The 144,179-nt window shown below is 32.5% G+C and overlaps 6 protein-coding genes and 1 long non-coding RNA gene across 11 annotated transcripts in view; 2 read left to right on the top strand and 5 right to left on the bottom strand.

Annotated features, from left to right (window-relative positions):
* The window catches only part of LOC143042728 (uncharacterized), a 2,761-nt gene extending 51 nt beyond the window's left edge, over nucleotides 1-2,710 (bottom strand). The window contains exons 1-3 of the long non-coding RNA XR_012968106.1: nucleotides 2,611-2,710; nucleotides 1,869-1,994; nucleotides 1-145 (exon numbers count right to left, since the gene is read on the bottom strand). The exon at nucleotides 1-145 is cut by the window's left edge and continues 51 nt beyond it. This is a non-coding gene — a long non-coding RNA (uncharacterized LOC143042728). The remainder of the gene's footprint in view (nucleotides 146-1,868; nucleotides 1,995-2,610) is intronic.
* An 8,455-nt stretch (nucleotides 2,711-11,165) lies between these two features.
* On the bottom strand, nucleotides 11,166-15,177 carry LOC143042723 (uncharacterized). The gene is made up of 4 exons (XM_076215164.1): nucleotides 14,674-15,177; nucleotides 14,159-14,298; nucleotides 13,486-13,664; nucleotides 11,166-12,726 (listed from the first exon to the last, which is right to left on the bottom strand). The coding sequence occupies exons 1-4, from the start codon at nucleotides 15,175-15,177 to the stop codon at nucleotides 11,915-11,917; spliced, it is 1,635 nt and encodes a 544-aa protein (XP_076071279.1). The 3' UTR covers nucleotides 11,166-11,914.
* Nucleotides 15,178-15,235: 58 nt separating this feature from the next.
* On the bottom strand, nucleotides 15,236-17,790 carry LOC143042725 (uncharacterized). Its single transcript, XM_076215167.1, has 4 exons — nucleotides 17,435-17,790; nucleotides 16,697-16,877; nucleotides 16,110-16,195; nucleotides 15,236-15,465 (listed from the first exon to the last, which is right to left on the bottom strand). The coding sequence occupies exons 2-4, from the start codon at nucleotides 16,873-16,875 to the stop codon at nucleotides 15,236-15,238; spliced, it is 495 nt and encodes a 164-aa protein (XP_076071282.1). The 5' UTR covers nucleotides 16,876-16,877; nucleotides 17,435-17,790.
* A 10,325-nt stretch (nucleotides 17,791-28,115) lies between these two features.
* LOC143042722 (ufm1-specific protease 2-like) lies at nucleotides 28,116-54,203 on the bottom strand. Its single transcript, XM_076215163.1, has 14 exons — nucleotides 54,112-54,203; nucleotides 50,632-50,782; nucleotides 47,880-47,932; nucleotides 46,864-47,074; nucleotides 41,998-42,215; nucleotides 40,996-41,089; nucleotides 38,528-38,679; nucleotides 36,467-36,569; nucleotides 35,719-35,865; nucleotides 34,014-34,192; nucleotides 31,894-31,992; nucleotides 31,005-31,107; nucleotides 29,406-29,530; nucleotides 28,116-28,214 (listed from the first exon to the last, which is right to left on the bottom strand). The coding sequence occupies exons 1-14, from the start codon at nucleotides 54,148-54,150 to the stop codon at nucleotides 28,128-28,130; spliced, it is 1,761 nt and encodes a 586-aa protein (XP_076071278.1). The 5' UTR covers nucleotides 54,151-54,203; the 3' UTR covers nucleotides 28,116-28,127.
* Nucleotides 54,204-54,429: 226 nt separating this feature from the next.
* On the top strand, nucleotides 54,430-58,458 carry LOC143042724 (solute carrier family 25 member 43-like). Of its 2 annotated transcripts, none has more exons than XM_076215166.1 (4): nucleotides 54,430-54,573; nucleotides 55,830-56,002; nucleotides 56,799-56,933; nucleotides 58,159-58,458. In XM_076215166.1, the coding sequence occupies exons 1-4, from the start codon at nucleotides 54,519-54,521 to the stop codon at nucleotides 58,327-58,329; spliced, it is 534 nt and encodes a 177-aa protein (XP_076071281.1). In that variant the 5' UTR covers nucleotides 54,430-54,518; the 3' UTR covers nucleotides 58,330-58,458. The 2 variants fall into 2 exon arrangements, with proteins under 2 accessions (XP_076071281.1, XP_076071280.1); XM_076215165.1 differs by having other exon boundaries at nucleotides 54,430-54,970.
* Nucleotides 58,459-61,733: 3,275 nt separating this feature from the next.
* On the bottom strand, nucleotides 61,734-95,151 carry LOC143042720 (tyrosine-protein kinase Tec-like). 4 transcript variants are annotated; one of them, XM_076215156.1, is made up of 19 exons: nucleotides 95,029-95,151; nucleotides 92,113-92,442; nucleotides 88,396-88,494; nucleotides 86,757-86,850; nucleotides 85,778-85,912; nucleotides 83,210-83,367; nucleotides 82,812-82,876; nucleotides 82,115-82,174; nucleotides 80,778-80,909; nucleotides 78,848-78,877; nucleotides 76,146-76,267; nucleotides 74,758-74,835; nucleotides 71,146-71,210; nucleotides 70,351-70,454; nucleotides 69,128-69,216; nucleotides 68,331-68,529; nucleotides 67,057-67,175; nucleotides 66,041-66,201; nucleotides 61,734-64,867 (listed from the first exon to the last, which is right to left on the bottom strand). In XM_076215156.1, exons 2-19 carry the CDS (start codon nucleotides 92,245-92,247, stop codon nucleotides 64,775-64,777), a joined length of 1,938 nt encoding a protein of 645 aa, XP_076071271.1. In that variant the 5' UTR covers nucleotides 92,248-92,442; nucleotides 95,029-95,151; the 3' UTR covers nucleotides 61,734-64,774. The 4 variants fall into 4 exon arrangements, with proteins under 4 accessions (XP_076071271.1, XP_076071273.1, XP_076071272.1 ...); XM_076215158.1 differs by having other exon boundaries at nucleotides 95,038-95,143; XM_076215157.1 differs by lacking the exon at nucleotides 95,029-95,151 and adding an exon at nucleotides 94,816-94,944.
* Nucleotides 95,152-111,013: 15,862 nt separating this feature from the next.
* LOC143042716 (mediator of RNA polymerase II transcription subunit 7-like) lies at nucleotides 111,014-125,233 on the top strand. Its single transcript, XM_076215153.1, has 3 exons — nucleotides 111,014-111,093; nucleotides 122,204-122,330; nucleotides 124,664-125,233. Exons 2-3 carry the CDS (start codon nucleotides 122,214-122,216, stop codon nucleotides 125,204-125,206), a joined length of 660 nt encoding a protein of 219 aa, XP_076071268.1. The 5' UTR covers nucleotides 111,014-111,093; nucleotides 122,204-122,213; the 3' UTR covers nucleotides 125,207-125,233.
* The last annotated feature ends 18,946 nt before the right edge of the window (nucleotides 125,234-144,179 follow it).

Here is a 144,179-nt window from a genome sequence, read left to right as displayed (position 1 = left end):
TGATTAATTAACATACTCACCCTGGCTGTCTCCCACAATTCAATACCACCACGACTATAGAAATAACAATCAGCCTTATTTGCCTGGTTTGCTAAAAGAACGAACCCCTTTGGACAAGTTTCCGGAACACATGGCGCTTTTAACACTAAAAATAAATTTGGTTAAATTTGATCCGTAATCGCAATTAAAACATAAACAGATGAAGCGATGGCGTAATTATAATAACGTAATGAATAAATCACTTTGATCAAATGTTGCAGAACGTCATTTAAACATAAACGATACCAAATGTCTGCACCAGATGCGCATTTCGACAATCAATGTCTCGTTAGTGATGCTCGAGGCCAAAATATTTGTAAAACGAAAGCTAATAAAAGACATGAAGAGCTATAAACCAAAAACGGATACAAACATATAGCCAAAGCTGGACAAAGAATCAAAGCTTTGCATGTGGAAAATATATTCCTTCATTTTGAAATTTTGAATGAAACAAACATAATATAGAGATATTGAAATACAGATTATACAGGTATTTCTTTGGAATGATTGGCAATAAAACCACTCTCCACAACAGACAATCTTGTTGTGCAATTAATGCATAGACATGTTTTTGTTCACATCTGTTTATGAAACATAAGCCCCATTAATGAGATTTAAATAAATAAAATGAATATAAGAACAAAAGAAAAACAGAAAGGAAAGAAAGACGGAAGGGCAATACTTACGTTGCAAGTAAATATCAGATTCATGTGTAAAAGTTTAAGTTTTTAAAAGGTACACTTAATGCAGTGGAATACTCTTTTGTCGTTAAAATAATTTGTAAAGGAACAGAATACCTTAGTTGTGATGTTCTTTTTAATTTTGCATATTGCAATCGAAGCACATAGCGAATTCCAGCGAAGAAATACAGTTGTTTCCCTTTGACCTTTATGATGATTTAAAAAATGGTGATAACGATATTTTTAAACTTGATTTCACAAAAGGAAACAAATGGAATTTATTATTTTGATTTTGGATGGGTTATTTCTTCTTGTATTTGTACAAAATTAAAAAGAAACAATAATTAAAACCGTTCTTAATGTTGGTGTACAAAAAATCATTTATTGCAAAGTTAGAAACAATGTGTTACGCTTTTTTCTATAAAGATATTAAATATAACAATCAAAATTAAAACCTCATTACAATAAGGGTACACATTATATAAGTAAATAATCAAATTATACAGAAGAATGCAAGTTCTATGTGATAAACTAAAAGAGTTTTAAAGGAGATGTGTCTTCTAATTCAAAAAAATCACAAAAATACTGAACTCCGAGGAAAAGTCTACAGAAAAAGCCAAATGGCTAAATCAAAAGCCCAAACACATCAAATGAAATGATTACAACTGTCGTACACCTGTCTTGGTATAGGCAATGACGTTTATACATTTGCTCTTTACACAATACATTCCAATATATTTATAATATTCTACTGACATACTAGTGGAGTGAGTGCCTACTTTCAATTTGTTTATCTAAGCAGTGAGTAGATGAGACATCCAGTATCAAAATCTGAAACATTACGAAATCTTCAAGGACAAAATGGCAGCTGAAACAACTTTAATTAATTGCTTTGTTTCGACTAGAATATTGCAAATGTGATATTTTAAGTACAAACATGTCATACTTAGATGTTTTGTCTTTGTTGGTTGTACAAAACGCCATCATCGTCGTTGTTGAGCGCAAAATATTTCAAAAAAGGAATGAAAACTGTTCCATGTTTCTTTTTTTTGTCCAAATATAACTATCTATGTCTATGAAATTCATTTGCATTCATTCGATTTGATCAACAGTGACAAACACTACTGCCTGCTTTATTTGTCTACTTACATTTGCAACATGGTTTGTCATTGCAGCATTTTCCGTTGTACGTCCATTCAGACCCGAATGTCTCATTACATGGAACACCTTTCTTTCCACAGGTACCATTGGAGGCGAGGCATATCCCAGAAAGAACTGAATAGTACAGTACTCCGATACAATATAGCATGATTTACTTTGATATATATACATTAACATTACACAATCAGAATATAGATATAAAGTCATAGTTTATTTCTCAAATTGATTTGCTTAACCATGTTGAATATAGGACTCAATGAAGAATTTTGTTAATTTTAAGAAAAGGTCTATATATATATTGTTGTTGCGGTATGATTTCTCATGAATAAAGTTTTCGCAATTTGTTCGAGATGCTCGTAACTCTGCTTAGAAGATTTAAAACATGTTCTTCTTAAAAACAGTTTTTTTTGTTATTGTTCTTAGGTTAACCTAGGGAAGTAGTGTTGAACAGTTTTGTACAGCTCTGTAGCTCGACGAAAGTACTGATATTATCGTTGTAAACTGAAGGTGTGTATCCCCAAATAACTATAAAAACAAATTGTAGATAATTTTGTTAGCATGATTGAATATCTGTGACATAAAAAGTTTTTAACTCTGTCTGTCTCATTTTGGCTCCCGAATGCAGAACGTTTGATCAGAGTGAAAGGATCGTACTTTTTATATTATGAGAGAGTCAGGCAGCCTGATCTTTAATCTTCACTACAGCGTTTTAAAGATACAGGATACTTACTGCCGCCATTTGACACATCAATTGTGCAAAAGATGAAAACAATCAAACAACAATTCTTCATCATAATTCTGAAATGAAAACTCGTCTATATGAATTTATATTCCAAGTTATTTAGAAATAAACTCATTATCGATACAGGATTGAAATTTATATTTGCGCCAGACGCGCGTTTCGTCTACAAATATGGCATAATTTAGAAAGAACCGTAAACCTGAAGTTAGCGAAATGAGCATGTATGTATTAAATGTTATATTTTGATTGCCGATTTGAAGTTCCAAAAACTTATAACAGTTTTTAAACCAAAGTCCTAACTTACCAATATAAGGGTTTGGATGATGTATGAAAGCACATTGACGTGTAAGCATTGCAGTGGAATTTAGTTTTGCTTTAAAAATATATTGATAACGAGCATTAACTACCAATACAACTGTAGTTCACTTTTTATGAGTTAAAATTGGAAGTGGGTAATCGGACTTTTAAACAAACAATTTTTTTTTTAATTATTTTTGTTAGGGATTCGTATTGATTTGTTTGGTTTCAAATTTAGTTCTTTGTGATTTTCAATTTTAAGTGTCATTGTTGTTTATAAGGATTACAGTCTTATTTAGCAAAAACGTGAAATTCAACATTCTATGTTCAGTCTAGTTCAGGGGTACAAATTTGGTATGACGTATTGTAAGATAAAACTTAATTACTAGTTCCTAATAGCATTATACCAAGAAAAGTATGTGTTGTGGAATATCAACATACAATATTTCAAAGAAGTTATTCTATAACGGAAATGTAACAGAACCCGATTAGTGCTTGACAATGGACTAACTAATTCAGAATATACATTTGTTACTAGGCTGTAAAAATAATGTCGTATGGCTAACGTAGCTGATTTAAAATTTCAGTACACTTAAATATGACTTGTGACTTTACAATGATTTTTCATCGCTAGCAAGGTTTGTATTTTAGTCTGTTCGGTGTTCGAATGTCTGTGTGTCTTGTCAAACTCTAAAATTATTTCTGCCTATTAATTAAGGATGTACACTTCTGAGGCGCTAAATTTTTCCTCTGTTAAACTTTTTAAATGGTCATTATATTTTGGAAGATAGGTGTTTTCTGAAGTGAATTCATGAAAAAAAATCATAGGCTAATGCGCTTTTCAAGAAACTACGGCCATCTGAAAAAGGACAATTTACAAAGTATGAGAAAAATGCTAATTTCCAACAAAAACAGCAATATATGGATTTTTTCAAAATCTATATAATAAAAACTCATTTTGGATGTTTCATCTTTTTAATACCTTGTATCATAGACAAGAAATCATAAAACACATAATATAAAAGCATACAAAAAAAATATTATAACCTTTTTCACCCCCCTAAATCTTGGATTTTCCACCAAAACAGACCTAAATTCCAACATTTACCCAAAAAATGGCACACTTCCTCTGTTAAACTTTTTTCCACAGTTAATTTGCAGTTAAGTATGTATAAACTAAACATTTTAAGCCAAGAAACATTAGGGGTTAGTGTGCATTAAAAAAAGTTTTATGTCATTTACTATCCCCACCCCACCCTAAAAATCTCATTTCCAATAAAACAGCAAAATATGGATTTTTCCAAAACTGTCTAATAAATACTTATTTTTGGGTGTTTCATCTTTTTAATAATCTGTCTCAAATACAAAAAATCATAAAACACACAGTCTATAAACATACAAAAATATTTTTTTTTATAATTTTTCACCCCAAAAATCAGAAATTTTTCACCAAACAGGCCTAAATTCCAACATTTACATTAAAAATGGCACACTTCCTCTGTTAAACTTTTTCCCACAGTTAATATGAAGTTAAGCATAGATAAACTTAACATTTTAAGCCAAAAAACATTAGGGGTTAGTGCACATTAAAAAAGTTCTCAGTTGTTTACTATCCCCACCCCGCCCCAAAAATCACATTTCTAACAAACAAGAGGCTCTCAAGAGCCTGAATCGCTCACCTTAATTCTTTTGGTTAAATCTCTCATCAATGATTATTTTGGCTTTTCAATTTATTTAAATGTTTTTTGGATCGTCCTATTTTCTTCAAAAGCCAAAAAAAATAATCATTTTCTCCTATGTTCTATTTTAGCCATAGGAGTTATGTTTCTTGACATACAAGGAAATAAAATATAAAATTTAAACTAGATACTCTGAAACTCATTTAGCATAAGTTTGGTTTAAGTTTATTTTCTCGTGGGTTTGAACCCACCCCCAGTGAAAAATGGTAATTTTCCGTCTATTTTCCGATTTCAAAACGACCTTGAGAGGTGAACACTGACAAGACTGTGTTTTTTTGTCATTCAGGTATTACCCTATAGTTACAGTAGTCCATTCATGCTAGCTGGGAGTATATTTGACTTCAGTGTCTTGCTTGGGAATTATTATTGTCAAGTCAGGTCTGCCTAAATGTCCGTTTTTATGGATTTTTGACAAAACGGTGACCTAGATTTTACAGACTAGATTCCTATTGGCCATATTATACCTCGTTGTGTTCCTATACCACCTATGCATGCATATATGATAATAGTTTTTACCAACAGTCACTTCCAGTTACGTAGTGGCCATCAAAAGATGCCCACCCCCACCTGATTTTGGCTACTTTTCATGTTTTTCCGATTTTGAACTCTTAAACGGCTTTCAAAGTGCCAATTTTTCATGAACAGACATCTGAGAAGAGTTGATGGACCATGAACTCCTTGGTTGTAGTCCCTGCTATCATGACAGTTCAGTTGGGGCAGTTCCAAAAAAGTATGGAGGGTCATACGGGCCATCAAGTAATGGTTGTCGCCATCACGCCTACAGGCGGGATTGGGGGTTAAAGGGTTAAAGGGCAATAACTCCTTAAGTGGTCAATTGACAATTTTGGTCAATTTGACTTAATTGAAGATCTTACTTTGCTGAACATTATTGCTGTTTACAGTTTATTTCTATCTATAATTATATTCAAGATAATAAACAAAAACAGCAAAATGTCCTTAAAATTATCAATTCAGGGGCAGCAACCCAACAACAGGTTGTCTGATTCATCTGAAAATTTCAGGGCAGATAGATCTTGACCTGATAAACAATATTACCCCAAATCAGATTTGCTCTAAATGCTTTGGTTTTTGAGTTATAAGCCAACAACTGCATTTGACCCCTATGTTCTATTTTTAGCAATGGCGACCATGTTTGTTGATAGATCATAACTTCGGATACAATTTACAAACTAGATACCCTAAGGAACATTCAGTTAAAGTTTGGAAGTATTTGGCCCAGTAGTTTCAGAGGAGAAGATTTTTGTAAAAGATTACTAAGATTTACAAACAAGAGGCTCTCAAGAGCCTGAATCGCTCACCTTAATTCTTTTTGGTTAAATCTCTCATCAATGATTATTTTGGCTTTTCAATTTATTTAAATGTTTTTTGGATCGTCCTATTTTCTTCAATAGCCAAAAAAAATAATCATTTTCTCCTAAGTTCTATTTTAGCCATAGGAGCTATGTTTCTTGACCTTCAAGGAAATAAAATATAAAATTTATACTAGATACTCTGAAACTCATTTAGCCTAAGTTTGGCTGAAATTGATACAGCAGTTTCGAAGGAGAAGATTTTTTAAAGTAAGTCAACATGATGAACAAATTGTGAAAAAAGTCTTTAAAGGGCAATAACTCCTTAAGGGGTCAATTGACAATTTTGGTCAAATTGACTTAATTGAAGATCTTACTTTGCTGAACATTATTGCTGTTTACAGTTTATTTCTATCTATAATTATATTCAAGATAATAAACAAAAACAGCAAAATTTCCTTAAAATTATCAATTCAGGGGCAGGAACCCAACAACAGGTTGTCTGATTCATCTGAAAATTTCAGGGCAGATAGATCTTGACCTGATAAACAATATTACCCAGGTCATATTTGCTCTAAATGCTTTGGTTTTTGAGTTATAAGCCAAAAACTGAATTTGATCCCTATGTTCTATTTTTAGCAATGGCGACCATGTTTGTTGATAGATCATTATTTCGGATACAATTTACAAACTAGATACCCTAAGGAACATTCAGTTAAAGTTTGGAAGTATTTGGCCCAGTAGTTTCAGAGGAGAAGATTTTTGTAAAAGATTACTAAGATTTACGAAAAATGGTTAAAAATTGACTATAAAGGGCAATAACTCCTAAAGGGGTCAACTGACCATTTCCGTCATGATGACTTATTTGTAAATCTTACTTTGCTGAACATTATTCCTGTTTACAGTTTATCTCTATCTATAATAATATTCAAGATAATAACCAAAAACAGCAAAATTTCTTTAAAATTACCAATTCAGGGGCAGTAACCCAACAACAGGTTGTCTGATTCATCTGAAAATTTCAGGGCAGATAGATCTTGACCTGATAAACAATATTATATCATGTCAAATTTGCTCTAAATGCTTTGGTTTTTGAGTTATAAGCCAAAAACTGCATTTGACCCCTATGTTCTATTTTTAGCAATGGAGACCATGTTTGTTGATAGATCACAACTTCGGATACAATTTACAAACTAGATACCCTAAGGAACATTCAGTTAAAGTTTGGAAGTATTTGGCCCAGTAGTTTCAGAGGAGAAGATTTTTGTAAAAGATTACTAAGATTTACGAAAAATGGTTAAAAATTGACTATAAAGGGCAATAACTCCTAAAGGGGTCAACTGACCATTTCCGTCATGTTGACTTATTTGTAAATCTTACTTTGCTGAACATTATTGCTGTTTACAGTTTATCTCTATCTATAATAATATTCAAGATAATAACCAAAAACAGCAAAATTTCCTTAAAATTACCAATTCAGGGGCAGCAACCCAACAACGGGTTGTCTGATTCATCTGAAAATTTCAGGGCAGATAGATCTTGACCTGATAAACAATATTACCCCATGTCAGATTTGCTCTAAATGCTTTGGTTTTTGAGTTATAAGCCAAAAACTGCATTTGACCCCTATGTTCTATTTTTAGCAATGGCGACCATGTTTGTTGATAGATCAAAACTTCGGATACAATTTATAAATTAGATACCCTAAGGAACATTCAGTTAAAGTTTGAAAGTATTTGGCCCAGTAATTTCAGAGGAGAAGATTCTTGAAATAGTTTACGACGACAGACGACGACAGACGACAGACGACGACGGACGCCAAGTGATGGCATAAGCTCACTTGTCCCTTCGGGACAGGTGAGCTAAAAATGGTTAAAAATTGACTATAAAGGGCAATAACTCCTAAAGGGGTCAACTGACCATTTCCGTCATGTTGACTTATTTGTAAATCTTACTTTGCTGAACATTATTCCTGTTTACAGTTTATCTCTATCTATAATAATATTCAAGATAATAACCAAAAACAGCAAAATTTCTTTAAAATTACCAATTCAGGGGCAGTAACCCAACAACAGGTTGTCTGATTCATCTGAAAATTTCAGGGCAGATAGATCTTGACTTGATAAACAATATAAACTATGTCAGATTTGCTCTAAATGCTTTGGTTTTTGAGTTATAAGCCAAAAACTGCATTTGACCCCTATGTTCTATTTTTAGCAAAGGCGACCATGTTTGTTGATAGATCACAACTTCGGATACAATTTACAAACTAGATACCCTAAGGAACATTCAATTAAAGTTTGGAAGTATTTGGCCCAGTAGTTTCAGAGAAGATTTTTGTAAAAGATTACTAAGATTTACGAAAAATGGTTAAAAATTGACTATAAAGGACAATAACTCCTAAAGGGGTCAACTGACCATTTCCGTCATGTTGACTTATTTGTAAATCTTACTTTGCTGAACATTATTCCTGTTTACAGTTTATCTCTATCTATAATAATATTCAAGATAATAACCAAAAACAGCAAAATTTCCTTAAAATTACCAATTCAGGGGCAGCAACCCAACAACAGGTTGTCTGATTCATCTGAAAATTTCAGGGCAGATAGATCTTGACCTGATAAACAATCTTACCCCATGTCAGATTTGCTCTAAATGCTTTGGTTTTTGAGTTATAAGCCAACAACTGCATTTGACCCCTATGTTCTATTTTTAGCAATGGCGACCATGTTTGTTGATAGATCATAACTTCGGATACAATTTACAAACTAGATACCCTAAGGAACATTCAATTAAAGTTTGGAAGTATTTGGCCCAGTAGTTTCAGAGGAGAAGATTTTTGTAAAAGATTACTAATATTTACGAACAAGAGGCTCTCAAGAGCCTGAATCGCTCACCTTAATTCTTTTGGTTAAATCTCTCATCAATGATTATTTTGGCTTTTCAATTTATTTAAATGTTTTTTGGATCGTCCTATTTTCTTCAAAAGCCAAAAAAAATTATCATTTTCTCCTATGTTCTATTTTAGCCATAGGAGCTATGTTTCTTGACATACAAGGAAATAAAATATAAAATTTATACTAGATACTCTGAAACTCATTTAGCCTAAGTTTGGCTGAAATTGATACAGCAGTTTCAAAGGAGAAGATTTTTTAAAGTAAGTCAACATAATGAACAAATTGTGAAAAAAGTCTTTAAAGGGCAATAACTCCTTAAGTGGTCAATTGACAATTTTGGTCAATTTGACTTAATTGAAGATCTTACTTTGCTGAACATTATTGCTGTTTACAGTTTATTTCTATCTATAATTATATTCAAGATAATAAACCAAAAACAGCAAAATTTCCTTAAAATTATCAATTCAGGGGCAGCAACCCAACAACAGGTTGTCTGATTCATCTGAAAATTTCAGGGCAGATAGATCTTGACCTGATAAACAATATTACCCACGTCAGATTTGCTCTTAATGCTTTGGTTTTTGAGTTATAAGCCAAAAACTGCATTTGACCCCTATGTTCTATTTTTAGCAATGGCGACCATGTTTGTTGATAGATCATAACTTCGGATACAATTTACAAACTAGATACCATAAGGAACATTCAGTTAAAGTTTGGAAGTATTTGGCCCAGTAGTTTCAGAGGAGAAGATTTTTGTAAAAGATTACTAAGATTTACGAAAAATGGTTAAAAATTGACTATAAAGGGCAATAACTCCTAAAGGGGTCAACTGACCATTTCCGTCATGTTGACTTATTTGTAAATCTTACTTTGCTGAACATTATTGCTGTTTACAGTTTATCTCTATCTATAATAATATTCAAGATAATAACCAAAAACAGCAAAATTTCTTTAAAATTACCAATTCAGGGGCAGTAACCCAACAACAGGTTGTCTGATTCATCTGAAAATTTCAGGGCAGATAGATCTTGACCTGATAAACAATATTATCCCATGTCAGATTTGCTCTAAATGCTTTGGTTTTTGAGTTATAAGCCAAAAACTGCATTTGACCCCTATGTTCTATTTTTAGCAATGGCGACCATGTTTGTTGATAGATCACAACTTCAGATACAATTTACAAACTAGATACCCTAAGGAACATTCAGTTAAAGTTTGGAAGTATTTGGCCCAGTAGTTTCAGAGGAGAAGATTTTTGTAAAAGATTAATAAGATTTACGAAAAATGGTTAAAAATTGACTATAAAGGGCAATAACTCCTAAAGGGGTCAACTGACCATTTCCGTCATGTTGATTTATTTAAAAATCTTACTTTGCTGAACATTATTGCTGTTTACAGTTTATCTCTATCTATAATAATATTCAAGATAATAACCAAAAACAGCAAAATTTCTTTAAAATTACCAATTCAGGGGCAGCAACCCAACATTCAGTTAAAGTTTGGAAGTATTTGGCCCAGTAGTTTCAGAGGAGAAGATTCTTGAAATAGTTTACGACGACAGACGACGGACGACGACGGACGCCAAGTGATGGCATAAGCTCACTTGTCCCTTCGGGACAGGTGAGCTAAAAAGCAATATGTGGATTTAAAAAAAAAATATATATTAATAACCCAATTTGGGTGTTTTATCTTTTTGAAAACTTGTTTCATGATCAAAAATCATATAACACACAGTATAATAACATACAAAAAATCTTTAATACCATTTTACACCCCCCAACAAATCTGGGTTTATTCACCTAAATCAACCTAGATTCCAACATTTACACAAAAAATGGAACCCTTCCTCTGTTCAACCTTTTTTTCACAATAAACATGCAGTTGAAAGCATAATTACAATTAACATTTCTAACAATTAGATATGGGTTAGTGTGCATTTTGAAAAATCATGTTATTTACTATCCCTACCCTGCCCCAAAAATCTCATGAAAACTTTTCTTCCTCTCATGCGGTACATATACAGCATGTCGACTAATTATGTGTTATTAGATTAGTCTATAATAATAAGATAAGATAGATATTTTTACTCTGAAACTCCCCATTAAAGATATTTGTCCATCTGTTACATTTATTTAGACCTGTGTCAAGCCCAAAAAATAGCCAAAGTTTTAAATTCAAGGGAAATAATCCCAAATAGACAGAAATATTTTTTCAAAATATTAATACCTTGTTCATGTTTACAGAAAGCCTAAACAACAATAAAATGCAATAAAGTTGACCGTTAAAGAAAGATATAAAACAACAATTTTAACATTTTATTTAAAATATTTTTTTTTTTATATCTAAAATCAAAAGATTTTTCAAGAAAACAAACCAAAACATTGACCTTTGACCTACAAGGTTATACAAGAATTATGGAACATCCTCTGTTGATTTCTATACATGTCAAGTATAAACACTGAACAGACCGCATAAAGGTTTTCAGTTATAGAGCATTCAAGATCTTCACCATATGACAGGTTTCTGAACTGTAAATAAATGTAGGTAGTTTTTGACCTTTGACCTATAAAGTTGAATTAAATTATGGAACACTCTCTGATGTTGGTTATTATTGCACTTACAGACAGATGAACAGATTTTTTTTTATACAAATATAATGAACATATCAATACATTATTCTTATTTAAAATCTAAACATTATAAGCACAGTAACATTTCATTTTATGATGTACAGATATTTTTATAAGGCCAAATATAAATATATGTGTGGTTCCAATTTGCTCATGAAAACAGATTCACTATTTTCTATATGCTTTGTTGTAAAATTAACTCACATATTATGCTTTTATTGAATTTATTTTACATTGGGTTAAGACAAGTTTAGTGGAAGGGATACTTCTTATGGAAATTCAGAATTTTCAAAAAAGGTTCTAGGGTCACAATAGATAAAAGTATTTTACAAAGATTGACAAACACAAAATATTTATAATATCAGTCGGTTACAGTGAATGAATAAGTTGATTGTAAATACATATGTAGTTATAGTAAATTAACTTTCAATTAAGTGTTCTGAAATATACTTGGAAACAGCATGGATTATTTTAGAAGATCTTGTTACTCTTGGTCCTTTGCCACATTCCTCAGAAAAAAGTTGTTGTAATCCATTCTCCTGACCTCTTGAAAATGCTATAAGAAGTGAAGCCTTATTAAGGTTCGAAGCTGCAATTTTCCGTGCCATTCCAATGCTTAACACCTTATTGTCAACAAATTCCAGAAGTGTAGGTAGATTTAACTTGCATGAAGCTGATTGGTCAAAGGAATAGAATGCTGCTGGAACAGTAAAAGTTGCAGAAGAAAATTTGGCATCAGTATAGTCAATTTTGGAGGATTCCATAAGTTTTTGAAGGAAAGTCACATCCTGTAGTGCATCGTGTGCAGCATAGTCACAATTCAGTAGAGTTTTGAGTAAATTTATTTGTGAGAAAGATTTGAGTTCTGGGTTATTAATTTTGAAGAGAAGTCTGGTGTCCAAAAATCCTTGAACATGTGTATTTAGAATGTTGGATTTTCCAATACATTTTAAAGTATTGATCAGAACATGACAATCAAATGTTTTAATGTTATGACCTCCAAGGTATATATTATCACCTTCTCCTTTGATGAACTTGAAAAAATCTTCCATGGCCTTGGAAATAGAAAGAGAGTCAACAGGTTTCCCTTGATGAAACACTCTGCCATTCCTTACTGTAATGCCAGTTATATCACTAGCTTGATTTGTTATTGGAATCTTTGGAGTTACGTAACAGCTCCTATGATTGTCCCCACTGACAGCAGCTATTTGAGTGATGTGTGAGTCACGTGCTGTAAAAAAAGAATATAAAGAACTTTAAAGCAAATAGAATTGTGATTGTTCCTATATTAAATGTTGTATTTGATATGAAAAATTTTAATAGAATAGTAGTGCATATTTCAGTGATGCCCCATTCCCCCCATCATTTCTTAGTTTTGCATTGAATTTAGAAAGATCATATCATAGGCCACATATGTACTATGTTTCAGGTAGATTTACTGATTTACTAATTCAGCAAAAAATGTTATGACCAAAAACTTTATTGAATACTTTAACCTGACACATGTACAGGATCTATAAACATACAGATTGAGGGACGCACAGACTGAAGAACATAATGCCTCTGTACTATTGTTAGTTCGAGATAAAAATGTGACTGTTGCAGTGTGTTCAAGCAGTTTTAAAAGTACACTTTTATTTTAATTCTTTGTGCTGTTCTTGTTAATCATGCACCAAAGATAATGGAGTTTGCTCTTTAATGATTATTGCAATTGTTAATTAGTTAAAATTTTTGCATGAAAGCACATTTCTCACTACATATATAATATATATCTGACTATGTTAATATTAACAAATTTTCGGCAATGTTTTTTTATCAGTTTCATTTCTTGTATCATTCAATAATCACTGATTTTTTAAACTTGTTCATTTTGATTGCATGTACAAATGTTGCATATTAAAGATGAAATAATGATGTTAATTAAAGACTTGCAAACTATACCAATACCAACACTGATCTCTTAATATTTCAATATGAATTATATGTTTACCTAAACTTGTAGTTTCAAAGTCAAAGCAAACAAGTTTTGCTGTCTCCTGAATATGGCAGTGTTCTATAGGTGGAGATGGTGCAGAGGGAATCTCTGTAATGTCCTGGTGGTCCTGCAGATCAATTGCACTACTGTAACTTAGGCCCTCGCACAATTCTTTTACAGTATTTTTCTTTGTTCTTAAAAAGCAATAATTTTTGAATTTCAGGTTTAAAATAAAAAAAATATATATAATGGACAACATATTGTTATTGGTCTGTTTCTGAATCTTTCTTCCAATGAATATTGTTTGTTTATTTACAAGGAGATGCTTTACCAACATTAATTTGTATTTTGCACAAACTTGGACCAGCATAAGGAGATGTGCATACATTGCTTGATGTTAACAAAAATTATATGTAAGCATAGTTTGATGCCGCCAAGAATGAGTTGAAAGAACTAATGCAAAAAATTATAAACAGATATATCATGTTAAAAAGGTATAATGGCTCCTTTAAAGTGCCAAGACAGCCAGATAAATACTGACACTAGCTGGCACACAATTTATTCTTCTACTATGAGCTATGACTTTATGAGGTAACTTATCTATTGTTGGCTCAGAAAAAAATACATAGTTAAAAAATGGAATGTGTTGTGTTTATTTGGGGTTTGCAGAAGTGCATTATCAACATACCGTCTGTTTCTCAGCTGGATCCGTCGGATTTTTTCTTTCCGTGTGACACTAATTGCCTTCCTTTTTCTTGCTTGGATATCTCTTAAAATTGCAAACGGCTTTGTATGGACACCTGGAGATAAACCTATTTTTTTGTTGACCTGAAAGAATAATATAGTAATAAGTATTTTCACTTAAATTTAAACAGACTAACATACTAAATTTAACCATATAATTTAAGTTCTAACAATTTATTTGAAAAACAGTAAGCACACATAGGTGATATATATTTGCTTTTTTAAAAGAAGACTTTTGTCTGCTCATTGTTTATTTTATAAGCTACATTTTACTCTGTCTGAGGTTCAAATTTGTTGTTTTCGTTTTTTTTTAGTTCTTTTAACTTGTTCCTTGTTTGTCATATGATTCCTAATTTTTCCTATGGTTTGTCTTTCTAAATGTCCTGTCCCTGCTTCTTGACAAGTGCTTAAAAGTAGTAAACAAAGAAGTTTTAAACAAAAATAAATCAAATAGTATACCTTGAGTAAATAGGATTGCCCTTCATTTTTCTGTGCAACAGATGCCGCTACTCTTATATTTAGACTGGAGGAACCACTGTAAAAATGTGCCTTTGGTGCTTTGGATGCCACACTTTTGTTGAAACCTTCGTTCCCCTGTGTGCTTCCTAGATTGGACAGCTTGCTACTTTGTGTTTTGTATCCTTTCATAAGGTCCATCAATGCCGTTTGGAGAGGAATGTCTTTTAACGGCTTTCCAAACGGCAGAGATGCATATTTCTTTGATGGATCTTCAACGTGTGAACACCATGTTTTATCACAAAAAGTGTGGTCACCAAATGGATGTCTACCCACAGCTTCCAGACCATTCTCAACACCATCAGGGTCATTCTGGTTTTGGCACATCATATAATTTAAACAATTTAAAAAGTATTTGATTATTTTCTGATTTAATTTTTTATGTTTCTGTCCGAGACTGTACAGTGAGTTGGCAATATTTTTTTTGACGTGATTTCGATCAGACATTTTCTTTATATTGGGGTTTACTTTTTTTCTCAGTCTTGCAATGGTTGTGGTGTCGTCATCAGCAATAATAGTGCCAACAGTAATACCACTGTTTTTTTATATTCTGGACCATTTCGACTACCATATCCTGCTCCATAGCTTTAGAGCTACCATCCCAATTAAGTGGAAAGTCATGCATTTTTGCTTTAGTTCCCTTTCTGTTAGCTTCATCACAGGTTTTGCAAAATTTGCTGCGAACACTGTAACCTATAATCTTGCCAGTTTCTGCACCAATCATGGAACAGTGTCCTGCAAAATAAAAAGTTTGATTTCTATTTTGTAGCAATGTAACAAGTTAAGAATTGTGCTTACAAGATCTATTGCCATATTGTGATATTTAAACTAAGTAAGTTCAATAATCTCCCTTGAAAAATTCTAACCAGAAATATCCTCCTTCAAGCACATTCTAAGATCGTGTTCTACAACTGTGTATCGGCTGTTGTTTGCTCTATGGTCGGGTGGTTGTCGCTTTGACATATTCACCATTTCCTTTCTCAATTTTATTAAATGTTTCATCAATATTGAGCCATCCATTAAGGAGGAGTTGTGCTTACAGGACATATTGAAGGACAAACAGACAGACAGACAAAGAGATAGGGTGATTCCTATATACCACCCCAAAAAGAACCATTACCCCCCTTTTTTTTATTTGGGTATAATGATATAGTAAGAGTAAGAATTTGGCTGCCTATTATTGTTACAATATAATGTTTGATGTTTCTGCGATGCAGTTTTTATTCTAAGAAGATGTGGTATGAGTGGCAATGTGACAACTCTCCGTCCAAGTTTATTTTGTTTATTTTGAGAACAGAAATAAATATTTTTGTTTGCTTTTTACAAAAAATCAATCCATGAGGATTAAAGTTGAAGATTTGTTTTATTGATGATTATACCTGATAGACTGTCATATGACCTGCCACTTCCCCTTTTCTGCCAGGCTCCATCCACACTCACAATCAATTCATCCCTATCAGATTTACTGAAAAAACAAAACAAAGATAATAAAAACTAGAGCTGTAATAGAAACATCCAATTTTATAATTTTCGCGCTAAATAATGATTCGTCTCAACTTAAAGAATTCAAACAAAATGCAAAATCAGTTTTGGCCTACATGTACTACCCTTATGTTTGATGATCTCCCTTTTACTTTTTGGAATTGACAGGGTTTATCTTGGTTCATTAACATTGTACAGTAGAAACCTTTTTTTAAATGACATGCATGTCTTACCTTTCTTTTAGAGAGGGTAGATTATTGTCAAGGGCGATAATAGTGTTCGAAATCACACACAGAATATTACGTTACTGAAACACGGCATAATTGTATTCTTATACTTTTAAGTCTTATACTTATGACGTTACATGTACCTTCAATCTTCAATACAAATTTAAATTGTTTACATGTCATTGTTTATATACATGCAGTATAATCACAACCATTATACGATAAATAGATTTCAGCTAGATCATATATGCACCTACTTCTTTGTAATATCTAGTTCTTCAGATAGACATACAGCCACGGTGCTCTCTGCAACAGTCTCTATAGCACCCCCTAATTCCTTCTGCCTTGCACTGAGTAATGTATTACTCACAGGTGGTATATTGAGAGCTGTGAGGAATGTGTTGACTTGTCTCCCTCCAATTCCAGTATGCACCATAGCTAAAATTAAAAAGAGAAAATTTAACATTGAAAGGCTTAATTTGTAATAGCAGCATATAAAATAAACAATTCTGAATATTGACAAATTACTTAGCATGTTCAATTTCACAAATTTTAATCAATATTATGTATTACTATAACAGGAGAAGTTGCATTTTGTGACAAAAATATAGTGTAAAATTGAATGTAAGTTTTTTATACATGTACTGCAATAATAACTCAATTGAATTATTCATTACAATTAAAATCTTGCATAAATTTTTGAATTTACAGACAGTTACGGTTCCAGAAATTTTCTATATAATAAACCACTTGACCCCATTTAAATCAGCATCTCCTGATCTCACAGTTAAGTAAGCATATAAATATTCAATATAAACATTATGTACATATCCCAAGTCATGATCACCCTGTAATTAAAGTGGTTGTCATCAGATACTGCATGCATATTTGTGTGCCTCTAGACATTTTTACAAGGGGGAATAATAATTTGCTCTAGTTATCATTTGCAAAATTGTATTTAGACTTTAGACAAAGTGGTTGTTCACTAAAAATACCTGTAGCTAATTTGGTGTTGGCATCCCATATCTTGTTATGTCTTTTCCCAGTTGCAACATTGTTTATGTGAAGACATCTGGTATTATAACATGGTATCTAAAATGTTAAGAAAAAATATTCTTAAAAATTCATAACAATTTAATGTAATGCAATATGTACTTACTACATGCAGTGTGTTTTATACATTCAACAGTAAAAACAATTTTTGCCGATGCAGATTGTGTATACTATTGGGTTTAAAATGATTGTGATTACTTTTTACTTGTAAGCTTTACAGAATAAAGCAATTGACAAAGAGTCATTTTATTTTTATTACCTGACCTCAGCCCCCATAAGCTATGTTTGTTCATTTTCAACTAAGCACCATCTTTAATAGTTTTAATGTATCTTTAACCCAAATGATTTGTTTTACATTGTATGTTTGTTACATTTTTTTTCTTTTTTGTACATCAATACATAAGTATACAAAAATTAAGTGACTGCAAAAAAAGATTAATAATAGTTTTCAAAATTATTACCACCAGCTTGTGTCATTTTGGTCTTTTGTGGATAGTTGTCTCATTGGCAATCATACCACATCTTCTGTTTTATATATATTCTAGGATATAACTAGAAAAAAAAGGAAGGATGAAAACCTATCAAAAAAAGAAGGATATGAACATGATGAACAAATGAAAAAAAACCAAAATCATGAGAATTGTTTTGTAAAAAATAACAAGGCAAGTCAGAGACTAGTCATACTTCTCCTAAAAAAATCAAATTCTTGTTAAAAAAAGAGGGGGTTGCTATGCTGGAAAATTCTAAAGATAAGTGGTTCAACTTCAAATGAACATTAATAAAAAGGCACTGGCTACGGTTACATGGAAATGTAACAATAATAAAAATATTATTGTTACATTGGAGACTAAATGCCGGAATGCATGGTTGGGTAAGGACCTGTTTAATAACGAATGTAACAATAATTATTGAGGCTACGGTTACATTGCGTTATTGTTACATGAAAAAAAAGCAATGTACGATGGGACTAGTAATATGTACTAAATAATAAAAGTTGAGGACATTTATTCAAAAATTTATAACATACAATTTATTTACTGTAATTTTTTATTTACAATGACAATTTTCTACAAATCCAGTAATCTGTTTTAAAGTCCGACACATTTTTGATGAACGAAATTACGTCCTCCACGGATACGTGTACATACAGAATTTCTTAGTATTTAAGTTACAGTTAGCAAACTTTGCTTTTGATTATCAATTTGCATCAAGTTATAAAGCTGTATGAAATGTATGTCTTGATATTGTTTCAGTTTCGTTTAAAACGCATCCCAAGTTTTATTTTTTTCACCATAAACAAAATTGGTCCAAAGTATAATGACACTTAATAAGAGTAGGTGTGCAGTTAAATACTGTAAAAAATTTAAACCATTGAACTATTTTTTTTGCCTTTGACAGTCACACTCCTAATCTTGAGTGGTATCTTTAAGAACATCAAAACCATTAATACGTTGTAAAACTATCAAGTTGTACACCATTTGTTGAATAATAATAATTTATTATTTATCAGTATTAAATTACAAGTATTCTTTAGTACATATGAAAGAATGAAGCAATACAACTATAGAAGATTTAAGTTTAATCAATCTAGCGTACATTGCTGTTTTTCATGTAACAATAACGTAATGTAACCGTAGCCTCAGTAATTATTGTTACATTTGTAATTAATCGGTTCCTCACCCAACTTTGCATTCCGGCAATTAGTCTCCAATTTAACAATAATATTTTTATTATTGTTACATTTCCATGTAACCGTAGCCAGTGCCTAATAAAAATGGGCACCATAACCACTTGAAAAACAAATTTTTCATGATCACTAAAAGGTTGGTTGTTTAAAGTCTATGCATTTGAAGAGAAAGAGCATGTGCAAAAGAAGGTGGTCAGTTCCCCTTATCATAAAGGAACATCTTCTTCATACAACGAGAAAGAATATAAATGTCTGTGAATTTTTACCTTGATAATCATTCGCGGATGCATAAGAATGGTCCTTGAAAACGGAAAGATACTTCCCATCTGTTGTACATCTTTCCCTTCTCCGATCTACTAGACCCTGTAGAACCTTCCGTAACCGCTCCGTCTGCTTTTTACTCTTAAAACCTTTCACTTTGCGTACCATAATCAATGTCAACAATATCTACCGGCAGACGATTGTTTACATTGCCGACTGACATCCGGGTCTTTGAGTAAGTCGTTCTAATTTTATACAACCATTTCTATTCAACTTTTATTAATTAATTTTTAACTAAATGAAAATATGGAAACAATTAATGTACATTTAAACGATAATTTTTATTTTCTGCGAAATATGATTTTTTCAGCCATTTTGCGACATCAAAGTCAATCGCGAGTTATCTCCCGTTGACCACTGTTACCTGTTACCTAATCTGTAAGTTCCGCCTCTGTCAGGCGCACCACCATACGGTGTAACTTGGGAGTTGCTATATACAGGGGCTCAATCACACCTTAACTACATGATTTATTATGGGTTTCATCATGAATTTTATGTTAACCAGGTATATACAAATAGTAACCATAAATGGAAAGTTAATATATACTTTAATGGGAAGTTAATATATATTTTAATGGGAATTTAAATTTACTTTTAATCATGGGAAATTTAATATATAAACTTTCCAAATTACGTTAAAATCGTCAGAAGAGTACATCCTTAAGTTTGTTGTTTGTTTGATTTGAATAATAACAGTATACTGTATGATTATTATATAGAGAGTATAAAAAGGGTGTTATTCGACAAAAGACATCAGTCTATCATGATCAGACGATGGAAACAACAAATAGACTAATGTCAGGTAAAAAGATTACATAAAATTTAACGAATAAGCAACTTTTGGTAAATTGTTTAAGTAAAGTAAGATTTTTATTTTTTAATTAAATTTACTTGCATATTTGACTGAGCTTAACTTTATCTAATGGAATACTCTGTTACAGTAAAGCCTTTTAAACCGAACTTCTTCTGAGCGTAAGAATTCGTTTGGTTTTGGCCGATGTTCTGTTTTATCAGATTCAGAAACACACACCGTTGGTGTTTAAAACATGGTTGTTTTTTTCAGGTTTTCGATTTATACAGGGTTCGGTTTAGCCATTATTCACTGTTTTACCCTTTGTATTGTATTGAACATATTCAGATAACAAGAATACTGTTTGTATAAAAAAAAATGGAAAACTTACCACAATGTGTAATAGAAGACCTACTGATAGAAAGATAAAATTTTGAATAAAGTGGCTACTTAAATAACAAGTTAAAATAAAGGGATTGGTGAATTTTCTGCGTGGTTTATATCATCGATTAGTGACATATGTTGATTGTCTGTCTTAATATTTACTGAATCAGCAAATATTCTTAAACGTGTTACTTGCTTGAACTGTTACTAAAATATTTTTCATGTCTTGATCGATATTGTTATTAAATCAGCAAAGTTAAACATAGATTAAAAAAGAAGGATTGCCATGAGACAACCCTGACCAAGAGAGAAAATGACACAAAATAGTATTAGCTATATGTGCAGTGTGGCCTCGAACAATCCGCAAAGGCCAAACTACATAGTCAGCTATAAAAGATCCCGAAATGACAAATGTTAAACCATCCAAACGAGAAAAATTAACTGCTAGATTTATGTACAAAATAATGAACGAAATAAATGTGTAATACATCAACAAACGACAACCATAATTTGGCGTACTAAATTATAATCCTGGTACAGTTGATAACTATTTACAGAGTCCAGAATTTGGACAGGCACATACAAAATGAAGCGGGAGTAAACATGATATCATGATTCTAACCCTTTATCTAGCCTATGACCCTTTCAACCACAAAACTAAGTGTTATAGACGGGCTCATACAGAATGTGACAGGCTTAAACTAGTTTAAATGTACCAATCTCCCCCTATGACATTAGTGCAACAGTACACCATTAGAAAAACCATCAAATGAATACAAATAGAAATGCACCTAACAACACGAAACGTAGACGTGGACAGGAACTTTAACATCCGAACCGCATAAAATACACTAAGAACAGATTTGAGAGTACTCTCAGTAACTAACAACTAGCGCAATGCCAAAAACTAACAAAACAAGATTGCACACGCTACAATATCTTGTCTCCTTTACTAGCAATTGATATAGTATTGCTAGTCCTTTTAATATAAAGCTTTACTACAACTATAATATAAACTAAACATGATCCAGACAAAATGAGGCCATGGTCCACTTTTTGTGCTCACATGAATTATCATTGATATGGTTATATTTATAAATTATCTGTTTACAAAATTTCGAATTTTTGAAATACTAAGACTTTTCTACCTCAGGCATAGATTACCTACACTGGATTTGACAAAACGTTTAGGAATTTTGGTCCTCAATGCTCTTCAACTTCGTACTTAACTTGTCCTTTTTAACTTTGTTTTTAGTTGAGCGTCACTGATGAGTTTTTTGTAGACGAAACGCGCGTCTGGCGTATATACAAAATGTAGTCCTGGTATCTAGGTTGAGTTTATTTACTAACAACCAAACAAGAAAAAAACATGTACACCTTACACACATTAATTGCACTTAATAGGGTTGACATATTGCATATAGTTTCTACGAAACATATTTAACAAAGAAAACTAAACATTGACAAATGAACCTTGCAAATGAGGTCAGAGTCAGATGAGACATGACGGACAGATATGTTCAGCTTAAATTCCACCCATATAAAAAATAGCTGACCTTTTGCTTATTCTATAGTTTAAACAAACACACAAAAACTTAACACTGAGAAATGAACTGTGAAAATGAGATAAAAGTCAAATAAAACATGTTCGACTAACATGGAAATCATAAAATATGTCCATACACCAAACATAGCAGACTTTATAATGCATACAGTATAAGAAAAAGATTAAAACTCAAAACTTAACTTCGACAATTGAACCTTGAACATAAGGTTATGGTCAGATAACTCCTGCCCGGTAGACATGTACACCTTACCATCATACCATACATTAAACAAGAGTGCACACACTGAAATGTCTCGCCTTCTTTACTAATCATTGATATTATGTTGATAGTCCTAAGTATAAAGCTTTAACAACTGCCACATAAACTTAACATAAACCAAGATAGCTAAACAAAGACAAATGAACCATGAAAATGAGGTCAAGGTCAGATGAACCATGCCAGGCAGACATGTACAGCTAACAATGCTTCCATACAATAAATATAGTTGACCTATTACTTAAAGTTTAAGAAAAACAGACCAAAACACAAAAACTTAACACTGTGCAATGATCCGTGAAATTGAGGTCATGGTCAAATAAAACCTGCGGGACTTACATATAGATCATAAAATATTCCCATTCACCAAATATAGTTGACCTTTGGCATATTATATTAGATAAAAAGACCAAAACTCAAAAACTTAACTTTGACCACTGAACCATGAAAATGAGGTCAAGGTCAGATGACATCTGCCCGCTAGACATGTACACCTTACAATCATTCCATACAACAAATATAGTAGACTCATTGCACAAAGTATGGGAAAAATAGACCAAAACACAAAAACTTAACTATAACCACTGAACCATGAAAATGAGGTCAAGGTCAGATGACACCTGCCAGTTGGACATGTACACCTACCAGTCCTTCCATACACCGAATATACTAGCCCTATTGCTTATAGTATCTGAGATATGGACTTGACCACCAAAACTTAACCTTGTTCACTGATCCATGAAATGAGGTCGAGGTCAAGTGAAAACTGTCTGACGGGCATGAGGACCTTGTAAGGTACGCACATACCAAAGATAGTTATCCTTTTACTTATAATAAGAGAGGATTCAACATTACAAAAATTCTGAACTTTTTTTTCAAGTGGTCACTGAACCATGAAAATGAGGTCAAGGACATTGGACATGTGACTGACAGAAACTTCGTAACATGAGGCATCTATATACAAAGTATGAAGCATCCAGGTCTTCCACCTTCTAAAATATAAAGCTTTTAAGGAGTAAGCTAACGCCGCCGCCGCCGCCGCCGCCGCCGCCGGATCACTATCCCTATGTCGAGCTTTCTGCAACAAAAGTTGCAGGCTCGACAATAAACTAAACCTTTTGTTTATAATATCTGTGATATGGAGTTGACCATTAAAACGTCTAACAGTGTTCACTGATCAACGAAATCAGGGCGATGTCAAGTGAACACTGTCTGGCGGGCACGAAGACCTTGTAAGGAATGCACATGCCAAATATAGTTGTCCTATAACTCATAATATAAAATATGTTTATATTACAAAAACGTATCAACTTTTCGTTTAAGTAGTCTCTGAACTCTGAACATCAGATAAAGGACAATGTCAACTTCGTAAACTTAAGCATATATATGCATTGTATGAAAAACACAGGTCTTCCACTTCTATACTATAAAGCTTCAAAGTTAGCCAAATCCGCCCGCCAGATCACTATCTCTATGTTGAGTGCTCTGCGACAAAAATCACAGGCTTGACTAAAATCATGCATCTTAGACTAAATTGTCAACCCGTACACATTTGACATGCTATATAAATTAAGTTTTTTTCTTATCCTACATTGAACTTTTAATGTCGTCCCTTACCAAAAGATTATTTAATTAAATAATAAAACTTTTCGTTTGATAAGATTGTGTGGTAGAGTTGTAGAAACAGCTGAAAACTTGCAATACAATCAAATGGACCATCAACAGCACTTACTATCTTCTTACACACTGTATAAGAGAATCTTTCATCAGAATCTATTTAATGATTTTAGAAATTACATTGCTCTTATGTTGGCAACAATTTGTCGTGAACAAAACAAATAGACATAATAGGTGAACATAGGGAAAAAGCAGTCAACATTATGTTATAACTTTTATCACTATTAATAGTTATAAAATAATTTATGTTTCAAAGAATAACAAAGAGACATATGTACAAAACACATCAGCAGAAATGAAAGACAGGAATACAGATGTTTACCATTGAACAATATCATAATGACGGGGTGTATAGGTACAGAGTCACGTCATGTGTATATCAAAGAAACTATTAATATGAGAAAAACAGTGAAACAGAATAACGTACTCCATCATTGATATGACAGTTGGTTCACAAAAGTTGTAATCATTTGTTTAATACATTTAACCATTTCTATAAAAATATCTGATACATGTGTAGAGTATGGTTTTCATTTATTTATTTGTATGTTATGTTATTATCGTATTGATAAGGTACTCTGATATTATATTCAGTTATAATAGCAAATTAAAGATACTTTGGTGATACTTGCTAATTATGCAAAAATGAATAGTGACAGTCCTTGTTTTCCATTGTTAATATAATTGATTTTTCAAGTTATGAATTTCTTGATGATGTACGAGTAACATCTTTCTTACTTAGTCATCAATATGTTAAATATGATCGAATAAGCTGAATTTTACATGTAACTTTCAAAGTACACTAGAAATATAGATAATATGAATTTATATATTTTATTAGTTATTATTATATTAATTGTCCTTATCTGCGTAGTATCGTCTATTCTAGACGATCCGGTACATCTGGTTTGGTATTACGACAATGATGTATATATAGAATGTGTATTCAGCTTTGTATTACCATCACTGGTGATCTGATGTCTAAAATCTGTCGTAGAGTAGTCACTGGTTCAGACGTCCTCATAATATAATTATTTATGTAACTGCATCCATCATGAGCTGATTGGCCATTATGACAAAAGTGTGTCAAACATCATATTGGATATCCTTCTTCAGTCATAATAAACTTCCATCAATACCGAACTGAACAAAGAAATAACACGACGAGTGTCGTATACGGTGCAGGAAATGCTTACCCTTCTGGAGCACCTGATTTTACTCCCGGATTTTAGTGCAGTTCGTGTTGTTTCTTATTTCTTATTTATAACTGTTGATGAAAATGTCCTTTGGTTTTTCTGAGTCTTTGTTTACTCCTTGGTTTTGATTGTAATTGTCTATATTAATTTGTAAGATTCTTAGCGATTGATAGTTCAGCTGATGTGAATGAATTCCATCTTCATGCTTAATATATCATTTTCTTTGTTAACACGCTAGACAAAAAATGATGAAAGCTTTATTAATTGTATAGAGCTTAGATAGTCGAGTGGTCTAGCGCGTTGTGCATAGAGAAGGGCGATTTGGTGCCATGATATCTCAGTGGTTTGAGTTCAAGTCAAGGCCAGAGAAGAACAATAATTTTTTTCCGCAAATTTGCAGATCTACTATTGTTGGGTTGATATTGAGACGAATAAAATATATTATAAGGATTAAAAAAAAAATGTAAAAATTACAATATTATATTTTCTCCATTAAAAAAGTAAAATGTTATTAAACTATATCACAATTTAAATGGGCTTTCAAAGTCCACAACAATAGACGTTAACGACATAAACATTTTTATACCTTTCAAAGGTGAAACAGAGAAGATATTTCACGCTATGGTAAATTTTGTGAAATAGAATTTAGTAATTCAGAATATAAGGTATCCATATTTTACAAATCTTAATTGTATTTGTGTTTAACTTTGCGCAAGTTTACGAATTATTCATATATATAATACAACTTTAAATTGAAAACAACGTTCAAACCTATGATTGCGTTGGATAAAAACCGCAAAACGGATACGTGTGCATCTAAAAAAAATCGTTGTAGAGGGATCTTATTACAGCATACACAACATTTTTCATGTATAAGGCATATTAAATAATCTGCATATAATATGCCATTTATTTGCAAAGTTTTGATTACTTTCATCAGGAAAAGGAATACTATACCTGACAAAGCAATCATCAAGTTTGCCTGACATTCGTCTTTTTGAGAATCAGAAAATAAAAAAATCAAATTGGAAGACATAGACTTCCCAGGCTGTTTTCCATTCATGTTTAATGCAATAACTTGTTCTGGCATTGATGGGACATTTCAATAACATAATTTCAATATATCTTATCATTAATATAAATATGTTTCGTTTGAGGTATATAAACAGTATATATAGAGTATGATTTACAGAAACTGTGGAATTTCATTTTTTTATTAGTTTTATATTTCATCATGATATTGATATAATACTTTGATAGATTCAAATATGAAAGCAAACTAAGGTACATATGTGATATTAGCTAATTATACAACACTGTTTGTCTTTGTTAATGTAATTGATTTTGCAAATTATGAATTTCTTGTTGTTGTTCGTGTAACATCTTTCTTACTTCGTCATCAATATATTAATTATGATTTCATCAGCAAAATTTCACATGTATTTTTCAAAAAACACTGAAAATATAAATAATATGCATATATATATCATTATAATATTTTCCCTTATTTTCTAGACGTTTCAGTACATCTTCAATTTTCAGGTTGGTTCTTTTTATAGAGGTATATATACATGTACATGGCATATTAAAGTATCTGCTTCTTATATGTCACTTATTTACAAAGCTTAAAGTAACGTTCCAGAATAAGGAATAGTATTTTTGATTTAGCAATCATCACCTCAGCCACATTTGATGTATTTCAAAATCGGCGAGGAAGTGTATTTATTATAGATTGATAAAGTTCTGATTTACACCAATGACCTCAAAGATTTAAAATATTCTGACAGAATGTCAACGTTTACTTTTCCTTAAATCATCTCTCCAGGGCTCAAGAAAGTATATCTAGCATATTTCCCTCTCCAATACACAAGAAAGCTTTATACGAGTTTCAGCAGTTTAATCCACAACCAAATTAAATAGAAGACCATTTTATTAAATAAGAATAGTTCTGTTTGATAAAGACTCCGTGGAAGTGTAGTGTAGTGTACAAGGTCAAAAAATCAAAACTGTCAACTAAATTGAACAGACAATCAATAGCACATTATATATCCAAAATATCCAAAGAGTTTTGTCACTGCAAAAAAATAGTAAATTTCTTTATTTTCATATGCCTCATTACAAAAATTAATAACAAGTTCCATGATGTGAGCAGGCTATGCTGTGCGATGCATTTTCAAATCCATTGCTTAACAACTTCTTGTTTACCTCATACTTATACATTGGGTCTCTTTTGTGGGAAATAGCACACAGTTCAACTTGGTTTTTTTTCTATTTACAGTTACACATCCTTGGTGTGAACATGTTTAGTTCGGACACATAAAATTAAAGTGTTATAGCATTGGTCATACAGCTGATGGTGAACTATTAGTCCTGACAGTATCATCAGCTCAGTAGTCTGACAGTTCTTTGGTATTATTAAATTTTTCGTTATAAATTAAGGATTTTTTTAAGAAACTAAGGTTCCCACTCCTCAGGCAAAGTTGACCTTAGATTTGGCTATTCCCTTTTAGACATATAGCTCACCCATTTGCTTTTGAACATTCTTGATGAAGGTAAATCCAGAAAAGCCATTTAGACCCAAAAAAATTATAAAGTGTTATTTCATGTTTTACAGAACTTGGTCATTATTGCTGCTGGTGGACTTAAAGTGCCAGAGGATACTTCGGAAATCACATGATTTATAACATAACCTTCTTAAAACGTAAAATAAGCCAGATAAGCTTTCAAAAAATAAAAACTTCAAACATCATTTAAAATTTATATGCAAATCGGTCTTTGTGGCATACACAAATTATAATGTGCTGTCTGGTCCCAAAAATCTGTTCCTTTCCAACCACACCAGCCCTAAAATATAAACAAAAAATGATAAATATATTGGAACTTGTTTAAATGAACTTTCAAACTGTCAAATGACTGTGATCAATTGATTGGTTAAAGCAAATATGTAAGGTACACATAAACATGTACAGTGCATTGGTCACTTATATAGCAAAAACTATATATTTCATATAAAACTACATTTTAAAAAAAATATTTTTAAGACATCTATGGTTGGATTTTAATAAACCATGTGTTGAAAGACGCAGAATTGTCTGAAGTATATTAATTTATTTATTCATACATTTTTCTTTTATTTTTTTGTCTCACTATGTGATCGTGTATAATAATATTTTACAATTTTATTTGGTTGAAATATATAGCAAAGTTTTTGGACAATAAACCTGTGTTTAAATCATCAGAAATTGAGAATGCTTTACAACAAAATAATTTAACAACTGGGACAACATCCCTAATGCGCCTTGAAATGAGGAACTCAAAAGTCACGTGTAAAGAAAAAATCTCTGTGTAGTGATATTGGACATATTTCTATTTTTAGCAAATGACTGAACTTAATTATTTGTGGTGATTAGGAAAGTAGAGGAACATAGAATAAATGTGTAAAAACTATGGAGCTATTGAATGTGTTCAAAGTATTAAATTTTCAAAGAACTTATTGTGTTAAAAAGGGGATATTTTACCACCAGGAGCCACATCACAACAGGATGTTCGGGGTTTGCTAATTTACGGAAAAAGTAATCTCACTTCGTACCCCGAAAATTTAACCACATATGTGAAAATGTCACAGCTTCGAAACAAGCTATCATACATATCCAAGTTAACGATATGGACTGAGCTACAGGAAAAAACGTTACCATTACCGCCTATGTAAAAACAATTAAAGATTTTGACCCAACTAGAGAAATAAACCTGTTACAATGCTGCTTCTAACGATAAATTTTTGAAAGAAACAAAATTTTATATGTAATATATAGGTAAAGTTATATGTAACACATACTTTTGGCCATGAACTATATTTAATTGATTGCATTAATGCATAATGCATAAGACTAGAATAAGGTCATGGAAGGTTGTATGACACATATCATGCAATTTAACTGAACCAGTGGAGCTTGAAATCAACAGACATAGTGTCATATCCTCGTCACAATCAATCCACATAAAAAATATTGTTGACCTAACAACAATCTTTAGTACCTTATCTAGAATAACTTTCAACTCTTCTGCACCAGTAAAGTGAGGGTCCAGGATCAAGAACTTCAAATCGCCTGTCACATCGTTGAAATCTACTCCTAATATTGTGTGTGCTAATACTCCTCCTCCTGAAAAGAAGAGTATATTATTTGTTAACAAAGTAAATCTTGTGACTTATGCTTCCTCACAAACAGTATCTTCAACAAAAACAGTGGCTACAGTTGCAAAATGGTCTACAGTACAACTAGCCAGTCAAAACTTATGCCGCTGAAATTCCTTTGGTCACTCAGGTTTCCTCCAACAATCAACACTGGCGGCCACAATAAGTTGCGATAAGTGCTGAAAGTGGCATTGAAAACCAACAATCTGTCAATCAACACAGCAAAGGCTTTTTTTAATGTTAAAGCTCACTATTTTGTATTCTTGTGAGTTTTATAACTATAGAAGAAACTATTTGTCTGAATATGGTGCAAATAAATTAAGTTTGCTTGTTGGTTTCTTTCTGCAACTCACCAAATTTTTAATTTAAGTTTTTTAAAAGAAAATTATATCGTGTTAAAATTTGTTTTACTCATAGTATATATTAAGCTTAGTTATTTGACCAACAATTGAGTAAGCTTTAATTGAGTGAAATGAACTACATATTCAACTTATTTAGCTTTTAGCCTTAAACAACATCTTAACTGTGGTTCCTAAACTATTTATTAGAGGATAAACTATAATTTTGATAGACATTCCACTATCATATACTGTATACTGAAATTCAGAAATTATTGCAGGGTTTTTATTATTGTGAATAATGCAACTGGATCAGTATCACAAAAATAAGAACTAGCATTCTGAATTCTAATGCAACAACGTTTGTAACGTTCATTTTGATTGGATAACGTCACTTTCTTACATGGCATCAATTGACAATAGATGCTATGGGACGTACGCGCAAGCGCAGACGACATATGACAGATTTTAAATACATGTTTTAACGTTGTTTTCTGTTAGTTTCATTAGAATGGAGATAACAATATTGTATTTTAAGCTCCGACGGCATCAATTTGGGATTTGATGGTCGCAAATACCCGTTTACTGTCTCCGCTAACGCGTCGCCAGTAAACTTAATTTGCGACCATCAAATCCCCAATTGATGCCGTCGGAGCTTAAAATACAATACAGTTATCTCCTCAATCTAACACATAAAATAGAAAAACAATGGATATGGGGTATCAATCCATGACAAAAAAATCAGTACATGCACAGCGAAAAACACACAAAAAGCAAAGGAACAGAGCTTTTATTGCTGTTCTTCATCTGAAAGTCAGTGAGGCCTTCATATCTGAGCAAAATAAAACTCTTAGCTCACTGCAAGTTTAAGACGGCCCCTAGCATAAGTTTGAGAGGACTTTGTGTGCATGTCGAAAATGCAAAAATAAATGTACGCAATAATTTCTGAATTTACAGTATATAAAAATGAAGATAACAATTTTCTTATTTTATGGGATAAAAGTAGGTCCTTATTATAAACATTTTTGCCTTTTTGTTTTAGTTTTTCTTCCTTGTTACAATGATTTTACTCCCAAAGGAGGAATACTTGTATGAATAACTCACCAATCATTATAGGTGTTCCTTGTGTTGTAAAATGCTGAGCCAGTTCTCTCCCTTTAGAAGACAAATCAGCCCCTGCACTGACAAACATTATCTTTGAGGTGACCTAAAATACGAATAAGCAATGTAATGCATTACAAAAGATTAATGTGTAATATTAAAGAAAGTTTGTGTCAAAATAGAGCTGATTTGATAAAATAGCATCTTCCTTAAAAAGTATGTCATATTCAAATAAGTCTGTCACAGTTAAGCTTAAAATGACACTTTCGAATTTTAGATTTTTCTTCTGGCTTACAAGTGGATAAAAATCCTCCCATGCTGCAACCAGAAACAGCCCATCAAATTCTTGCATTTATTTCACAACTTTATCCACCTGTCTGGCGTATATACTAAATTTAGTCCTGGTATCTATGATGAGTTTATTTACAACTACTGGGTCGATGCCACTGCTGGTGGAGATTTATTTCCCCGAGGGTATCACAAGCCCAGTAGTCAGCACTTTTGTGCTGACATGAACTATCATTGATATGGTTATATTTATAAATTAACTTTTTACAAAAATTTGAATTTTTTAAATACTAAGGCTTTTCTACATCAGGCATAGATTACCTTAGCTGTATTTGGCAAAACTTTTAGGAATTTTGGTCCTCAATGCTCTTCAACTCCGTACTGTATTTGGCATTTTAAACTTTTTTGGATTCGAGCGTCTTAAAGAGTCTTTTTTAGACAAAACGCGCGTCTGGCGTATATACTAAATTTAGTCCTGGTATCTATGATGAGTTTATTTATCCAGGTGAGACAAAACTAAGACAATGTGGAATGATTGATAATAGACAATTATCAATTAACAGATATAAGAATGTATGGATTTTAAAACTTTTTGTTGACTTACCCCTATTAAATGGTCCAAAACATAACTGCATTCCATAGACCCAATCCACTGTCTGGACCCAACAAACTTTGCTTCTTTGTCTCCTACATCTACTAATGCCTACAATTTGTAATTGCATTGTATAATATGTATATCTTTTAAATTTAATCATCAAATTAAGCTATAATTTATACAGATTTTCATATTCCATTTAATTCAATTATGCATTGTCTAAAAAGGAATACCAGTGACAAATTACCTGCTGTATGACCATGTGACCTCTTAAGAAACATGTCTATATTTCTACACTCTGAACCAAGATGGTTGTGTTTTCTTATAATGTAAGTTACAACATTTTTGCATGAACATACTTTTACAATCATTGAACAATTGACTATTAAATGCTGTGCAATTAGCGCATGATATGCCTGTCACTTTTTGAAAGAATAAAGTTCAATAACTCCTCAATGTCATGACAGAAATTTATAAAATAACTAAAGGGAGGATATTTAAATTGATATAAACCAGTCACCAAAGTTTAATGAAAACTGCTCAAAGCAGTTATGTGTATTGTCCAAAAACTGGAAAATCCCCCTTTTTTAAAATAAAACCCCATAACTCAGAAACATAAACTCTAAAATTCATAAAAAATCAAAAAATGAGCTCAGGTCAATAGATATAAAAAATTCACCAAAGTTTCGTACAAATTGATTAATGCATTTTTGAGTTAATGTGGGACATGTTGATGACGACAGACAGATGGACGAACACATAGATGGACAGACAGATGGATGAATAGAGGGACAACGGTATACCATAATAATTAAGTCCCATAAAATGGTGTATAAATATGTGAGATTGATTATTGCAATGGATGGATAGAGGGACAACGGTATACCCTAATAATTAAGTCCCATAAAATGGCGTATAAATATGAGAGATTGATTATTGCAATGGATGGATAGAGGGACAACGGTATACCATAATAATTAAGTCCCATAAAATGGCGTATAAATATGTGAGATTGATTATTGCAATGGATGGATAGAGGGACAACGGTATACCCTAATAATTAAGTCCCATAAAATGGCGTATAAATATGAGAGATTGATTATTGCAATGGATGGATAGAGGGACAACGGTATACCATTATAATTAAGTCCCATAAAATGGCGTATAAATATGTGAGATTGATTATTGCAATGGATGGATAGAGGGACAACGGTATACCATTATAATTAAGTCCCATAAAATGGTGTATAAATATGTGAGATTGATTATTGCAATGGATGGATAGAGGGACAACGGTATACCATAATAATTAAGTCCCATAAAATGGCGTATAAATATGTGAGATTGATTATTGCAATGGATGGATAGAGGGACAACGATATACCATAATAATTAAGTCCCATAAAATGGCGTATAAATATGTGAGATTGATTATTGCAATGGATGGATAGAGGGACAACGGTATACCATTATAATTAAGTCCCATAAAATGGCGTATAAATATGTGAGATTGATTATTGCAATGGATGGATAGAGGGACAACGGTATACCCTAATAATTAAGTCCCATAAAATGGCGTATAAATATGTGAGATTGATTATTGCAATGGATGGATAGAGGGACAACGGTATACCATAATAATTAAGTCCCATAAAATGGCGTATAAATATGTGAGATTGATTATTGCAATGGATGGATAGAGGGACAACGGTATACCATTATAATTAAGTCCCATAAAATGGCGTATAAATATGTGAGATTGATTATTGCAATGGATGGATAGAGGGACAACGGTATACCCTAATAATTAAGTCCCATAAAATGGCGTATAAATATGTGAGATTGATTATTGCAATGGATGGATAGAGGGACAACGGTATACCATAATAATTAAGTCCCATAAAATGGCGTATAAATATGTGAGATTGATTGTTGCAATTACAGAAAATACTGCCTACAAATATTACTATCAAATTTTATTTTTGTGTGAAACCATGGAAACCTATCCTGTTACATATTTCCCAATAAAAAAAACATCAGAAACATTTCTGAATTAGCAGTAACTTTTGGGAAGGTTGACACACTCTCTATATACAATCTGAACATGAACACCAATGTCTTAATATTACCTGTTGTATTTCTTTATGACCTGGTATAGGTTTCTCAGTATAACCCTGAAGTCTGAACCAGGATATAAGAGTCTGTAGGGATCGGTAAGCACATCCCCACTTATTGTCATCAAATCTATCCTGCATGTAATGATGGTAGCTGTATAAACCTTGTACAATATATGGAGTACCATCTTTCACTAGGAGTAAACATAAAGAGAGTTAAAAAAAATCAAAACATTAAAAGTTTTCACAGAAAATGTTGTTCTTTCACATGTACCCTTTATTTTTGAAAAGTTGTCTCTTTAGCAATCATATCACATCTTATTATATTCATATGCGAATAAGAAAATTTTACAATAGGATACCTTGCCAAGCTCTCACTATCACATTTATATTTTCAGTGAACTGTAAAATCTAGGTTCAAACTATAATTTTAGCCTTTATCTTATCTGAAAACATCTGGAAACAATATAAATAGGCAGAATTAATTTTATATACATTATACTTAAATTTGAAATTACATTATCAAATAATCAAATTTACCTATATATAGGTTTAACTCTGCCACCTTATATTTAATATTTACAGATGTCAATTGTAAACACAATGATTGAGCAAACATTAATACAAACAAAGCAAGTAAGACAACCAAACTCTTACTCTACATGCATTAGGAAGTTGACTCTATAAAGATGGAAACAAATGAACATTCATCATATCTATCTAACCACTATTAACTAACATCTGCTTACCAGAGATCACCAGATTTTGATGGGATTTATGTTACCCAGCCTTTAGTTTTCTATGTTGTGTTTAGTGTGCTGTGTATCTTTGTTTTTTTCTGGGTTTTTTTGCCATGGCCTAACCAGTTTTTTTTTCGACTTATGAGTTTGAATGTCACTTTGGTATCTTTCAATAAACTAGATGTGCCAAAGCGACACGAATGGCCCCGTCTCAAAAAGTTGGAAAATGTGCAATTTCAATAACACATGTGGACACAAACATGATGAAAGTCTATCATATTAAGAATCAGCTCAAAATCTGGAGGTGTATAGAAAAAAAGTCTGTATAACTGTGATTTTCAACAATTTATCAATGTCCAAAGCCTGAAATTACAGCTAAAATTAGCCGAACGGAACAAACTTAAATTTGATCTGTAACTCATCATGGGTAACTCATATACCAAAAATCAGCCCAATATCCCAAAGCATTGAGAGAAAAAAATCCCTATAACTGTATTTTCAACAATTTATCAAAGTTCATAGCCTGTAATTTCGGCATAAATTAGCCCAGCAGAACAAAACTTAAACTTGATCTGAAACTCGTTATGGTAAACTTACATACCAAAAATCAGCCCAATATCTGAAGGGTGTTTAGAAAAAAAGTCTGTATAACTGTGATTTTCAACAATTTATCAAAGTCCAAAGCCTGAAATTTCAGCAAAAATTAGAAGAACAGAACGAAACTTAAACTCGATCTGTAACTCATTATGTTTAACTCACATACCAAAAATCAGCCCAATATTGTTGCGAAATGACAGAATGAACTTCGTTGCGGGGCCATAATAAAATTGAGAATGGAAATGGGGAATGTGTCAAGAGACAACAACCCGACCAAAGAGCACAAAACAGCTATAGTCCACCAATGGGTCTTCAACACATGGGTCTATATTCTTGGAAATTCATTTGGTTGTGTGTTTGCATTTTTGTCAAAGTTTTCCTACCTCCAGAAGGTGATAAACCTGCATGTGGATTTACCAAGTAGCCATATTTTTCAAGGTCTTCCAAGAACATGTGCTTATTGTTTCTTCTGAAAATTGGTCTATCATCATTTAGACAAAACTTTTTGTGCAAATCTCTTCGCTTTTCAACTGAAATTAGATTTTAAAACATTTTTGTTTCTGTAAACTCAGAAATTATATTGTGATGTTAATTATTAATTCTAATAATGTGACTGGGTGAGTATCACAATAAAAGAATTTACATTCTTATATTTGAAAAATACATTTGTTTTGTTTGTAGATTTTTCTACAATTGAAATAATTAATCTTGCATTTTTGGCAATCTTAAAATATTGCAATAATTTCTGAATTTGCAGTATTATGTTTTGATTTTTCCAGATAACATTACAATAAACACACAACTTCGATGAAATGTATATTGTGTATCTTTTCATTTTTCAATCTTTTCATTGTTAATTAATAACTGGTATTCATGAACAAATTTTCTTTGTTCTTTATGGAAAGAAAATTTGTTTTTGCTTTTGTAGTTTTCCTGATAGAATTGTTAAACATTTGTCATTTCTATTGTTTTGCCAAATAACTTATATCAATACACCAATTTTACATCCAGCAATCAAATTCTTCAAATCGATGTACTGTGAATTATTCTATTTTTGTGGATATCAATTTTCCTGAATAGAAGACAAAATGCATTCAGTAAGTTAACATAAGTAGCTACATCAATCTTTACCTAAATCATCATCAGACATTTTGGAAGGATATGTTACAGTAAGAAAAGTATTGAGGCCTAATGGCTGGAAATGGTAGGGTTGTGGTGTTTGGAAATCTCCTCTCTGAAACAAACAGATGTTATATATATAATACTATACAAACAAGAGTTCGCACACTGAAATGTCTCGCCTTCTTTACTAATCATTGATATTATGTTGATAGTCCTAAATATAAAGCTTTATTACAACTGTCACATAAACTTAAAATTAAACAAGAAAACTAAACATTGACCAATGAACCATGAAAATGCACTCAAGGTCAGATGAACCATGCCAGGCAGGCACGTACAGCTAACAAATCTTCCATACAACAAATATAGTTGACCTATTGCTTATTAAGAAAAACAGACAAACACTTAAAACTGAGCAATGAACCATGAAAATGAGGTCAAGGTCAAATAAAACCTCCACGACTGACATATAGATTAAAAAATATTTTCATACACCAAATATAGTTGACCTATTGCATATAGTATTAGGAAAAAAAGACCAAAATTCAAAATCTTAACTTTGACCACTGAACCATGAAAATGAGGTCAAGGTCAGATGACACCTGCCAGCTAGACATGTACACCTTACAATCATTCCATACACAAAATATAGTAGACTTATTGCATACAGTATAAGATAATCAGACCAAAACACAAAATCTTAAAACTATAACCACTGAACCATGAAAATGAGGTCAAGATCAGATGACACATGCCAGGTGGACATGTACACCTTTCAGTCCTTCCATACACCGAATAACCTACAGATACCTATTGCTTATAGTATCTGAGATATGGACTTGACCACCAAAACTTAACCTTTGTTAAATTAGTCCATGAGGTTGAGGTCAAGTGAAAACTGTCTGTTGGGCATGAGGACCTTGCAAGGTACACACATACCAAATATAGTTATCCTATTACTTGTAGTAAGAGAGATTTAACATTACAAAAAATGTTAACTTTTTTTTCAAGTAGTCACTGAATCATGAAAATGAGGTCAAAAACATTGATGATTGAACATGCGACTGACGGAAACTTCGTAACATGAGGCATCTATATACAAAGTATGAAGCACATAGGACTTTCACCTTCTAAACAAGTGAAACTGCGAGCTACTGCTCACTGATGATACCCCCGCCGCAAGTGGATAATATTAATAGTGTAAAAATATGCAAGTGTTCGGTAAACAGAAAGTTGTCAAGTGATGAATCTGAAAACGCATCACACAGTATAGCTGACTTATATAAATCCTGAAACCAAATTTCAGAAATCCTTGTATTGTAGTTCCTGAGAAAAATGTGACTAAATTTTCAACTTGGCTATCATGTGTAAAATCATACAAGTGTTCGGTAAACAGGAAGTTGTCGAGTGATGAATCTGAAAACGCATCACACGGTATAGCTGACTTATATAAATCCTGAAACCAAATTTCAGAAATCCTTGTATTGTACATGTAGTTGCTGAGAAAAATGTGACGAAAATTTTCAACTTGGCTATCATGTGTAAAATCATACAAGTGTTCGGTTAACAGGAAGTTGTCAAGTGATGAATCTGAAAACGCATCACACGGTATGGCTAACATATATAAATGTTGATACCAAATTACAGAAAGGGTGGATGTGTAGTTCCTGAGAAAAATGTGACGAAAATTTTCAACTTGGCTATCATGTGTAAAATCATACAAGTGTTCGGTAAACAGGAAGTTGTCAAGTGATGAATCTGAAAACGCATCACACGGTATGGCTAACATATATAAATGTTGATACCAAATTACAGAAAGGGTGGATGTGTAGTTCCTGAGAAAAATGTGACAAAAGTTTCATGGGACGGACTGACTGACGGACGGACTGATGGACGGACTGATGGACGGACTGACAGACAGAGGTTAAACAGTATGACCCCCCTTTTTTAAAGCGGGGGTATAAATATAAAGCTTATGATAAGTTAGCTAACAATGCCGCCACTGGATCACCAGTACTGGTACTAAAATTAAATTGTAAAGATTTGAATTTAAAAAACAATATCATTTACCTTGGAATGCTGCATCATACAGTTGGTCATTGCTTTTAACTGACGAAACACACTTGTTGACATAGCTACAGCTAGTTTACTAACAGTAGTATCAGTTGTCACGGTGGATATTGTGTCAATTTGTAGAGTTATGTCCACTGATTTACTGTTAACTGTAAAATAAAAACAAAAAATGTCTAATTTGTAATACCGGTAGTGCATTTCATTTGCAGTAATCCTCTTTATAGTTCCAAGATTAAGGTGCATGCATTTTGTCTTGCAGATGTTTCTAAAGTTGGAATGTATTCTTAAACATGTACTCTATTCATCGTTGATTTTAAATTTTCATAAATCAGTTGAATTTAAATACTGTAATTTCAGACATTTTGTCATTTTTTATTATTACAAAAATTGCTATGATAACTTAAATGTTATAAAATTTTAATAATATTATTTGTATGTAGCATTTTCTTATATTGCAATAATTAAAACTTTAGTTTCGATTGTCTAACAATCAAATAATAAATCCACAAAATAGTTTTAGGATTTTTACAGTATTGTATACCATTTTAGTGTAGATTCATTTGTGGGATACCAGTTTTTGGCGATTTCTTGGGTTCAAGCAGACCTGCCAACTATCCCGATTTTCGCGGTATCATCCCGATTTTCATCCCTCAACCCGAATCCTGAAATCGGGATCGTAAAACAAGTCAAAAACCGCATTTTCACAAAATATACCCGAAAAAATTATTGGTTACCGATTTCTGATCAATTTTTAAAAATCTATAATTTTACCTGGGGACATATCATGACAAGTTTATATTAACCCTGTGCTAATCAACGGTCACAACAGGTGTCATAATTTGTTGTTGCAAGTAATCGGATTACCTGATGCATGGGTCATAACAATCCTCAAAATTAATTAATATAATATTTGTAAACAGAAATTTAGTCAGACGGCCTTTGATTTTTAACCAATTTATCATACGGGTCATTTTCAAAAAATGTCGAATTTTGAAATTGAAAAATTTATTAAAAGTTACTTATTCAAACAACCCTCTACATAAGCAAATCAAAACAAACAGTACTTTAAGAACAACATATTAAAAGATGCAATCTTGATGATGTCATACAAGAATATCTTGAAACATTTTTTGATAGGTGGTACAATATTTTGTCTATCCTGTTACAATTTTCAAAAGACATTTTGGGTTATTAAGAAAAAGTTTAGATAAAATGTTAAGCTTGTTTTACGTAGCCAATTAGATGGTTTTCAAGAGAATAAACTTCTATATATATTCATTCTGTAAAATAATAGATTATTTGCCAATTTTCCAGGCTGTACTGAAAAATGCCCCTAAAAATTGGTTTTCAAAGGTTGTAAAAATTACCACCAGTAATGCAAGTATAAGATAGCAATTTATATTGTTCAGCATTTTTTCACCCTTTCAAACAAACCCAACATCAAGTAAATCCCTCATAAGTTAGTTTACTTTTCTCTTTATTTCATTGGTAACAGGAACATACGTTTCTGATATATCACTATATAAAAGTCTATCCTGTTACCTTTTTGTCTATCCTGTTACCGATGTCAATCTGAATTTATCTTTCTAACTTTAAGACATATAGGTTCATGTCTTTTGAGTCATGGTCTAAAGATAAGAAGGTCTTTGGAGGGGGAAAGGGGGGTCTTCACTTTAAATCCTTTATTTTATATTGTCATTTTTCTCTTTTCTTAAATTGTTTTGTCAATTTTAAAACAAGCACAAGAATCATGCAAATAAAAGAAATCAAGGCTTAAAAGCTTATCATCAGTATACCAAAAGAAAAAAGAAGAGATATGAGACTATTTTAAGAGTAAAAAACAGTGCACGCAGAAACGCCGCAAAAAACTGTAACCATTAAAATCCTGGTCGCGCACTAAATCCCCCATGGGGATTTTCAAAAGTTAGCAGGTCTGTTCAAGTGAACTGCGAATTCAAATGTTCATAAATAAAAAAATCTATTTAATGTATTTATCGCTATTTTGGGCATTTTTCCTTTGATCTTTTTTTGTGATAATTTTTCATATCATGCTACTGGCTTGAGATGGAAAATTATCCCTAGAAACTAAGCGGGAGGCACGTGGTGTTGCTAATGAAATCGACATGAAATTGACAACATTGTCATATATAAAAAAGAGATAAACAGATTATCATTGGTCATCTCAACTCGATTGTCTTTCTCGCTTTCGCCGTCCCGGCTCAAGTGAGGAAATCATTCTCGATGGGATGATCAACGATAATCTATAAATATGCAGACTTTGACAAAACCACAATTCAGATATCAATGAATATACAAGTGTTTCTCAATCCCCCAAAAATGGTTCAAGCAAAAATAAATGAATCCGCAGAAGTGTGACAAAGGTGTCAAAGTAAATGAAAAATAAATCCCTAACAATTCCCAAAATGTTCAACATTTATATAAATTGTAAACTCTCATTTGCATACCAATATTATGGTATATAACTGGGGCACAAGGTGGGATATCTTCATCTGGCGGTGTTCCACTTCTCTTCAGGAACGTTGTGAATTGTAAAGTTTCCTGAAAAAGAAAAACATCATACAATCATCATGTTATTATCAAAACAAACAGATGTAGGCAAATTCACGAAGATAAAAGGAAACATGGTCCTTTTTGGGGCCCTTTATAGCTTGCTGTTTGGTGTGAGCCAAGGATCGGTGTTGAAGACCTTTCTTTGGCCTATAATGGTTTACTTTTACAAATTGTAACTTGGTTGGAGAGGTGTCTCATTGGCATTCATACCACATCTTCTTATATCAATGGACTCTATAGTGATATTTAGAATTATTACATTGGTTGCAATGAATTACATTGATTTCCCAGTTAGATAAAAACCGATAATTTCACTCGTTTAATCCATGCGTCATTCGGTCACGCGTTGTCTTATTTTTGATATTCAAATACGGCGATTAGTTATACTATAAATATAACCATAAGCTTCAAATTTTCTATAAAAAGATTGTACTGAGTAAGAAATATGATAGTTGTTATACCTGTACCAAGTGAGGAATATGACAGTAATACGTTAGATGTGTTTGAGTATTGCATTTGCCACAATAGATTACCTTGGAGTTTGGTTTTATTGTTATAATTTTACTTTCTCAACCATGAAAATGAGGTCAAGGACATTGGACATGTGACTGACGGAAACTTCGTAACATGAGGCATCCTGATAATATACAAAGTATGAAGCATCCAGGTCTCCCACCTTCTAAACTATAAAGCTTTAAAGAAGTTAACTAATGCCGCCGCTGCCACCACTGCCGACAGATCACTATCCCCTTGTAGAGCTTTCTGCAACAAAAGTCGCAGGCTCGACAAAAATGGATGTCGGTTGGAAGTAAGTGAGACAAAAATCCCATGCAATATTAAAAAATTAATTAATTAATTAATCAGGAATTAAGAAATATATTAAAATAAACATGTACCAAATGTTTATCTTTCTTCTTTCTCGTCCTTTTGAATATCCCACCATCCTCCTCTATCAAGTCATACAAATCTACACATTTACTGTCTTTAGTTATACCACATGACTGGTTTCCACCAATCAAAACATTGCTCTGTTGAAGTTTATACATTATACAGCCAGACTTTATTATTTTGTATTGTCTGTCTATTTCTTTATTCAAGCTCTTTTTCCATGACTCTGAAATAAAATAAAAACATAATGTTTTATCCCAATAATATTATTTAAGCACTTTGTTTTTCTAAAGCGGAAATACTTATATCTAGAAGACCTAGATGAGAGCTGAGATGAAATTGCATAGCAACAAGCAACTAATAAATTATGTCATGCTAAATGCATTATTTTATATATATCAATGTATACTGAGATAAATGGAAACAGAATTTGTCACTGATGAAGAATCATTAAATATACCTGTAAATTAAACAAAAACAAGAGGCTCCTAAGAGCTTGATTTCTTCACCTGCAGAAATATGACATTTCATGTTGAAAAAAAAACAATCAATTATACAGCATTTTTTTTAGCATTGATCAAGTTCAATCAAGAGAAAAAGATTATATCCTTGGTTCAAAAGGCACTTGCCAATGTAATGATTGTAGACCTAAATTACTTGTTTCAATTTCATTTTTATCATTGCCATTTTTCAAGATGATCAACAAAAGAGTTCATAAAAGTTATCACTAAAGAACAATAACTCGTTTTTGGATCAGTATTGAGTTTCAGTCAAACCAGCATTTTTTTAGATCTTACTTTGCCAATCTCTTTTCTTCTTTAAAGTACCTGTTTGTTTTTTCAAGTTAAGAAGCCAAAAAAGGTTGAAAATTGTCTTTCAAGGGAAGTAACTGATATAAGGATTCATCAAATGGTTTTGATGATACTTTTTGGCAAATGTGTGAATGTATAAGTAATATTTTTTGCTATAAACAGTTTCAACCTAAATATAAAAGTTGTTGAAAAATAAATAGGAACAATCTGATAAAAAAATCAATAATCTTCCTTAAAGAGCAATTACTTCTGTAAAGAGAAAACTGTTTATTTAGATGTAATAGGATTAATGGGAAGTACATCTTGACATTCTGACATTTGACGCCTGAAGGTAAAGGGCATTCCTACCCTCCTATTTGTTTACAGTACCAGAACTCTCCCCTACCTTCACTGTCCCCTATATCTATCGTCACATCAATAAAACATGTATTCCTGGCTATGACACTTGTATTTACAACACACTCGTTTGTAATGTTTACAGTACCAGAACTCTCCCCTACCTTCACTGTCCCCTATATCTACCGTCACATCAATACAACATGTATTCCTGGCTATGACACATGTATTAACAACACACTCTTGTTTGTAATGTTTATAGTACCAGAACTCTCCCCTACCTTCACTGTCCCCTATATCTACCGTCACATCAATAAAACATGTATTCCTGGCTATGACACTTGTATTTACAACACTCTCGTCTGTAATGTTTACAGTACCAGAACTCTCCCCTACCTTCACTGTCCCCTATATCTACCGTCACATCAATAAAACATGTATTCCTGGCTATGACACATGTATTTACAACACTCTCGTCTGTAATGTTTACAGTACCAGAACTCTCCCCTACCTTCACTGTCCCCTATATCTACCGTCACATCAATACAACATGTATTCCTGGCTATGACACATGTATTTACAACACTCTCGTCTGTAATGTTTACAGTACCAGAACTCTCCTCTACCTTCACTGTCCCCTATATCTACCGTCACATCAATACAACATGTATTCCTGGCTATGACACATGTATTTACAACACTCTCGTCTGTAATGTTTACAGTACCAGAACTCTCCCCTACCTTCACTGTCCCCTATATCTATCGTCACATCAATACAACATGTATTCCTGGCTATGACACTTGTATTTACAACACTCTCGTCTGTAATGTTTACAGTACCAGAACTCTCCCCTACCTTCAATATCCCCTATATCTATCGTCACATCAATACAACATGTATTCCTGGCTATGACACTTGTATTTATAACACTCTCGTCTGTAATGTTTACAGTAACAGAACTCTCCCTTACCTTCACTGTCCCCTATATCTACCGTCACATCAATAAAACATGTATTCCTGGCTATGACACTTGTATTTACAACACACTCGTCTGTAATGTTTACAGTACCAGAACTCTCCCCTACCTTCACTGTCCCCTATATCTACCGTCACATCAATAAAACATGTATTCCTGGCTATGACACTTGTATTTACAACACTCTCGTCTGTAATGTTTACAGTACTAGAACTCTCCCCTACCTTCAATATCCCCTATATCTATTGTCACATCAATACAACATGTATTTTTGGCTATGACACTTGTATTTATAACACTCTCGTCTGTAATGTTTACAGTAACAGAACTCTCCCCTACCTTCACTGTCCCCTATATCTACCGTCACATCAATAAAACATGTATTCCTGGCTATGACACTTGTATTTACAACACACTCGTCTGTAATGTTTACAGTACCAGAACTCTCCCCTACCTTCACTGTCCCCTATATCTACCGTCACATCAATAAAACATGTATTCCTGGCTATGACACATGTATTTACAACACTCTCGTCTGTAATGTTTACAGTACCAGAACTCTCCCCTACCTTCACTGTCCCCTATATCTACCGTCACATCAATACAACATGTATTCCTGGCTATGACACATGTATTTACAACACTCTCGTCTGTAATGTTTACAGTACCAGAACTCTCCCCTACCTTCACTGTCCCCTATATCTATCGTCACATCAATAAAACATGTATTCCTGGCTATGACACTTGTATTTACAACACTCTCGTCTGTAATGTTTACAGTACCAGAACTCTCCCCTACCTTCACTGTCCCCTATATCTATCGTCACATCAATACAACATGTATTCCTGGCTATGACACTTGTATTTACAACACTCTCGTCTGTAATGTTTACAGTACCAGAACTCTCCCCTACCTTCACTGTCCCCTATATCTATCGTCACATCAATACAACATGTATTCCTGGCTATGACACTTGTATTTACAACACTCTCATCTGTAATGTTTACAGTACCAGAACTCTCCCCAACCTTCACTGTCCCCTATATCTATCATCACATCAATACAACATGTATTCCTGGCTATGACACTTGTATTTACAACACTCTCGTCTGTAATGTTTACAGTACCAGAACTCTCCCCGACCTTCACTGTCCCCTATATCTATCATCACATCAATACAACATGTATTCCTGGCTATGACACATGTATTTACAACACTCTCGTCTGTAATGTTTACAGTACCAGAACTCTCCCCTACCTTCACTGTCCCCTATATCTACCGTCACATCAATACAACATGTATTCCTGGCTATGACACTTGTATTTACAACACACTCGTCTGTAATGTTTACAGTACCAGAACTCTCCCCTACCTTCACTGTCCCCTATATCTATCGTCACATCAATACAACATGTATTCCTTGCTATGACACATGTATTTACAACACACTCGTCTGTAATGTTTACAGTAACAGAACTCTCCCCTACCTTCACTGTCCCCTATATCTATCGTCACATCAATACAACATGTATTCCTGGCTATGACACATGTATTTACAACACTCTCATCTGTAATGTTTACAGTACCAGAACTCTCCCCTACCTTCACTGTCCCCTATATCTACCGTCACATCAATACAACATGTATTCCTGGCTATGACACATGTATTTACAACACTCTCCCCTACCTTCACTGTCCCCTATATCTATCGTCACATCAATACAACATGTATTCCTGGCTATGACACATGTATTTACAACACTCTCCCCTACCTTCACTGTCCCCTATATCTATCGTCACATCAATACAACATGTATTCATGGCTATGACACATGTATTTACAATACACTCCCCTACCTTCACTGTCCCCTATATCTATCGTCACATCAATAAAACATGTATTCCTGGCTATGACACATGTATTTACAATACACTTGTCTGTAATGTTTATAGTACCAGAACTCTTCCCTACCTTCACTGTCCCCTATATCTACCGTCACATCAATACAACATGTATTCCTGGCTATGACACTTGTATTTACAACACTCTCGTCTGTAATGTTTACAGTACCAGAACTCTCCCCTACCTTCACTGTCCCCTATATCTATCGTCACATCAATACAACATGTATTCCTGGCTATGACACTTGTATTTACAACACTCTCGTCTGTAATGTTTACAGTACCAGAACTCTCCCCTACCTTCACTGTCCCCTATATCATTCGTCACATCAATACAACATGTATTCCTGGCTATGACACATGTATTTACAACACTCTCGTCTGTAATGTTTACAGTACCAGAACTCTCCCCTACCTTCACTGTCCCCTATATCTATCGTCACATCAATAAAACATGTATTCCTGGCTATGACACATGTATTTACAATACACTCCCCTACCTTCACTGTCCCCTATATCTATCGTCACATCAATACAACATGTATTCCTGGCTATGACACATGTATTTACAATACACTTGTCTGTAATGTTTATAGTACCCGAACTCTCCCCTACCTTCACTGTCCCCTATATCTACCGTCACATCAATACAACATGTATTCCTGGCTATGACACTTGTATTTACAACACTCTCGTCTGTAATGTTTACAGTACCAGAACTCTCCCCTACCTTCACTGTCCCCTATATCTATCGTCACATCAATACAACATGTATTCCTGGCTATGACACTTGTATTTACAACACTCTCGTCTGTAATGTTTACAGTACCAGAACTCTCCCCTACCTTCACTGTCCCCTATATCTATTGTCACATCAATACAACATGTATTCCTGGCTATGACACTTGTATTTACAACACACTCGTCTGTAATGTTTACAGTAACAGAACTCTTCCCCTCATCCGCTGTCCAAAAGTTGAAATTATCTTCTGATAAAACATTGGTCAGGTTATCTGGTAAGGTTAAAATAAGTAACTGTGAAAACTGTGTAGATAACTGAAATATACGAGAAACATCATAAGGAACATACATTTAGAACAGTCTAGCCTTTTCCAATTGATTTTTATAGATCGTTCTTATGTTGTACTGTTACACCACTGTCCCATGTTAAGGGCAGGGTTGGGATCTCGCAAACATGTTAACCCCGCTAAATTCACTCTATGAATGCACCTGTCCCAACTCAGGAGCTTATAATTCAGTGGTTGCTGCTTTTACATATTATTTGCTTTTTTATTTGTATATTAATTAGGCCGTTAATTTTCTCGTTTTACATTTGTGATTTCAGGACCTTTCATAGCTATGTAGAAAGGGCTTTGCTTATTGTTGAAGGCTGTACAGTAATCTATATAGTAGTTAATTTATATGTCACTTGGTCTCGTGTGGAGAGTTGTCTCATTGGCACCATACCACTTCTTATTTTTTATAGGTAATTTAACTCTATTTATGGGTTATATATATTGTTCATTATGTTTTGTAATAAGTTTTCAACTTTCAAATATTTTGGCTTTTACCATTATAATATACTCATGGTTGATACATTATTATTATTAATTGTTATAAATGTTAGAAAAATAAATTCAAATTAAGGAACACTCTCCCTCTTGCATAGTTCTAATTCCTTGTTTTGATTTGGCACTATTTTTTGTTCATTTCATGTTTAGTTTGATTTTTCAAATATGCATGTTTCATGCATCACTGTAAAAGCATCAATTTGTAAAAACATATCTAAGGCAGTAAAGTGGTTCAAGCATCATTAATGTTATTATATATACTCATCTGTGTTATATTCCATGTAACATACCTTTTTAAGTAAATCTTTACTTTTGTGATGGAAGTAACCCACTATGAACACACCTAAAAATGAAATAGAGATTGACACCAAAAGAGTGATACATGTACATGTCGAATGGACAATAAACAAAATAGTTTTTTGTGTCAAAAAATTGTAAAATTACATATATGGACCATAATTTGGTATTCGGCCTTTGGTTTCTTTTTGTATCCTTTTTTATAAGTTCTAAAACTTTAACTTTTATTCTGTGGGTTGTGTTGATGTTAGAATAGTATTAATGGAACAATTGAGTTTTTCGAGAAAAAATTAATACATTTTGATTCACCGTTTACGTGACAGGAAACAAAACAGGAAACCAATCTTTATTTTCTTTATTTTGCACAATATATTTCGAAAGACATAAATGAACACCATTACTAGTGTTACTTGCTTCATGTTAATATTCAAAATCTATTTTCAATGTTGAATTAAAGTTTTTAGAAACCGAAAGCATTTTTTTAGTTTTATTTTATTGCAAAATCTGCTTAAAATGATCTGAACAGTATACTTTTTCTTAAAATCCATCTTAAATGTAACAGTATTATAAAACTCCTAAATATGTGCTTGTTTTGAAAACAATTAGTACAATTTATTCAGGAATTTCCGTATTTTCTTCATTGATACAGGATACCATAATCGTTGTATCTTGATGTTTTAGCCAAAAAAATGTATTTATATTTGGTTTTGAAATTCCAGTTATATACAATTTATTCCAAATCATTGGTAATGTAAAATTCTTTAAATCCAGTAAAGAAAACAACTTTTAACTTGGAATTAGCATCTTTAAAATAGGCACCATGTGATATTTGTGACCTGTACACCATCTACATGGTTTCCACATTTTAACCTACTTTAGTGGGCTAAAATCAATAAAGTACTTCCTTTCAAGTCATGCATGGTAAAAGTTTACTTTTCCTTTGACAAGTTTATTGCGTTTCTGATAAGTGTTTGCAGAACATGAATAAAAAAAATTAATTAAAAATTGTGACAAAGATACCAACTTTGTACATTCCAAGTGTAACGGTACATTAACATGCATTTTTTATTAAATTATCTTTATTCACCTAAAATATCCAGTAATATTTACTGTTGAAGCTAAATCAATCCAACGAACATCGGCACCTTGATAGGAGACGTAATTTCGATTGAATTTTCCAAGGACCCTTTACATCGTTATTGGGAAACGAAGTGTGTTAAAACGTCGGTCAAATCTGAAATCGATTTTGTCAAGTCATTGGGCATTTATTTTCACACAAGATCGTATGTAACATGCACATAGGAAAAATAACAGACCCCCGGCGCAATCTCTTTGAAAATTGTATTTTCCTTTTTTTTAAACAAGACGAAACAAGCCTACAGATTATGTTTGCTTACATCCCGTTGGAAACAAATACAATGTTTAGACCTAGTATTTCGTATATCCGGCTGTAAGGGCGTGATCACATGTTAGTCACATGTTTCACGTATGACCGGAAATGATTAGAACTTAACGACAAAAACAATTTTAATAAATAAATGGACTTCTGTTTCGTGTGAAATGTAACGCATAACGATAACGTCATTTTCTAACTTAATTATTACGAAGAACAAAACAAGAATGTAAATCATCTCTGATTTACCTGTTTGAACATCTCGCGAGAGTTCGTATTTGCATATTGTTACTAAGAATTCTTTTACAACAAAGCAGATTAAACCATCTAAAATGTGCGTTACGAAATGGGAAACCAAAATAACGACAGTATTCTTACACCTGCTACAGAAATACTTATAGTTCTCGGCATTTTCTTCTCACTATTCTTATTGGTCGATGTTCTTTGTTATTTTAAAGCAAAAATTATGAATTTGCCGGTGACGATTATCTATAAATTAGTCAGCGTTATGCACTTCGGACGCGAAAAGTAACGCGAGAAACGACACACAAATACGGTCGTATAATCTTTGAAATTTGTTAATTTCAATTTTTTTTCTAGGGAAGAGTAGCATACACTTGTATGTTGATAAAAATAATGGCATCTTTAGATGTAGTTACAACTTTTCTTACAGTAATTCACATTTTATCATCTTTCTATAGTTATAGGAAACGGAGCCCAATAGCAAATTATGGTCCATATATAAAATTATATTATAACTAGATTCTGTTTATATATATATATAGTTCAGTTCAAATTCTTGATTTTTTTTTTTCATCATTTAAAATATATATATTACACACCTGTCCTAAGTCAGGAACATGTTGTTCAGTCATGTCATGATCAGTGGTTGTCATTTGTTTATGAATGTTTCTATTTTTTTATATAGATTAGACAATTTTCTGATTTGTTTTACACAAGTCATTTTGAATTCCTTTATATTTGGGAGGCAGGACCTTTTTCAGGATGTCAGGATCAGGTTTTTTTTAAGCATGGGATTTTGGGATTGATCCATTGGGGATCTAGGAATTCTTTTTTCAAAATTTCGGGATGTCAGGATTTAAATTTCTTTAAATTTGGGCCTTGGGATTTTATGTTTTTATCGGGATCAGGACCCCTCCGACCCCCCTCTTTATAGTTTGCTAATACTGTTGGGTATCTCAGCAAAGCCTCTTTGTTGAAAGCTGTACATTCAACTATGTTTTGTACCGGTAACTTTAAATATTGAAACTTAGTCTCAGTTGTCTGATTTGCACTCATACTAAATCTAATTTCATTTTAGAGAGCTCCCTTACACAAAAATAAATACTTACCTCCAGGTAGATATGTATCTATGTCTTCCAATTCTGCTAACACATTATTGGACACACAACGAACACATGCAGAAACTGTCAAAATATCATCACTTGAGTAACCTATCAATAACCCTACAGCTTTGTCATCTTTACTAATCTGTTGTAATTGCTGAAAAGATCAAAATTTAAATGGTTTCAGTATACAGCATATAGGTGGGTGTATTTTTCATACATCTAATATTTAATTTTGTCTTTGATATTTGCTTATTATAAATATTCAGGGTAGGTGCCTTCACATTCTATCTTTTTTTTTTTAATTTACAGTCAAAATAAACAAAAAAAATTGTAACCATAAAAAGTCATTTTCTTTAATTCTAGCTATAGTTTTTGGAACATTATAAACCCATGCATTTAGTTGCAAAAATTACAAATGTAGAACATCATATTGAATTTTGACAAGTAATGTATCTTCGGTGATGTTAGGAATTGAAAAGGTATTTGGAAGGCCATATAATTAACCTCAATTCTTGATAGACTCTTGAATTTTGTTGACTAGTCAAAACAGGTTGAACGGATCATATAAACTCGTAGGCAAATATAATACAAGCCCAAACGAAAAGAAATAAACAAGTCTAAATTGAAAACAATTATTGTTCAAATCGATGAGATAAAATCCATAATTTATATATATGTGTGCATGCAAAACAAATTTCTTGGTAGATACCTCTTATGAGAGGGGTCAAAATACAACCACCAAAAACATTTTCCAAAAGACCAAAAAAAGTGAAAAAGTATATACATGTATTCTAACAAAATACAATTTAAAAAATAAGTTCACGATATCCAGATTTTGGCAATTAATATCATATGTTTACGTACTTCATACATGTGTCTTATTCGTATTATGGTCAGATCATGATGTTTTCGTACTTTCATATGAATTCGTATTATGCATGCTTTTTCAATGGAAATTGTGACGTCATAATAAAATTGAGAATGGATATGGGGAATGTGTCAAAGAGAAAACAACCCGACCAAAGAGCAGACAAAAATGCATTCTTTATAGCACAAAAGCCCAAGAGACTAGGATATATATATGGAGAAAAATGAGGAGCTGAATTGTCTTGGCTACAGCGAACAAAGCAAAAATTTTACACACGAAAAAAACCTGATATACAGTACCTCAAAGTTCAAAGATCAATATTTTAAAAACAATACGAAAAATCTTTTGAAAACAGCATTTTGTAATGACAAAATGTCAATGAATGTATAAAATTTCTTAAAAACCATTTTTTGTTTAACTTGATCATATGGTTATGATCAAAGAACAAGTCGTAAATGTGAAATGACTTTAATTGCTATAAAGTCATGTGACATCAGCTACGGCCGAGATCAGTCTGATAATTTGTTTAGACATTGTTATGCATGTTATAAGTGACCAGTCCTGTTAGTATAGAAAGTCCCTGGTCTGGGTGCCAAAATGTCTTGTTACCATTTTAGACTACATCAGTACATGGATTTGATTTTGATTAGATTTTTGGTATTTTAATGCCACTTTTAAGCACCGCATTTAGGCTAGTATTTCGTAGCGGCCAGTCTTTATTGGTGGAAGGAGCCAGAGATTCTCCGGAGAAAACCATGACCTTCGATAGGGAAACTGACAATCCTAGTCAACTAAGATTGGAGTCGAGTGCACCTAAGTACATGGAATAGTTAATAATAATATACATGTAATAATAAATACATGTACTTTATTTAAAGAGTTATATAGCTAAAGGTAATCCTAATAATTATGACGCCTTGGAAGTTGGAAGGCTATTTTAAATTTTTGCTTTGATGCCTTTGAATGTTAGGCTTCAAAGAAAAAAAAAGAAAAGCCTTTCAAGAGTGGGTGTCATTGCCATTCTCTAGGGTCTAAGCGTGACACTGGATTGTCAACTTTTTGTGCCACGACACGGGAATTTACAAAAAAAATGAAAATTCCTCACGTACATTATAAGTGTAAGCGACTAAGCGGGATACGGGAATATGACAAAAGAGTAAGCAGGATCCGGTATCAGAAACCCCAAATAAGACCCCTTCAAGACTCATAGTTATTTGGACTCTTCTTCTTCTTCTTTAGGTTTTCAGTAGTCCTTCAATGATCTGAAGATTATTTACTGTTTGCATAGCATGGCCTATATATATATATTTACAAAAACAAAAATAGTTGGAAATAAATTGGAGGTGCGCAATTTAAATTTTTTAAATTGTGATTAAAACTATGTACATAGGCTAATAATGAGTTAGATGAATTTGTGAAGAACAGCTGGTGTGAGCTGTTATCTGAAGGTGTCGACTGTGGCGACAGGGACTTTTTGCATTGGCAATAAGTTCCACTGAGTTATGGTATATGGAAAAAATGAGTATTTATATATGTATCTTTTTTGGTTGAAATGTGTCTAAAAGTATAATTATGGTTTTTGCGGGTTCTACTGTCTGATGGTATGAGAATAGCAGATGGTATAGCTACGATTTGGTGTACTATTTTGTAGAACATTATTAATCTATCACAGGGTGTGAGCTAGGACCTTTGTCTGGAATGGTCTTATTTGATTCAGTTGGTAAACACTGATTGGAATTGTGTGTTTAGGATGTCTGCCTTTTGCTTTTTATCAGCTATTAACTGTCCTTCTTTTTTCAGTGGTGCGACACCGGTGTTATCTGTGCGCAGTGATTTAATAAAGGAAAATAGCTTTTTTAGGTTTAGATTGATTGTTGCACTGTTGGTCGGGTTCATTTATGGGTAGGTCTATCATTTTTTCAATATAACCCCAGTATGCAGTTGTTTGTTCTTTTTTTTCAGATGTCTCTACTTTTCAGCATACTTGATGTCTTGTTTCATTTTATAATATAGCTTGTTTTTTCTATTTATCATTTTCCTTAGATTGTTGTGAATCCAAGGTAGTCTGTTTTTGTATGTTAGGAACTTATGAGGAATGTTGTTTTCCACTGATTTTGTAAGATTTGTTTTAAATGTGGATATTTGCATAATTTGGACAGGATTTTAGTTCCGCTAATTGAAAAACATGATCTTTAGTAAACGCGGTCGATATTTAAGAACATTTTGACAAAAAACATGGTGCCAATTTTACGTGACAGCGACTTTTTTTTTTATAGATTGAAATCACCACCTACTAATATATATATATATGTTACTATTTGATTTGAAATTTAACAGTGAATAGTAGCTTTATGAGGTGTCGATTTTTCTTGAAATCGAACCGTCTTTCTCGGGTGCCGAAATGTCTATCATCGAGGATGAATATATGACCTGGTGTCAATCTATCAGTAATGAAGATGAAGTGTCTAGAAATTTCTCCATCATGTCATTTAGAAAGGGGTCACCATATTGACGATGTTACAGATATCTTAAAAGATACTGTATATATTCTCAGATATGGTTTTGATGATAAAAAATAAAAGAAATCAATTAAATATCACTTTGTTTTATCAAACCTTCGCAACAGACGAATGACAGATGATTATTCGTGGCATCTTCTCCTAACAGTAACACTTTCGCCTGAAATCTACACTTCCGGTTCTCGTATACGTATGAATCTAAAAATGAAAGTGAAAGTAAGAAAAATAACCTCAATATCAAGAACTCATAACGAAGATTTATTGTCCATTCATAATTAATTGATAATTTCAATATGAGCTATTTAATTGGTGTATGATAGGTTAATAGTAAAAAAAAAGTAGATTATATCTTAAGTACGAAATAGTGTATGCACTATATTTTTCATGTGAAACCTTTTCTCTTATAAAGTCGTCTGCTATACTTTCACTTTGTCCTAAATGACCACAGCATCTGATCATCGTTTGACATTTACCCAGTTGCTAAGTTCAACAGCTGTGTCAGCATGTATAAGTCGGACTCTAACTGCACCACTAGATGTTCTCAAAATAACAAAACAAGTAGGCACAGTTGAGTCTAAAAGCAGTCTGCAGAGTCTATGTAAACATCTGAGAAAACATGATGGGGTACGCGGATGGTGGAAAGGAAATATGATTGGCTGTATAAAAGTCTTACCTCATTCCTGGATTCATTATCTCATTTATCAACAATTAAAATGGGAATTTTCAGATGAGCTTGGTAGATTGTCAATAGGAAAAAGACTTTCCACAGGAATTGCTGCAGGAATTGTGTCTACTGTAGCTGTTTATCCATTAGATGTTGTCAAAACCAGAACTATCATTCAACCATATGATAAAACAATATCAGCATATAAAGGAGTAACAGATACATTCCAAAAAATATTGTTAAACGAAGGAAAGGGCACTTTTTACAAAGGACTGCTAACCACTCTAATTGGTAAAAAATATGAATAAGTAGGGGGAAATGAGAGCATACAAAGTGTAAAGCAAAATACAGACCTTTTAAGAATTTTCTGAAGACAAAAACTTAGTATAAAAAAATGTTGAGCGCAGCCTAATACGACCGCAGAAGTCGAAACCCTGAACAGTTGTGGCAAATTTGGACACAATATTCAAGCTTGATACTGCCTGAATATTTGGATTGTGATCAAATTTTTGACATCATATAGGTTTCTGACACAAAATGTGGTCAAATATCTTACAAATCTATTGCACAATACTGTGCAATTAAAGATTTCTTTTAAAAATTTGAAATTTGAAAAAAAATATGAATCCCTTAAAAAAATCATACTATTATACTATCCCCCCCCAAAAAAAATTGCGGTCGTATAAAAAAACCCATTCCTATGTAAAAAAAAACCAAAAAACACCATCATCATAAGAGTTTTGCCTCTTTTTTTCTGTTTTTAGTTTTTAAAAATGCTCTCAATAATTGTGAGTTTTTTTATGATAAATGCTGGAATCCACATGCCCATAGCTCAATTTAAGCAAAATTTTAATTGGATTCTGTTAGTATTTAGAGAAGAATTTAACCAGCCAAAAATAATTTTCCAAGCCTAGGTGTTCCTGTGGTTAAGCCTGTAAGAAGACCGCGTTAAATGATAATTAAGTGATACAAGATGTGATTTCAATTAAGCAATACACAAAAGGAGTTATATCATGGTGGTGTAAAGCAACCAAAAATCCATCAATCAATCATCTTTTTTTTTATTTGCTCTTTGAAACTGATTTTTCTTTTGATTTTTGTATCAAATCAAATTTTATCATTTTTACTTATTTTTTATTTTTGTTTTCAGGATCTGTACCCTATGCCATTACCACATTTTTAATGTACGAAATTCTTGATCAGTTATGGATACAACCGAGATACAATCATTCAACTGTTGAAGTTATGCTTCATGGATGTCTAGCCACTGCTGCTGCAATGACTGTTTCATTTCCATTCGATGTTGTCAGAAGGAAAATGCAGGTATGATGCCACTGTATCAGCATATATAACCATTGGTCGTTAATATTTGAGCTTATTTGTAATAGTTTCATTATACAAGTAAATGTTTCATAAAAATCAATACTTTTAATTGACTGTCAACAAAAGTGAGTATTTGAAAAATGAGATTTCTCATTAAAATGCAACACTATTGACTGTACATGCTTCTCAACAAATTGATATTTTATAGTGTGTCTTTTGATGTTATAATGTTACACTACTGTCACAGGTTAGGGTGAAGGTTGGCTTCTGTTAAAATGTTGAAACCCTGCTGCATTTTTATGCACCCTTCCTAAGTCAGGAGCCTGCATGTTGTTCAGTGGTTGTGGTTCATTATAAGTGTTTCTCATATCACGTTTTATATATTTGATTATAGATAAGGCCATTGGTGTCCCTGTTTGAAATGTTTTACACAAATCAAAGTTAGGGCCCATAAAAGCTTCCTGTTTATTGTAAGACAAGGCACTGTGTTGAAAGCCATACTTTGAACCATATTTGTGAACATCTTATACCTTGTGACGTACATTGGCACTCAAACCACATCTTCTTGTTTATAAAAACAACAGGCACTTGTCTCAAAAAAAAATATTTACCTTTATACTATAATATAACATTTTTTTCCAGACACAAGTGCCTGTGATATGAACCCTGCTTTGTTCTAGGCCAACACTCTGAGCCAGATTTTGAACATTTTATTTCACAAATAGTACACAGAAAGAATTTTTCATCCTACTAGGACACAATACCCTGAAACATTTTGTCAATTTCTTATTTACAGGCACAAAGTCCAGTTTTGGTCAATAATGGTGGAGTGGATGTTACATTTAAAGGAGCGAAGGATTGTTTACGAGCTATAGCACATTTCCAAGGAATTAAAGGTTTTTGGCAAGGATTGACACCTGCCTTGATTAGGGTATTTTCATTTTACATGTAGAATCATATCAAAGATCTATTTAATATCTAAACTTACATTAAACTATACTTTTTTAAATCCTTATCAGTCTTAAAGTTTTACTACAAAAGGTCATTCTTGTGCATTGTTTGAATACAAATCACACTTTTAAAAACAAAACAATTCTTAGAAACCTACATGTTATTTGAGTTTGATTGACATTTCTAAAATGAACTTTATATTTTTTTTAAATTATTATTTGGATGGAGAGTTGTCTCATTGGCACTCAAACCACATCTTCCTATATCTATTTATAAACTGTTGCCAAAAACTAACTTTTGGTAGAAGACTTGTATACATGTAAATGAGGGGACTTAGAAATCAACCCCATAACAATGATATTGAATTTTGAAAAATGGACAACTGAATTTCTGCTGATTTTGACAACAAATAACATTGGTTTATATCAACATAGTTTGATTGTATAACAACTACTGTAATCGAATTAATTTTCATGAGCAGTTTATTTCGAGACTTTGGTGGAAAGAAAAATAACACATAGATATATAGGAAGATGTGATGTGAGTGCCAATGAGACAACTCTCCATCCAAATAACAATTTTAAAAAAGTAAACCATTATAGGTCAATGTACGGCCTTCAACACAGAGCCTTGGCTCACACCGAACAACAAGCTATAAAGGGCCCCAAAACTACCAGTGTAAAACCATTCAAACGGGAAAAACAACGGTCTAATCTGTAATAAAAAAAATTATAAAAAAACGAGAAACACGTATAAATTACATAAAAAAACGACAACATCTGTATTTCAGATTCCTGACAGGATTAACATGTATAAATTGTCATAAAAGCTTAAAAATTGGATCTTTCCTTATCCAACTAGATCCAAAAAAAAATTAATAGCCAAATTATCTCACCACAAAGTGGAGAGAAAGGGCTAAATGAACAATAAGTTTCTGCTAAAAATAAGTTTATCTACAGTATATTGTAAATTTAGAAATTATTTGACAGAAGTATTTATTATTGCGATTTTGTCAAATTACACTTTAATGTGATTTTAATTTTTGCGATATTGAGAAAAATCCTGTTTAATTCACATAAACAAAGAGTTTAAATTATTGCGATCATAACCCCGTCACATTTTTCACAATAATAAAAACATAGAAATAATTTCTGAATTTACAGTATATTATTGCCGAGATGACTTTCCATAGTTTATGATTTCAGGTGTTTCCATACCATGCTTTGATGTTTTTATCCTTTGATTTATGTAAGAAGATATGCTTATACCAAAATGGATATTCCCAAAGTATGATTGACCATGCGATGGACCAGAATATTGATTTAGATGAACTACAAGAAATATTAGACTACGACATTGAACTTCCGCAGGATTAAATTTCTAATGAAAGTTGAAATAAAATTATCACCAGCTGTAAGAGAATAAATACACATATAACTATGAATTGGTGTAAAATAACAACTTCCATGTCTATATATATTTCTATTAAAAACATTTAAATTTTGTTTAAAGTTTCAAGTTATTTCACAAAAATTCCATTTTTAACGTTATATTTATTTCACATTAATTCCAATGCTTCATGGTAACCCAAATATTTATACATGTGTAAACCTGTTTTATGACATCAAAACTAGGCAAGATAAAATTAAGAATTGAAATAGGGAATGTGTCAAAGAGACAACAACCTGACCGAAGAGCAGAAAACAGAGTATGATTCAAACTCTTGCAAATTGGTTCTAAATGCTGTTAAAAATTTTCACCAGATACATGCTAATGAGAAAACACTCTGTAAAAGACCAAATCTCATAAAACAAAAGTTAAGGTGGTACGTAACACTACAGGGAGATAACTCTGTAAAGTCAGCTAAACGTTTTAATTACGTTGTGTTGTAAAAGGAATATTAAGCTTCTCAATGATCAAATTTGGTGTTTGTCAAACTGCTATATAAGGGAGCTACCATTTGATTTTTAGGGGGGGCTAGGATGAAATTTGAAAAAAATAGGCAGGACAGGAGTTTTAAGTAAAAAAAAAGGCAGAATGAGACACTTGCAAAAAAAAAAAGTCAGGACAATTTAGGTAAAAAAAAGTCAGGACGACAATTTAGGTAAAAAAAAATCAGGATAAACTAAAAAAAAAAGACAGGACCGAACAGAGTGAAAAATAAAAAAGCAGGACAGAGATTACCGCTAAAAAAAAAGGCAGGACAAAATTTTTCATCCTAGCCCCCCCATAAAAATCAAATGGTAGCTCCCTAACCAGTGTATTTTTTCTGACAAAATGGTTGGTTCAAAATTTTTGAATTTTTTATTATTTTGTTAAGGGGTCAAAGTAAATACTATGACAACATTTTATGAAAATTAAACGAGCCAAATTAATTTTAGTGAAAGTGTTGGGTACCACCTTAATAACTATCAGTTGACCTTGTAGTCACAAAATTTTTAACAAAGTCCTTTTCACAGAAACTATTCACTTGTTCATGCCATGCCTCCAAACTTCTGGCCAAGAATATTCCATGTTTAGGTTAATCCAGAAAAGTTCTTTGAATGCAAATTTTAGATTTCTGATTTTTATTTTCAGCATTTTTTATTATGGCAATTAACAAACAGCATTGTAAGTGGTCAAATATATATTTTTATACCATAATTATAAAATTACATATATTAAGCAGATTGATCACAATATTTTATCATATAATATGTCAAAATATTTGTAAGTACATAATTGTGAAACTCGTTAACAAATGAGGCAATAACTTAATATACAATGAGCAGTCTTATACATTAGCATAATATTATGTATTTGTTTTCAGATATATTCCAGTGAAGTTTTATAATGATTGATTGTATGTATGTCTTGCAAAACAGCATGTGTACAAAACCCCATAACTTAACATTTAGAAATTAGATTGAATATTTGTTGGTGTTACCACCTATAGCAGCCACTATCATGGCCAAATCCTGGTGGAATCTCTAGTCCACTGAAAGTTAGAAATATCTATTCCGATATAGATAATGAATAATTTGGATAAATTGGTTTTATGTCTTTCTTGTCCATCAATTATGCAGTATGCTGCCTCATTTGTTAAAAAGTCATGGTAACTGAGTAGGGTGGACTCAACAACTGCATGATAGATACATATATGTATATAATGTTTTGTTCTTTTGTTGTTTTTTGGGGGGCTTTTTTTTTTCTGTATGATGTATTGTAAAATTATTATGTTGATTTACATTGTGTATGCCTTCAACCCATATGGGTAAAAATGTGCATTTATATTCAATAAATTACTAAAACCAGTGTCTAACAGACCTTGCTGAGTAGGGTTTATACACACAAACAAAAGGGTTAACAGGCTAGTGGTCATTGTAACTGACTACTCAGACCACCAAGGTCCCTTTAAAATTTAGAAACTGTCATATATGACTCTTGAAATATTACCTTAATGTGAAAAACCCCCCTTTTTTTTGGACAATCAATGCATTTGAATGGGAACATGTGGTTGGAACTGCCCCTTTGTCCTCGGTTGGGAACTCCCCCTTTTTAAATGGCTGGATCCGCCCATGCTGCATCCATCTAAATTAATTTCTTAAAAACTAACTTTTAATTCAAGCAATAAGCTGCAGCTATTTGAAACACTACTCCCTATAAAAGCTTTTAAAAAGAGATGGAAAAGTATAAAATTAAATTTTGGATGATACAACCGTAAGAACTTGTTTTCTTGCTGCAAGTAAAAAATGTTATTTAAATTATCTCCCCTTATCTGGCTAAGTTGAAAAATAGAATAAAACAAAAGCAAAAGTTTGGTAAAACCGATAAAAAAATATTAATTTTGTTTATCGAAATAACCAATGCTAGGCATTAAATGCCAGTCTGTCTCAAAATTTACAGATCTATTTAAACAAAGAACTAGACTGATTGTGTACTATTATTTTACAAAATTCAAGATGACGGTTTATAGTTTAATCTATCGAAACATATATTTACTTACATGTTTCATTAATTATTTCTGCTTATTTTTTTTTATCTATAAAATACAGCTGACCAGGTGAAACCTGTATTGGGGGTCAAGGTCATCAAACAATCCCATAGTATTATAAATTGTCATGGATGTACTATTTCATTTGCATTCATATTGGTTATCTGTACATATGTATAAAAAAACATCTGAAACAATAAGTTTGCAAAAGCACCTTTTCGAAAGGTAATTAACAATAATAACCAAATTTAAATTAATACAGCATTACACAATTAATTCAAATTATAAATTATTACAAAAATTTCAACATTTTGGCTGTTTTTTAATATTTGAATCATTTATACACAAAAGCAATCAAGTATCAAGCTTAAAAATGCATAAAATGTTGGGGTTTTTTTTTACAATACACATCACACTTTATGTCTCTTTAGCACTTAATATTAAGATATGCACCAATCTGAAGTGATTTTCATGAATGACTTACATCTGTTGACAGAAGGTTAATTGTACATAGGGTCATGCATTCGTTACAAATCTACCAATAACTTTAGAGGATATCTCTCCAGTCTTTTGTTTGTATGAGTTTTTGTGAAAAAAATATTTGGTCTTCCTTAAAAAGATATTCTGCTATTATTATTTTTATTGCAAAATACCAAAATTAGGTCGGTCATGTGCCCAAACTTTCCGGTAATTATGGGTTGTTTATTTTGTTGAGTTACTTTCTCAATAATGTTTACCCCAATTCTATTTTTAGTTTTATACATATATCACAACTGAATATGTTTTATAAAAGTTCTATGATTTGAAGCATCAGCGAATACAAAAACTTCTTTTGATAGACCAAAAGTCTATTTTCACATTACCAATTTTTAACTCGTGTAAATATTTTTTTGATATTAAAGCAGTGGCGAATGCAGGGAGGTGGTGGTTTGACTCCCCCTTTTTTGTTTATGATCAATGCATTTGAATGGGGACATGTGGTTGGAACCCCCCTTTTTTATCCTGGGTTGGGAACAACCCCCCTTTTTAAAATGGCTGGATCCGCCCCTTTAAAGTAAGGTTCTATTTGATAGAACTTTCTGGTACATAATCAAGTAAGGGCTACTAAAAGAAATAAAATCAAACTTACAATCGGTGCAATTGTAATATTGATTTTACTTCTCTTACTTACTTGGCAGTGTACTATTATGTATGACCACAGAGAATGTAACCTGTCAAAAATTAGGAACTTTAGTGGTCATAAGTCAATAATATGTAAATTTTTTATTCAAGATGATTAAAAATCACTTATTTCATAACAATTTACTGTAGATTCAATTATTTATGAAGGTACCAATTTTCGTGGAATAAGGAAAACTACATATTTGTGGATATTCAATTTCGTGGTATTGTCAAAATGTACATACAAGTCTATAAAAAATTTGTTATTTCTTGAACATGAAATGTCATGGTTTACCATGCAATCCACGAAAATAGGTATCTGACGAATAATAATGAATCCACAGTATATAAAGAGAGCGCATTACATTTCTGTAGTGTATCGATGTACTGACAAAGTCAAAATTATTCAAATTGTGGAAGACTTCAAAATATACATTCTTGTAAAAATGTATGAAAATAGCACTACTAATATAAATATTAAAGCTTTCAGTGACAAATAAGTGACTATTAACATATATAAATCATCTTGTGGTGAGAATACTAAATAATTCTTTATCATAAAATATAAACAGGTAATTAGATTATGGTGTATGATGATACGGATAGAGTTTGATGAACATAGAAAATAATAGGCCCAAAAATTGAGAATGGGAGAAAAATAATGGGGAAAAAAGTTGAGAATGGGAGAAAAATTGCAAAATATATATAAACAATAGAAAAAAATGACTGAAAAATAATATGAAACAGACATGAAGAATAAAATCCAGACCCCTGTTTATGAAATGTATCTAATAATAATACAATGTGTAATATAGGCGTTTAAAATACATCATCATTACATGTACAATGGTATCATAAAACTGGCACAATTAAGTCATAAACAATCATAAAAAAGCTGGAAACAATATGGTCCATTTCTATAAGGAATGACAATAAATGTTTTCCTGAGAAACCTTGGAATTAAATCACAATAGTCAAGCAATTTTCAAAATCTTATTTTATTATTAAAATAAATAGCACTATAAAAACAATATTATATCTGACATTTGTTTTTTAAAATTGTCCTAACACCAATTTAATACATTATATTAAATCATATATGTTTACAAAGTCATCTATTAATTTTGAGCTTTATTTGTAGCTGTACATAAATATTATTTTGTAAAGTTTTATTTCTTACATTTATGAGGGGGATGACAGGGGGTACCCTTCTCCTTTTTCCTACCTCGTTCTCCTTTCTCCCATTAGAATAAAACATCTCCTTTTGAGATATTTTTTCTTGAAATATTAGAAATTTTTTTAAAAGGCGAGATATTTTATTTTTTCTCCTTTCTCCAACTTTTTCTCCTTTCTCCTTTCTCCTACCCCCCTTCTCCGTGTCTCCCTTACCCCTGTCCTCCCCATCATTTATAGGAATTTTATAAAAATGTTAAATATTCATGTCTGTAAACATTAAATAATAAGTACAAATATTGAACTTTTTTACTGGCATGTTATTACCCAATCATAACTGCTCTACAAAAATAGGCCATCAATAGACAGAAACATGATTGTATTTTGTTTTTCTGTAATAAAATGTTTGAATTTTCCATGTACTATAAACAGTTTCATACAAAATGTGACAAACTTATTTGGCTTGAATACAGGATTTGAGGTTAAAAGGTTGTGACCTTACAAGTTCAAGGAGCAAGACAAAACAATTTTTGTTTTGCCAAAAAATGATATTCCCATGGCTGAATTTGTTCCTGCTAACCAAAAAAAATTAATCATGATAAAAGTGTCCTCCAATTTTTCTTGTTTTAAGATATTCGAATAATATAATTATCTTACATCTGACATGCAAATCCTTTAAAATACATGGTTTATCTTTTTTTGTTTCTATGTGAAATTTCATTGAAATCAACCAAGCAATTGTACAAAATGTACTAAACAAAATCATGGACAAGGCATAAAAATAAACAGGGTGGTTTCTATATGTATACACCCAAACTTTGTTTTTAGCAGGAGTAAAAGCAATAACAATACATCAAAATGATGGGCCAAGTGAAGCATTATCAACAAAAATATAAATACACAAATGTTGTTTAGCTAAAAGTTTGAGTCTATCTTGTGAATTTGGTCTATATATTTATAGAACCTGATACACATTTCACAATTGATTTTTTAAATGTTATGATTTAGATATAAATGAACATTCAAAATATCTTTACACTTTAACCTTAATTATAGCATATATTGCAAAAAAAATCTATTATTTCTTATTATACTTAAATACATGTCAAGTGGCACTACAGAAACTATTACACATATTTTTGTTAACTTGTTGAAATGTTTTAATTTCCGTCTGCATTGTCCAAAAAATAATTAACACATGTACTGGTAAATAGATATATACAACTGCTTCATTCATATTAAGCTATTTAACAAAGTTCACACATAAACTTTCATATCATACAAATGAAAGATTTGCCATTCCTTCATAAGACAGCAGCACTCTTATCCAGTTTTAAAAGCAGTCGCTATTCGGAAAAAGCAAGGTTTTATCGAATTTTTATCTCTACATAGTTCAATATATGATTACCATACAATTAAATCACAGAAATATACTGTTTTGGTAGAGACTCAACAATTTGTTCGATATATTCAGTGTTGATGAAGAGGAATTTGAAGACCTACTCGGACTGAGGTCACACAGGACCAATAAATGGATAATTTCCTCTCTCCATCAGGCCACCTAATGTCTGTAATAAATCTTGAAATGATGGACGTCCCTCTGCATCCTGAAAAGAGAAAGACAATAAATCCTTTTATCGCTATTTTACGAAATTTTCCTTTAATCTTAATGACTGATAATTTCTTTTCTCAACACAGTAGAGTGGTATGAAAAATTATAGAAACTAAGGGCTGACGTGCTTGTTGTTTTCATTAACAACATCTTCATAGGTAAAATAGCTGTACCCGCTCAAGTGTGAATATCAATCTTGTCGAGATAACCAAAGATAATCTATAATTACTATATATACTATGTCTGACTATTAACATGATTAATGTGTTAATTTTAGTTTAAATAGCTTTTAGTTTTACTAAATAGATAATACAGAGGGGGAGGACAGGGGGTACCCTTCTCCCTTCTCCCACCCCTCTTCTCCTTTCTTCTACCCCCGTTCTCCTTTCTCCCATTAGAATAAAACATCTCCTTTTGAGATATTTTTTCTTGAAATATTAGATCATTTTTTAAAAGGAGAGATATTTTATTTTTTCTTCTTTCTCCAACTTTTTCTCCTTTCTCCTAGCCTTCCTCTCCTTTCTCCTACCCTCTTTCTCCCTGTCTCCCTTACCCCTGTCCTCCCCCTCAATACAATCTATCAGTATAGCTTTCATTTGGGAAAAAATCTTCTAGTCCTTAGGGTATTTTTGTTGATATATATAGAGTAATTGTAGAACTTTTAAATCATTCCAGTTTGTAAACATACAAATTCTTTGTTTTATATGCAGAATACATATAAAGAATATGTCATAACCATGAATCAAAGTGTCCACAAAAATATTATTTTCCTCCATTCACGAAAATTAGTACGCACAAAATAGATTCACAGTAAGCACGAAGATTCTTTTCAAGAAATAATTTGTTTTGTCTGAACCATATTCATCTCATATTCCTTCTTCAAGAGAGATGAGAATATTTGCTCCTATTCAGGATTACTGAAAACCAGACTCTGATTGAATACTGTAAATTCAGAAATTATTGCATTTATTATTGCAATTTTGTCCATTTAGACAAAATATGATTTAAAATTTTGTGATATTGAGAAAAATCTTTTTTAATTCATATAAAAAAATTCAAAATGTGAGTTAAAATTATTTCGATTATAACATTTTTTGCAATAATTAAAACATCACAATAATTTCTGAATTTACAATCAAACACATCTCATAGCCAATCATTTACTCACATGATTAAAGCACTTCATCATAACTTGATAAACTTTTTCTGGACAACTTTGAGGCTGTTCTAATCGTCTACGTGACTGACAAACGTAATCAACAACGTCAACATTCTTCATTTTGTCATATGGCATTTGACCTCCTGTGAAAGTTTCCCACATAAGCACTCCTGCAATATACATGTAAAAATAAAATTTAATCCACCTCACTTTTGCACCTGTCCCAAGTCAGGAGCCTCTGGCCTTTGTTAAGTCTTATATGATTTAAAATTTTACTTCATTTATACATTTCAGAGTAAAATATTATGATGTCCATTATCACTGAACTAGTACACATCTTTATTAAGAGGCCAGCTGAAGCACGCCTCCAGGTGTGGGATTTTCTCGCTGTGTTAAAGACATATTGGTGGCTTTTGGCTGTTTTCTGCTTTTTGGTCTGGTTGTTGTCCCTTTGATACATTCCCCATTTCCATTCTCACTTTTATTTGTCACCAAGAGCAAAAAATTGAGTGAAATAACCAATTTGTGACAGTAAAATCAAAGAAAAATAACATCTTTCAAATTGCCAAGTGATGAGAAAAGTCACAAGCCACCAAAGTAATGATTGTGTTATTGTGCTTTTGTAAATTTTTGTATTCTTGTCTTTCATTTTTGCTAATGTGCTTTGTCTGCATTCCTTTTTTGTGTTTCTTTGTTCACATACTTGTTTGTGTTATAGTGATTGTGTTTATATAACACAATGCTGTACTCATATTTTCACATTTATACCTATTATGTCTGTATATATACATCATTGTAAATATAATATAATTTTGTGCAACTGTCATACAAGTGAAAGGTTATTTAGCTAGATATGAATCCAGTTTCTTCTCAAGAAAATACCTATACTAAGTCAGGAATATGACAGTTGTCAATTAGTTTGATGTGTTAGAGCTTTTGAATTTGCCATTTGATTATAGACTTTCCTTGGAGTTTTGTGTTTTTGTAATTTTACTTTTTTAACATTGGTATATATATATACATACCAAATGCCCATACATCAGATTTACTGCTAAAACGAGTAAAATTTAATACTTCAGGTGGTGCCCATTTTACTGGGAATTTTGTTCCTTGAGAGCTTGTGTATTCATCATCCAAAACATATCTGGAAATATAAACAAAACAATTAAAAAAAAAATATATTATCTATACTACAAAATATGTGGCGTTCTTGTCATACATATATCTAAAGATAAATCATAAGTCTTATAGCATTTTATAGATATATATATATATATCAATATACAAATAAGATATGATAGATTGCCAATGAGACAACTCTCCACCAGAATGACCATGTCAATTTTGTTTTGAGAAAAAAAATCAGCATTTTAATTATGAGAAAGATCACTTTCAGTATGATTGATAAAATATATATACATGGTATATATGTCAATGAGGTAGCAACCAAACATAAAAAAAAACACCATAATTTTCACCCTTCATATCAACATTAGTTATAACTGAGTAATAGTAAAACAATGATTTTATTTTACATTTATAAACACAATATAACAAGAATACATATATAGGTCAGCAATTCCTTTGAATATTTTGTGTAATGCACAGAAACAAATCATAAATATAAACAAAGTAAAATTGTTTAATCAGTAACAATTTTCATAAAATTTTACACCAGAAATTTGATATGCAGGATAGTTCTATACATACAGTATTTGTTATATATTAGACCGTTGGTTTTTCCCATTTGAATGGTTTTACACTAGCAATTTTTGGGGCCTTTTATAGCTTAACGTTTGGTGTGAGCCAAGGCTCCGTGTTGAGGCTGTACCGTGACCTATAATGGTTTACTTATATAAATTGTTACTTGGATGGAGAGTTGTCTCATTGGCACTCATACCACATCTTCCTATATCTATGATCATGATGATATAGCTATATAGTATACTGTCAATTCAGAAATTACTGCAAGGGCTTTATTAATGCGAATAATGCAATTGGGTGAGTATCACAATAATAAGAACTTGCATTCTGATAACCGAAATATAGACCTGTGTGCACTTTTTTGGAAATTTCAATAATTAAACTCGCATTTTTGTCAATTCTTTAAAAATCACCCAATAATTTCTGAATTTTCAGTACATATCAAATCCTGTTAAAATCAAAGCACATTGAATTGATTCATGTATTCCAAAAATGGCTGTAAACTGATGCTTTTGAAACCAGGAATCAATATGGACTGACAAATTGTACCAGTATTTCAATTCTCATTGCAATCCTAGCACGTAAAGTTTCTTACCTAGCTAAACCAAAATCAGCAACCTTTACAACCATACTTTCTCCCACCAAACAATTTCTTGCTGCAAGATCTCGATGAATGAATTTCCGTTTTTCTAAATAAGCCATTCCATTACACACTTGAGAACATATGTCTAATAATGTTGCAGTTTTAGGCATTAATCTTGCCTTATGTCTTCTCAAATAAGTTAAAAGTGAACCTGTAAAATTGAAAAGGAGATGAATATCGACATTATTTTGTTTTCAGAAAATTCTAAATGGTGTATTTTTTTTATTAAACATGATAGATTTTTTATAAGAAAATAAAGAATTGACACAGAGATATGTCTTACCTGTCGGCATAAAATGCTGTAAAAGACAATCTGATGAATAGCAACATTGCTTATTAATTCAAAGTCATAAGACTATGATCTAGTGGACAGGGCCTCAAAATAGTTGACAAAATGATCATAAGATGCACAACATAATGTAACTTTATAAAAAAAACTGTTGTCTGTTGTAAGTAGTTCCTATCAAATATCTGTCTATAATTTCCTGTTTACAAAATTCTGACTTGCAGCAACATCAAATAGGAAAAAGGCAAAGTCAGGTCTGTGTTGAATAAAGTAGAAAAAAATAAAAGAATGTGTTCCATGGGCACAGATGCCCTTGCTTGTAAATATGCAATGTAGTAAAGTTAGAGTGTATTCAGCAATTATTCATTTATAAAGGGACATAATTCAAGAACCCTTCACCTAATCACTGGGGCATAAAAAATGCAAAAGCTAAAAAGGTGACTTATTTTTCTTCATTACTTACCATATGGCATTAATTCTGTTACAATAATAAGTGGCCGTCTTTTAGTTACAATACCATACAACTGTACTAAATTTGGATGATTTAATTGTCTGAAAATTAAATGAGATATTTTCAAATAAAACAAGCCTTTACAAGACATTTACTACCACTTGAATAATTACTTAGGTATAAGTTTGAGACTTACAAGAGAGATTGTCCTTGGTGCTGTGACGTTTTATTGAGATATCAGTGTTGATGTCATTTCTTATGTTGCTCTGCTGAATTGAATTCTGTGTCTATTAAGAATTCCTTTTTTAGTTGTTGTCAAATAAATCTATTATTTAGTCTATTGTTTGTTCATAAATCAGGTTGTTAATTTTCTAAACTGAATCAATTTACAATTTGTTATGTTGCACCCTTTTGTGGCCTACTATATATGGTTTAGGTTTTGCTCATTGTTGAAGACCATAACTATGGTGACCTATAATTGCATACATCTAATTAGTCATTTGGTCTCAGGTGGATATTTGTCTCATTGGCAATCATACCAAAACTTCTTATTCTTATATCATTTAGTTTGGAAGATATAGACCATACAAAGTGGCTATTAGTCCATTGTTGAATAAACTCTGCACATTAAGATTTGTAAATCTGTATTTCTAGTTACTTTCTTTTTGACATTAACTAAACATTTGATCATTTTTCTTCTTGATTGTTCTTATTCAATTCTATCATTTTTGCAACTTTAAGTCTCTTTAATGCAAAGCTATTTTTGACACTGTATTTTTTTCTTTTTTTTTGTATGTCAAGGCTTTTATTAAAGTTCTAACATAATGATGAATGAAAGCTAATTTCAGTGTGTTAATATGGGTGTTTTGTTTTTTTGTTTTTTAGTACTTTGTAAAATAGTGTCTTCTTTTAATTTATATTTCAGACTATTGTGAGTTCTTGCTATCTAATTAAACGAGTTTTCTTTTTGCTTGTTTTGCTTTTTTTTCAACAGAGTTTTCATAGCAAATTTGTCAGACTTATGCAATTATCCAAGCCTCATTATGAATCTTATTTTTTTAGCCTCCTTATGAATCTATTTAACCCCTTTTGTATTTCAGCCAATGCCTTGTCAGTTTATTTTCGATTTATGAGTTTGACTGTTCCTCTGGTATCTTTCGCCCCTCTTGTTATGAATCATATTTTTTTAGCCTCCTTTTGAATCTATTTTGGCCCCTTTTGTATTTCAGCCTTACGTCATAGTTCTTGCTTCCTCTATAAAACTATCTTCAGACATTGTGCCTTCCTTCATCATTTTAACTGCTACAACCTTTCCTTTCCATTTACCCTGGTTAACAGTCTAAAATAAAACAACAATTTTTTTCTTCAAATTACAATTAAAACTTATTTCATAAATTTCGAACAATGATAAAATTAACAATGCCACACGACAATCTAGTTTTCCTATATTTTTTATCTAAATAAGCAATTTTTTCAAAGATCACAAGATTTCCACTAAAACCAGTATTATAACAAAGAACAATTACTCTGACACATATATATGGGAAACAACTTTTATTAAGAAAAAGAGGTCCTGCAAAGTTATTTTAATCTTATCATGCTTATTGCTTTACAAAATTCATGTTTTAGATATTACTCAATTTATTTCACTTGACTGGGCGGAGTTTAACAGGTTCGCTCATAATAAACCAGTCCATCTATAGATAAGTGTTATAGGATAAACTCATTAATGAAGTGTCCAGTCATTATTTATTAAATTCCTTTGATGACACTGATAGGTGATTAGAAATCAGTAATAATTATAACGGCAATCATCCTTGTCACACACATCTTCGAATAGACTATCCTTATGCAAATTAAAATGTAAGCTCTGCCCGATCAGTTGAAATAACATTGGTAATACTTTCATATTTTATAACTAAAACTTCTGTTTTTATTATTGTCAAGTAGAGCTACTTTTGTTGAATAAAAACTCAATAAACTCTGTCACATATTTTTCTAGAATAATATTTCTTTAAGCCGATACTTACACCAAAACATCCAGCCCCTAATTGTTGTTCTATTACTATTTCTGTGGGATCTATTTCATATTTACCTAAAATAAAAATGCATATATCATATAATTTCATCAATAACAAGTAAACAGCTGACTATGCAGTATGGGCTTTGCTCATTGTTGAAGGCTGTACAGTGACCTATAATTGTAAATTTCTGTGTCATTTTGGTCTCTTGTGGACAGTTGTCTCATTGCCAATCATACCACATCTTCTTTTTTATATAGCTAGTGCATGATGCTAGAAAAAATAAGATTTGAATGCATCTTCTAAATTCTACTCAACTGGATTTTGTAACTAGTCTAGTTATGTTGTGCCAACACATTAATATCCAAGCACCTCATGATTCAATCAATTTGATATTTGTTGACCATCATATATAATAATATAACCAGGTGCTCCGCAGGGCGCAGCTTTATACGACCGCAGAGGTCGAACCCTGAACAGTTGGGGCAAGTATGGACAAAACATTCAAGCGTGATACAGCTCTGAATTTGGATTGTGATCAAATTTTTGATATTACATGGTTTTTTTTTACACAAAACAAATGTCAAGATTTTACAAATCAATCAAAGATTTCTTCTTCAAACTTTTTAAATCTAAAATTAAATAGTTGATCATGACACAGCATAGGTTTCTGACACAGAACGAATGTGGTCTAATGAACTTAAAAGTTTTTTTTGCCTTTGAGCAATTCACTATGCTGTTGAATATTAATCCTCTCAAAAAAATGTTTGAAGAAATTTTCTTTTTATTTATGAAATCTGAAATGAGAAAAATTTAAACCCCCCCCCCCCTTTTTTCACATCCCCGTTTCCCTTTTTCCAAAACTGATATCAATTCAAATTTCTAATGGAGTTTGCAACAATAACTACTCTTTTAAATACATCATAAAATATTAAAATGTAAAATATAGTGCTTGTTATCACTGAATGGTAAAGATTGGTTGGTAGTAAAAGTGAATATACATTGTTTATTGTATAAAACAATAAAAAAAACTTCATCAGCAACATTTTATATTGGCAAATTTCCAATGAAGTTATTTACATAAAATTATTGGCAAATAAAAATAGACAATGGCATCATAGTCATGTCTGGCAAATGTCCAACATACATTATCTAAAAACATTTTAGGTAAGATAAGGGAAAAAAAGCTTCATCAGCAACATTTTATATTGGCAAATTTCCAATGAAGTTACTTACATAAAGTTATTGGCAAATAAAAATAGAAAATGACATCATAGTCATGTCTGGCAAATTTCCAACATATAAAATCAACTACTATTCTATACAAAGAAAGATAACTCCAATTGAAAATTAATTGCTATTGCACAATATTGTGCAATTAGATATTTCTTGCTATTGTGCAATACTGTGCAATTGAAAATTTCTTGCTATTGCACAATACTTGATATGGAATCCTGATTTGGACCAACTTGAAAACTGGGCCCATAATCAAAAAGCAAAGTACATGTTTAGATAAAGCATATCAAATAAGCCCAAGAATTTAATTTTTGTTAAAATCAAACTTAGTTTAATTTTGGACCCTTTGGACCTTAATGTAGACCAATTTGAAAACTGGACCAAAAATTAAGAATCTACATACACAGTTAGATTTGGCATATCGAAGAACCCATTTATTCAATTTTTGATGAAATCAAACAAAGTTTAAATTTGGACCCCCATTTGGACCAACTTGAAAACTAGGCCAATAATTAAAAATCTAAGTTCATTTTTAAATTCAGCATATCAAAGAACCCCAAGGATTCAATTTTTGTTAAAATCAAACTAAGTTTAATTTTGGACCCTTTGGACCTTAATGTAGACCAATTTGAAAACGGGACCAAAAATTAAGAATCTACATACATAGTTAGATTCGGCATATCAAAGAACCCCAATTATTCAATTTTTGATGAAATCACACAAAGTTCAATTTGACCCTTTGGGCCCCTTATTCCTAAACTGTTGGGACCAAAACTCCCAAAATCAATCCCAACCTTCCTTTTGTGGTCATAAACCTTGTGTTAAAATTTAATTGATTTGTATTCACTTTTACTAAAGTTAGAGTGCGAAAACTAAAAGTATTCGGACGCCGACGACGACGCCGACGACGCCAACGTGATAGCAATATACGACGAAAAATTTTTCAAATTTTGCGGTCGTATAAAAACATGGCTTTTGGTAGCTACATTTTATTAATCATGTTCAATTGCAAAAATTTCACGAATTAATAAAATCTTCCAGACAAATTTGGGATGCACACAAAATATGGAAACAATTTTCATTATTATAATAAAAAAAACAGGGAATATTGTCCAGTGTTCTCCCCAGGATTTTTGGATAGCGCTGTGTTAAGCGCGTAATTTTCTACAATTTTCAGTAACATTGTCACGGCGCGATGATTTCAATGATGTCCTCATCATGCTCATGGAAGTTAACCCTTTGTTTGTTAATGTTATTGTCTGGATATAGAAGAAGAGTCCTTTTTTCTCCATTGTAAATTCATATAATATTATATTATCTGTGTATAAAACCCAAGGAGAAGTCTTTTTCCATGATGGGTCTATACCAGACTGCCTCTGTGAAGATTTCTTAGCACTAACAGGTGATGTTGCAGAACATGTAGGATCAACAATAAAGTCATTGTCAGTTTCTGTGTTTGGTTTCATAACCCACTGTAGCAGTGTACTGATAACCTCACAGCGTTTGACAGGACATTTTTTAGCATAATGATTTCTCATTTTTTTTAACGTTTTATAATATTCAAATGGCTTCATCCAAGCTGGACATCGAGAAAGTGAATTTCTCAAGTCGTATCAGCTTGGGGTTTGTTTTTCTAATCATATCCTCTCAAATGTTTTCAAATGGTAAAATTCATTACTGTAGAATTGCTGATTAAACAATTATTAGTTTGGTAAGTTGATAATAAATACTTCAAAGACTTGCTCATTTTCGGGGTTCGTATGGATAGTAAACACGGCAAATTGTAACAAACCCCTGTGTATGATCGTTTTTAAAATCATCATTTGTTCAAAGTTTGTAAAACAAGTTTGTGAGTGTCGTCGGGAAATGCAGCCAATTTATTTCATCTCATTTCATTCATATATGCCTCTATATATTCTTTAAATTAAAAAAAATAGATGTCAATGTTGAAATCTTTGTTTATTTTGATTTTTCAAAGTCGCCATTTTGTAAAATTTATTAGACTGGTCCTGTGGAGTTACTTTATACAACGGAAACAATTTATTCAGAAATAGTAAACCAGTCAATCACATGATCCGAAGTGAAAAATAAGCGGGAAATTTGATTTTTTTTTTTAAATATAGCGACGCGCTTGCGTTGGATAGCGCTGCGTTCAGTGCAATAGAACAGCAGGAAATTGTGATAGCGCTGAAAAGCGCAACGCTAAAACGACCTGGGGAGAACACTGTGTCACACAAGAAAATTGCCACAAAAAAATATTTGTAAGTCATGAACATTTCAGTTTAGCTTACGATCAATGTAAGTCATAAGATTATTTGGTAAAAAGATTTGTAGCCTATAATAGAATTGCAACCAAAGTTTTTCATAGGCCAAAATTAAACTTACTATGACCAAATCCTGCAGTAGCTGGTGCTGTTTTACCTCCCTCTGGTGCTGGGGGACTTCTTAATCGTGTTGACAGTCCTGAAAGATAAGAATACATGTATCACTATTAATAGATATATGCAGGTACAAAACAGTGAATTAGACCAAGGATTAGCAAATTAGTTAAGGTAATCATTACTTGATTTAAACACCTTTTATATTTTTTTATTCGCTGCTAATTCTCTGCATTTAGGAGAACCATAAATGCAGACTACATAGCTCAGAGTTAAAATAATGCTTCTGGTCAGCTGGTAGGCTGACAAATCATCTTACAAACTAGCTCTTTAAGGTGGTACCCAACACTTTAACTAAAATTAATTTGGCTCGATTAATTTTCATAAAATTTTGACAAAGTATTTTGAACCTTTGACAAAAATATAAAAATTTCAAAAAATTTGAACCAACCGTTTAATCAGAAAAAATACACTGGTTATATAGCAGTTTGACAAAAACTTGTTTTGATCATTGAGAAGCTTAATATTCCTTTGAGAACACAACGTCATTAAAACGTTCTGCTGATTTTACAGAGTTGTCTCCCTGTAGTGTTAGGTACCACCTTAAAAATCTATCTCACATTGTCATTCTACTAGAAAGCAGGGTATGCATGGTATGTATTCACATCATATTAACAGGCTCTCAGTCTGACTATGTGTATATTATTTGCTATCAAACATTAAGGTGGTACATAGCACTACAGGGAGATGATGCTGTAAAATTCAGTTGAACATTTTAATCACATTCTATTGTTAAGGAAATATTAAGCAATAAAAATAATGATTTATCAAACTTCTATATATATCCAATGATTTTTTTCCGATAAAGTGTGTGGTTCAATTTATTGATTTTTTTATATTTTGTCAAAGGGTCAAAGTAAATATTGTAAACTTTTTATACTGCTGACTGATGATACCCACTTATATAAACCCTGAAACCAAATTTCAGAAATCCTTGTATTGTAGTTCCTGAGAAACATGAGAAAAATGTGACGAAAATTTTCAACTTTGCTATCATGTGTAAAATCATACAAGTGTTCGGTAAACAGGAAGTTACTGAGTGATGAATCTGAAAACGCATCACACGGTATAGCTGACTTATATAAACCCTGAAACCAAATTTTAGAAATCCTTGTATTGTAGTTCCTGAGAAAAATGGGACGAAATATATTTATGGGACGGACTGACAGACTGACGGAAGGATGGATGGACAGACAGGTAAAACAGTATACCCCCCCTTTTTTTAAAGCGGTTTAAAGTGGGGGTATAATGAGCCAAACTTACTTTAGTCAAGGTGTTTAGTACCCCCTTTAACAGCAGTCCCTCCATCACACAACCTAAAAATATTTTACCTACCTGCTGAATCATGTTTGTGATAATGAACTAAATCCTGAACTGAGGGGAATGCATGTTTTTCTGCTATGTAAAACATTCCTTCAGTATTTTTCTTTATATGATAATGTTTAACTGTTCCATCACTGAAAATACAAATTATAAAATTATTGAGATTATTTTTAATTCTATTATAAACTCTGTTCCTATCAAAGAGCACTCAAGAAGATCGATGGATTGAGGCTTATGTCAAATTCAAGTAGTAAACAACATCTACTGTAAAGATCAAGTTAAATGGATTTTTTATAAAGCAATTTCTAAGAAAATATAAAAGCATATTAACATGATTTAATAAGCAAAACTATCTGTTTTTTTATTTGGTCAGCTTCCGTATGCAGAACACCACAATCTAATCTTTACCCTTTCCTTTAAAAGAGTCAACATGTATCTTACAGACATTGGTGGAACATAGTATGATCGATTGATCATGTTGATTGCTGTCTAATGTCGAGCAATAAATATATGAGGATGATAAGATTTTGATGTATTGTAACATGAATTTAATCCCCTTTTGTTCCAAGACTGGTATATATGCTGTCAGAGTTGACCTTTAACCTTGCTAGCGCTGACCTTCAGCAGGAAAACCTTTCTTCCCTTACTACAGACAAATTGCTTGAAATCTAATTACATTTTGGTTAAGAAAAATTGTAAATAAAGTTAATAAAGACTACAAACACTGACAAAAGATCTGCAATTAACACCACATTCTCCAATTTATAAAAATATACACTACAGTATTATATGAGCTGCATGGAATGGAAATTAACCTTCTGCAAGTGCACACATACGTCATACAAGATTTTGATTGATTTTGGAATACTCAAATAAGAAATATAAGATGAATTTTGATGTGTTTTGTAGTGTTATTATAACAACTCAATTTTTAAACTGTTGCATGCTTTCCGTAGATGTGTTCAACTCAAAAAAGGTTAACAGCTGATGCATTGATATTCATTTGCATAAGGTCAATTTCTCTCTCTGACACAGCTCATATATCAAAAAACAAGAATGTGTCCTAAGTACATGGATGCCCAATCCGCACTATCATTTCCTATGTTCCATGGATCCTGAAAATGGGGTAAAATCTCTAATTTGGCATTACAATTAGAAAGATCATATCATAAGGAACATGTGTACTAAATTTCAAGTTGATTGGACTTCAACTTCATCAAAAACTACCTTGACCAAAAACTTTAACCTGAAGCAAGGACAAACAGACAGACCGATGGACAAAAGAATGAATGGACACACAGACCAGAAAACATAACGCCCATAAATGGAGCATTAAAACACCAACTAGGTTCCATGTATCCTTATTATAAGTTCATTATAGTGTGAAGAAAGTGAATGGAGGTTAGAGCTGTGCTAGAGTGAGGAGGGAACAACTGTGAATTCATTATTAATCGTTAAATACCAATATTCGTGGGTTTCGTTGGTACAAGTGAACCACAAATTTAAATATTCAACCAATATCATATTTGCTATAGGATTTGTATATAATGATTGGCAGAACCACGAAATCAAATATTCACAATATGCAAGTTTTCAGCAATCCACGAAAATTATTACCCACAAAAATATATCAATCCACAGTATAATTTTTAATAATATTAAACCATTTAACCACATGATAAAGTGTATATAAATTGATGCAATAAATCTCCTGAAACCATCACTAGGTGTACCAATGGATACTTAACATGTTTACAGTATACTAAATGGATGCAATAAATCTACAGAAACCATCACCAGAGATATATTAATGAATACTTAACATGTTTAAAGTATACTAAAATACTAAATTTATACACTAATTCTCAAGAAACCATTACCAGAGATATTAATGAATACTAAACAATGTTTAAAGTATATTCTAACTAAAATACTTACACATAACTATAAAAAAAACAAAATGTTTCAAAATAAAAAAACATGACTTATTCTTAAAAGGATTTCACATTTAGTTTCCTCAATAAAAAATTATTGAGATGACAATGAAAAAGCAAACCAAAAACAACACCTTTGCCATAAAATAACTACAAAAATACACATCTGAATATTATAAGATTACTGTAAGATTACTGTTAACCAACTTATTTTCGCGGATACTTTATTTCGCGTTTTACCCATTCTAGTCCATTTCACGCCTTTTAAAATTCGTGATTTTCTTATTTACTTGATGCAGATTAATAATGATTAACCTATTCGCGACGATTTATATTCACGTTATTTTTCTCCTCGCGAAAGTCGTGAATAAATCGCTCGCGAAAATAAGTTGGTTTACAGTATATGATTTTAATGACTGGCATATATACTGCTACAGGTAATAGATATCTAGACTTCACTCAAATTTATTTCATCTTAAGTTATTAGGTTCTTGGAAACAGTAATTTACAATTATCACATAAAAAAATAATTATCAACAAGTCGAAACCTTCATTTTTTTTAAACCCCTACTGGAAACGCCATTTTAACGGCTTCCCACAACTACTCACAAGATGTTCTTTTAATCCATAAAATCCAGTAGAAAGATAATCAGTGGTGTTTGACTATTCTAAACAAATTTTGAAATTGTCTGACCATAATATTACATATTTGTACCTCACAAGAAATTTGAATGAAGTCTGCCAAGGGGGAAGTTTGCAATAAAGCAGTAATTTTAGTACCTGAATTTTGACATAATGCTTGACCTAGGCCTGCAAGTAACATTCACAGTAAGGCCAAATTATATGAATATGAATAATCTTATTTTCAGCATAAACAACCTTAAAAAATATTATAGATTGTTTTTTTGTTAGTAAGATACCTGTAACATAATAAAAAGTCTAATCTATTGTGATATGGCTAAGATTGCTAAGTAATGTATGCTTGTCCTCAATCCATAAATTACTTATCCATTTTTTGCAATATGATTTTTCTCCACCAATTATTGTTTACAGTCATATCAACAGGGATCTCCATGGCCTGTTTAACGATGGCGCCCCGCCATCGTTCAAATGTCTTGCGCCATCGTCAAATGACTTGCGCCATCGTTAAATTGTTTTGCGCCATCGTTAAATTGTCTTCCGCCATCGTTCAAAACTTCATCGTTTTTTGCAGCCCGACGCCATTTTTTTTATCAATTATTATCAAATGCATGTAATTGCATAACCCTTAGGCTTTTTATGTTATAATCCAATACAGTTCTAACGCCTGAGGGATATCCGGATTAAGATCGATAATCAGTTGTACCTGAGCTTGTACAGGTAGATCAATAAACCACACAGGAGAATACTTATCTGAGAATAGACGATCCATTTGTCGAATTAATCAACTAAGTTTTAGCAAATGATTATGATAATTTAGATTAAATAAAAAAAATTAATAAACCAGTTACAAAGAAAACAGTTTAACACGTGCTTTATTTTGACTTACGCAATCAGCATCCCCCTTTTTTAAGAAGTACAAAATAAGACGCAAAACAATAAATATTATTTCATTGCAAATAACTTGAATACTGCTGTAACGATAATTTAGAATTACTTTAAAAGTTTAAAAGTAAAAACTTAAATATTTCCTGTAAAGAAATATCGTATCGTAATTCCGAATTCATTTCGTATATTACAATCAAATTGATACATCCGCGTTTCCGGTTTCTATTCAGACTCAAAAGATGCATGTTGCACAGCATCAATTTGACAGATAAAGTCATTAAAAAGTTTTCATTTGTTTTCAAAAGTTCTATAAAAATTGTAAAGCTTAAAAATAAAGAAAAATTGAAATAAATTTTAAAAAGCAACCTCAATCAGGCATGCGCCAGAAAGTAATCTTCAAAATGTTGATGGTTTTCTGTAACTAAAGAAGAAGAAGAAGAATGTTTGCTTTACAAATCTCTTTAACCTTTTACATAACCCGTACGAATCGTTTTGTTGTTGCTGCAAATCAGCCATAAAGGTAATGGGTTCTGAATTTGACAACTGTCCATGAAAAATAAGCTCCACATCATTTGATTTTTAACCCCCATATTAACAATTACCAAAAATACAAGAAATCTACATGGGGACCTTCATGACAGCTTTTGGTCATTCTCGACTAAAGGGGGACTATAAAGACTTGGCATTTGAATGGTTAAAAACGGCAATAAATGAAAATATTGATACTTCTATTCTATAGTGAAAATTCAAATAAATATAATTTAAATAAGCAATGATTTAGCATGTTCACGATTCCTTGTATAGAGGGATAAAATACTTCCGATCGCGCTACACTGTACAGCGTAGACACGGTTTGTAATGTGTAAGTTCCTCTATCGTTCAATTTTCATCCATGGAGATCCCTGATCAACCGAAAAAATCAAGTTAAGAATAAAAGTTTAATTTCTAGAAATTTTTGGCTCCTCAGAGGTGAACATCCTTAATCGTGTTAATCCAATAATTTTAAAATACCAATATGAAAATTAATATTTAAAATATTAAATATAGCAATGTACAATCATATTTATGCAACTATAATCATATAGTTATCCTGACTGTGTGAGGGCTGTAAAGCCAGTCAAGGTTGTTAAAAACGCACATACAAGTAAGTAATATAAGTAACTACGATCATGACAATACCCACCTTTCTGAAGTATACAGAGACAAAGTAAACATTCCGGGTGTACTGGATTCCCTCACTAAGAAACATCCTTCTCTTCCTTCCTTTCTTAAAACCTGCTCACTCCGTTCTCGAGAATAACTTTTACAAAACCAACTAAAAATAACAATATTGTTATTTATAGATATACACAATTGGATATACATGTATCAATTTATCAAAGATTATTTCTTTCTCATTAAAGTCATATGAAACGAGTGACTGATGAAAAATAATGTTTATCCAATTCTTGAACCAATGCATGCTTTTATCATAAACTGAATCTTCTGTGCTTGATTTTATCATTTTTACGCAAATACATCGTATAATCGTCAATTTGTTTTCTTTCTGTCTGTTAAGTTTTAACAAATATGGTAGCTCATTAAATACTGTGTTTTGAAGCCGAACTTTACTGATTGTCACCTTATAGTAAACAATCAACAAAAAGTATGGGTATTGAGCACGTCTTTATTATGTATAATCAGATAATTGTTTATTTAAATGACAGATCCATGCGTATTGCGATCACCAGATTTTTACGAGGAGGGTCACGTTAAGGTCACTATGCATACGGAAAATGTTTCAGCAAATTGCTTCCTGGAAGCAAGCAATTAAAAAAAAAGTTACCTCCTCTAAATGTGGACAAATTAAAGAATTTTCTTCAGAAAAAAGTATATGTACATAATTTATATAATGTAAACTATCCATTTAGTTATAAAAAACATTGCATATTTTTTTTTAATTTGAGGTTTCATATGTCTTTAAATAACAATCTAATTTAATTGGAAATAACATGTTAAAATATTCTGTAATTTTAATACTATGAGTCAATACAAAGGTTAAGTCAAAGGACCTAGTATATTTGTACAAAAGCAGTAAATAATTCTATAATTGTTCAAAGCAATGGAAAGATTCAGGGTTCATATGTAATATATAAATAAGTTGTTTTATTGTATTTAAAATGTTATTCTAACAACTTATGTAGTAAAAGTAGCGTCAATGTAGTTCTGATTTTTTTCTTTGAAATACATCTCACAATGTCACACATTAACAAATTTGTATGTTTTCCTGATGGCAAATTGTCAGTTTCTAATGATTTTTGGTTTAGCATAATGTAGTTACTAAATGTGGCATAAATAATTTTTCTGTAAAAGCAATATTGAAAACAATACCTTTAGAAACTTTACCATGTGAAATGACACATGCTAGGAGCACGGTCAACTAACTGCACCCCTCCTAGAAATCAGAGAATTGTATTTTGCATTTTGTGTATTAAAACATAAATCAATCTTTGCATGCTTTACAAGCAGTTTAATACATACTCAAATATTTCTAAATCAAACTTTTTCTTTATATAATTAGCTGGAATATATCCTTGCAACCTGTAAAAATAAAATAATACAAATATTATCATGATTATTAACAGGACATTTAACACTAAAACCAACTATTAGCCTGGAATTTTCATAACATTGTAATGAAGTAAAAATTTTTGCCCCAAATCAAAATGTGTTATGTACACTCTCGAGTAACAAGTATAGGAATGGAAAGCAAATATTTCTTTTAAAGTTAGGGGCCTCGGTGGCAGAGTGGTAGTAGTTACTACTGTAATCCCTAGCCAGTCAACTCTCGTGTGGGTGCACTTGACTCCAATCTTAATTGACTAGGATTGTCAATTTTCCTTTTGAAGGTCGGTGGTTTTTCTCCTGAAACTCAGGCTTCCTCCACAAATAAAAACTGGCCATCACGAAATAGTTTAAATGTGATGCTTAAAAGTGACATTAAAACACCAAAAATCAATCAAGCCATCTTTTAAAGTTATCAATTAGAAATAACAAATGACCAATCAGAAAAGACATTGCCTTCACCTCTTTTCCAAGGAATGAATCGTTTAAATATTTGAATTTCTTTACCTAAATGAAAAATTGACCCACCAGGAGGGGCACTTATAAAAATGTAGCTTTGATATTTGAACTACACAGACACACTAAGAAAGGCTTTTAACTTTCTATAACTTACCCTGCCTTGTTTTGAGCTAGCCACCAATGATCTCTGGTATCATCCACAACTTCATATTCTTCTCCCTATATAAAAACCATAATACTAAATTTAATACAGACACAGATATGATTATACCAAACTAGCATACTATATAAATAACACTGATTAAGTAATAGTATATATATATTACAAATATATAAAATTATTCCATTTGATTATTATTTACCTTCTGAAGTTCAAGGTCACCATCTTCTAAGAGTAAAGTTATGAAAAGCAATGTAAAATTACCTGTTGAAGTTCAAGGTCACCATCTTCTACAGGAGTAAAGATATAAACAGCAATAGAAATTTACCTGTTGAAGTTCAAGGTCACCATCTTCTACAGGAGTAAAGTTATAAATAGCAATATAAATTTACCTGTTGAAGTTCAAGGTCACCATCTTCTACAGGAGTAAAGTTATAAATAGCAATATAGAATTTCTTGTCACGGGACTGATTGTTGTCCTCAGGTTTTGGCGGGAGTGGTTTGTTTATCACAGACTGCTGTTTTGACACAGACGGTACTGTTGCATCATCTGAAAAGTTTAAAAATCAGACTAATGACAAAATTAATGGTTTGATGAACAAATATTATAAATAATATAAATTTTAAGACGGTACAGAACACCTAAGGGAATTAACTCTTTCATATCTAATTAAATTATTCCTGTTAATTGTTTGGTTCAATTTTCTTGATTTTTAGGTCAGAAGTCTTTTGTTAAAATTAATGAAAATTATAGTAGCCAACTTCAAAGTGTTATGTACCCCTTCATTAAAGTTCTATCTTCCCTCAAGCTATATATCATATAAATTCATGAAACCCTTTGTATTTTTTATATTTGAAACATTTCCAAAATGCAGTTTCAGTTAAGCTTAGTATGTATTTGGAAATATATTACAATTCTCAATTCAGTATGGGAGGTTTAAACAAGTATTTAGTTTCTTTCTGTCTTCAACCATTAAACTACTATGTGTGACTTTTGTCATTCCGATTTAGCAGTCTGCTACTGCTACGAGCGACTATTGTCGTTTGCGTAACTTGTTTATTTATCAGTTACTATGGAGGGGCAGGTTTCTGTAAACCTGAAAGGACAGCCCTAACGACTTGTATGGGTTTTGATTGGTTAATAGTCAATGGCTTTTCAAGTTTCTCTTGTCCAGAGAAAAAAGTGCTTGGAGGTCCGTACCCAATGCCATTAAAAAAAAAAATAATCTGAAGCTGAAACCTAATGAGGTTAAACTTAGACGGAAGGAAGGTCTTCTTGCTGTATAATTTCAAGATAAGCGAGATGTACACATGCTTTCTACCATTCATCCTGCTACAGTCAGTGTTCTAAACAAAAATGGTCGAAGGACAAATAACCCAATTGTTAAACCAACATGTGTAGTGGACTACTGCTCTTTCATGGGAGGTGTTGATTTGTCTGATCAGATTAATCAGTACTATTCTTGCAAGTGGTATAAAACTCTTCTTCTACCTGTTGAACTTATGTTTAATAAATGCTTTTATTTTGTACAAAAACTATGCACCAGTAAATAAAACCAGAAAAGAGCATAACATTTTCAGGACATCTGTAGTAAATGCTCTCATTCAGGAGGCTGTTAGTTCTCCATGAGCGCAAAATTGAGATGGGGAGAAAAATCTTAGGAGAAAAACCAATGCGGTTACTTCATCGTCATTTCCCACATCATATTCCTGCAAAGGAATAAGCAAAATGTGCACATCCAGCTAGAGAAAGTCTTTGAGAGAAGCATGTAAACAAAAGCAAACAAAGTTTGGTGTCCTACATGCAAAGTTGCATTGTGTGTGTCTGATTGTTTTCAGGTGTACCACACACGATAGAACTATCGATCAATCCTCTTACCTGCAGGTGAAAATTCTCGAGACTCTGAATAAATAGTTATTATTGTGCCTTGATCAGTAATTTTGAACATTAGTAACATTTATTGATTTTACAAAGTATTGTGTTATATTTATACTGTTTTATTTACATTTTAAAGTGTTATTTGTCCTCAACGAGTTTTTATTACTTACCTGTGTCATACCTGTAGTATAACCTGTTACTTTTTTTTTTGCCAAATATTTTTTAGCAAATATCTATAGCTACAAATGTTCTGGTTTTCAGAGTTTTATGTTTATTGAATTGTTAAATTATATTAAACTATCAAATTTTACCTTTGTATACCTTTATTTACACATGCACAGGTAAAAAATAACCAAAAACACAAACAAACACAAGAAATGAAAAATTCAGAAACTAACAAATTTTTAATGCAGCAGTCTAAGGGTTAAGATAATTAGCTTTTCATCTGGGTTTTCATTGCTTTTCTTGTGGTAACAATCTGCTCTATCATCCTCTGTGAGTTATTAATATAATATGCTCTTCATGATAATTTTGTTTACCAATTTTGATGAACATGTATTTTTTTCTTCCTCTCTTTATGAAAATTTTTCAAACTCCGTTTTTATAAATAAGTTAATTTTGCATTCTACATCTTATAAGAACTGAACAAGCTATTTGTTAAATGACTATTGAAGTGATACTGATCAATGCTGATAGAGATCTGACCTTGTGAGTCATAAAACTTTTGAGTTAGTTTTTTGTACTCATACTCCAAAATCAACCAATCAAAATGCTATATTTTATGTTTTGAGCATGATTTTTGTGCTACGAGCACTGAGCAAAGTTTTATGACTTTCAGGCCTGGCCTTGTGGTCATCAAACTTTCGAGTCTGTTTTTGTACTCGTTATTGAAAATCAACCAATCAAAATGTTGGATTTCATGTTTCGAGCATGATTTTTGTACTCCAAGCACTGAGCAAAGTTTTATGACTTCAACTCCTGGTCTCTCTTGGAATTATAGTCTATATTTTCCTGTCAACCCTATAGTTCATTTATCATCAGCAGCATCATCACTATATCCCTAATATTGAGGATGACTTACCTTTCTCTGGTGTAGTAAGACTACAGCCTACAGCATTTCTATCTATCTGATCACAGCAGGAATATCGTCCCAATGATTTGGTCCAGACTCCAGGATGGTACTTTGGAAAGAAACAAGCATGCTTCTTCCCAGCAGCTGTAAAGAAAGAAATACAAAAAAATATAATAATATTTTTTTCTTTTTACAAAGTTATATCAAATGCCATAATAGATAAGACATTTCATACACATATCATTAAAAACTGAAAACTATATAATTTAAATTTAGAATGTATTGCGTTGTTTTTATTAATGCGAAAAAAATGTGAAATTTTAAATAATGTATCAAGTTTGCAATATTTAAAAATCTTGCATAAATTATAATATTAGTAGTGTTTTTTCTTCATAAAATGTTCAATTCCAAGCATTCGTTTTTAAACTTACTGTAACTTTCAGCTGAGTTTGTGTGACCCCCACCCCCTTTAAAAATAATAAGCACTGTTAAAGGCGGCATTCTGATTTAATTCTAACTGTAAAAGTTAAGTTTGCTAGTCAATGTACACCTCCCCCCCCCCCAAATTGAAAATTCCTGGCTATGGGCCTTAAAATTATGCAATAAACTTGGCAATTACATACTGGTACAGATAACTTAATTAGCTCGAGAACACCTTTAACTTATCAGGGATGAATTGCTTGTGGTTACAGTTTAAATTCAAAATTTATCTTGTACAATCATTCTACAGAAGAGAGAAAAGATGATCTAATTTCTTGTGTAGAAGGGAAAAGACCAATCAAACACTTGACCAAAGGTCAAGTTAGAAACACTTTGCTAAAGTCTTTTGTTTAATTGATTAAAAATAATAACCATATATATTAAAATGACATTCCCTTTTATTTGTTTAAAACTTTTTTCTGACAAAATTAATATCAAAGACCAAACAGAAAATGTTTTCAACCATACTAAGCATTGTTAAGGATTATAAATGGAAGCTGTATCTTACCATCCCTGAGTATTTCTATCCATTCCTTTCTTTGGTCATCCTTCAGGGCAACAATATATAATGTAAAAAATTCTGCTCCTTCCCCGTACACTACCTGCAATAATCATCATATATATAGAAATATTACCCTTATAAACTTTATTATTTTGTACATAAATTAGGCTGTAATTAGTTTTCTTGTATGAATCGTTTTACATTTGTCTTTTCACAGCCTTTTAAAGCTGACTGTGCAGTATGGGCTTTGCTCATTGTTGAAGGTCATACAGTGACCTATAGTTGATAATTTCCGTTTTATTTTGTCTCTTGTTGAGTGTCGTCTCTCTGGCAATCGTACCACATATTCTTATTTCTATTATGTCTATTCTTTAATCATGTTAATAGAATTTTAATTGAAACATGTGCATAATGATGTTAAAAAAAGAGGGACGAAAGATACCAAAGGGACAGTCAAACTCATAAATCTAAAACAAACTGACAACGCCATGGCTAAAAATAAAAAAGACAAACAGAAAAACAATAGTACACAAGACACAACATAGAAAACTAAAGAATAAACAACACGAACATGTTAAACATGTTAAAGGCATGATAAAATTATGAAATAAATTAAAATAAAATGTAATGTAAATTTTCTTAGTTTCTCACATTTGTAGTACTTCATATAACATGTACAAACTTTGTGGATTCCTTATTATTTGTGGGAGAGCAATTTTCATGGATTTTTGTGGGAACAAGTCTTACATAATAAATGTATGTTAAATATCTATTTCATCAATTATAAATTCTACATACACAAACAATTAATAATACTTATAAATTACGTAACACTTGAAAAATTGTTTAACCTTGACCAAAAAAAGACTTTTTACATTCCCAAGTTATATAAATAATGTAAGTGTGGTAAATTTCAATCTGATTAAAATAAAAATCCTGTATGCAAGCCTTGCTTACAAGGAACTATCATTTGGTTATCTTTTCTGTTCTGGTAATAATTACAACAGCCAATGAAAATTCAGCTATTTGAAAGTGTGTTTAATTATCATGATTATGACAAAATCTGATCTGTTATTCTGTCATGTCAGTGGTTGTTGTTTGGTGTATATACTATTAGTTTTTTGCTCATTTTTTGTACATAATTCTTCCAGTTAGTTATTACCGGTTTGTATTGTTTTATTTTTATCATTTCAGTCCTTTTACAGCAATGCAGTGTGGGTTTAACACATTGTTATATCCTGTACAGTTTTCTTTACTTTTGATTCATTACTATTAAATGGATACTTATTTTTGTGTTTTTCGTGGGTACATCATGTACATGTACTTTTAAGTCAAGAATATTTGCTTATATAATCTATGCAATCTGATGTACAGTAGCTGTGGTCTGTTTATGTAGTTCATACGTGTTTCTTGTTTCTCGTTTTTATATAGATTAGACCTTTGGTTTTCTCGTTTGAATGGTTTTACACTAGTAATTTTTGGGGCCCGTTATAGCTTGCTGTTTGGTGTGAGCCAAGGCTCCGTGTTGAAGGCCGTACCTTGACCTATAATGGTTTACTTTTTTAAATTGTTATTTGGATGGAGAGTTGTCTCATTGGCACTCATACCACATCTTCCTATATCTAAGAAATATTTTTGGACTTACCTGGAACACATTGACTTTATTGTCTAACGTTCTGTCTTCTACAGCCTCCACTACTTTTATCTTCTCAAGTTTTATGGAACCTTTCACTTTACCTTTTTTCTATTACGAAAAAAAGAAGAGAAAAATCATTCAAATATAGCTATATCAAAATGATTATTCAACATGTTCAATGACAAATGATTAAAGTACTTTTATTTAACTTTAGGGAAATGGTGCATGTACATAATATCATTAATATGCATGATATATGGTTTAGTAAATTCCTTAACTAGATCTTGTTAAATTCTTAAAATTGTCAAGCTGCACTGTTTCTGAGCGGAACTCCTCTCTTTCACTCTGAACATGTACAACTTACTCTCAGTTCAATGAACTCGTTTCCAATGTTAGGAGTAATCATTTTCATGTGTTTTAACCAAATTCATTGCACAGTTTACGTTCATTTTGCAGTGGTTATAGAATACATGTATATTATCTTAATTTGTATAAATATTATCGGTTTAAAAATCTAAAAGATTGAAAATGGGATCAGTGGCGGATCCAGAACTTTTCCTAAGGGGGGGCCCGCTGACTGACCTAAGGGGGGGGGGGGGGGGGGGGGGGGGGGGGGGGGGGGCTCCAGTCATGCTTCAATGATTCCCTATATAATCAACCAAATTTTTCCCACGAAAAGGGGGGCCCAGCCCCCCAGGATCCGCCTATGGGGATTGAAAGAAATATCCACTGGGTTCAATTATCTTTAGAAACTCTTGTTTAAACTTTGTATTATTAAAGCAGTTTTCTCCCCAGGGCCTGTGGTACCCTGGTGTTATGTTTTTTACCATAATATTATCTTGAATGACCTTATAATAGAATGTAAAGGGGCCATGTTGCTATATTTTGGGGAAAATAAATGCTCTGTTAATGTCCATGGTGCTAATTGAATATTCTGGGTAAAATACTGATTAAAGTATAATACATAAATTACTATCTTAATCCTTGATATATTTGGAATTGGGTTGAAAGAAATGTGTAGATCTACAATTAAATTAATTGCCATTCATTTTTAAAAGCTGGAAAAGGTAGGAAATAATTGATGTGCGCTTGTCTAATTTGGAACTCTAGTGTTTTAAAATAAATCACATTTTTTTTTAAAGTTCATTAATTTATGCATGACATAGACATGATAGAATCAATATCAACATGATCAATCGGATAAATGTCGAAATATCTTCCCACTACTTCATGCAGGCTTATATTTTCCAACCAAGTTTCCTGTTATCAACATGGTACTTGTAACTGATTAAAAGATTTTAGAAAAATCACAACTATTCACATTATCAAAGCTTCCCCGTTTTCAGCACCTCTTTCGCGACCCTCAATTTATGCCAACTCTAAATGAACACCTCTTTTTATTAGTCTATTGTTGCTGATTGCTATCATTTTATTGATATTTTGACAAAATTGATACACATCATCATGACAAGCATGACAAGTTCTTGAAATCAAAAGTGAAATCCAAGTATTGTCTAATTAAGGAAAAAGTCGGAGAAACCTGAAACAACATGAACAAATTCTTTTGCCATTCATGATTTAATTTATTCATGTTTAGTCTATGGTTTTGAAAAATTGGGGCTCCAGTAGGATTTCTCCTTAATAAAAGCCACAAGGTCATATCTAAAATTGCCTCTGGTCATAAGGTTACTTTAAAGCAAATTTTACAGGTTAAAGGTTACAGGTCATTTAAGATGAGATGTCAGGTGGCAAGGCCCACAGTCAAACCTGCAAGGTTGCAGGTCATATTTGACCATGTTGGAATCACATAATTATATACATTTTTCTTTTACGAATTGTGACTTGGAAAGAGTTTTCTTATTGGCACTCATACCACATTTTCTTATTTTTATGATATATTCGTCTAAAAGTAAGATATTATTAGAATTTTATCAGACTATGCATATTCATACAAAGATGAGGGGGGGGGGGGGGGGGTAGAAGGGGTGTCCTGATCCCAAATTCCCAGGCTTAAAAACACCCAATTCTGGAGTCCCAGTAAAGGTCTTACCAACCCCCCAACCCCCCCAAAAAAAAATCATACATGTACCGGTAATACAGATAACCAGGAGTCCAAACATTTTTTTTTTAAATCTTCATCTTACTGTACACGTGTACATGTCTAACTGTGCTAACCCCAAAGTAAAAAAAAATTTAACCGCTGACAGACGTCATAATTTTAATGTAACTAAATACATGAAATATACACATGTATTTTCCACTTCTGAATTAATATCTATCTTTTCCCAGAAGTAGCTATTTCCTCTAAATTCAGAAGTGCTTTTAACTGTAACAGGAAGGTATTTGTAGTAGGAAAGTCAAATGTTTGTGGCGACATAAAGTGTTTATTCTCTTCTTTTGTACACATGAACTGCATGCACTGGAAACTGCATCATGATATTGTTTTAATGATCGAATAATGCATGATCATGACATTTGTGTACAAGTGAAGATTATTAGGCCAAAAAAATAAACATGTAATTTAACTTAGAAATAGCCTACATTTTGTACCTTAAAACTTTTTTCGTTCATTTTTCAAGCACTGTTAAAGGTAAATTTTCTCTCCTACAGAGTTGGTTCTCCCATGAACAAGAGGCTACCAATGAACCAGTATCAACCATCTGTCTATTTTGAATTCGATTGATCATTGTTGATATTACATGTATATGCAACAACAAAAATCTGTGTTGAATGAAAACGGTGTGGGGCAAAATATTTATCTTGTTTATCTTCCTGATCATTTTCATTGGACAAATTTTATAATAACTTTCAAGATTATCATGATAATTATGCAAACATATATACATGTAAAAATAAAGTTGAATGGTGACTCAGGGGAAACAACTTTAATCTGTATAAAGATCTTATGTTCTGATAATTTTTGCCATGTTTGCTGTAAAGTTTCAATCCTTCTGGTAGTGTTATCAGATTAAATTTATAGATTGTAGATCTATTATAATTAGGTGAAAACTAAAAATTGGTCAAAAATCATCATTTTTTTACAAAACATTTTGCAAAAACAGTTAAACCATTTACATGATTTAGGTGGTACCGAACAGCTTGACTAAAATTAATTTGGTTTGTTTAATTCTAATAAAATTTTTGACAAAGTTATAAACTTTAAAAAAAACTTGAATCACATATTATATTCGAAAAATTTCATAGGATATGTACAGATGGACAAACACTAGTTCTGATTTAATATTGAGAAGCTTAACCTTTCCTTAACAGTTAGAATGTGATTAAAACGTTCAGCTGATTTTTACAGAGTTGTCTCCCTGTAGTGTTTTTACAGAGTTGTCTCCCTGTAGTGTTTTTACAGAGTTGTCTCCCTGTAGTGTTATTTTTACAGAGTTGTCTCCCTGTAGTGTTTTTACAGAGTTGTCTCCCTGTAGTGTTTTTACAGAGTTGTCTCCCTGTAGTGGTAAGTACAAAGTCAAAAAATGAATTGAAAGTATGCAAGATTTATACAGAGTTACATTTTTTGTACCTCCCTAAATAAAATGAAAAGAACCAATCAGGTCTAACTTATCAAACAATCAGTGGTATTTCTTCTAGGGTCAAGTTCAAGTATATCCCCTTAAGGTCCATCGGTGTTTAGATATATTTCAAACTACATGTACAATGTACATTCACATTTTTTCAACTAAGAATTAAATTGTATTACCAATAACCATGGTAACTCACCTCTAATGTTCCATCTTTATAGCTTAAAGTATCATTATCTAATATGAACCAGCGACTTTTATAGTTCTGTGCTGTGATTCTGCTTTTGTTCACAGAACGCTTCATCATGAAATCTTCTCTTTTTGTCGAATCCATTTTTAGGTATTTTTAGTTTTTCACAGTCAAATGACAGTCCAGTTTCTACATCATACACATCTCAAAAAACATTTATTTACAGCAATTTAGTCTGGTCTATTGCTTATCAGCATTTACCACCAAATCATTATATCCAATCCAAACAGTCATTCTTACATGTATATTCTTTTTCATGCAAACCAAATAGTTTAACATCTGAAAGGAAAAGTATGTATGTAAAAGAACATGTCAAATTTATATATGTTATATGAAATATACAATATAAGTTGATATAATATTTCCATGGTCATATAAAATGTCAATGCCTTCAGTATAAATATATGTAATTTCATATTTGAATTTTATGATAAAAGGATGTTTGCTCTTGCATGACTCTATTTATAAATGACAAGCTTTTCAAAAGAGTCTTTTAAGGTGGCTGCTGGGTACAAAAATTTCAGCAAAAAATTAAAACCTTTATTTTTTCATTACAAGTTTTATTTATTACACTATTAGTTATTACTTTATGATATGGTACAAAAATCAACCCAAAAAATTGTTTGGCCACAGATGACTTTTAAAATGTTTATATATCATTGAAAAAGCTCCAAATTATCTCCCTTTGCTGCAAAAATGCCATTTTTTGGCATTAAATTTGAAATATCTTTTTTAACTCATTGGTGACTTATATTTTTTATTATTGTTTTCAAATAAGCTGTACATCATCTAAATAATTGTAAAATTTAAGCGATTTCTGAAATTACGTACGATTTCTGTAATTACGTACGTTATATTTTTATTTCTATATTACATCTATTTCTCCTATTAGTTCAACAGAAAAAAAGGACATTAACAAAAATGTATGCTTCTTCCAGAGGCAGATTGTGAGCTTAAATGAACGGTGACCCCATCTTTTTATTTCATTTTTCTTTTAAGTATATATATGATAAAATTAATTCATAAAAAAATATAGCGAAATCCTATATTAGAAAAAAAAATTGATTTATACACAGGAGCCCCCTTAATAATGTTATTGATTGATAGCACATGTATAATGCCCCTTTTATCATGTTTATCATGTTAATTTATGAAAAATTGCTAAGTTTCATAAAAAAAAAATATTGAAACAAATTACATGTAAACTATAAAAAATAAGAGGACATAAACCAAAAATTCAAAAAAAGGAACAGACCGACAAACAAGGGCTACACTTAATGCCCCCACCTCAGACAAAATGACATTCCTAATAAATACATTAAGACTGAATATGGATGTACACCTTGGAGAAACTAGCTAGGTCATGAATTGATGGTAAGGTTGAACTTTGTCTAAAATATATAAGAGAACACAGGTAATAATCTTTTAACACACTAGTAAGAAGGAAATAGAAAGTTAAACTACTACATGTACTATAATGAATTTAAATGTTTTATGATGGACATATACGCTATTTGAAACTTTTTACTTCTTTTCAAAAAGGTAAATGGCAAATGTAAAATGTTAAAAATACATTTAGGCATTTAGGGTTGGTTAGGGAAACCAAATACAAACATACATTTTTATTTTAGCTACATGTACAACAATGTAGGTAAGTACATTGAGAACATTCTAAGGTGTATTGTTTTTTAATTGTTTTTATTATTTTTCTTCTTCATTTATTATGTTTATCATTGCTTTATTGATGATTCTTTGATAGCATGGATAGTGACAACCATCTCACATGTATGAAATAAAAATGAATGATCCGGGGTCATCTGTAGTGTTTCTTCACTTTTAAAAGTATATGAAAATTAGATTGAAAACTTGAAAGAGATACATACTTGTAATTATTTAAGTTATTGAAATAATCAACATGATCAATTGTCACTAGCCCTGCTTGCACAAGTTGCACAACTTAAAAGAAAAAAAATCAAATGGTAATTCAGCAGCATTGACTTATCTAAGACGGTTTAAAAAATGGACCCCTAAATGGTTGGTGACTGATTCATACCAATCCTTAAAAATATAGAAAAGATGTGGTATGATTGCCAATGAGACAACTCTCCACAAACAACACAGAAATTAATATCTATACGTCACTGTACAGCCTTCAACAATGAGCAAAGTCCATACCAAATAGTCGGCTATAAAAGGCCCCTGAAGTGACAATGACAATGTAAAACAATTCAAAGGAGTAAAAAACTAACGGCTTAATTTATGTTAACAAAATGAACGAAAAAAACAAATATGTAACACATAAACAAAAAAACACTGAATTACAGCCTCCTGACATAGGACAGACACATACATACAGAATGTGGCAGGGTTAAACAGGTTAGCAGGATCCCAACCCTCCCCCTATTTGTTTCCCGAACTAAATTCATTTTGACATGATTAGTTTAAACATATTTTGACATGATTGACAATAAATAATTAAGATTTTGATGCCAATGAAGTAAAAGTCATTGTTAAAAGGTGCTATTGATGTCAGATGCAGTTCTATTATTAAACAATTAATCTTTTGAGCTTCTCTAAACAAACATATACAGATGTATTAAACCATGTAAAGACCACTAAAGATAATTTAATGGCATGTCAGCTTCAACTTACATGACAAATAGATAAAAAGTAACATACTCCAGTGATTCTGAGGTTAATAAATCTTAGTGATCGAGATGATTAGTGATTAAAATACTTAGGAAGTTGAACACTGGATAGATCCAGGAAGTTAAAACTACTGTTAACCAATGAAAATTTTCCAAAATTTTCTCATAAGTAGCTATTGGAAACAGAAAGGGCTTTCACTAAATAAGAAATGCATACACTCGTTACATTTTGTAGTCATCAATGTTTCTTTGATAATATTTCTTTGTGGATTAATGAAGACCAAACCCTGCTGCTTTCGGTAAACGAAACTTCCAAAGAAATTGAACCTGCCCAGTTACCTCCCTGTAATCAAACACAATTTGTTTAACAAAACGAAACATTAATATAAAATATTCTGTATTCTATCATTTGAGGCTATTTTAAATATTTAAAAGCATTTATTTATATATTTATCAACTAATATTTTTATTTGATATATCAAATATTGATAAAATTAAATAAATATAAATGTTCGTTTTGTTAAAAAAAAAATCAAAGAGACAAAGACCAAAACACAAGTTTACAAGCAGGTGGAAGTTAGGTCCGCTGCTGTATGCCCTGAGGTAATCGGTGCCCTGAGGTAATCGTGGTAATGCGTCATTGATTAAATACGCACGAAAATATAGTTCTTATTTAGATAGATCTTAATACCAAATTTTAATGTGACCAAATACCAAAGATGTCAACAAACTTCCCAAATGATTTTATTATTTGTATTCACCGATCATTCACTTCGTATGTACGTGTAGGGTGGGGATGGCTGGTAAAATTATAAACTTTTTTTTTATAAAAGTTCAATTAATGATCTGAAGTATTCATTCATTACAGGGTTACCTGAGGTCACCCCAATAATAACAACAAATACAACCATTAAACTCAAGTCAACTGAGGTAACTTTATATATACATCGCATAAACAATACAAATCTATGAAGTCCTACATTCTAAATTAAAAAAATGTGTAATTAAAATATAAATGTATACACTAGCAAAGTATGTACTAAAAATTCTTTCATAACCGGGTAACCTGCGGTAACCAAAACAATAACAGCAAATACAACCTATTTAACTCAAGTTAATTCAGATCACCTTTACATATACATCACATAAACAATATAATTTCAATGAATACCTACATTAAAAATTAAGAGGTTGGTTTATTACACCATAAATGCATATACTAGCAAAGTATCTACTAAATATTCTGTCATGCACGGTTACCTCAGGTAACTCATAAAATATAAACAAGTATTATCCATTCATATCAAGTTAACTTAAGTCGCCTTTCCGATATATCACATAAACAATATCCATCTATGAAGTCCTACATTTAAAATAAAGAAATTGTTTGATTACAACATAAATGTTAACACTAGCAAACTATCTAAAAAGCTTTCTTCATAACATGGGTACCTGAGGTAACCCCAGACATAATTACAAATATAACCCACATAACTGAAGTTAACTGAGGTCACCTTTACATGTGCATCACATAAACAATACAACTTTCATGAAGTCCTACATTTAAAATAAAGAAGTTTGTTTATTACAATTAATGAAAACACTAGCAAAGTGTCTACGAAGGATTCATTCATTACAGGGTTACCTCAGGTAACCATAACAATAATAACAAAGATAACCAATCTAACTCAAGTTAACTGAGGTCACCTTTATATATATACATCACATAAACAATACAACTTTCATGAAGTCTTACATTAAAAATAAAGAAGTTGATTTATCACACCATAAATGGATATACTAGCAAAGTATCTACTAAATATTCTGTCATGACAGGTTACCTCAGGTAAACCATGAAATAGAAACAAGTATTATCCATTCATATCAAGTTAACTTAAGTCGCCTTTTAGAAATATCACATAAACAATACACATCTATGAAGTCCTACATTTAAAATAAAGAAATTGTCCGATTACAACATAAATGTTTACACTAGCAAACTATCTCAAAACCATTCGTCATAACATGGGTACCTGAGGTAACCCCAGACATAATTACAAATATAAACCACTTAACTGAAGTAAACTGAGGTCACCTTTTCATGTGCATCACATAGACAATACAACTTTCATGAAGTCCTGCATTTAAAATAAAGAAGTTTGTTTATTACAATTAATGTAAACGCTAGCAAAGTGTCTACGAAGGATTCATTCATTACAGGGTTACCTCAGGTAACCATAACAATAACAACAAAGATAACCCATCTAACTCAAGTTAACTGAGGTCACCTTTTAATATATATACATCACATAAACAATACAAATCTATGAAGTCCTACATTTCAAATTAAAAAATTGTGGAATTACAATACAAATGTATACACTAGCAAAGTGTCTGCTAAGAATTCTTTCATAGCAGGGTTACCTGAGGTAACCAATACAATAACAACAAATACAACCTATTTAACTCAAGTTAATTCAAATCACCTTTACATATACATCACATAAACAATATAACTTTAATGAATTCCTACATTTAAAATGAAGACCTTGGTTTATTACACCATAAATGCATCTACTAGCAAAGTATCTACTAAATATTCTGTCATGACAGGGTTACCTCAGGTAACCAATGAAATAGAAACAAATATTATCCATTCATAACAAGTTAACTTAAGTCGCCTTTCAGAAATATCACATAAACAATACACATCTATGAAGTCCTACATTTAAAATAAAGAAATTGTCCGATTACAAAATAAATGTTTACACTAGCAAACTATCTCAAAAGCATTCTTCATAACATGGGTACCTGAGGTAACCCCAGACATAATTACAAATATAAACCACTTAACTGAAGTAAACTGAGGTCACCTTTACATGTGCATCACATAAACAATACAACTTTCATGAAGTCCTACATTTAAAATAAAGACGGTTGTTTATTACAATAAATGTAAACACTACCAAAGTATCTACGAAGTATTCATTCATGACAGGGTTACATGAGGTAACCCCAATAATTACAATAAATGCAACCCATTTAACTCAAGTTAACTCAGGTAACATTTATATATACCTCGCATACACAATACAAATATATGAAGTCCTACATTTTAGATTAAGAAATTGTGTCATTACAGCATAAATGCATATACGTGCAAATTATCTACGAAGTATTCTTTCATAACAGAGATACCTCATGTTATTCCAAAAATAACAACAAATATAATCCATTCATATTAAGTTAACTAAAGTCGCCTTTCCTGAATATCATATAAACAATACTTATCTATGAAGTCCAAAATGAAAAAGTAAATGGTTTATTAGAAGTTACATGTATACTCTGGAAAACTATCTACGACGTATTCTTACGTGACAGGGTTACCTCAGATAACCAAAACAATCACAACAAAGATAACCCATGTAGTTCAAGTTCACTCAGGTTACCTTAAAATATATATACATCACATAAACAATACAAATCTATGAAGTCCTACATTTCAAATTAAAAAATTGTGAAATTACAATATGAATGTATACACTAGCAAAGTATCAACTAAGAATTCTTTCATAGCAGGGTTACCTGAGGCAACCAAAATCAATAACAGCAAATACAACCTATTTAACTAAAGTTAATTCAGATCACCTTTACAAATACATCACATAAAAAATATAACTTCAAAGAATTCCTACATTAAAAATTAAGAGGTTGGTTTATTACACCATAAATGCATATACTAGCAAAGTATCTACTAAATATTCTGTCATGCACGGTTACCTCAGGTAACTCATAAAATATAAACAAGTATTATCCATTCATATCAAGTTAACTTAAGTCGCCTTTCCGATATATCACATAAACAATACACATCTATGAAGTCCTACATTTAAAATAAAGAAATTGTTTGATTACAACATAAATATTTACACTGGCAAACTATCTCAAAAGCATTCTTCATAACATGAGTACCTGAGGTAACCCCAGACATAATTACAAATATAACCCACATAACTGAAGTTAACTGAGGTCACCTTTACATGTGCATCACATAACCAATCCAACTTTCATGAAGTCCTACATTTAAAATAAAGAAGTTTGATTATTACAATTAATTTCAACAATAGCAAAGTGTCTACGAAGGATTCATTCATTACAGGGTTACCTCAGGTAACCATAACAATAATAACAAAGATAACCCATCTAACTCAAGTTAACTGAGGTCACCTTTATATATATACATCACATAAACACTACAACTTTCATGAAGTCCTACATTTGAAATAAAGAAGTTTGTTTATTACAATTTATGTAAACAATAGTAAAGTATCTACAAAGAATTCATTTATTACAGGGTTACCCCAGGTAACCCAATAATAACAATTAACAAATACAACCCATATAACTCAAGTTAACTCAGGTATCACCTTTAAATATATATGCATCACATAAACAATACAAATCTATGAAGTCCTACATTTTTAAATTAAGAAATTGTGTAATTAAAATATAAATGTATACACTTACAAAGTATATACTAAGAATTCTTTCATAGCAGGGTTACCTGAGGTAACCAATACAAAAACAACAAAAACAACCTATGTAACTCAAGTTAATTCAGATCACCTTTACATATACATCACATAAACAATATAACTTTAATGAATTCCTACATTAAAAATTAAGAAGTTGATTTATTACACCATAAATGGATACACTAGCAAGGTATCTACTAAATATTCTGTCATGACAGGTTACCTCAGGTAACCCATGAAATAGAAACAAGTATTATCCATTCATATCAAGTTAACTTAAGTCGCCTTTCAGAAATATCACATAAACAATACACATCTATGAAGTCCTACATTTAAAATAAAGAAATTGTCCGATTACAACATAAATGTTTACACTAGCAAACTATCTCAAAACCATTCGTCATAACATGGGTACCTGAGGTAACCCCAGACATAATTACAAATATAACCCACTTAACTGATGTAAACTGAGGTCACCTTTACATGTGCATCACATAAACAATACAACTTTCATGAAGTCCTACATTTAAAATAAAGAAGTTTGTTAATTACAATTAATGTTAACGCTAGCAAAGTGTCTACGAAGGATTCATTCATTACAGGGTTACCTCAGGTAACCATAACAATAACAACAAAGATAACCCATCTAACTCAAGTTAACTGAGGTCACCTTTTAATATATATACATCACATAAACAATACAAATCTATGAAGTCCTACATTTCTAAATTAAGAAATTGTGTAATTAAAATACAAATGTATACACTAGCAAAGTATCTACTAATATTTTTTTTCATAACAGGGTTACCTGAGGTAACCCAAACAATAACAGCAATTACAACCTATTTAACTCAAGTTAATTCAGATCACCTTTTACATATACATCACATAAACAATATAACTTCAATGAATTCCTACATTGAAAATGAAGAAGTTGTTTATTTCAGCATAAATACGTATACTAGCAAAATATCTACTAAGTATTCTGTCATGACAGGGTTACCTCAGGTAACCCATAAAATAGCTACAAGTATAATCCATTTAAATCGAGTTAAGACAGATCGCATTTTCTAAATATCGCATAAGCAATTTACATCTGTGAAGTCCTACATGTAAAATAAAGAAATTGTTTGATTACAGCATAAATGTTTACACTAGCAAACTATCTAAAAAGCAATCTTTCATAACAGGGGTACCTGAGGTAACCCCAAATATAATTACAAATATAACCCACTTAACTGAAGTTATTTGAGATCACCTTTACATATATATCCCATAAACAATATAACTTCAATGAAGTCATACATTCAAAATGAATAAGTTGGTTTATTACAAATAATGTAAAGACTAGCAAAGTATCTACGAAGTATTCATTCATGACAGGGTTACCTCAGGTAACCCCAATTATAACACCAAATACAACCCATTCAACTCAAGTGAACTCAGGTAACATTTTATATATAATCGCATAAACAATACAAATCTATGAAGTCCTACATTTTAAATTAAGAAATTGTGTAATTACAGCATAAATGCATATACCAGCAAAGTATCTACGAAGTATTCTTTCATAACAGGATTACCTCAGGTAACCCAAAAAATAACAACAAATATAATCGATTCAAATCAAATTAACATAAGGTTGCAGTCTTATTATTGACTGCTCCATAGGCTTACATGCAAAACAGCTGATCTTAGAAAACAAAATTCATGTTCATATCATGAATGTACCAAAGTGAAATTGTGATTTAATTGAAAAAAAGGGGGTCTTGCCACGAAGAATAAAAAGTTACGCAATCCTGAAGTCAACTCATTTTTTTTCTACTTTCTGTTTGCTATTTTTACTAGACCTCACCACTTCAAGTAAACATGATATCCTTTCACTTTCCTGGAATGATATCCCCAAAAGATGCAAGATTTTTTGAAAAGTCTATATTTATGTTTCCATACACTATAAACCTATAAACAAACAGAAAAAAATGAGTTCAGAAAAAAATTCAGTCTTCTAAATTATCAGTAAATCTCATTCTTGTCTATCTTTATGAATAACCTGACCATGCACAGTTGTACAGTGGTTCACTGAGGTAACCTGACCATGCACAAGAGTACAATGGTTCCCTGAGGTAACCTGACCATGCACAGTTGTACAGTGGTTCCCTGAGGTAACCTGACCATGCACAGTAGTACAATGGTTCCCTGAAGTAACCTGATCATGCACATTAGTACAATGGTTCCCTGAGGAAACCTACCATGCACAGTAGTACAATGGTTCCTGAAGTAATCTGACCAGGCACGGTAGTGCAATTGTTCCCTGAGGTAACATGACAATGCACAGTAGTGCAATGGTTTCCTGAGGTAACCTGACCATACACAGTAGTACAGTGGTTCCCTGAGGTAACCTGACCATGCACAGTTGTACAGTAGTTTCCTGAGTAACCTGACCATGCACAGTAGTACAATGGTTTCCTGAGGTAACCTGACCATGCACAGTAGTACAATGGTTCCCTGAAGTAACCTGACCATGTACAGTAGTACAATGGTTCCCTGGGGAAACCTACCATGCACAGTAGTACAGTGGTTCCCTGAGGTAACATGACCATGTACAGTAGTGCAATGGTTCCTTGAGGTAGTCTGACCATGCACAGTAGTACAATGGTTCCCTGAGATAAACTTACCATGCACAGTAGCACAATGGTTCCCTGAGGTAACCTGGCAATGCACAGATGTACAATGGTTCCCTGCAGTAACCTGACCATGTACAGTAGTACAATGATTCCCTTGGAAAACCTGACCATGCACAGTAGTACAATGGTCACCGGAGGTAACATGACAATGCACAGTAGTACAATGGTTCCCTGAGGTAACCTGACCATGAACAGTAGTACTGTGGTTCCCTGAGGTAACATGACCATGTACAGTAGTACAATGGTTCCCTGAGGAAACCTGACAATGCACAGAAGCACAATGGTTCCCTGAGGTAACCTGACCATGCACAGTTGTACAGTGGTTTCCTGAGGTAACCTGACCATGCACAGTAGTACAATGGTTCCCTGAAGTAACCTGATCATGCACATTAGTACAATGGTTCCCTGAGGAAACCTACCATGCACAGTAGTACAATGGTTCCTGAAGTAATCTGACCAGGCACGGTAGTGCAATTGTTCCCTGAGGTAACCTGACCATGCACAGTAGTACAATGGTTCCCTGAGGAAACTTGACCATGCACAGTAGTACAATGGTTCCCTGAAGTAATCTAACCATGTACAGTAGTACAATGGTTCCCTGGGGAAACCTGACCATGCACAGTAGTACAATGGTTCCCTGAGGTAACATGACAATGTACAGTATTACAATGGTTCCTTGACGTAACCTGACCATGCACAGTAGTACAGTGGTTCCCTGAGGTAACATGACCATGTACAGTAGTGCAATGGTTCCTTGAGGTAGTCTGACCATGCACAGTAGTACAATGGTTCCCTGAGATAAACTTACCATGCACAGTAGCACAATGGTTCCCTGAGGTAACCTGGCAATGCACAGATGTACAATGGTTCCCTGCAGTAACCTGACCATGTACAGTAGTACAATGATTCCCTTGGGAAACCTGACCATGCACAGTAGTACAATGGTCACCGGAGGTAACATGACAATGCACAGTAGTACAATGGTTCCCTGAGGTAACCTGACCATTAACAGTAGTACTGGGGTTCCCTGAGGTAACATGACCATGTACAGTAGTACAGTGGTTCCCTGAGGAAACCTGACAATGCACAGAAGCACAATGGTTCCCTGAGGTAACCTGACCATGCACAGTAGTACAATGGTTCCCTGAGATAAACTGACTATGCACAGTAGTACATTTGTTCCCTGAGGTAACATGACCATGTACAATAGTACAATGGTTCCCTGAAGTAACCTGATCATGCACAGTAGTGAAAAGGGGTCTCTGAAGTAAGCTGACCATGCACGGTAGTGCAATGATTCCCTAATTACTTACCATGCACAGTAGTACAATTGTTCCCTGAAGTAACCTGACCATGCAGAGTAGTACAATAATTCCCTGAGGTTACCTACCATGCACAGTAGTACAATGGTTCCCTGAAGAAACCTGACCATGCACAGTAGTGCAATGGTTCCCTGAGGTAACCGGACCATGCAGAGTAGTACAATAATTCCCTGAGGTTACCTACCATGCACAGTAGTACAATGGTTCCCTGAAGAAACCTGACCATGCACAGTAGTGCAATGGTTCCCTGAGGTAACCTGACAATGCACAGTAGTACAATGATTCCTTGAGGTAAACTCACAATACACAACAGTACAATGGTTCCCTCAGGTACCATGACCATCACAGTAGAACAACGATTCCCTGAGGAGACTTGAACATGCACAATAGTACAATGGTTCCCTGCACAGTAGTACAATGGTTCCCTGAGGTTATCTGACAATGACCAGTTGTATAGTGGTTACCTGGTGTAACATGACCATGCACAGTAGTACAATGATTCCCTGAGGTTACCTGCCATGCACAGTAGTTCAATGATTTCCTGAGGAGACTTGACCATGCACAATAGTACAATGGTTCCCTGCAGATTAATACAATGGTTCCCTGAGGTTACATGAAAATGCACAGTAGTACAATTGTTCCCTGAGATAACCTGACCATACACAGTAGTACAGTGGTTCCCTGAGGTAACATGACCATGTACAGAAGTACAATGGTTCCCTGAGGTAACCTGACCATGCACAGTAGTAAAATGGTTCCCTGAGGTAACCTGACCATGCACAGTAGTACAATGGTTCCCTGAGATAAACTTACCATGCACAGTAGTACAATGGTTCCCTCAGGTAACCTGGCAATGCACAGTAGTACAATGCTTTTCTGAGGTTACCTGACCATGCATAGTTGTACAGTGGTTCCCTGAGCAACCTGACAATGCATAGTATTACAATGGTTTCGGGAGGTAACCTGACCATGCACAGTAGTACAAAGGTTCCCTGAGGTAACATGACAATGCACAGTAGTGCAATGGTTCCCTGAGGTAACCTGACCATACACAGTAGTACAGTGGTTCCCTGAGGTAACCTAACCATGCACAGTTGTACAGTAGTTTCCTGAGTAACCTGACCATGCACAGTAGTACAATGGTATCCTGAGGTAACCTGACCATGCACAGTAGTACAATGGTTCCCTGAAGTAACCTGACCATGTACAGTAGTACAATGGTTCCCTGGGGAAACCTGACCTTGCAAGTAGTACAAAGGTTCCCTGAGTATACATGAAAATGCACAGTAGTACAATAGTTCCCTGAGGTAACCTCAAAATACACAGCAGTACAATGATTCCCTGAGGTACCATGACCATGCACAGTAGAACAATGATTTCCTGAGGAGACTTGACCATGCACAATAGTACAATGGTTCCCTGCAGATTAGTACAATGGTTCCCTGAGGTTACATGAAAATGCACAGTAGTACAATTGTTCCCTGAGATAACCTGACCATACACAGTAGTACAGTGGTTCCCTGAGGTAACATGACCATGTACAGAAGTACAATGGTTCCCTGAGGTAACCTGACCATGCACAGTAGTAAAATGGTTCCCTGAGGTAACCTGACCATGCACAGTAGTACAATGGTTCCCTGAGATAAACTTACCATGCACAGTAATACAATGGTTCCCTCAGGTAACCTGGCAATGCACAGTAGTACAATGCTTTTCTGAGGTTACCTGACCATGCATAGTTGTACAGTGGTTCCCTGAGTAACCTGACAATGCATAGTATTACAATGGTTTCGTGAGGTAACCTGACCATGCACAGTAGTACAAAGGTTCCCTGAGGTAACATGACAATGCACAGTAGTGCAATGGTTTCCTGAGGTAACCTGACCATACACAGTAGTACAGTGGTTCCCTGAGGTAACCTGACCATGCACAGTTGTACAGTAGTTTCCTGAGTAACCTGACCATGCACAGTAGTACAATGGTTTCCTGAGGTAACCTGACCATGCACAGTAGTACAATGGTTCCCTGAAGTAACCTGACCATGTACAGTAGTACAATGGTTCCCTGGGGAAACCTGACCATGCACAGTAGTACAAAGATTCCCTGAGGTTACATGAAAATGCACAGTAGTACAATAGTTCCCTGAGATAACCTGACCATACACAGTAGTACAGTAGTTCCCTTAGGTAACATGACCATGTACAGAAGTACAATGGTTCCCTGAGGTAACCTGACCATGCACAGTAGTAAAATGGTTCCCTGAGGTAACCGGACCATGCACAGTAGTACAATGGTTCCCTGAGATAAACACACCATGCACAGTAGTTCAATGGTTCCCTCAGGTAACCTGGCAATGCACAGTAGTACAATGCTTTTCTGAGGTTGCCTGACCATGCATAGTTGTACAGTGGTTCCCTGACCATGTACAGTAGTACAATGGTACCCTGGGGAAACCGGACCATGCATAGTTGTACAGTGGTTCCCTGAGTAACCTGACAATGCATAGTATTACAATGGTTTCCTGAGGTAACCTGACCATGCACAGTAGTACAAAGGTTCCCTGAGGTAACATGACAATGCACAGTAGTGCAATGGTTCCCTGAGGTAACCTGACCATACACAGTAGTACAGTGGTTCCCTAATGTAACCTGACCATGCACAGTTGTACAGTAGTTTCCTGAGTAACCTGACCATGCACAGTAGTACAATGGTTTCCTGAGGTAACCTGACCATGCACAGTAGTACAATGGTTCCCTGAAGTAACCTGACCATGTACAGTAGTACAATGGTTCCCTGGGGAAACCTGACCATGCACAGTAGTACAAAGGTTCCCTGAGGTTACATGAAAATGCACAGTAGTACAATAGTTTCCTGAGATAACCTGACCATACACAGTAGTAGAGTAGTTCCCTGAGGTAACATGACCATGTACAGAAGTACAATGGTTCCCTGAGGTAACCTGACGATGCACAGTAGTAAAATGATTCCCTGAGGTAACCTGACCAGGCACAGTAGTACAATGGTTCCCTGAGATAAACCTACCATGCACAGTAGTACAATGGTTCCCTCAGGTAACCTGGCAATGCACAGTAGTACAATGCTTTTCTGAGGTTACCTGACCATGCATAGTTGTACAGTGGTTCCCTGAGTAACCTGACCATGCACAGTTGTACAATAGTTTCCTGAGTAACCTTACCATGCACAGTAGTACAATGGTTTCCTGAGGTAACCTGACCATGCACAGTAGTACAATGGTTCCCTGAAGTAACCTGACCATGTACAGTAGTACAATGGTTCCCTGGGGAAACCTGACCATGCACAGTAGTACAATGGTTTCCTGAGGTAACCTGACCATGCACAGTAGTACAATGATTCCCTGAGGTAATTTACCATGCACATTAGTACAATGGTTCCCTGAGGTAACCTGACCATGCACAGTAGTACAATGGTTCCCTGAGGTAACCTGACCATGCACAGTAGTACAATGGTTCCCTGGGGTAACCTGACCATGCACAGTAGTACAATGGTTCCCTGAAGTAACCTGACCATGTACAGTAGTACAATGGTTCCCTGGGGAAACCTGACCATGCACAGTAGTACAAAGGTTCCCTGAGGTTACATGAAAATGCACAGTAGTACAATGGTTCCCTGAGATAACCTGACCATACACAGTAGTACAGTAGTTCCCTGAGGTAACATGACCATGTACAGTAGTATAATGGTTCCCTGAGGTAACCTGATCATGTATATTAATTTACAGATGACCTGAGAAAACCTGGTCATGTACAGTAATTTACAGTTGACCTGAGGTAACCTGTCCGTGCACAAAATCACATAGATGTGATCTGGATTAAGCTGACGAAGGGAGTTGTGACCATGTAAATCAATCGTGATTACCTGAGGTTTTCAGAAAATATGCGTTTTGGCAAGCTTATTTATGATAACATGCAGCTGGTACAAGGACCATGTATAGTGGTGATCTTAGATAAACTGACCATGCACCGGGTACAATGGTTATCTGAGGTAACCTGACCATGCACAGTAGTACAATGGTTCACTGAGGAAACCTCACCATGCACAGCAGTACAATAGTTCCCTGCGGTAACCTCACAACGCAAAGCAGTACAATGATTCCCTGAGATAACCTGACCATGTACAGTAGTACAATGGTTCCCTGAGATAACCTGACCATGCACAGCAGTGCAATGGTTCCCTGAGGTAACCTGACCATGCACAGTAGTGCAATGGTTCCCTCGGTAACATTACCATGCACAGTAGTACAATCGATCCCTGAGGTAACCAGACCATGCACAGTAGAACAATGGTTCCTTGAAGTAACCCGACCATGCACAGTAGTACCATGGTTCCCTGAGGTAACCTTACCATGCACAGTAGTACAATGGTTCCCTGAGGTAACCTGGTCATGTATAGTAATTTACATATGACCTGAGGTATCCTTGTCATGTACAGTAATTTACAGATGACCTGAGGTAAACTGGTCATGTACAGTAATTTACAGATGACCTGAGGTAGCCTGTCCGTGAAAAAAAAGAACATAGATGTAATCTGGACTAAGCTGACGAAGGGAGTTATGAACATTCAATTGTGGTAACCTGAGGTTTGTAGAAAATAAGCGTTTTGCAAAGTTTATCTGTGGTAACATGCAGCTGGTACAATGACCATGAAGTTGTGACCTTAGGTAACCTCACCATATTCTAACATACAGAGGTATTCTGAGGTTACATATTTATATACAGTAGTTAAGAAATGACATTAGTTAACATATGCACTTGGCCATGTATAGAAATGCAGAAGTGCCCTGAGGAAAACTGAAAAAATAGTGTTTTGTAAAGTTTATACAAAGTGTGGTAATACGAGTATGTGCAATAATACAGAGTAACTTCACCATGTACAGCAATACAGAGGTAATATTAGGTAACCTCACAATGTTCCATCATACAGAGGTAACCTGAGGTAATCTCACCATGTGAGCAATCATAGATATGATCTGAGATACAGGAAATACACAGTAATTTAGAGATGACCTCAGGTTATCTGACCATGTACAAAAGTACACTGGAGATGTGAGGTTTTTCCTTGAAAATATCCAACATCTCTCAAATAAGATTAATTAAGACAATTAACATTTTAAAAAAGCAGTTATATACTATATAACCTGTGCTTGTAACTACGTTACTTTCAAAGTAATGTCAAATGAAAAAAAAAATAGATTACTGTTCGTACTGCAATGTTTCTCTTTTTTAATACTGGTGAATAAAATCCTTAAAGTGTGTACTGGTTGGTCATCATCGCGTATGATACGATTTTTATACTCATACACAGCTAATGAATATTATGCATGAATATAGATAAGATCACCACGTGTAGCCATAGACTGAGAGTTGTAGATTTGTAGTGTAAATATATAGATGCCGTTTATAGAATACAAAATTAGATCAGAGACATAGTTATTAAAATTGAGAAAGGAAATGGTGAATATGTCAAAGCGACAACCACCCGACCATAGAGCAGACAACAGCCGAAGGCAACCAATGGGTCTCCAATGTAGTGTCCTTCAGCTGGCCCCTAACTGACATGCGAGCTCCAGACCTCAATTAAACTGATTGAAAGATTATGTGTTCATCATATGAATATCAGGCACAATCCCTAGGCCTCCCGTTAGGGGTTTAGTATCATACTATCATAAAATATATGAGAAGAACATAACCCGTGTCATGCCAACAACTGTTTTTAAGAAATAGATGTGTTTAGTTCTGATTCAAAGACTCTATCAGTGAATCAATATTAAAGACAAAATATGCAATCTTTAATGACCTGACAACAGTATCGTAACTATATCCCTTTTTAATAAGTCTATTTAAAGGTTTTGTTAGTTTCTGAGGAGAATACTGACATTTTTGTTCTTTATAAAGAATATTTCAATAAAAAATTGGATGTGAAATACCTGAACGTATAAGATGTCTGCATGTTGAGTTATATTTACGAATTATTTCCTTATACCGATGATAAAATTTAGTAAATGTTTTGACCAGTTTGTGATATCGAAAACCCTGGTGTAATAATTTTTCAGTAATACATATATTTCTCTCGCTAAAATCTAATACGTTGAGAATCGGACAAATTGAGATATATAAACACCATAAGATGATGACAAGGGAACGTCACCATCTACAAATGGATAATTAATAATAAGAAATGAAAAATCATCTCTCTTATCATAAATTTTTGTACTAAGCTTCCCGTTTATGATATAGATATCAAGATCCAGGCAAGGGCAGTGGTCATTGTTATCATTAGCTTTATTCAAAGTAAGTTCTACAGGATAAATTTCTTTAGTATACATACGGAAGTCGTCATTATTAAGAGCCAATATATCATCCAAATATCTAAAAGTATTGTTAAATTTTTGTATCAAATGTTGTTTTGATGGGTCTTTGCTAATTTAAGTCATACATTGTAACTCATAACAATACAAAAACAGGTCCGCAATAAGTGGTGCACAGTTAGTCCCCATTGGAATTCCAATACCTTGACGATATACGGAATCTCCAAAACGAACAAAAATGTTATCAAGTAAAAATTCAAGCGCATAAATAGTATCAAAGCATGTCCAATTGACATAGTTCTTTTTTTTTAAAGTTTGATTCTAATTGTTTGAGAAACAAATAATTTGTTTTTGACCCTGAGAAAAAAAATTGTTTGTTTCACCCTCAGCTGCCACTATATGAAATGCTAAAATTGAAATGAAAGAAAAAAATGTTTTCGACCTGTCTCCAAAAAATATTGTCTTTCGCCGAAGGAACCCCCCCCCCCCCCCCCCCCCCCATTAATAGAATGGGGAAATGGGGAAAAAATCACATGAACTTCGTCCAACTTTTGCAAAGTCAAATAAGAGACACCAAGACAGTCCTCTACACTCTAAAAATTGTGTTTAGAGCCTAAACACTTTCCTAAACACATTTGTGAAACCGATTTTTGACATGTTTTAAATCTAAACATGTTTAATATTTAATGTGCTAACAGCCTAAACGTGTCAAGCTATAACGTGCTTAGACTGTAAACATGTTTAGATGTAAAGTGTTTAGACTAGAAACATGGTTTGCTAAAAAGTTCTTAGACTGTAAACATGTTTAGTTGTAAAGTGTTGTATCTGGAAACATGTTTAGCTCTGAAGTGTTTTGTCTGCCTTAGGCATGTGTGGATAACTTTTATTCTTTAATAGTTAGTTTAAATAATTGTATACATTTATTTACATAAATCTCTATGAAACCAGTTTTTGACAACTATTATTATAAAAGTTTAAATCGCCATTCAAAAAGTGTTTTCTTTTTAATTATTTTAAGTCATTTACGTTTCACTAAATAAATATCTGTTCACGTTGCAATGATCACAAATTAACCAAATATTTGGATTTTTTTCGTGAATTATTTGTCGTAACTTATTGTAAAAAATTGTATGTGTTCCTGTTTTCTCCTATTTTTCGCACATATACTGTCAGTCGAAATAGAAAGTACAATGATGTATTTTTAGTTTATTCTATTTTTAGATCATGTTATTACTACGCATATGGGCACTATTGCCACGATTACCTGAGGGCACCGATTACCTCAGGGCATACAGCAGCGGACCTAACTGCCATCTGCAGTTTACAACACAAACAGGCTTACTCTTTCTGCACATTTGCATTTCATCCATCTGAACTCTCTTTGCCATCTTAAGAGTAAGCAGGAAATCTTTAAGAGAAACAAAATACAATACTCTCTTATTCTTTCATGTGTAGAAAATAGTACTTGATGTGCTATATCCAACCACATAACATGCATAATAATTTATAGTCCAATTAATTATGACCTCTTGAAAGGCTATTTATATGAGGCAGGCATTACCTGTAAATGGGGACGAAGTCTGTATGAATTATTTTTTTGTAACTTAAATATTTGTTTAAAAAAAAAGAAACGGAAATACCGTAACGTTTCAAAATTTTGGTTCTGTTGTTAGGGATTTAGTTGTGACGTTATTTAAATTATGACGTCATATGCAATGTAAACAAAGAAACGCTATCATCAGGTAACGTTTTTTCATATCAAGGAATTATTAAAAATGAAATTGGTATTGCGCGTTCCTTCCTATTTTATACTAGACTGATAAATATATATTTTTTTACTCAAAGTTTCATACAAACGAGACCGGAAAAAGGAAGTACATTGTACATTTCTGCCCCGGTCCGGGATTTCAAAACACAACAAAAAAAATTTGAACGATTTTGAGTTCATTAGTACAATGAAAAATTCGGGAAATTTTCCCGAATTTTTTTTAATTGAATTTTCTACTGTTATTGGGGACTCCGTCTCCATATAAAAAAAAATTTCGACAAAGTAAGGCGTCAAAGAAAAAAATTATACTAGCCTTTCAAGACGTCATAATTATTTGGACTAAATAATTTATGGACCATTAATTTTTTGCATAAATGTTATTCATAGCACATACATTCGTATATTATACTATAGTCAGATCAAATCTGTTTTTGTATGTCATATGAATTTGTACTATGCTTGCTTTTACAATTCGTCATTTCAGAATCTAATGCATTTTGGGTAATACATGTAATATCGTCGTGTCATTTGATTTTGTATCAACCATATTTCATCAGTTTCGAATGCGAACGCTTTCTTTTGGTTGTATTTTTCTATTGCTATATTTGGTACAATACAACGTGACAAATGTGTGACATATTCTAAGTAGATTTTAAAAACATAAAAGCTAACAATGACTAATTTAAAAAAAACTTACCTATTCAGCCATTTTTATTTAATGTCAAAAATACACATCACTAGACTAGTTGTTGAGAACAATTCTGAGGGTTTACATGAAGTATAGCAATTTTTTCTGACTATCCGACACTGTTGTCACGAAATAGAAGTTCCTTCATAATATAAGTTCCAAAAGGAAAAAATATTCTGGAATATCATTTCCACAGGAATAAGTATTACAGTATATATGTGCCTAATGGAATACATGGTATAGAATATTTGTTCCAACAGGAATACATATTATGACAATGTTTATAACAAAGTTTCCATTGGAACTTCTGTTAGGCAGAACAAATATACGTTGACAATGCGACTGTCATGTGTGTGTTGTAGGCGAGTGTAATATTTGAAAAAGACGTCTAGTTAAGGACTTTAATGCACCCACCTAACACACGGCTAATTTTTTTTTAAATGAAAGAATAATGATTAAACTTTGATTTTTGCCCGGTCGTCACAAAATCGTACGGTGCAGTTTTTGTAAAATTGACGTTTATTTCAGAAATTAGTTGAAAATTATATAATTACGACATGTTTTTCAAGCAAAGGAAATTAGTCGTATCTCTTCTTTTCTAAAGACAGAATAATTAAGTGAATTAGATTCTTAAAATAATGAAAAACAATATTTACAACTGTAAGTCTGCATGCTTTTGCATTCCTTCTAAATATTTGACATTTTGTACGAAAATTTTCATAATCTCGACCTTTTCGGATCTACAATTAAATTTTTATTAAATGTTTTTGCAATCTATCCGTTTTAGATCACACCAAATTACTCATCAGTTATCGTTTTTTCATTCAAGATCAAGACTTTATCTCAACATTTCTTAAAATCACGAATTTCTGTAATTTTATGAAGTTGGGAAAAGACACTATAATTTCCGGAATCCCTTATCTATTTCGTTATCGTTTTTTACTGAATATATTAGTCGATTTCCGTGTACTTAATAGTGCTATTAGAGTACGATAAATCATATTTAAACGGTTCTATTTCTATCTTTAACTTCAGTGTAGCTTAAATAGATATAAAATCGTCCAAAATAAAGATCAAATCAAAGTAAAACATAGTTTTTGAGATCTGTAGAATTCAACCCTTTCTAAATAAGGAATCGTATCGAAAAATTGTAGAAAATCTTCCGAGTCGTGTCAAATTTTCACAGTCCAGTTCACAATGAAACCCTTCCTTTGCTAAAAAGCAAAAAAAAAACTATCCATTTATTGACACAGATGCATAGTCTGTCATATATTTACTACATAGAATTCGAAACTATGTAGATAACACTTAAATGAAGATACAGTTGTATTGCCGCAGTGGGAAAACGAAAAGATGAAGTTTACAGAAGACTGGTCGATGAATATGAAAAAAATGAAAACATCCCATTTGAAAATACAAAATATCATAAGAGTTGTTATAAATATTTCAAAAGTAAGCACAACCTATCAACTTCTGTTTTGTCTGTACACAGACTTTGTACTACATGTACCAATTCTACCGACCAGTAGATCTTCTCATATATCAACGAGGACACTAGTAGATCTACAACTCATTCTGATTTGTCTGTTTGTATATTTTGCAAATGTATAAAACCTATAAGCAAGTTACACAACTTCATAAGGTATCCTCTGAGGAGCAAACTCAAGCTGTATTGAGTGTTACTTCATATATCTCCTACAATGATCTGATTTACAAAATAATTTTACTATTAAATCTTTATACCATCGAGCTTGCATCGCTAAATATTTGCTACAAAATTTGAAATCAGAAATTAAAGAGCTATTTAGTTCTTAACATAAAACAGCTTTTACTAACATTTCGACGATTAAAGATGACGTGCCTGTACACAAGGAAGTATTCTGGTTAACAACTTTAATTACTTGATCAGTTAACCGGGCTTAATTTCTGCCAGAGGATCGCCGCCGAGAAAACTACACAACATATGATCAGCTTCAACAAAAACTAAAAAAACATGGTCAATTTATAGTTACATGTATACAGCTTCAACAAGGCCAAGGTTCATCCAATATTGTATACAGTAGCTCTTTAATTTTGTCTTATGCCGTAATGACGGAAAGTTACCCGTTTAAAATGACTGTGATATTCGGTCTGTAAAATTTAAAGATCTGAGCAGTGACTGCGAAACTGGTTGCAAGCACTTAGTGCAGCTACTTTACGGAAGCAGATATAGGGTAAAGTTGTAATTTAATCAGATGAATATCCATTATCTAAAAACATTTCACTGGATTATTCAATTGAAATTATGCCACCTGCTTTAAAAAACATTTCTGTGTTGTCTATTGGATGATGGCACATCTGCGGCAGTTAATAAAGCGTACGATACTCCTATTGACAAAGTTCTTAGTTAGATGTATGGCTTTAGTAGAATGTATATTATCTATAAATATTTTTTTTACTCTTTTTCATTTAGGTTTATCACTACCAATGCACCGTATTTATGGACACACCTTTGATAACTATTAACAAGTTTGACTGATCAGGAGATTAGAAACAATGAAAATGGGGCATACATTCTACATTGCATTATTTTTCTTCTGGGGGTTAAAATTTTATCCAAGACAATGTCGACCCAACTACAGAAACAATAAAAGATCTCCGTATGACTTTGGTTGGCTAAAAGGCAACATCGGTCCGGTATGATGTCATCCAACTTTCTACAAGATTTGATCTGTTCACGCATTGGTATAGGTATAGGGGGAGGGTTGAGATTTCCAAAAACATGTTTAACACCGCCGCAATTTTGCGCCTGTCCCAAGTCAGGAGCATCGTGCCTTTCTTAGTTTTGTATGATTTTTTATTTTAACTTCTTGAGTATATTTCGAAGCTTAGTATGACGTCCATTATCATTTCAAAGTAGTACATTTTTGTTTAGGGGCCAGCTGTAGAACGCCTCCGGGTTTGGGAGTTTCTTGCTGCATTGACGACCCATTGGTGGTTTTTGGCCGTTGCCTGCTTTTTAGCGGGTTGGTGTCTCTTTGACAAATCCCTCATGTCTATTCCAAATTTTTAATTCAATCTGTATATAGTAGATCTTGTGTCCGCTTTGAGCAAAACCTCTGCTGTACTGATATATGCCCATGCCAAGGAAGTTGTCTTTGTATGGATATGTTGACCGATAAGAATGATGAGATTACCAGTTAAAATGAAGCTATAATATTCTGATATCGCAATATTCCGACACCTAAATGGTCCAACATCCCATTGGTCCGACGTTTCGATCACGGGATTTTAACATTAGAAAGCCAAATAAAAGGTTCAATATTAGATAGCCTTGTCCTCCGTTTGAAGCGGTGAAACAAGATAAAAAAAAACGTAATACTTAGTGCCAAAGTAGCCGAACGTCATCACTAGTGTAATATTTAAAAAGAGTACAAACTACTTCGTCAAGTGTTGTTTGATTAATTATATATCTCAAGATACGCGGCGGCCGACTGAAGTAAAATCAAACACATTTTGACGTACAATGAGTGATCATATTTTCCTTGTGATGTTTTATATTAAAATTGTCAATTTGTTGATATAAATATACCAGTAGCACTTTACTCATTTTAGTTATGTTTGTTAGCATGGTTAGTACTCTTATCATATCTGATTTAGTGATGTATGAGTTGTTAATGTCTGTGTCATTTTGGTCTTTTGTGGATAGTTGTCTCATTGGCAATCATACCACATCTTCTTTTTTATATATCAACATATTGCAACATATATATAAAAGAAAATCTGCTCTATGGTTGTCAGGCTTTCAAACTAACAGGAGACCATACGCTTCCTCAATTTAAAAAAAAACAGCTCATCATGGGACTTTTCTAAACAATTAAAAATACGTCATATGTTATATTTTCCCCTTGCTTCAAATATTTTGTTTCGGATTATTTATATCAAATTTGCAGATATATATGTTTGTATATATGTGCAATCAAATGATATGGAGGTATTATATGATTTAGATAATGCAAGGGCGACTACAGATACATATGTGTGACTTAAATGTTGATTTTCAAAGACTCCGAGAGAAAACGTTATTTATTATGCGTTACCGTTAAAATCAACCAAAATTAATTAATATTATGATAGAAATATATTTTCCCAACAGTAATACAGCATTCCTATAAAATTGTTTCGTTTTTGCATTTGTTTTGACTCGATTTTACAACTGGAAGTATCCGTGAATTGAAATTGCACCCATGACCTTTGACCTCGATTTAAAAAAAAATGCACCATAATTTCTTTTGACGACCGGGATATTTAGAAAGTACACATTCTTAGCTTTCTATTGATATATAATTTAGCCGTGTGTTAGGTAGGTGCATTAGAAATGTAAATTTGGCTCTCATATCACTCGCCTATTGGGTCATTTTTGTCTAGCAAAAGTTGCAGAAAGCACGACATAGGGATAGTGATCCGGTGGCGGCTAAGGCGGCGGCAGCAGTGTTAGCTCACTTCTTAAAAGCTTTATATTTTAGAAGGTGGAAGACCTGGATGTTTCATACTTTATATATAGATGCTTCATGTTACGAAGTTTCCGTCAGTCACATGTCCAATATCCTTGACCTCATTTTCATGGTTCAGTGACCACTTGAAAAAAAAGTTCAAATTTTTTGGAAATCTCTCTTATTATGTAATTGGATAACTATATTTGATATGTGCGTACCTTGCAAGGTCCTCATGTCTGTCATACAGTTTTCACTTGACCTCGACCTCATTTCATGGATCAGTGAACAAGGTTAAGTTTTGGTGGTCAAGTCCATATCTCAGATACTATAAGCAATAGGGCTAGTATATTCAGTGTATGGAAGGACTGTAAGGTGTACATGTCCAACTGGCAGGTGTCATCTGACCTTGACCTCATTTTCATAGTTCAGTGGTTATAGTTAAATTTTTGTGTTTTTGTCTGTTTTTCTCATACTATATGCAATAAGTCTACTATATTTGTTGTATGGAATGATTGTAAGGTGTACATGTCTAGCGGGCAGATGTCATGTGACCCTGACCTCATTTTCATGGTTCAGTGGTCAAAGTTAAGTTTTTGAGTTTTGGTCTTTTTATTTAATACTATATGCCATAGGTCAACTATATTTGGTGTATGGAAATATTTTATGATCTTTATGTCAGTTGCGCAGGTTTTATTTGACCGTATGGATATGTTGACCGATAAGAATGATGAGATTACCAGTTAAAATGAAGCTATAATATTCTGATATCGCAATATTCCGACACCTAAATGGTCCAACATCCCATTGGTCCGACGTTTCGATCACGGGATTTTAACATTAGAAAGCCAAATAAAAGGTTCAATATTAGATAGCCTTGTCCTCCGTTTGAAGCGGTGAAACAAGATAAAAAAAAACGTAATACTTAGTGCCAAAGTAGCCGAACGTCATCACTAGTGTAATATTTAAAAAGAGTACAAACTACTTCGTCAAGTGTTGTTTGATTAATTATATATCTCAAGATACGCGGCGGCCGACTGAAGTAAAATCAAACACATTTTGACGTACAATGAGTGATCATATTTTCCTTGTGATGTTTTATATTAAAATTGTCAATTTGTTGATATAAATATACCAGTAGCACTTTACTCATTTTAGTTATGTTTGTTAGCATGGTTAGTACTCTTATCATATCTGATTTAGTGATGTATGAGTTGTTAATGTCTGTGTCATTTTGGTCTTTTGTGGATAGTTGTCTCATTGGCAATCATACCACATCTTCTTTTTTATATATCAACATATTGCAACATATATATAAAAGAAAATCTGCTCTATGGTTGTCAGGCTTTCAAACTAACAGGAGACCATACGCTTCCTCAATTTAAAAAAAAACAGCTCATCATGGGACTTTTCTAAACAATTAAAAATACGTCATATGTTATATTTTCCCCTTGCTTCAAATATTTTGTTTCGGATTATTTATATCAAATTTGCAGATATATATGTTTGTATATATGTGCAATCAAATGATATGGAGGTATTATATGATTTAGATAATGCAAGGGCGACTACAGATACATATGTGTGACTTAAATGTTGATTTTCAAAGACTCCGAGAGAAAACGTTATTTATTATGCGTTACCGTTAAAATCAACCAAAATTAATTAATATTATGATAGAAATATATTTTCCCAACAGTAATACAGCATTCCTATAAAATTGTTTCGTTTTTGCATTTGTTTTGACTCGATTTTACAACTGGAAGTATCCGTGAATTGAAATTGCACCCATGACCTTTGACCTCGATTTAAAAAAAAATGCACCATAATTTCTTTTGACGACCGGGATATTTAGAAAGTACACATTCTTAGCTTTCTATTGATATATAATTTAGCCGTGTGTTAGGTAGGTGCATTAAAAATGTAAATTTGGCTCTCATATCACTCGCCTATTGGGTCATTTTTGTCTAGCAAAAGTTGCAGAAAGCACGACATAGGGATAGTGATCCGGTGGCGGCTAAGGCGGCGGCAGCAGTGTTAGCTCACTTCTTAAAAGCTTTATATTTTAGAAGGTGGAAGACCTGGATGTTTCATACTTTATATATAGATGCTTCATGTTACGAAGTTTCCGTCAGTCACATGTCCAATATCCTTGACCTCATTTTCATGGTTCAGTGACCACTTGAAAAAAAAGTTCAAATTTTTTGGAAATCTCTCTTATTATGTAATTGGATAACTATATTTGATATGTGCGTACCTTGCAAGGTCCTCATGTCTGTCATACAGTTTTCACTTGACCTCGACCTCATTTCATGGATCAGTGAACAAGGTTAAGTTTTGGTGGTCAAGTCCATATCTCAGATACTATAAGCAATAGGGCTAGTATATTCAGTGTATGGAAGGACTGTAAGGTGTACATGTCCAACTGGCAGGTGTCATCTGACCTTGACCTCATTTTCATAGTTCAGTGGTTATAGTTAAATTTTTGTGTTTTTGTCTGTTTTTCTCATACTATATGCAATAAGTCTACTATATTTGTTGTATGGAATGATTGTAAGGTGTACATGTCTAGCGGGCAGATGTCATGTGACCCTGACCTCATTTTCATGGTTCAGTGGTCAAAGTTAAGTTTTTGAGTTTTGGTCTTTTTATTTAATACTATATGCCATAGGTCAACTATATTTGGTGTATGGAAATATTTTATGATCTTTATGTCAGTTGCGCAGGTTTTATTTGACCGTGACCTCATTTTCACGGTTTATTGCACAGTGTTAAGTTTTTGTGTTTTGGTCTATTTTTCTTAAACTATAAGTAATGGGTCAACTATATATGTTGCATAGAAGCATTGTTAGCTGTACATGTCTGCCTGGCATGTTTCATCTGACCTTGGCCTCATTTTCCAGGTTCATTGGTCTTTGTTTAGTTATCTTGGTTAATGTTAAGTTTATGTGACAGTTGTAATAAAGCTTAGCTTTATACCTAGGACTATCAACATAATATCAATGATTAGTATACATGGTATAGAAGGCGAGACATTTCAGCGTGTGCACTCTTGTTATTACAAACCAGCAAAATGAAATTATCATGGTTCTTTTATAAAATGGCTGTTCAAAATCAATTTATTCAATATTCTATTGACAATTCTTTTTATACATCCTTGATACATGTGATACATAAAGATGAAAACAGTCTTAAATTTTTACATTTAATCCCAAATTTTGAAAACTGCATTTTATTTTCAAAAACTAATGTCCTTTGTAGAAACCCAGTGCCAATCTGAAATAAACCACAATGCTTTAATTTTCAGCACATGAAACACCAACCTAAAACTATTTACTACTTATTTTTGGTACTGAAAAGTATTTGATAACTTTTTTTAGGATTTAAGCAATGACCAGAACCACAACTTTCGAAATTGCTCATTTCGAATTTTATAGTCATTTCCTGTTCGTGTACTGATCCAATTTTTAATTCATACGAAAACATATGACGGCGATTTCTTGACATGCGAAACTTGCAAATTAATCGGAAACAATAAAAAATCGTAGTAAGCCTGGCCATAAAAACATTAGACAGAACCTTCTTTTAAAAATTTGAGTACACACATGTATTAAAAACTCAATAGTGAAAACAGTAAGCAGTGAAAATAGTTATTAATAGGAAAACACATGACATGGGTATATATTCAAAAGTGTACACCAAAACATTGTGATTTGGTTAAAACCGTTCTAAACAATTGAATTTCAACCAATGACTTGATGTTATTTTCATTTTGGTGTACGAACAATGAGATTACCCATAGTCCTCTTGTTTTTGATAAGGCAAATTGTGATGTCCTAAATACATGCTTGATATGGATAGCACAAAATCCCACTATATGTGAGAATAATTGAGGGTACGTAGGAATGCCCTGTACCATCAAGAGTCAAATGGTCATTTTCTGCTATCATTAGCTTCCAATAGGCTAAAATTTTACATTCTGGCCCAAAATATTCTTTTCATGATTCGTCAATGGTCTCAAATAGAACTTATCGTAACTGTTAGTTTTGGAAAAATTAATGTGATTCGTCAAAATCAGTCTCAATTTTTATCGTATCAAAGAAAGTGTACATTTTATCATCATGCACCAAAAAATTACCAATTACTATATTTAGTAAGATTTTTACAAAATATACACCTTGGTTGCCGATTATCAAGTTTTTCTGTACAAATCTATAATTTTACCTGGAGACATATCATTTTGCATATGTATGACAAATCTGATGTACATTTTGTACAGTAGTTGTCGTTTGTTTATGTAATTTATACGTGTTTCTCGTTTCTCGCTTTTTTTTTTTTTTTTTTATTTTATATAGATTAGACCGTTGGTTTTCCCGTTCGAATAGTTTACACTAATATTTTGGGGCCCTTTATGGCTTGTTTGTCGGTGTGAGCCAATTGCAAGGCTCTATGTTGAAGGCCGTACATTGACCTATAATGGTTTACTTTTTTTAAATTGTTATTTGGATGGAGAGTTGTCTCATTGGCACTCACACCACATCTGCCTATATCTATGACAAGTTTACAAACCTTAGTACGCTAATCAATGGTCAAAACAGGTGTCATAATTTGTTGTTACATGTAATCTGTAATTAATTCATTTGTAAACAGAATTGGTCAGTATTTTTGTGATTTTACTTTTGATGAACACAAAGAAAGATTACTCAAATTTCATCCATTTTCTCATTAATACTGATAGACTTACATGACATCCTTCTAACCTTAGGACATTTAAGTGTAGGTCTTTTGTGTCACAGTACAAAGATAAGAGGGGGTTCAGCACTTTAAGTACAAAAATCATACAAGTAAAAAAAATATAGGCTTATTATATTAGCTCATCATCAGTATACCAAAAAAACAAAGAAGAGATATGAGACAATTTCAAGAGTAAAAAATAGTGCACACAGAAATGCTGCAAAAATTGTAAAGTTGGCAGGTCTGAGATATTAGAGAAACCGTTTTCAAATGTACAAAACACACCTTTTCAGACCCTACCCCCACCCCCAAACTTTCCTCAAAAGTGTACATTAACCATTATCATTTCAAGACGTGAATCAATAATCCTTAATAAAAAGAAGATCATGTCTATCTTAGTTAAGTTTATTATAGAAATTTGCATTGAAAACAAACTGAAAGATATGTGACCTGCAGAAACGAAAAAAAAAGTACATTAAAATGTGTTGACTTTTTAACCCCACTCCCTAAAACGTACATTTGGGAATTGATTTTGGGGGTTATGTTTGTACAATGTTGGATTACCTCCCTTACACTGCTTTTAAATTATATATTAAAGACTTTATGATGTATTTAAATGAGTAATTATGGTTGCAAACTCCATTTGAAATTTGAATTTTCATTATGACCATATTTTGAGGGAAATAAAAAAATTTTGGAAAAAAAGGGGGGGGGGGGGGGGGGGGGGATGATAAATTTTTCTCATTTCCAGAAACAAAATGGGAGGTGGTGGCCAATTCCCACGTTTTTGTACGTTGTATTGTTTTAGAATAAGATAACATTAATAAAAAATTGTTTTTTCAGGCATTAGAAGATGGCAGAAAATCAGGGAGTGAGTGCTTTTCCATTGCCTCCTATGCAGTATGTACATTTATATACAGATGAAAATGTAAAGAAAGGGAGAGCACCACCTCCACCACCAATTTCTCAGGTAATTATAGATTCAGACAGCAAGGATACCTATACCTCCTGTCTCTCATGTAATTACATATTGAGACAGTGAGGGCACCACCTCCATCTCATGTGTCATATAATTACACATTCTGACAGGCATGACAGGAAGGGTGCAACTTCATCCTTAAATCTTCTGAAATAACTTATTCAGTCATATAGGCATGATAGGACACCAACTCTACCTTTTCTTTCTCTCAGGTTATTACAAACTCAGACAGGGTGAGTATTATCTTCACCTTTCATCTCTCAGGTAATTACATATTCAAATTTGTGAACACACCCTTTACCTCCAGTCACTCAGGTACATGTAATTACACATATAGAGAGGCAAGGCGACTTCTGGCGTGGAGAGAATTAAGGTAAAGACACAACCTTAATCTTCAGTCACTCGAGTAATTACATTTTTAGGCATCCGCAACTAGTGTCCAATTGATACTATATCCTGTCACCATGTGTTTTTCCCCCATTCTTTTGAATTTTGTAGCAGAACAATGACATCATGAGATATACATGTAATTAGACAATATACGTATAGTGTCTTGAAATATGAAATTTATTTGTATGAGGCTTAGAAATGGGGAAATGCGAGGTTTTACCAAGCATTTTCCCGTTTCGTGCTGAATACAAATAAATTTCATATTTCAAGACACTATACATATATTGTTTTTATACTGAAATCGATAAAAAACTTAAAAAATATGTAACAAATATTGTTAAAAAAAAGTGTTTGGAATTTCCCTCTTGGGGTACCATTTTGGGGGTATTTCCCTTTGAGCGTAGTCCAGGCGGTAAGACATTGACATTTTAAGGAATAAGAAAGAGAAAATGAACTTACAAAATGTAATTAATAACATTTGATAAACATGGTATAAAATTACCAATTTGAAGACATAACAGGTTTAAATTTATAAAAGTTTGACCATTGTTATACACGTTGTCATGGTTGTGACGTGACGTTGTTGATGAAACACAATAGTTCCGGTAAGTAGGCGGAGCTATAGGTTAGTTGAGGTCATTGACATATAAAGCTAGAGTTTATACATATAGCTTTAATAGTAAAATAGCTGATTGCAGTATAATATATTGATTTGTTGGTCAATTCTGGCACTGTTGAAAGTAGACTACAGTACACCTTTTACTTAGAGGTTATACATGTTATTGTAATGTTTATTTACTGACTCAGATATTGAAACATTATTTTGAAGGTAAACTTTTCTCCCTTTAGCCATTTATGTATTGTTTGGTTTCGTTTTGTGCTATTGTTGCAGACAATTCTTCGCAAAATTAAAAAAATGTTCATGTATCTAAAATTTTGTTTTAATTCAATGGAATTTTGCATTTGCACCGGCTTGAAAAAATAAAACCATATAAAGAAGCAATCGGTGACCCTCAAATAAAAATAAGAATATTTAAAAGGCAAGGTAATCTAGTCCTTGGTAGGAAAATAGAATCTGTAAATAGTGAAAATTATTACAAGATTTACTATTAGAATAATATGGCCTATATCATATGGAGTTATTGCCTTTCATTAAGGAATGGCTATAATATTTTTCCTGTCTATGAAGAAATAACATAAAATATTTGGTGCACACAGAATAAACCATGTACATTGTAGCGTGTTATTTTTGAAAGTGTGCACTACATTTTCGATGTTATTTCGAATGGACAGAAAAAAATGTTAGTCATTCCTTATAATTTAATTCTAAATTCCATTTTAAGCCAGGAGCAAATTGTTGAAAAAAGGTGGATGACTTCACAGTAATATGACAAAATATAATGTCTATGAGCTTTACATCCAAAATTAAATTATATCAGCATGTTTATCTAGGTTGTTACTTTTTATGGGGAAAAAAACCCATGTCAGTGATACTGGCTCCTTTGTGCCTCAAGTTGGTTAAAAAACAACTTGAATATATACAGAATGATTTTGAACTGCATTTATATATATATATACATCTATATATATTAACGCCTAAAAAAGTGTACACAACAACTCCAAATACAAAAAAAAAGGTAACTAACTATAAATGTAATTATTTATAAATATTTTGGATAACAGATATCCTTCGTCAGTCAGATTCTGATGTTAAATGAAACCATCTTTAAGTCTTCTTAGATATATGAACACACAATTTTTATTTTGAAAAATTAAAAACAATCTGCATGCATCACATAAAAATATTCGTACTATGTCATGTATGTGGCAAATTTGGTGTTATTAATTGGCCATTCTATCATTTCTAGGTTAGCAGTCTTTTTGTAAGCTTTTATTTGTATATCAGTATCATTTTGTTTTTATTCTATTTTCAGGACAATTACACCATGTTTGGGGTACCATTTAATGTGGATGATCAAATTATACAACCATTAGAATCTCAAGGATTCCGAAGACTGCATCCACAAAGTTTTGACCACAAGAGGGAGCTGAAAAAACTGAATCACTCAATTCTGGTTAACTTCCTTGACCTTATGGATATTCTCATCAAATCACCAGACTCTCAGAAAAGGACCGAAAAATTAGAAGATTTAAATCTGTTGTTTATTCACATGCATCATTTAATCAATGAATTCAGACCGCATCAAGCTAGAGAAACGTTACGAGTCATGATGGAAAAACAGAAAAAACAGAGACACGAAATAGCAGAAAGATTTCAGTTACATTTAGAAAAAGTAAAAGAACTTATTCAGTCAAGTTTGCAAAATATCCCTGATGATTTAAGTTTCGATTCTAAAACTTTAGTAAAAACGGAACTTCTCCAGTTCTCGTGTCAGCAGGAAGACGTTAGTGTTAAATCTGAACCATGTGACCAACTCGATCGTATGATGTGTGACATTGTAGATAGTATGACTTAATTAAAATAAACATCAAACATTTGTTAATATATATATATGTTTCAAAATCTTTTAGTTTTAGAGCTTATTTCCTAATGCATGTAAATTAAGACTTTAGTTACCTTGCTTGCTTTGTTTGTATAAACGTTGAATTTGATTATTTGATAATGTCCTATCAAATTTTAATAAGATGTATACAGGTTTAACTTTGCCTAGTTGTATTGTTTTTGGATGTCAATTTTAATCAAACCATTTTGTTTTATTTTATTTTCAGGACAATTACACTTTGGGGTTTCATTTTTAATTACAATGCTTGATCAAAGGTTTTAAAAACAATGCAAGCAAGTCAACCATAGTCTTAATCTACATCCATAGGAAATTAGCTGTAAAAAGAAATAAGAAAATGTGGTGTGAGTGTCAATGAGACAACTCTCCATCCATTTCACAATGTGTACTTATAGTAAACAATAATTGGTCAAGGTACACCAAACTGAAAGCTATAAAGGGCACCAACATACAATGTACATGTGAAAATCAAACAGAAAAAAAGACTAAAGCTTTACTTTTATAAACTGGGAAATTCTAATGCAATTTTTTTTTCTACAATTTAATATACAGTAAATTCAGAAATGATTACAATTCAGAACTTATTTTTCGGTTTTAATACATTGGACTAAGTGAGAATTGCAATACCAAGAACTTGCATTCTAAAATCTTATCCATACATGTGTACCAGGAATATAATTCAGGAAGAATTTCCTTTTATAAAAATTATTTACTTCAACTTCGTACTTTATTTGGCCTTTTTAACTTTTTTTGATTCGAGCGTCACTGATGAGTCTTTTGCAGACGAAACACGCGTCTGGTGTATGTACAAAATTTAGTCCTAGTATCTATGATGAGTTTATTTACAACCACTGGGTCTATGCCACTGCTGGTGGAGATTTATTTCCCCAAGGGTATCACCAGCCCAGTAGTCAGCACTTTTTGTGCTGACATGAATTATCATTGATATGGTTATATTTATAAATTCACTGTTAACAAAATTTAGAATTTTTGAAATACTAAGGCTTTTCTACCTCAGGCATAGTATACCTTAGCTGGATTTGGCAAAACTTTTAGGAATTTTGGTCCTCAATGCTCTTCAACTTCGTACTTTATTTGGCCTTTTTAACTTTTTTTTTGATTCGAGCGTCACTGATGAGTCTTTTGTAGATGAAACACGCGTCTGGTATATATACAAAATTTAGTCCTGGTATCTATGATGAGTTTATTTACAGTATAAATTGAACAATTCTTGTGTTGCCTCCCTGATGATTTCAGCATATAGGGATCTTTATAAGTGGTGAAGTTGAAATAATTCTATAGCAAATTTTACAGACACCATGGGCTGTAAATTGCCTGCCCTGTTGAGCTTTTTTTTTATGGTTTATCAGATTGTTTTGGGTGTCCCAGTCGAGCTATTTAACTTCGTTTCAGAGACACAATTTTAAAACTTTAAAATGAAAATGCATACTTAATAACTCATTACTTTAATTATCAAATTCAAAATTATTATAACGTAACACTGTTTGTTTACACTGACAGTTTTATTTCGGTTAGGCTTTGTCAAATGCTAAGGGGATTTTTCTGTGCCCGGACAAATCCTACCTTATAGATGTAAAAAGTCAAAGTGACTTTAAAAATAATACATGATTTTAACAATTTTTTTCTTTTCAGTGTTTTTTTCTTCTTTTTTATTTGTCAGTCCGCAATAGGAGGCCACTCCCTACATTACCTCTATGTAACTTAGCGCCCTGGACACCATTTCTAGTTGGTTGACTATTATGGAATAACCGTTGTCTTTTGTAGACGAAACGCGCGTCTGGCGTATATACAAAATTTAGTCCTGGTATCTATGATGAGTTTATTTAATTAGACTTCTTACCCCGTTTGTACTAAAATAAGCACCACAAGGGATGCCACATGTAGAGCAGGATCTGCTCATCCCTCTGTAGCACCTTTGATTACCACTTTTTGGTGGGATTTGTGTTGCTGTCTTTTTTTAAGTTGTTTTAATGTACTATTGTTTTTTAGCCATGGCCTTTCAGTTAGATTTTTTTGAAATGAGTTTGAATATCCATTTAGTATCTTTTGCCTCTCTTTTGTGAAAATAAGGAAACAGCCAATTAGACCGCTATTCATCAAAGGACAATAACTTAAAAAAAGAATGGGTTACCATTATATCTTAAACAATGAGCAAAGTCAATACTGAATAGTGCATTATGTAAGGCCAAAGAAAACAAAATGTAAAATAATACGAAATAATTGTTTGAATATATTAGAGAAATATCTTGAAATATTTACTTTTTAAAGTTTAGGAAATGTGTCATTATACTTGAAAAAATTAAGATTTATTTAATTTCAATCATGCAAAGAATATTTTTCTTAGTACCATGAAACAATTTTAAGTGCCAAGTAATTTTGACATTTTGTTTTCTTAACAATAATTTGATAATCTTTGAAAAATTTTGCTAAATTTTGTTAATATAGTTGGTTTATATACAATAGTTCAAGAAAAATACAAAAACGTTTTTTTTTTTTTTAAACATAAGAGTTTTCTTATTCAAAGAGATTAATGAGAAAAATGAGTTGTGACTTTTTGTCCGTGACGAATATGTTTGGCTCGTAAATGAGCGGCCACTACACATCACACTTGTGAAAATTTGAGGTGCTGATGTTGGACCGAAGCACTGCACCGGAAATTGGTTACACTGATTGTTGACACAAAATCTTAGATACTTTTTGTGTGTTTCGTGAATTGGTATGTGGAAATATGCATCTTTTAAGTCGAGAGAAATTGTCCAATCTCCTTTTTGTACTAAGTTAAAGGCACTGTTTAGAAGTGGTTTTTTTTCTGGAGATTTATAACAGGTCTCAAATCGCCTGTCTTTTTTGGTACCAGAAAACAACGTACTGTAAAAACATAGTTTTTTTGTTTTACAGGTACATTTTCTATAGTGTTTTTTTTTTTTTTTTTTTCTTTCAAAAAGTTGATCTATTTCTGTTAACAGAATAGGTAAATCTTTCGCAGGAACATTTGTTTTCTTTATTCCTGTTTGTGGTATTTTCCCCGAAAATTCCAATTTGTAACCCTCTTTTATTATTTTTTAAACCCAACTGTCGTTTGTTATTTTTGCCCAATTTTGCCAAAAGGTTTTGAACGACCTCCTACAGGTATCTCCGGGATCCGACATAAACACTTTACCTGCTTTTTTTAGTCAGTTTGATCTACCTTTGCCAGGAAAAAAACTTTCTTTTCACCATCAGCCTCTTTTCTACCAGAACCAAAACGTCTGAAATTAGGCTTAAATCTACCTTTGTTTTCACTAGGCTGAGCTGCTATCTTTGGAAGGCGAAAATTTGAAAAGTCAGCCTGTATTTTAGTACCAGTTATAATAGACCTTTGCTAATCTACTAGCACATGGGCTATCCCTGACAGACCTAGCACACTAACAGCTACAGTTGAGACACTAAAATAAATGCAACAGTAGTATACCGCTATTCGAAATTCATAAATCGATTGAGAATAAAAAAACAAATCCGGGTTTTAAACTAAAACTAAAAGAAACACATCAACTATAAGAGGAGAACGAATACACAACAGAAACACAGCACTAAAATGTAACACACATAGAAGCGAACTATAGTATAACAATGGCAATGTTCCTGACTTGGTACAGGACATTTAAAAAAAAATGATGGGTTGGACCTGGTTTTGTGACTAGCCAAACCTCCCACTTTTTTGGCAATGTTAAATATAACATTAAAATGACAACATAACGTGACAGGACTACAATACAAATAAATGTGAGAACATATAGGACAGAGAAACAAACGCATAATAGATAACAAAAGGTATCAGGTTAATTATTTAATACGCTAGACTACGCGCGTCTTGTACACACAAGACAAACCAGTAACGTTCAGATCAAAATAGATCGAAAGTCAAAACAAGTACAAAGTTGAACAGCAATTAGGACCAAAAGTTCCAAAAAGTTGTGCCTAATACGACTAAGGTTTTCTGCTTTTGCATAAGAACATCCATATTATTTAGAATAGTTCATACTTTTTCAGACAGTAAATTTATTAAAATAACTATATAATAGATATACACCTAAGTGATGAAACTACAGAATAAATAAGAATACATAAAACAACCTATACCAGAACATAAAATCTCACAGCCGAGTTAGCAGAAGAGATTAACGCACAAAGTGACGTCACATTTGAATTTCTAAAAATTTCCCAAAAAATAGGATAGCATTAGGATAGAATTCAAGATAAGGTTCGTAATACTGATATAACATTAAGTAATAACAATGAAAATTACAATACTGATATAAAATTGTTGTACTAATTAGACAATCAATTGTATTATCTAGCTATGTCGGTGTTTCTTCTTAATCAACTTGTAAACCAAATATATAGTATACATTTAGTTGACCCAAACTAAAATCTAATAAATGAACTGGGTGATTAATAACCTTTATCATAACACACGAATACAACAGAAAATAATAAGATTTACTACAAACGATTAGACATTTGACAAAATCCGATGATAATAACAAATATAACATCAAAACTAAATACATGAATTTTAAATAGAAAAGTAACGTTACACGTCTTATAGCAAGTCGAATTCACACCCAACAAAACAGTCACAATCTGAAATAAGTCACGTTCGGTAATTAAACGATCAACCGACTAATGGCAAACCACAATCTAACACGTGGTAAAAACGCCTTTAGCTCGTTTGGACAAAGACACATCGTATGGATCAACCAATTCGTGATGGTGTCTATAAAATATACGGAGTGTCATTTTTAACCAGTCCTCCTCATAACTTTGTTGGAGCTGTTTCTGCGGTATGTGCACACTCCTGTATATGAAGTCCGTATAGTGCAAACATGCACGAGTAAAACGTATCAACTGAGATATGTAAACACCATACGAAGGGGCAGAGGGTATGCTACTGCTGATAAATGGAAAATTGATAATTGGGAAGTTGAAATCGTCCCGTTTATCATAGATTTTCGTGTGATGTCGTCCATCTCTGTCAATATTGAGGAAAAGATCAAGGTCTGAAGCAGTCCTTCTTGTATCAGTAGTATCCTTAATTTTAAGTTGAAATATAGGTTATTCAATGATAAGACATCATCAATATATCGGAAAGTAAAATAAAAGAATTTCGCAAGGTGCTTTTTCTTTTTGTCTCTTAGAAGATTCTGAATGAATTCTGCTTCATACGAGTACAAAAAGAAATTGGCCAGTAGGGTGCACAATTAGTTCCCATTGGAATACCGACTGTCTGTTGAAATATAAATTATTCAAACTCAACAGTCCAGCATTTTGATAATACCATCATCAGTATATTTTCTGGTAGATTCAGTGTGGTTCTTAAAAAAATATGAATTATTGTAACCCAAAACAAGAAATTTGTATCTCCGATTCCCATTTTTATAGAAAAGGTTCTGTTTAATTTTTATCTCTATTGAAGTCGCTCCTCACTATCCTACTACCTGTCGATACATTTATTTTTGGCATTGCACAAGTCATGTCTTCTCTGACTGTTCATGACGTTAAAATACTAAATCCCCTGTGATGTGTTTTAGTTGATTTCAGTCTCTGATGCATGATTTTTTTTTTATTATTATTAATTGTTTTTCGCTTTTAACTAGGGTCAGTAACTGCGAGTACTCTCAAATCGTATTTTCTTGTTAATTCGACCTGTTGATACTGTTTATAATGCTTTTTTGTTACATGTGTATTTTATATTTATATGGATCTTGTCTATATACCAGCTTTGATTATTTGGAATATATTCTAAGTTTCACTTCTTCTTATTACATTTGTATAAACAAGATTTACCTGTATTTTTTTACAACCGATTTTTTTTCTAAAGTGAATATTTTCGAAGGGTTAAATATTTCGCAGTGGTGACTTGCCATGGCTTTGTTTGGACTTGTTTGTTTGCTTTTTGGCCTTGAATGTTTGTCACTAATATTTAATTAACTGACTGTGCATTTGCATTCAGATATCGCAGATCAAATTTATTCGATTATAGGGTATTAATGTACGTTTTTTTTTTGATTGAGTTAAGCCTGCCAATTGATATTTTACCGTGTGTTTTTCTATGTTGTGATGTTATGCTATTGCTTCAGAAAAGGGGAGAATGTTTGGATCCATTAAAACGTTTAATCCCGCTGCAAATGTTTGCACCTGTCCTAAGTCAGGAATCTGATGTACAGTTGTTGTTGTTTGTTTATGTAATTTAAACGTGTTTCTCGTTTCTCGTTTTGTTTTTTTATTTTATATAGATTAGACCGTTGGTTTTCCCGTTTAAATGGCTTTACACTAGTAATTTTGGGGCCCTTTATAGCTGGTTGTTTGGTGTGAGCCAAGGCTCCGTGTTGAAGGTCGCACATTGACCTATAATGGTTTACTATTTTAAATTGTTATTTGGATGGAGAGTTGTCTCATTGGCACTCACACCACATCTTCCTATATCTATCTGTTTAATGAGATGGTGAAATCGATTTTTCAATCAAAAGTCTCCGTGTTGCTGCAAAATTGCAAAGATTGTAATCGAAGATGGAATAGTAGATATTTCGAAGTTTTGAGAATCCACATCTGGTTCACACCACTGGTAGAATATATCTCATTATAACATTTTTGAAGCCCATCTTCAAGTCTCAACCCCTTGTGGAGACCCCACGCTCCACATTCCCAAAATGGCATATTGTTATACAGGCTTAATTTTGCTCTATGAATTACAAAATTGAATGCATCTCTCATGATGTTCAGAATCTATATGAATCAATCTGATGTAGCTTTCAGTTCAAAAACTGTAATATTGAATATCAATTTTTATAGCATTCTTAACCTTGAATTACTGATAATATTTTTTATAGTAATCTCAAAATTGTATTGCTGAATATCTTTTTATAGCATTCTCATATTAGAACTTTGAATATAGAATATCATTATTAAGTATTATCATGTTTGAAACTTTGAATATTGAATATCTTTTTTTATGGCATCTCATTTACACTATATTGTATATTATCTTTTTGTTTTAACTTTTAATATTTGTATGTTCTCATGACATTTTTGAAGGTATACTAATCCCAAATCCTTAGGGGAACTCATCTGTAACCATATGAGTGGACTTTGATGGAATTTTATCACTGGTCATTTCTAAAATTTTATTCATCCCCAAGCATTTCGGGGAAAATTTTATCAAATACAAAATTCAGTGCCAGATTGATAGACCTTGTTACTTACTACTTATAAAAGTACCACATGGGATATCCCCTATGAAGACCGTGCACACCCCGTCTGCAGATGAGACGCATAGTCTTATATCCTTCGTGGAGACCCCTCGCATCAAATTCCCGGCTGGCCTATTGTCGGGCAGGCAGGTTCTTTCTCACACTACAGGTTGCAATTTGACTCGCTCGGCAGAAACTCCTAAATTCTTAATTATGCTGAGTGTTTCTCAAGGAGCAAATGTTTTGTTATTGAATTTATTCTATTATATTAGATATTGATCATTTGAAAGTGCCTTCTGTTTTGTGCCAGTATGATGTATTTGGACTATTCTTTGGTTTACACACAGATACCCCCTTTATCACTTATACTTACATTTCATTATTAGAGAGTAGGTATGGATCGATAATGCTCAATTTCATTGGGGACTTTGTGGATTGTGATATTATATTTGAGTTTGGCTATGAAGAGAGTTAAATCAGAACTAAGAAAACATTGCACCTGTAAGGATTTGTTTCAATCCAATACCAACAGGAAATTATATGCATCTTTACAAACTTACAACTCCCGTTAGCGCCATGTGTCGCATATGGCGCGAATATCTTTACATACCAGGAGACAATTACAGATTATAATAAACAACCAATAAAAACCTTCAAAAAGTATGTATACATAATGGGACAACAATTAACAGTAACACTTCACAAAATATACACCATACACAAATAAAAAGACAATATTGTGTGTATAAACTTTGTTAAATATCTTAAGTCATATCATGGTTTGCATATACACATGAAATCAACAACAAATTCACCCCACAAATAAATATAGATATACAGTGCTAAATTATCCAAATTTCCATGAATAAGTTTATAATATCCCCGAAAAATATAAGAATATATTATCAATTTGCATTATTTTTTGGTCCAAATAAAGGCATATTAATACTTCTCCTTTGTAGTTTACGGTGATTTTTTTGAAAATAATATCAATTATCCCCGAAATGTATGCTGCATTGCTTTATGTCTCTATTCAATCTTTTTTTTAGGAAAATTGCTGGTAAAGTTGTTGGATGTTTACTTTTTGTGAATATGCTGTTGATTTTAAGGTAATTGTAAATATAGAACGAAAAAGTCAAAGGAAATTATGACGGTCTCCTAATATTCAACGGACATCAAAGAATGGGCTCTTTGTGTTTCTATGTTACATATACACAATTTTGACTGCTGTATCCCCATTTATGATATTTTTACTTATTATAAGACGATATATGTCTGTGATTAACGGATGTCAAGTTGGTTCAATATTCAACATTCAACATTCAATTTTTTTTTTTTTTTTCTTGTATCCATTTTCAACATTCAACATTCGATTGATTTTAACATTCAACATTCAACATTCGATTTCAATATTCAACATTTTTTTTTCTTGTATCCATTTTCAACATTCAACATTCGATTTCAACATTCAAAATTCTATGTCAATATTCAACATTCAACATTCAATTTTTTTATTTTTTTTTTTATTTTTCTTGTACCTCTTTTCAACATTCAACATTTGATTTCAATGTTCAACATTCAACATTCAAATTTTTTTTTCTTTGTATCCATTTTCAACATTCAACATTCGATTTCAATATTCAACATTCAACATTTAAATTTTTTTATTTTTTTTCTTGTATCCATTTTCAACATTCAACATTGGATTTCAACATTCAACATTCGATTTCAACATTCAACATTCGTTTTCAACATTTGATTTTCAACTTTCAACATTTGTTTTCAACATTCAACATTCGTTTTCAACATTAAACATTCGTTTTCAACATTGAACCTTCGTTTTCAACATTCGATTTTCAACTTTCAACATTCGTTTTCAACATTCGATTTTCAACTTTCAACATTCGTTTTCAACATTCAACATTCGTTTCCAACATTCAACATTCAATTTTTTTTTCTTTGTATCCATTTTCAACATTCAACATTCGATTTCAATATTCAACATTCAACATTCAAAATCTTTTTTTTTTTTTTTCTTCTATCCATTTTCAACATTCAACATTGGATTTCAACATTCAACATTCGATTTCAACATTCAACATTCGTTTTCAACATTTGATTTTCAACTTTCAACATTTGTTTTCAACATTCAACATTCGTTTTCAACATTAAACATTCGTTTTCAACATTGAACCTTCGTTTTCAACTTTCGATTTTCAACTTTCAACATTCGTTTTCAACATTCATCATTCGTTTTCAACATTTAACATTGGTTTGCAACATTCAACTTTCGTTTTCAACATTCAACATTGGTTTTCAACATTCGATTTTCAACTTTCAACATTCGTTTTCAACCTTCAACATTCGTTTTCAACATTTAACATTGGTTTGCAACATTCAACTTTCGTTTTCAACATTCAACATTGGTTTTCAACATTCGATTTTCAACTTTCAACATTCGTTTTCAACATACAACATTCGTTTTCAACATTCAAAATTCGTTTTCAACATTCAACATTCGTTTTCAACATTTGATTTTCAACTTTCAACATTCGTTTTCAACATTCAACATTCTTTTTCAACATTCGATTTTCAACTTTCAACATTGGTTTTCAACATTCAACATTGGTTTTCAACATTCAACATTTGTTTTCAACATTCGATTTTCAACTTTCAACATTCAACATTCAACATTCGTTTTCAACATTCGATTTTCAACTTTCAACATTCAACATTCAACATTCGCTTTCAACATTCGATTTTCAACTTTCAATATTCGTTTTCAACATTCGACATTCGTTATAACATTCAACATTCGTTTTCAACATTCAACATTCCTTTTCAATATTCAACATTCGTTTTCAACATTCAACATTCGTTTTCAACATTCGATTTTCAACTTTCAACATTCGTTTTCAACATTCAACATTCGTTTTTAACATTCAACATTCGTTTTCAACTTTCAACATTCGTTTGCAACATTCAACATTGGTTTTTAACATTCATCATTCGTTTTCAACATTCGATTTTCTACTTTCAACATTCGTTTTCAACATTCAACATTCGTTATAACATTCAACATTCGTTTTCAACATTCAACATTCGTTTTCAACATTTAACATTGGTTTTCAACATTCAACATTGGTTTTCAACATTCGATTTTCAACTTTCAACATTCGTTTTCAACATTCAACATTAGTTTTCAATATTAAACATTCTTTTTTAACATTCAACATTGGTTTTCAACATTCAACATTGGTTTTCAACTTTCAACATTCGTTTTCAACATTCAACATTCGTTGTCAACATTCAACATTCGTTTTCAACATTCAACATTGGTTTTCAACATTCAACATTCGTTTTCAACATTCAACATTCGTTTTCAATATTCAACATTCGTTTTTAAAAATTCAACATTCGTTTTCAACCTTCAATTTTCAACTTTCAACATTCGTTTTCAACATTCAACATTCGTTTTCAACATTCAACATTCGTTTTCAACATTCAACATTCGTTTTCAACATTCAACATTCGTTTTCAACATTCAACATTCGTTTTCAACATTCAACATTCGATTTTAAACTTTCAACATTCGATTTCAATATTCAACACCCGTTTTCAACATTCAACATTGAAAACGAATGTTGAATGTTGAAAACGAATGTTGAATGTTGAAAACGAATGTTGAATGTTGAAAACGAATGTTGAAAGTTGAAAATCGAATGTGAATGTTGAAAACGAATGTTGAATGTTTAAAACCAATGTTTAAAATTGAAAATCGAATGTTGAAAACGAATGTTGAATGTTGAAAACGAATGTTGAAAATTGAAAATCGAATGTTGAAAACGAATGTTGAATGTTGAAAACGAATGTTGAATGTTGAAAACGAATGTTGAATATTGAAAACAAATGTTGAATGTTGAAAACAAATGTTAGATGTTGAAAACGAATGTTGAAAATTGAAAATCGAATGTTGAAAACGAAGGTTGAATGTTGAATACCAATGTTGAATGTTAAAAACGAATGTTGAATGTTAAAAACGACAGTTGAATGTTGAAAACGAATGTTGAAAGTTGAAAATCGAATGTTGAAAACGAAGGTTGAATGTTGAATACCAATGTTGAATGTTGAAAACGAATGTTGAATGTTAAAAACGAATGTTGAATGTTGAAAACAAATGTTGAAAGTTGAAAATCAAATGTTGAAAACGAATGTTGGATGTTGAAATCGAATGTTGAATGTTGAAATCCAAAGTTGAACGTTGAAAATGGATACAAGAAAAAAAAATATTTGAATGTTGAAAGTTAAATATTGAAATCGAATGTTGAATGTTGAAATCTAATGTTGAATGTTGAAAATAGATACAAGAAAAAAAATAAAAAATAAAATAAAAATTTGAATGTTGAATATTGAAATCGAATGTTGAATGTTGAAATAGAATGTTGAATATTGAAATCGAATGTTGAATGTTGAAATAGAATGTTGAATGTTGAAAACGGATACAAGAAAAAAAAATTTTTTAATGTTGAATGTTGAATATTGAAATTGATGTGTTGAATGTTGAATGTTGAAATCGAATGTTGAATGTTGAAATCGAATGTTAAATGTTGAATGTTGAATATTGAACCAACTTGACATCCGTCTTAGACTAGCTTGCTACACAACCATGCTCAATCTACTATTTTTTTCATAAAAAAATCCTGTACCAAGTCAGGACTATGACCATTCGTTTAATTTGTTTGAGCTTTTGATTTTGACATCAAACCACTATGTGGATAACTTAGAACCACGACAACGATTAAATTGCAATCATAATTCACATGTGTATTTCTTTATTTCACGAAACGATCCTTCCTTAGGCTTTTACTTTACAACCGTCTTCTTGTCGTTTTTGCTATTTGAACCAAGCAGCTGAAATAAATGATATAATAGATTTTAACAAAATTTAATTTGTTTTATGTCACCTCAAAATCGTTTAATTTTATCCCCGGATCAGATCTTATAATGTTAAATCAGTGTCAGGAATATGACAGTTGTTGTCCATTCGTTTGATGTGTTTCAGCTTTTGATTTTGACATTTGATAAGGAACTTTCTTTTTTAAATTTTCCTCCGAGCTCAGTATTTTTGTGATTTTACTGTTGAATCCTGGCGAGAGAAGAACAAAAAAAATCGCAGATTTGACATTGTTGTTGTGATATTTACATATACTTTTTATTAACCTTTGCAAAATTCATCATCTTCATCACTGCCATCCGCACAATAAACTTCATGTCCATCACACAAAGATGCATAAGGAAAACAATGGATACCATCTCTACATTTAGTAAAGCCAGATGCACAATTTCTCTCTACAATGAAAGAACTATTCTGATTAACGAAAATAAGATCTCTTCAAAACAAATATAATATGGCTATGCTGTGTAGGAGAGTTGATTTTTTTTAACGATATGTAATAACGTACAATCATAGTGGTGTAACCTGTGTAAGAGGGTTTTAACGATATTTATCATATGTTTAGTAGTAAATACAATAGTTTGAATATCTGATAAAAAGCCTGCTGTTTAATCCATATCGCGCAACTTTAATGCGCACCCTTTATCGCATACCCTTTATCACACCCCTACTTTTTTTTCTTTTTTTTTACAGTCAGTTTTTATTTATTTTATTTATTTTAATTTTTACTCAAGAAATATTTTTCCTCAAAATAGGTACGGTCATTCGGGTGTGACGCAATTTATTGAATGACGTCATTGTTTGGTATGTACATGTGACGTCAAGAACGTCAAGTTTTCATATTTTTTGGCACACTAAATGCAACTATAAAAAATACAAAACACACAAAAAAATACAATAATAAACAAAATATTTTTAAAACAACAGTACGCAAATTGTAAGGTAACCCAAGACAAGACAAAAGTAGAACTGAAGGTAACCCAGTGAACAGTTCATATAATATAACTCTCCTGTTGAAATATATGATAAAGCGTATAAAACCTGGCAAAATCCGTATCACATACCGTATCACCATCGACCAATATCATCCCACGGGCCTAAAGGCCCTTTGGCTGATATTGGTGTCTCGGGATGATACGACATATGATACGGATTTTGCCATGTATTATTCTCTATGTAATAACGATAACTACAATCATAGTGGTGTAACCTGTGTAAGAGGGTTTTAACTAAATGAAATAACAACATGATCAATATGTATCGACAAAGAATTGTAATCTTGAGTTAGATCCTTTACTAAAATGAGTGCAAATGATCGGCATTGTAGAATACAATCGTTGTCATTAGTTCGAACAATAAAATTCAACTATTCATTATTATTTTGTAAATTGTTAGTTAGTCAGCATGACATACGTAAATTGGTTTAATAAATTAGTTGTTATCTAAAAGTAAGATCACAAAAATACTGAACTCAGAGGAAAATCCAATCGGAAAGTCCATTATCATATGGCAAAATCTAATGACAAATGACAAGCACTGTCATATTCCTGACTTGGTAATATTGTAAAACAGAAATTATCCCCCTTCTCGCAAAGCTTGTATTCCGTGTTAGTATTTGGCACAAAGTTTTGTCTTTTTTGTTATATCCGCTATTTAACGTTTGCATTATGTTTTACCCTTTTAAATACCTGGTATCGAGCATACATGTAGAGCAGGATCTGCTTACCCTTCCGGTGGGACCTGAGATCACCCCTAGTTTTTGGTGGGGTTCGTGTTGTTTATTCTTTAGTTTTTTATGTTATGTCATGTATACTATTGTTTGTCTGTTTGTCTTTTTCATTTTTAGCCATGGCGTTGTCAGTTTATTTTCGATTTATGAGTTTGACTGTCCCTTTGATATCGTTCGTCCCTCTTTAGCTAAAGATTTTCTTCCCTACTTCTCGTACATAATGCAATGTATATTTGTCATAAGAAACATAAATAGGCCACTAACGGTGAAGTATCGACTACTTTTATTATTGTTTTTTCGTTTATTTTCATGTTGAACATAGGTTTCTGTAGTCTCTTTAATATTTCCGACAGATGGTTTTTTTTCCATTGATATTATCTGTTGACAAATCTGTTTTGTCGTTTCGGTCTTTTATGTTTTGTTTTCGGCAATTGTTTTGCTTTAAATCAAAATTGCTAGACTGATATACAAAACTCATACCTTTGCAAAAGTCTTCATTTTCATCGCTACCATCTGGACAAAAGTGGATCAGTCCATCACAAAGGGACACATCGGGAAAACAATGAATACCATCTTTACATCTAGAGTGCCCCGAAGCACATGCATGTACTGTAATGAAACGTTTGTAATTGTAACAATAGTTTCCTGAATTACTGAGGCCAAGTGCGACGTTGCTAATTTAAGGTTTTCGTTTGAATGGTTTTACACTAGTAATTTTGTGGCCTTTTATAGCTTGTTGTTCGGTGTGAGCCAAGGCTCCGTGTTTAAGGCCGTACATTGACCTATAATGGTTTACTTTTATTAATTGTTATATTATTTGGATGGAGATTTGTCTCATTGGCACTAACACCACATCTTCCTATATCCATTATCATTTTCAAAATTTTTATTTCCTTGATTTCAATTATGACAATATTTGTTCTGAACTACTGAGTCTAATTGCAACGTTGCTGATTTAAGGATCTTAAAATCGCATCATTATTTTTAGAAAAAAAATAGAAATCTACAAATCAAAATAGAATAACATTAAGCTAAAGTTCATGATTGCTTTTGGCGCATTTAAGTCATTTCAAAACATGACGTCATACATATGAAAATGCTGAAGCTGGAGGTTTTTTCCATTACGTAAACCATTGAAATTCGTATACTATTACATTAAAATGATTCTTTGAGGAAGGTGTTGTTTTATGCTAAGGTCACACGTTATTCGAATTAGATTCGCATTAACTAATTCGAATTAGTTTAATTCGCATTCGGAACGTTTCACGTCCTAACGTCAATTCTAATTCGAATTACAATGCGCGTCAAATTCGCTTTACTGTCCAAACGACGTTAACTTTTAATTCGTATTCACAAAAGCGTATTTCTAATGCGAATAAAAATTTCGTATTAGCCAATTCGAATCAATTCGAATTAAAAAAGAAGAGTGTGTGAACGCGATTTGCGAGTTCGATTCGCATTCGATTCGAATTCACTTCGAATTTAATGTCCGTGTGAACGAGGCATAATTATCTATTCTAATGCATTATTCGCATATTTACAGATTTCAGCAAGTCAACATGGCTGCTCCTTAGATACGAGATGCCATCTTTGGATTTGACCATAACTGACGAGAAAAACATTAAGATAAAAAATAACAAATGTTCGGTTTAATAATTAAAAGAATAAAGTTAATTTTTTTCAAGCGGTTATTTACGAATTAATTCATGCAAGCTACAGATTTATTATGAAGTTTGAGCTTTGTCTAACAGGGAGTAAAAAAGAACAGAAGCACACACGACATTCCCACCCTCGCTTCAGTTTTTAAATGACCGTATTTTTCCTATAACAATCGAAATAATTCATGGAAGCCATAGATTTGTTGGAAATTTACACATGACCTGGGCCGGGATATTCGAATTTTATCCTGAGCGTTAGCGAGGGATAAAATTAACGAATATATCACGGCCTTGGCCATGTGTAAATTTACAACAAGTGTTTGGCTTCCATGAATTATTTCTTAATCAGACATGTATATGCTTTTATTCAACGCGTTATTTCTTTAATGACCGTTTATTCATATGTAGTGAAACTATTCAGCAGCCTAAAACCGGTTGAAGCATTTTTATTCATTACTTCAATTTTTGATTTTTTAATTCATGAAGTAATATAGAAATTTAATTACATTTACAAAACTCAGGATCCTCATCACTTTGATCAACACAATCAATTTTAGGAGACCATCTGTATCCGTCACACAGACGATTGCGATGAATACACTGGATACCGTCTCGACATTTCACATAGTCGTTGGCACACTCGTGTACTAAAAAAGATAAATACAGCAAACAAAATTTAGGAAGACACTTACTACAACTAAACTTAACTTGCATCTCATTTTTTTTTATATACAAACCATATATATATTTGGTACTCCTCAGCAAATCCGTATAGTAAAGTTCTGAACCACAACTACCTCATGTCGAAGAACTCTTTTACCAATTGAAAATTTTCTTGAGATCCAGATTCGTTTGAACACCACAGTTCTAGTTTTATGTCAATTATGTGTACTTGCTTATTCACGGCCGTCACTCGGCTAACCGAGAGATTGTTTGGTTAATCTATATTGAGTATGCGGCTATATCGGCGGTTGGTCTGTTAATCGGGTTGGCTAAAGTCTGTTAATCAGGTGTTATCGAGAAAATCATTGAAAGTTCAGCATGTTTCATTGTATAACTTTCTAAATATATTTTCATCATAAAAAGTATTCATGTCTAACAAAACAATTCAATGTACTGAATTCAGTGGTGTAATTATTATTTTTCTAGCTTTGATGTACGATCTATAAAATGAAAAGGCGGGCTACTCATCAATAAATTTATACACATTTTACACACATAAAATGTACACAAAATGACACATTGGTTAAATTTACTTGCATTCAATATTTTGAACATCGAAAAAAGAAAGGCATTATGTTTGTCAACCATATTGATATCATTGTGTGAAAAATCTACACGCAAATCTGTATTTTGGTGACATAGATAAATCTTTATTTAAAACCTGGTCTGTTAATGGGTCGGATGTATACAACCCGGTCTGTTAATTGGTCTGTTAAGAGTTATGAATGGCAATAAAAGTATAATTTTATTGCTATATGGGGTGTTATCGGATGAAATGAGTAGGCTCAAGACGAGCGGCTAAAATATACGAAAACAACACATGAGCAATGAAACATAACATATACGGAAACAACACATGAAATTGAAAATTGATAAAAATGGTTTGAAAAAGTGTAATATTAAAGTAATATTAATTTCATCCAAGAATGATCGCATACGTCATGTTGATTCTGTTTAATTGTCATGAATGACACAAATTTGTCATCTACATTGGTAACCAGTATATAAATCAGAGATAAACGTTGTAATGTAACTAAACATCAGTAAGTAAAATATATTAGGATGACAAAATATATAAAAAATTAAGAAAGAATAATGAGTAAAATAAATAAAATGTAGAAAAAAATGACATAACAATTTAAAGAATACAAAAATAAGCAATACCCCCAATCCGGACCTCATGGTATACACGAGAATCTGGATGGAAACGCAGAATATAGAATAATATATAAGGACAGTAGAGAGTGATACATTGGTAAAAACGAGAGAAAAAGAATACACACGTGAATCACCGATGGCTGTTGAAACAGTAACGGATTGCGATGTACTTATATTGGTGACAAATTCTAGAAGTTTACATACGGACAACTATGGTGGCAGGTTAATGCCATTTTGCGTTTTCGCGCTGTAGCGTTTTCGCCTTACATATTCTATATGGCGAAAACGCGAAATTGCGAAGTCGTAATCGCGGAAACGCGAAACCGATTTCTCGTTTTCGACTTCGCGTTTTCGCGTTTTCGACTTCGCGATTTTGCGTTTTCGCCGTATAGAAAATGAAAGGCGAAATCGCGAAAACGCGAAATGGACTTCACCGGCCACCATAGACAACTGTAGTTCTCCTCTGCACTTATGTAGAAATGAACTAAACGGAATAAAATGAATTGAAACTTAAAATAACCAAATGTAGCTGCATTCGCTCCTTTCCGTTTACTTCTTTAGAGTGATTTGTAAACAACATATGATTGAGTAATAGAAGAACAGAACCAATTGGATGATGCTGATGAATTAGGGTTTAACGTCCAGTAACAAAGATCATGTTCATATGTGTCACAGTGAACGAGAACAAGTTATATGTACCCTGTGTTGTATTAGAAAGACACTTTCAGTCGGAATTGAGAACGTGCTTCTTCGAACAGACACAAAAATTAAGGCTGATTGAAAACGTCAATAAACAATTCATGCATATTCCAGAGGCCAATCCATATCACGCTATATTGAAGTGGCACACCCTTCAATAAAATGCATAGAAAGTCAAAATAAAAATGCTCTTTCTAGGATACTGTGGCACCGTATTGTCATTTTTGTTTACTCAGGAACAGCTCATTCTTAAATTTTTCAAGGGGAAAAAATTAAGGTAGCAAAATTATTGTCGTGGCTAGATAACTCTTAACTGACACAATTTCGATTGTCCAACCCATTAACAGACTTTATTCCCATTATTTTCACTAAAACGTGGTATTATTCACTTTATTTTACAATTATGAAATATTTACTAATGTCAATTAATTTTTCGAACCACAGTACTATTTTTTGTCCTTTAAATGCTCTCAAAATTTGTTTGTTTCGCCATTTATTAAAAAAATTGCTATGCGTATAAGCATAAATACTACATACTTGCGCGACGCCTTTTAGTTTTACTGAAAACTGCACAGACTAAGAAATGTTTTTACAAGTGCAAAATGTTCTATGATAGATATGATATTGTCAGACACTTTTCATTTTTTGATTTGGTTCTTATAACATGCCAAAAATCTGTATATTTAATAGAGTTTAACATTAAATTAAGCGTTTTACTCTTAACAGACGTATAACCAACCCGATTAACAGACCAACC

This window comes from Mytilus galloprovincialis, chromosome 8 (genome assembly GCF_965363235.1).
Source record: "Mytilus galloprovincialis chromosome 8, xbMytGall1.hap1.1, whole genome shotgun sequence".
Classification (NCBI taxonomy): domain Eukaryota; kingdom Metazoa; phylum Mollusca; class Bivalvia; order Mytilida; family Mytilidae; genus Mytilus; species Mytilus galloprovincialis.
The sequence above is the reverse complement of the archived record's forward strand: the minus strand, read 5'-3'. Positions and strand labels throughout refer to the sequence as shown.

Excerpts from the sequence above, each read along its gene's own strand:
- LOC143042723 (XM_076215164.1), bottom strand. The coding sequence starts at position 15,177 with ATGTCTGATCGAAATCACGTCAAAAAAAATATTGCCAACTCACTGTAC. Across the intron at positions 14,299-14,673 it reads GGCAATCCTATTTACTCAAG|GTCAACAAAAAAATAGGTTT; the intron begins GTATACTATTTG and ends TTATTCTTTCAG. Across the intron at positions 13,665-14,158 it reads ATCCAGCTGAGAAACAGACG|AACAAAGAAAAATACTGTAA; the intron begins GTATGTTGATAA and ends TTGCTTTTTAAG.
- LOC143042725 (XM_076215167.1), bottom strand. The coding sequence starts at position 16,875 with ATGGTGCATACTGGAATTGGAGGGAGACAAGTCAACACATTCCTCACA. Across the intron at positions 16,196-16,696 it reads GAACTAGATATTACAAAGAA|TAAATCTGATAGGGATGAAT; the intron begins GTAGGTGCATAT and ends TTGTTTTTTCAG. Across the intron at positions 15,466-16,109 it reads GTCATATGACAGTCTATCAG|GACACTGTTCCATGATTGGT; the intron begins GTATAATCATCA and ends TTTATTTTGCAG.
- LOC143042722 (XM_076215163.1), bottom strand. The coding sequence starts at position 54,150 with ATGCCACGAATAATCATCTGTCATTCGTCTGTTGCGAAG. Across the intron at positions 41,090-41,997 it reads AGAAGAAAGATAAACATTTG|GAAACTTTACAATTCACAAC; the intron begins GTACATGTTTAT and ends TTTCTTTTTCAG. Across the intron at positions 29,531-31,004 it reads AGGAACACCTATAATGATTG|GAGGAGGAGTATTAGCACAC; the intron begins GTGAGTTATTCA and ends TCTTCTTTTCAG.
- LOC143042724 (XM_076215165.1), top strand. The coding sequence starts at position 54,454 with ATGACCACAGCATCTGATCATCGTTTGACATTTACCCAGTTGCTAAGT. Across the intron at positions 54,971-55,829 it reads ACTGCTAACCACTCTAATTG|GATCTGTACCCTATGCCATT; the intron begins GTAAAAAATATG and ends TTTTGTTTTCAG. Across the intron at positions 56,934-58,158 it reads TGACACCTGCCTTGATTAGG|GTGTTTCCATACCATGCTTT; the intron begins GTATTTTCATTT and ends TTATGATTTCAG.
- LOC143042720 (XM_076215156.1), bottom strand. The coding sequence starts at position 92,247 with ATGGATTCGACAAAAAGAGAAGATTTCATGATGAAGCGTTCTGTGAAC. Across the intron at positions 82,175-82,811 it reads CTAGCTCAAAACAAGGCAGG|GTTGCAAGGATATATTCCAG; the intron begins GTAAGTTATAGA and ends TTATTTTTACAG. Across the intron at positions 71,211-74,757 it reads TACTGCAGGATTTGGTCATA|GTAAATATGAAATAGATCCC; the intron begins GTAAGTTTAATT and ends TTTTTATTTTAG.
- LOC143042716 (XM_076215153.1), top strand. The coding sequence starts at position 122,214 with ATGGCAGAAAATCAGGGAGTGAGTGCTTTTCCATTGCCTCCTATGCAG. Across the intron at positions 122,331-124,663 it reads CTCCACCACCAATTTCTCAG|GACAATTACACCATGTTTGG; the intron begins GTAATTATAGAT and ends TTCTATTTTCAG.